At 55.8% G+C, this 139,276-nt stretch overlaps 4 protein-coding genes and 2 long non-coding RNA genes across 14 annotated transcripts; 2 read left to right on the top strand and 4 right to left on the bottom strand.

The window, feature by feature from the left end:
* Positions 1 to 31,123: 31,123 nt before the first annotated feature.
* Positions 31,124 to 40,685, bottom strand: LOC309862845. The gene is made up of 2 exons (XR_014310740.1): positions 35,841 to 40,685; positions 31,124 to 32,184 (listed from the first exon to the last, which is right to left on the bottom strand). It is a non-coding gene; the product is annotated as an uncharacterized lncRNA (long non-coding RNA).
* Positions 40,686 to 49,679: 8,994 nt separating this feature from the next.
* On the bottom strand, positions 49,680 to 81,332 carry FAM53A (family with sequence similarity 53 member A). 3 transcript variants are annotated; one of them, XM_082727173.1, is made up of 5 exons: positions 80,891 to 81,332; positions 70,682 to 70,908; positions 61,731 to 61,785; positions 59,337 to 59,944; positions 49,680 to 50,347 (listed from the first exon to the last, which is right to left on the bottom strand). In XM_082727173.1, exons 2-5 carry the CDS (start codon positions 70,757 to 70,759, stop codon positions 50,036 to 50,038), a joined length of 1,053 nt encoding a protein of 350 aa, XP_082583299.1. In that variant the 5' UTR covers positions 70,760 to 70,908; positions 80,891 to 81,332; the 3' UTR covers positions 49,680 to 50,035. The 3 variants fall into 3 exon arrangements, with proteins under 3 accessions (XP_082583299.1, XP_082583297.1, XP_082583298.1); XM_082727171.1 differs by lacking the exon at positions 80,891 to 81,332 and adding an exon at positions 80,456 to 80,670; XM_082727172.1 differs by lacking the exon at positions 80,891 to 81,332 and adding an exon at positions 78,427 to 79,039.
* On the top strand, positions 80,684 to 89,209 carry LOC309862842. Its single transcript, XR_014310738.1, has 2 exons — positions 80,684 to 80,896; positions 88,820 to 89,209. It is a non-coding gene; the product is annotated as an uncharacterized lncRNA (long non-coding RNA).
* A 9,515-nt stretch (positions 89,210 to 98,724) lies between these two features.
* Positions 98,725 to 113,377, bottom strand: SLBP (stem-loop histone mRNA binding protein). Of its 2 annotated transcripts, XM_082727180.1 has the most exons (8): positions 113,172 to 113,376; positions 112,957 to 113,073; positions 109,606 to 109,710; positions 106,453 to 106,512; positions 105,806 to 105,943; positions 105,013 to 105,162; positions 103,613 to 103,694; positions 98,725 to 99,688 (listed from the first exon to the last, which is right to left on the bottom strand). In XM_082727180.1, exons 1-8 carry the CDS (start codon positions 113,228 to 113,230, stop codon positions 99,572 to 99,574), a joined length of 828 nt encoding a protein of 275 aa, XP_082583306.1. In that variant the 5' UTR covers positions 113,231 to 113,376; the 3' UTR covers positions 98,725 to 99,571. The 2 variants fall into 2 exon arrangements, with proteins under 2 accessions (XP_082583306.1, XP_082583307.1); XM_082727181.1 differs by lacking the exon at positions 109,606 to 109,710 and having other exon boundaries at positions 113,172 to 113,377.
* A 776-nt stretch (positions 113,378 to 114,153) lies between these two features.
* On the bottom strand, positions 114,154 to 121,657 carry TMEM129 (transmembrane protein 129, E3 ubiquitin ligase). 5 transcript variants are annotated; one of them, XM_082727168.1, is made up of 5 exons: positions 120,773 to 121,657; positions 120,480 to 120,688; positions 116,627 to 117,101; positions 115,805 to 115,964; positions 114,154 to 115,691 (listed from the first exon to the last, which is right to left on the bottom strand). In XM_082727168.1, exons 3-5 carry the CDS (start codon positions 117,085 to 117,087, stop codon positions 115,443 to 115,445), a joined length of 870 nt encoding a protein of 289 aa, XP_082583294.1. In that variant the 5' UTR covers positions 117,088 to 117,101; positions 120,480 to 120,688; positions 120,773 to 121,657; the 3' UTR covers positions 114,154 to 115,442. The 5 variants fall into 5 exon arrangements, 4 of the variants coding, with proteins under 4 accessions (XP_082583294.1, XP_082583295.1, XP_082583293.1 ...); XR_014310730.1 differs by lacking the exons at positions 120,480 to 120,688; positions 120,773 to 121,657 and adding an exon at positions 119,032 to 119,236 and having other exon boundaries at positions 115,805 to 116,038; XM_082727169.1 differs by lacking the exons at positions 120,480 to 120,688; positions 120,773 to 121,657 and adding an exon at positions 120,347 to 120,463.
* TACC3 (transforming acidic coiled-coil containing protein 3) lies at positions 119,817 to 132,551 on the top strand. 2 transcript variants are annotated; one of them, XM_082727146.1, is made up of 16 exons: positions 119,817 to 119,952; positions 121,676 to 121,838; positions 122,206 to 122,348; positions 123,670 to 124,596; positions 125,313 to 125,388; positions 125,589 to 125,721; positions 127,988 to 128,040; positions 128,361 to 128,464; positions 128,786 to 128,873; positions 129,088 to 129,192; positions 129,751 to 129,827; positions 129,915 to 129,958; positions 130,505 to 130,665; positions 131,691 to 131,797; positions 131,895 to 132,015; positions 132,322 to 132,551. In XM_082727146.1, exons 2-16 carry the CDS (start codon positions 121,677 to 121,679, stop codon positions 132,385 to 132,387), a joined length of 2,367 nt encoding a protein of 788 aa, XP_082583272.1. In that variant the 5' UTR covers positions 119,817 to 119,952; position 121,676; the 3' UTR covers positions 132,388 to 132,551. The 2 variants fall into 2 exon arrangements, with proteins under 2 accessions (XP_082583272.1, XP_082583271.1); XM_082727145.1 differs by having other exon boundaries at positions 131,589 to 131,797.
* Positions 132,552 to 139,276: the final 6,725 nt, after the last annotated feature.

Below are 139,276 nucleotides of genomic sequence, written 5' to 3'. Positions count from 1 at the left end.
GACTTTCAGAAGTTTCCTGTGTATTTAGCCCATAAATCCTTTGTGACTTCAGATGTTGCAAATGTCGTGCCAACAGGGCCTATTAACCCTTTATGGAACAGAGCCTTCCTTCCAACAATTTTCCACCTTATGATTGACTATTTTGGCTCCTTAAGAAATCCTGTCCTAGGGGGCTTCTGGATGGCTCAGTGGGTTAAAACCTCTGCCTTCGGCTCGGGTCATGATTCCATGGTCCTGGGATTGAGCCCCACGTCAGGTTCTCTGCTGAGTGGGGAGTCTGCCTCCTCCTCTCTTTCTCTGCCTGCCTCTCTGCCTACTTGTCTGTCAAATAAATAAATAAATAATCTAAAAAAGAAAAGAAAAGAAAAGAAATCCTGTTCTGCCCAAAGCCACAGAGATGCTCCACTAGTCCTTCCATTAGCCTACCATTCACTACCTACATTTGTATATGGTATGAGGTAGGGAGTCCTGCTTTCCATTTTCCACAAAGCCCATTTTCCCAATATTTGTTCCAGTTCCTAACTTTTTAAAGTAGTCTCCACACCCAGCATGGGACTTGAACTCAAGAGTTGTATTTCTACTGACTGAGTCAGCCAGGTGCCCTTCTAGTTGGTGCATTACAAGTTAAATCCCATCATTTAACAGCTTAAGGCCAGCATCTTGTTTAGCTCGTATTTTTGAGCTTCAGCAATTGGGAAAGGGCTCAGCAGGGTGGTTCTCTCTTAGGGACTCTCATGCAGTCACTCAGAGGTCAGCTGGGGCACAAGACCAGATTGACCACTCACATGGCTGGCAGTTGGTGCAGGCTGTCTTCTGGGAGCTCAACTGGCAGTTGGCCCGAGTGCCTGCATGAGGCCTCTCCAGGGTGGTGTTCAGAGTAGACAGACTTCTTGCCTTGTGCCTGGCTACCCTCTCAGCCAGAACCTTGCCTGAGAGAAGCAAGAAGCTGCATGATCCCTTCTGACCTTTCCAAGGACATCTATCCCCTATTTGTCTCATCCTGTCCCCTTATTTGTCTCATCCTGTTGGTTATGAGCAAGTTTCAAAGACAATGAAGGTTCAAGGGGTAGAGATATAGATGTTCCCCCACCCTTGTGGGAGAACATCAAAGGGTTACAGACCTGTTTTTAAAAAACACTATTCATTTTTGAAAATCCTCTCTTTCCAAAGATTTTCTACATCACGTCTCTGGTATGTCCAGTCGACACAAATTCATGGATTTGTTTGGGAAAATCTGTATTTTGCGTTTGTTGGTTTTTATCGTCCCAGTGCCACTGCGGTAAGGTTTGTCTTTCTGTGTCTCTGTGGTATATCTTAATAACTGTAGGGCAGTCCTCTCTCCCTCTGTCCTTCCTTTCCAAAAATGTCTGCAATGTTCTCATATCTCCATTTTTGATGCAAATTTTCCAAAACCTTTGATTTAAATCATATTTAACTTACGGGTTAACTGGGGAATGTGGACATCTTTGCAACGTTAAGTCAGCCATCCACAAACACAATGTAGCTCTTTCACTCATGCCTTTTTGGGGATTTGGGACTTCCAATTCTACATAAGGATCTCATGCATTCTTTGTAAGGCTAATTTCTAGGTACTTTATTGTTTTAATGCCATTATAGTAGTTCCTTGTTCTTGATCTATATTTTCCATCCATATAGAGTTGGTTCAGAGGAACACTACTGATTTTTGTGACATAATCATGACTATTTTATAAACATGTCCCCAGATTCTTTGATACTCTCCCTTCAAGAGGTAGAGCCCAATTCCCCTCCCTCTGAGTGTGAGTGATTCACCTATGTCTAGAACATGCTCATGATGACCATGCATGACCTCTGAGAGTAGGTCATAAAAGGCACTGTGTCATCCTCAGGTCACCTGCTTTGGTGAAGGCCAGCTGCCATGTCACTTAGATGCTCAAGTAGCCATATGGCTGGGTCTCCATTGTCAGGAAATGAAACCCCTACCAGTGCCAGCAGGCAGCTGAGGACTTGGTGTGGGTTAGCACCCTGGAAATGGGTTGTCCGGCCCCAGTCAAGCCTTCAGGTGGAGCAATCCCAGCCCATGTTTGGCATCCACTTCCTGAGAGTCTCAGAACCAGAACCACCCAATTGGGCTGCTCTCAAATTCCTCATGATCACCCACAGAAGTTGTGAGAACATGAGCATTTGTTGTTTTAAGCTCCTGAGCTTTGTGCTGATTTGTTATGCAGCAGCTGACAACGAATCTGGTGGTGGTGTATCTGTCAGCTTTGCTAAATTCTCTTATCAGTTCTGATGATTTTTTGTTAGATTTTCTATGTGGGTAATCACATCATCTGCATATGATAGGGTTTTCTCTCCTTTTCCAAGCCAATGACCTCCCATTTTTCTTGTCTTATTCCACTCTTCTTGGTGACTAGATTAAGCAATAAACATGGTATGTCCTTATCATGTGTATGTGCATGTATGAGATTTATTAGGGGAATTGGATTCTATAATTATGGAGGCTGACAGGTCCCAAGACCTGCAGTTGGCAAGCTGGGGACACAGGAGGGCTGTGTGTAGCTCTAGTCTAAGTCTTGAGATCTGAGAAGCAGGATAGCCATTTTCAGACAGCTCCTATCTAAAAGCCAGCAGCCTCATGAACCAAGATAAGTTGATTTTTCAGTTTGAGTCTGAAGGCTAGGAAAGACTGATGTCCCAGCTCAGTCAGTCAGGGAGATGTTCCACTTACTCAACCATCTTTTTCTATTCAGGTCTTCAGTTGCCTGGAAGAGGCCCATCCATTGGGGAAGGCAATCTGCTTTATAAAATCTCCAGGTTCAAATGTTCATCTCATCCAGAAACATCTTCAGAGACACACCCAGAAAAATGTGTAGCCAAATGTCTCAGTGCCTCATGGCCCAGTCATGTTGACATGTATAATTAACCATTATAATTATCAAATCCTTTTTTAAGGTGTTATGGGGGAGAATCTATTCAGATTACCACATGATTCTTATATTTCACTCCATTCCAGAAGTAAATCACATTGATAGATTTTCTTTCCTTTTTATTTATTTGTTTTTAAGATTTTTATTTATTTATTTGACAGACAGATCACAAGTAGGCAGAGAGGCAGGCAGGAAGAGAGAGGAGGAAGCAGGCTCTCCGCGGAGCAGAGAGCCCAATGCGGGGCTTGATCCCAGGACCCTGGGATCATGACCTGAACTGAAGGCAGAGGCTTTAACCCACCGAGCCACCCAGGTGTCCCATTTTCTTTCTTTTTTAAAATTTAGATTCAATTAGCCAACATAAGTTGACCTAATGATTAGTTGGCCATCATTAGTTTCAGATGTAGTGTTCAATAATTTATCGAATATTTGCATATAACAAATGCAAATTTGTTGCATATAAAACCCAGTGCTCATCATATCACATGACCTCCTTATTGCCTATCACCCAATTACCCAACCCCACACCCCTTTTCCAGCTTTTTAATGTTAAAGATGTTCTCTACTTCACTGATTTCTGCTCCATCTTATTATTTAGATGTGTAAAAATAGCTTTATACATCTAAAAAGGTTTAATTAAAATCTTGAACTGGATGTTCAACTTGCTTCTTTTCAATATTATTTTATTTTCTGATGAACATATTTAAAACCATAATTTTTCTGTAGGTACTTCGCTAAGTATATTCCACAACTCTTGACTTGTGGTGCTTTAAATGTTTTACAATTACCTTATGATTTTTCTCTTAACCCAAGTGTTATTTGGCACTTAAGTTTTTTCTTTGTCAGTAGTCTGGAGTTTGTTTTGTTTTGTTTTGTTTCCACTATGTTTTATTTATTTCCTTGTATGACTATCAGAGAATACATTAAAGATTTTGATAATTCTTTGAAATCCATCACATTTTCTTTTGAGGCTATAATGGCAGTCTGACTCCATTTTTTGATGTTTGAGGCTGAAGTTTTTTAAAAAAAATAAGAATGAGCTTTACTTTAATTTTTTAAGTAAGCTCTCCACCCAATGTGGGGCTTGAACTCACAACCTCAAGATCAAGAGTCAAATGCTCTACCAACTAAGCCAGATGGGTGCCCTGATACTGACAGTTTTTAAGCCTCACTCCTCCCTCTTCACTTTGTGCCTCTCATCTGGACAAATGAAAAGAAAGCCTGGGTGCTCCTTCCTTTGATGCTGGTGGGAGATCCAACCATACAAGCCTCTGCCCACATGCAGGCATTTTCACTCTGCCCTAGCCCTCATCCCAGTAAAACCTTCTCTCCTTGCTTTCTGAAGCCACTCCTGACTGGCTTGGGAGGGCTGCCCTGCTCTCCTCCGAGACAGCACTCATGCAAATAACCTAAAGCTTTTCATGCCCTCCTGAGCTGCATGTGCAGCTTCTTCAGTATCAATATTTGAACCAGTTGTGGGGTGGGTCTGCCTGGTTCTGCAGGTGACCATAACAGAGCCTCTCACCTGGGTGGGTCTGTCCTTTGGAATAGCAAACTGCACAAAAACAGCCCATAATCTCTATGAGATATGTAAGTTGATACAGAAATAATAATGTAATTCAATTAATTATGCCATTCAACTTTAAAAACCTACACTTACTTTTGTGTATTTAATCTATCACTTTATAAGAGGAGTTTTCCAAAATTCCAATTACCATGGTTTGGTCGTATATTTCTCCTTGCAAGTCTCTGTGGTTGTTTTATATATTTTTAAAAGATTGTATCATTCAGTTCACATACGTTTATGATCATCAGATCTTCTTTTTTTTTTTTAATATTTTTTATTTAGGGGCACCTGGGTGGCTCAGTAGGTTATAGCCTCTGCTTTGGGCTTAGGTCATGATCCCAGAGTCCTGGGATCGAGCCCCGCATCAGGCTCTCTGCTCATCGGGGTGCCTGCTTCCCGCCCCGTGCCTGCCTCTTTGCCTACTTGTGATCTGTCTGTCAAATAAATAAATAAAATCTTTTAAAAAACCTGGTCAGCCCATGGCACTCATCTGCTTCCCCAAGCACCTTCATACTCTGGTTCACTTGGCCCCACACCCACACAGGGCTGCATCACCGCACCCGGAGCCCCAGAAGCAGCTGTCCGCTCGGCAGGGAGGGCAGGGACGTTCACCACTCTCAGACAGGACCACCCCGGGGCTCCCCAGGGTGCAGCAGGCAGGTGTCGCAGTGTCTGGTGGGATGGCCCCAGCAGGCCACATTTCGTGTCCTCGTCTATGGAATGGACAACCGTGTAGCAGCACCCCCCGGACCTGCAGCCGAAGCCTCCTAAGCTGAAGTCTCTTGGCTTTCTTGTATTTCTTCTTGGCTGCCTTGTCCCTGAGGGCACCTGGTGTCTGCATCACGGCCTGAGCAAGAGCCGCCTTCTGTAGGAGAGGGGTCTGTCCACACACCACCTCTGCTACTGCCCCGAATTTGCCTCTGCCCTGTGCCTCCCCCACCCCTTGGCTTTCAGTCTTCTGTGCCCTTGCCTTGAACCTGTGTCCCCGACAAGCCCCAGGCATTGGCACCTGTCTCCTCCGTGTCTCCCCCGGATCACGCCATCTCACTTGCTGTGATGGTTGCACTAATTCTACGAAAGCTGGTCTATGCCATCTGGTAGATTTCTAAATTGCTCCTTCTCTACTTCCCCAGGGTTGCAAAGACCCGCCTCTCCCTGCTTTCCACTCAGGCCCCTCTCCTCGGCTCACATGGTGGCTTTGGCCCTCGAAGGGCCTTGGATCCCCTACAAAAGCCCACCCTCCCTGCACATGGGCTGGAGAGAGAGCACACCTCCCAGAGCAAATTTCCCCTACGGAGTGCCAGCCAGGGCACGGCACTGTCTGGGGACAAGGTGGCGGCCACCGCAGCCAGACATCGTAGGCCTGGGTCCGTCTGTAGTGTCGTGAGAGGTAGAGTGACACACTGCCTGCTCCGAGGCCCCAGCCTCCTGACAACTCCTTCCAGGTGTGGGCTCAGGGTCCATCTGGGAGCCCAGACGTCCCTGGCAGAAACAATGTGGACCCTCCCAATGTGGACAGGGGTCTCAGCGGTAGAAAGAGCCAGAGCCCCAGGACTCAGCACGGTGTGTAGGGCTCCCCTTGTCTACAAGTGGGGACACCTGACCAAGAGCTCCCAGCCCCGTGCCCACTACCACCTGGCAGCTGACACAGACCTTGGAGCCTTCTTCTGGGACACGGACTGGAAAAAGAACGCAGACCAGGAAGAGTTTCACGGGAGAGCAGACGTTTAGGTCGGAGACCGTCCGCTGCCCCTGGCCCCCAGCATGAGCCCGGCACTGTCCCACTAGGTGACAGATGGCTGCCGTCGTCAAAGGGAGACGCTGCAAAGATCCTTTCTGTTTGGGTTTGTGGGGTTTGGTCTGTGCCGTCGAGCTTACATACTAACGCGGCTCTCGGAGGAAGATGAACGGGGAGGCTGAGCCCTGAACCCACCTGATACCATCGAGCACCACGGGGAGAAAATGCCGCTTAATAATCTCGTGAAGCTTTTCTAAATTAAGACCAAACAGATGACCCGCAGTGTATCTCCTGCATCAGCCACGTCCAACACGGAGCTCGCATCCATCTCTACGGATGTGGAGTGAAGGCTTGGCAGGGCAGCCCCGCCAGGAGGCGGCGCGCCACCCCACGTGGCCCAGGACATGTCCAGCGTGGAAGGGAGGGCTTGGCTCCTGCTGAGAGCACGCCGCTCTCCCCCAGACTTGCCGGCAGGGAGGGTCCCAATGGCAGGACTCCCAAGCAAGGCCCGAGCAGGCCCATCCCTGTGGTCCTGTCCCGGTCTGGTCCTGCTTGCCATTTTGCTCTTTCTCATGATGCTCCCTCAGGAGTGGTCCTCAGAAGGCTCAGAGGCCATGCAGAAACATCCAGGGGCTGTGAGAGCCTCCCCCCGCCAGCATCTGCTTCCCCTTGCCCTACACTTGGCCAGTGTTGCCTGTAATCCAGCTCCGAGGGCTAGAGCAGGCTGGGTGGCAGGACCCACAGAGTGTGAAGGCCACAGAGTCAGAGAGGAAGGTGGGCAGCAGCCACAAGTAATCAGGAGCACCCAGAGTTGGGGGGAGAGCGCCTGCAGAGGGGCAGAGGCACATGGCTGAGGTCAGGACTGTGGTTGGGGGGCACAAGCCCCAACAGGGAGCATGTGGGCCTTGGGGCCATATCTGGGAAGGAGGGAAGAAGCCTGTGCCAGGCTGGCCCTTGGGCTGGTCTTGGCTCCGGGGTGCCCACGGGGACCCTGGCATCACTGTCTGCCTCTCTAGGGCACCACAGAGCCCTGACGTTTTCCTGCCTCTGCACCCCCAGCTTCACAACACCCCAATGAGAGCTCTCCCTTCCTTTAGGGTTCACGAGCTGTGAACCCACAAGCCAGGGCACCTTTTATCCCCTTACCAGCTTCCCAGCCAATGCCCCAGGTCACAGCCGGCCTGTGGGCCTGAAGGGCCACACCCCCAGAGCCATCCTCTGTGTGCTCCCAGCACAGTGGTGGCAAAGCAGAAAACTCAGCTCCTGCATCTCTGTCCAGGAGTCAGTCAGTGTCCAGCCTGCCTGGCCTGGGGCCTCTATCCGGGGTTAGTCAGCACCCTGTCTGCCTGGCCTGGGGCCTCTGTCCAGAGGTCAGTCAGCATCCTGCTCACCCAGCCAGGGGCTTCCCTCCAGGTGTCAGTCAGCCCCCTGCCTGCCCGGCCCAGGGCCTCTGTCCAGGGGTCAGTCAGCGCCCTGTCTGCCTGGCCTGAGGCCTCCATCCATGGGTCAGTTAGCGTCCTGCCTGCCCAACTCAGGGCCTCTGTCTGGAGCCAGGGCCAGTCAGTGCCCTGCCCACCCTACCTGGGGCCTACGTCCGGGGGTCATTCAGCCCCCTGCCTGCCTGGCCCAGGGCCTCTATCCAGGGGTCAGTCAGCGTCCTGCCCACTTACCCCTGGGCCTGGAGGAAAAGTTACTCCTCGGGTGCAACTTGGTGGGCCCTCCACCTTGTGTGTGTCCTGGGGACACAAGGGATAAAATGTTAGGCAGCTGGGGTGGTGGGGGGCACAGGGAAGCTGCCAATCCAGCTTCCCTCTTGCTCCAAGGGTCAGGCCATGCCTGCAACCTTGCTCTCCCAGGCCCCAGCCTGCCTTTGGCCTTGGCCTTGTGGATGCAGCTCTTGGGGGAGGTTGGGGGGGCCTTTGCTTCCATCCAGCCCAGCTAGGAGGCTGGCGGACCATTTAGTCTCATAGGCACTGATCTTGTGTTGGCACAGTGGGGAGGTTCTGGGGAACCAAGGACAGTCCATATTCTCCCCACACCCCAAAATCCTGAGAATACACAAATGGGCACAGGCACCAGTGAGGCAGGGAAGCCACAGGCACCAGTGAGGCAGGGAAGCCAGCTGAGCCTGAGCTCCCCCAACCTAGAGGGCTGGGCTGAGGGAGGTGGGTTGGGACCCATCTCCTCCTGGCTTTGCCTAGGGGCAGCTGTCATGACGCAGTTGCTGCTGGCCGGTCCTTGCCCCTGATTCCCCCAGGGGCTCCTTTACCAGCAAGGGGCACCCCCGGACTGGTCAGAGGAGGGCGGTGGGGGGCAGGGGATCCCCACCCTGGTGCCCATGTGGAGCCACATCAGCCCCACCTCGGCCCCCCAGGGTGCCCCAGGCCAGCGACACCCCCACCCCCACCCAGGCCCTTGTCACTGGCACCCATCCTGGTCTCAGTCCTGGCCTTCCCAAGAAGAAAACCAGAGCAGCTCGTGGCCCTGTCCTCTGGAGCCAACCCGCTGCGCCCGTCTCCTGGTCTCACCTGGTCCCCAGTGCAAAGTGCCAATGGTCTCCGGCTGCAGACCCCCGCCAGGGGCCCCAGATCGGCAGCCTATGGAGGCCCAAGTGGGGGCTGCAGGATGGGCACGCAGGGAGCCTTCCTCATGGGAGCAGGTGGCGCGTGCAAGAGGCCGGCACTGGGCTAGGGCCAGAGCTACTGGGTCCAGCCCCTGGGGTAACCTTGTTGAGACTCTGTGTTATTTGGGGGGCAGCCGGGAACCTGGCAGCCTGAGGGTCTGCCACTGCGCCCACACTACCACCCAGTCAACCCCACCTCCTCGCCCACCCCGGAGGGGGCTCATAGGGGGCAGCGGGTGGCATAGCCGAGGGCTGGCAGGTACAGCCAGGCTGGGCAGGGGGCGCACCATGGCCAGGGGGAGCCCACGTCCCCTACCCCGGGCTCTCCACTGTGCGGGCGAGCTCGGGCCCCAGGCCGCCCCCAGCACCCCGCCCCGCATCCTGGCCTGGCTCCCCAGCGCTAGATCAATAGCTTTGGAAATCTGAAAAGAGCCCAAACAAAGAAGTAGGCTTGTAAGTACCCGGCTTGTATCAGCTGATAAATGGGCCCCTCTTTAGGGGACTTATCTCTTTAGGGCTTGCGGGATGAGGGATGGCGTCATTTGTCCTGTTGGCTCGTCTGGACCAGCCGAGCCGGATCTATTTAAAAGATAGTGTGATACTGTCGACAGCAATAGACAGGGTAATTGCAGAGCCACTGCCGGGGTATAAATTACACGGCTCTAAGTGGCGGAGTGGCCGCGGGAGAGTGGAGAGATTCCTGACAATTTACTTGTCCCTCTGCCCCGCTGCCTGCTTATCACGGGCCCGCAGAAGAAACGCACTCCGGGTGAAAAAATTAAGTATTGATCAAATTAACAGTTTTTACTGATCTTTTTAAGGGAGAAAAGGAGTGCAACAATTAAATTGAGAACACAAACGACGGGGCGGGATAGCTCCTGACCCCGTGTGGCAAAGTCAGCGACACCAACAAGCCGGAGATACAGCCCCCGCAGGGCTACCGTCCACGCAGATTTGCAGACGGCGCTTGCGCGGTCCTGCCGTGACCACGGGCTAGGGGCCCCGGGGGAGGCGCTGGCCACAGGAAGGCTATCTCAGGGGTCCCCCATGTGCAGGCCCCCCCCCAGCCAGATCCTGAGCCCCTCCCAGGCAGAGCCTCTGGGGCTCCTGCTATAGAGGTGGGCAGGCAGACAATACTGTGGTCTGCAACTCCCAGCACAGCCTGGAGGGCTTCCTGGAGGCAGAGGCAGGTTGCCAACCCAGAAGGGCAGATGGTTATTGTGGGCAGTGAGGGAAGGAGGGGAGGGGCCCAACACATGAAGGGCTGGGTGCAGTAGCCCTTGGGGGGCCCTGAGGAGCCGTCATGGGTCAGAGGCTGACAGCACCACCTGCCAAGGTGAGGGGAGGCCATCGTCACAACACTGATTACTTTGGGTCATTTCCTCTCTCTCTTCAGACTTCCAGAGATGTAGACCTCTGACCTCACGGTGCTGAGCTGTGTGGAAGATCCAGAGGCTCACGTCTCCCCAACATGTGAGCATGGTGGTGTTGGAGCCGAGGTTCCTTCCTGCCCCACACCAGCCCCGGGTGAGGGTGGTCCCATCTGATGGCCAGCCGCACCCTCCGGGGAGCAGAGGCGGCACAGGTCCCCAAGGAGAGCCCGCCAGGCCGGGCATGCAGGTGGAGCCATAGAACCCAGAACCACCTGGGGCCAGAGGGCAGGACACACGGACCTCTGGGAGCCGTGGGGAGAGGGGAAGTCATTGGCTGTCCAGGGGACAGAATCACTGAAGGCTGAGGAAGGGATGTGCAGGGGCAGCAGGACTCCGGGACCCAGGGGGGACTGTGGGTCTGTCCCTCCTCTGCCCGGTCCGCCCTGAGGCTCTCTCCACACGACCACCACACCGCTGCCCCTCTCCGGGGCCTTCTGAACGATGGATGGCTTAACTGGCTATGGGGCAAGGGAGGGGAACTCACAGGGCTGCTCGGGACCCAGCAGGGCCCACCCAACCCAGCTGGACAGGAAGAAGCTGTAAAACCGCAGTCGGGTCCATCCAGGTTCCACTCAGGCCCTTTGCGGCCTCTCCTCTGACCCATCAAAGAACAGTCCCAACCCAGCAGCCAGGCCACTCCTGCTGGCCTCCCAGATGCTGATGGGAGCCCCAACCCTGGGTGCGGCTCCTGGGTCACTGTCAGACCGAGCTGAGTCCGGGGCAGATGGGGGACAGAAAAGGGTGGCAGTCCTGCCTGTCTTGGTCTGTCCCTGCCCGTGTGGGGTCTCCTGAGCCAGGCTGAGTGACCGACAAGGGGAGGAAGACATCAGGGGCTCAGGGCCCCCCAGGGCCACCCCCAGGCTGCACCACAGAGGTACCTTGGGCTACTTGGTGAGGGACATGGCCGAGCCCACAGGGCAGGGCGGGAGGGGCCTAACGGTCCCCACATACACCTCCCAGAGTCCTCCCCCACCACCCAGGTCCTCCTGCCGGTGCATCCACGTGGCGGCCAGGCTCTCCATGCTCCACACATTTGCACTGTGCATCCCCGCATCCCCCCTAAGGGGAGGCCATGTGGGGCTGAGCCCTCTCCATGCTGTGTGCCCCAGGCCAGTTGCCCCCACAGCTGGTCTGCCTACCCCCACTCTGGGCAGCCTGCACTGCCCCTGGGAAAAGGGTCCAGGAGCCCCTGACACATGGGAGAGGCAGACACCACTGGGGAAGGTGGAGAGTCCCAGAGTCCCTTCCCTGGGGACCATGGTAGTGCAGGAGCTCCCCAGAGCCCTGGGCTCCCCAGAAGCGTGGAGTGTGACACAGTGGGGTGGCTGAGAGGGAGCTCCCCCTCCCCGGGATGCACACCCCTGCTCAGGGGCCTGGGAGGGGGCAGAGGAGTATGGTGCACTGGGCAGGCCAGAGGCTCCACCCACATTTCTCCAGGCTCAGTTCTCATTCCTGCTGGGGTAGCACAGCTTGTTTCTCGCTTTCTTTCTTTCTTTTTTTTTTTTTTTTAAGATTTTATTTATTTATTTGACAGACAGAGATCACAAGGAGGCAGAGAGGCAGGCAGAGAGAGAGAGGGGGAAGCAGGCTCCTGCTGAGCGGAGAGCCCGATGTGAGGCTCGATCCCAGGACCCTGGAATCATGACCTGAGCCGAAGGCAGAGGCTTTAACCCACTGAGCCACCCAGGTGCCCCTGTTTCTCGCTTTCTATAACCAGCTGTTAGTTAACTTTTTATTTTGAAAGAAAAGTACAGATTTACATGACGTTATAAGAAACTATATAAAGAGATCCAATGTACTCCTTTGCCCACTGTTCCCGGAAACTACCAATCCCAAGGGAGATGGAGACGCAGAAGGCCCCACGGGGGGGGGGGTTCCCTTGGGGTTACAGGGGCTGCCACTCAGCTGGCAGTGGCCGGCCTGTCCTCTGCAGGAGGCCACACAGGTGGAATCCGGCCGACATGTCTTTGGGACTGGCTCTTGTCACCTGGTCCCTGGGGGATCCGTCAACCCCGAGTAGGGCTCCCCCTCTCGCTGGTAGCATCAGGCGTGTGGACATCCACCCTGTGCTTCACTGTCACTCACTGAAGGATATGACACTGCTCCCAGCTTTGCAGTTGCGGGGCTTCCGGAATCATGCTCCTTCCATGCAGAGTGGCAGAGGCCTCATGGCTGGGAGCCAGGAGCCATGCCTGACCAGCCTTCTGCCCTCTGCGGGGGTCTCCCCATCACTGCCCTGGGGGGGGTGATTCCAGACTCCAATCCAGCCTCGGCTGAACCAGGCTGGCTGCAGCAAGGCCAACCCCATAGGCCTGGCCAGTGTCCTCGGCCAGCACCACCAACCCCCACACGCCCCTGCACCACCACCTGCCTGGCCCCAGCACAGCCCCCACAGCATGCAGCACTGTGCCCCGCCCTGTGGTCCCCACTCCCCAGTGGGGACTGGCCCTGTGCTGACCACGGGGCCCCATGGTACACCTGTCCCCCTGCCGACCCTGAGCCCTGCCTCTCCCTCAGAACAACCGCACACAAACGGCGGGCAGGTCAGGTGACGTGGCAGAAATGGTCAAACCTCCTTGGGGGTTGTCAGCCTCCAAAGCCTTTGCTCCGGCTGCTCCTTCAGGCGAGACCCCACGCAGCCCCTCAAGGCTTCAGAGGTGACTGGGGGCCAGGTGCAGCTGGTGGTCCCCCAAAACAGTGAGGGTCTTAGTGAAAGGGGAAACTACAGGCAGCCCCACAGCCTGGGCCCTGGGAGCCCACCAAGCTGGGACCACAGAGCGAGGGGGCCAAGGGAAGCACTCCCCATAGGCACTGAGACCATCACTGCAGGCCCACAGGCAGCGGCAGGAAGGCGGCACCCGGAGAAGTCGGGGGGCCGACTCCGGACACGGCCCTTCCCATGGGCTTCACTCTGTCCCCAGACCTGAGGCTGGTCTGGAGTGTGGAGACCCCAAACCACGAGGGTAAGAACAAAACCAGAAAACACACAGAGAGAGGGAGGGAGGGAGGCGCAGAAGGCGCCCTCACGGGCAGCACGTCTCCCGGAGACAATTTTTAAGCGTGAAGAATTACCGCTGCCGGATCCTTCTGGAAGGCCCCCTTCCCGTGCGGGGGACTTTTCTCTGCATAGTAATGTGTCTTTAAAAAAACAAGAACCACTGATATATGTTACAAGAAGTGTATCTCTTTCACCGAGACAGAACATTTTAATTCCCCGACACCTTTTAGTGATTGCTTCAATTTCCGAAGATTTTGATAAAATCGTGCGGTTTAAGAGACTCGGGAAGGAGCGCCCGGCGCGGGCAGAGCGTAATGAAATGCTCCTGCTTCGCAGTCTTCATTTGACACAGCCCAGCTCCGGGGGCTAATAAACGCTGCGTGATAAATGTTGGAGCCACGATTGTAAAAATATACTTGTAATTGAGTTAATATGCCTTAAAATACTGCCCATCAGTTACCTTTCTTTCTCCTCTCTGTGGCATGCGCAGGGGTGCGTGTGGGCGCCGCTCCGTCCCACCCCTGTCCTGTTTCCCTCCTGGGTCCCTCCACCCATCCCTGCCTGGCAGGCCCTCTGACGCCGTGGTGAGACCATCCAGGGGTGCTGGAGGGCAGAGGCGTGCCCCAAGCCAGGCCAGGCCCTCAGTGGGAGCTGCCACACAGCAGGACTCATGGACCTGCTGTCCTCAGGTGGGAGAGCAGGGTGCCCTCCCCGTGACCCCCAGACTTGTGGTAAATACCCTGCTCATGGGCTGTGAGGTCTCAGAACAGGGCCTTCCTCACCCAGCCCCAACACTGGGCTGTCAAGAGGTGGGACCCGGCTGGAGACCTGGCAAGGCAGGAGTGGCGGGCAGGGCAGGGAGCAAGGGGCCTTTCCTCTCTGCTCTGAGGGGCAGCCTGGGCAGGAGCAAGGCCCCATGCTTGGGAGGACTGGGCTCTGCACTGAGCAGGGGTTAAGGGAGACACATTGAAGCTGAATTGAGGGGCTCAGATGGGACCCCAGGATGGACCCCAGTGGCCCCATTGTGGGACCACCAGGGGCAGCCCAGCCCTTTCACCCCACTTGTCACCTGTTCCTGCTGGCAGAGGTGGAGTCATGAAACAGCAGTGTGTTCTCCTTGGTAGCTGAGACCCTGGAACTCACCCTCTGGATTCCCAGTGCCCAGACCACGGCCTGGCCCCAGCAGGGTCCTGTGCATATCCCATCCCCAGGGATCCCCGCCCACTACCCTTCCCACCCGATGCTCCCCCGCCCACTGCCCCTGATCAGATGGCTGGATGGGCAGACAGATGGGTGGCTAGTGGATGATGGAGGAAGGGAAGAAGGAATGTTGGAGGGATGGATGGACAGATAGGTAGATGGATTAATAGATTAATAGACAGATGAATGGATGGATGGACAGATGATGGAGGGAGAAAGAATGGTGGGGGGATGTGTGGGCAGATGGGTGGATGGATTAATAGATGAACAGACAGATGAATGGATGGATGGATGGATGGATGGATGGATGGATGGATGGATGGACAGATGATGGAGTGAGAAAGAATGGTGGGGGGATGGATGGACAAATGAATGGCTGGGCAGATGGGTGGATGGATTAATAGATGGACAGACAGATGGACGGATGGATGGACAGATGGATGATGGAGGGAGGGAAGAAGGAATGGTGGGGGAATGGGTGGACAGATGGGTAGATGAATTAATAGATGGACAGACGGATGGATGGATGGACAGATGAATGATGGAGGGAGGGAAGAAGGAATGGCGGGAAATGGGTGGACAGCTATTTGAGTGGGTAGGTAGGCAGTGGTGGTGGAGGGAGGGACTATGGGTGCCTATCACACAGTGCTATGAAGCCCCTAGTGTCAATGCAGAGCCGTGGGTGAGATCAGGAGCTCCTCTATGGAGGCCAGAGAGTGTGAGGGGCCTTGATTCAGACCAGAAGGGGTTCCACCCCTGCCCCCCAGCAGCCCGGTCCCTGAATCCAGTGTTCCCAGCTCACTCACTCCCTGTTTCTGCTCTGGTCTTGCTCCCAGCAGACCCCCTGTCCTCCCGTCTCTGAGGAAGCAGACATGGGAGCCCCAAGATGGGGTAGAGACTGGCAAGACCAGCTCGGGCACCCGCAAGGGACCGGGGTCTCAGAGCCAGCTTGGTGGAGAAGGGGCCCCTGGCCAGTGAGGCAGGTGGAGAGAAAGGGCCACGCTCCCCCAGCGGAGACCAGCAGAGACCAGCTCAACCCTGGCCCCTTGAAGGCATTTGGAATGTTCTAGAAGCTGCAGCCCTCAGAGGTGAGGCAGGCAGCTGGGAGCCCACTGCCTGGACTGTTCCCTGGGCCACAGAGGAAATCACACGGTCCACGTGTTGTTTGGCCTCTTTCACAGACAAGGAGGCGAGGCCAAGTGAGTGAGCTCTGCGTGAGGGCCACGCAGGCCCCCGGAGCTGCCAGCTCACCCAGCAGCAGACGGGCTCTGAATGAAAAACCACCATGCAGATGGCAGAACGGGCTGAAAAAGGTGAACGCTGGCCTCCACCTGGGTGACCTAGGGCCCCGCGACCCCACTGCCTCTCGGCAAGAGCCAGAGCAATGCATGCAGCCTAGCCGGCCAGGAGGCCACACTCCTTCCCTGGCACACCCTACCCCACAGACAGACAGACAGATGCACACACGCACACTGCCCCCTCACAGCAGGCGGTGGCTCCACCCCACCACGCACACCCAGCAACTCTCACCTGGGCCTCCCCACCCACACACACACAGCCCCCACAGCGCCCAGGCCCACCTCCCACGCAAACATTCACACCCCACCCCTGGGGACTGGTGCCTCACGCCCTCTTCTTTAGCCAACATGGAGCCCCGTGGCCTCCAACAGTTTCCCTCAGGAGAAGCGTCCTAGGGTCCCTGGGGCAGAAGGAGCTGAGTGGGGCCAGACTGGGAGGACAGCAGGCAGAGAGCCAACCTGGGCACCGCTGGGGGCCCCCTCGGCCTCCTTAACCCAGGCCAGCGGGCACGCGAGGCACACAGTGCACCCAGAACCCTAGCCCAGCCCTCCAGCTCTGGAGATGCATGAGACCTACTGCTGCCCTTGTGTGTGCGTGCACGTGTGTGTGTGTATGTGCGCGCGTGCATGTGTCTATGCATGTATGTGCATGTGTGTGTGTGACTGTGTGCGCACATGTGCGTCTCTCTGTGTGTGTACATGTGTGCATGAGGCAGAGGCAGGCCAGCACCGAGCAAGGCTTGCTAACATCACTTCAGGTCGCAGGGCAGGTGGGCAGGGTCCCTCCAGGTTTAAAGAAGCAGGGGGCTCTGGCCCGGCCAGCCCTTCGTGCACCTGGCAGGTGGGGGCCCAGGTTGGGGAGGCCATGCAAGGACAAGGCCATGGCTGAGAGGGCTGTTCACCACCCGGGGTCACCCAGGAACTGTAGGTAGAACCCACATCTTAGAGCAGGCTCTCCCCAGGGCTGACCTCCAGGGACAGATGGCAGACTCCCAGGCACCAGGCAGTCCAGGTGGCGGAGAGGGACTCTCCTTGCCCCAGGGGACCAGGCCCAGTCATTACCTCTCTGGCTGACATCAACGGGCCTGGTGTGGTGGCTGAGGCTGCAGGGACCATGTAGGGACAACACAGCGGGGGTCCCCCCACAGGGTTGGGGGGACAGGCTGGTTCCCTGATGGCAGAAAGCCTCTGAGCTGGGGCCGGGGGAGCCGCGCACTGCTAGGGTGTTCAGGGGTAGGACAGACAGGAGGGGACGGGCAGGGCATGCTACCCAGGGGTGAGGGGTGGGAGTCTGGGAGGGGGGTCTCTGCAGGGAAAGACTGTGGCCCCAGTGGAGCAGGCAGGAGTCCTGTGTGCACCCAGGAGCCTGTGGAAGCAGACCTCTGGGTGAACAGGTGGGCATGGCAGCCAGCAAGGCCAGAAGGAGCTAGAAACACCACATCTGCTGGCAGGTGGGGCAGAGAGGAACAAAGCTCGATGGCTCTATCCAACTCCAACCTTCTTCCTGGGGACATCCAGCCCCGTACTCCCCATCCCTAGGGATCCCCGCCCACTACCCTTCCCACCCGATGCTCCCCCACCCACTGCCCCTCCCACTGCCCCTCCCATCAGCCGGTAACCCTCAGGGACCAGTCCGTTGGGCCGGGCAGGTGAGCAGCCTACTGTCCTGCTCTTGGAGCATGGGGACCATGGTGCCCCGTGGCCCAACCACACGTGGCCAGTCAGCGATCTTGCCTGGGGCCACCACACCCATGCCATCTTCCTGTCTCAGAAGCTGTCTCAGAAGCATCTATACAAGCTGCTGTAAGTCCTCTCCAGAGCAGAGGTGCTGTAAAGACATAGACCCATTGCATTCAGGCCATGCAGAACATTGGACATCGGGAACTCCAGGACCCAGCCCTGCCCTTGAGAGCCCATGTCCAGAGGGAGGTGGGAAGGGGCTGTGACGCTCCCACACCAGCAAGTGCAAACCCCAAATGCCCCAGATACCCCCCAGTGCCCCGCTTGGGGTTTGCAAAACAAGGGTCACCTGGTCTTGGGGCTGGCCATCCTCTGGGACCCAAGACTCTTCCCTCTCCATGGTTTGCTTGCGGGGCTGTCTGCCCAGCCTTGCACCAGTCACACAGAGTCACGACCCCAACCAAGCATGGCAGCCAGAGCTCCCCCATCCCTCAGAACCTCCAGCCTCCCAACACACCTGGGCCAAGGGGAGAATGGGCTGGCCCAGGGCCAGGTGCATAACCGGAGAATTCCATCTTTAGAGTCCAGGCACAGGAAGGGCCAAGGGGGGGCCCGGGGGAGCCGGGGTGGGCGGGGGGTTGCAGCCCACCCCCAGGGGTGACGGCCTCGCTGTCGGCGTCGAGGCCGGGAAGGAGATGACAGGCCGGGCCTCTGGCCCACACAAAGGCCACAAATGAAATGGTGTTCGCCTGCTTATGTGCAGTGATGAAACTTTAAATGAGTCGCTGACCTTTCTGGAATGACAGGTGACCCGAGCCATATCTGAGGTGGGTATCGAAAATTGCCACTGCGGCCCGAAAATAAACAATAAGACAGCAAATGTGGTTGGAAAGAATTGACTCACTCCAACACGGGGTGGGGGGCAGGGGGAGCTGGCTAGTGAATGACTTCAGCCGCAGCTCAGAGCCCGCAGCTGGGACCTCCCCTCCAGGCAGCAGCTAGGCTGGCTGGCCAGAGACCGACTGGGCCCCGGCCCCCCAGGCCCCAGGGCATTGGCCAGCCCTGCATGGGAAGGAGGGGTCAGAGAGCTGGGCTTACAGGCAGCCATGGGTCCTGGGGAGACACCTTCCTGGACAGGCTCCCAGTCACAGGCAGAGACTCTGAGGGCAGAGGACCCCTGTGAGCTGGCACTGGCTTCTCCTGCGCAGGTCACAACCCAGCCCCCTGAGTCTTTCCTCGGGGGAAGCCGAGGAGGCAAGGAGACCCTGTGTGCGGCCCTGTCCATGACTAAGACACAGGCGTGGGCAAGTGGAGCGACTCAGAGCAGAGAGCTCAGCCGCCGGTCACACACCTGGAGGCAGAACCAGCTGGAACCCAGGCCTGCCGCCCCTATGGGCACCCTGCAGGCCAGCAATTGGGGTGAGGACAGCCCTCCCAGGTGAGCAAAGGCCTCCACGAGGTCAGGTGCCCTCGGCACGGGGGAGGGAGGCAGAGCTGCGTTGACCAAGCATATGGTCAGAGCAGGGAAGGCCAAGGCAGGTGCTGGGGCCCTGACGGTGGGCTAGCCAGGTGTCCACCTGAGGCCCCCCAGGCACCGAGAGGGACCCAGGCCAGAGCACAGCTCAGTACCCTTCTGCCTCAGGTGCCCTCAGGGCATCCCCTGGCCCATACCTTCCTGGAAAGAACCTGGTTCCCCACGTCAGCCCCAGATCTGGCCCCAGACAGGTCCCATCTGGCTGCTCTGATGCAGGTAACCCCCCACCTCCCGAGGTCTCTGATCCTAGTGGTACAGCCCTCCAACCCTTGCAGCCCATGTCATCTACCCATGACTGCTGACATTCCCCCTGTAGGCCCCCTACTCTCAGCGAACTGGTTCTGACCTGCTACCCCCGTCCTGATGAGCCTGCCAAGGGAGCCCCCACTCCCAACTAGGCCTCAGTGTGGAGGGAGGCCTGTGGTGGCTCAGTGTGGGGAAACGCTCCCTCAAAGCCTTTGGATGCCCTGAGGTCATCCCATACCTATCTGGCGGGCTCTGCAGAATTGGCAGCCCCCAGGCCCTCCATCTACCCTGCTAGACAGACATGGGCCCGCCCAAGTGATCTCTGCCCACAGGACCTCTGCGCCCCTCTGCCCTGCAGGGCCTAATCCTACCAGTGGCTCTTGGGGTCCTCTCCATGGACAGGCCTCCCCTGCGCAGCCACTCAGCACATGGCTGGTTGCCCAACCTTCCCTGGCCGAGGGCAAGGCTCTTGTGGGCAGTGGCTACAACCCGGGGCCTATATGAACGTGAGACCACTGCCAGCGGCCCTCTGAGACCCCGAGAGCCAGGACCAGGATGAGCAGCCGCCCACCAACATAGTTCCATGGCCACCGGCCTCGTGGCCAGGCCCGCAGAGTGTGTCTGTCCTCCACCCAAGAGACCCTTGGAGCTCCCCACTGTGAGGCCTGAGCAGCCCCACGGCAGGGCCCACGCTCAGAGCCCCCGACCCAGGTCCCAGGTGTGGCTTCGGGAGTCCTGATGGTGGGTCCCCCACCCCACAGCAGTGGTCCTGGGGCCGGCTCGGGATGCCCAGCTCCCAGGATGCCAGGCGGGTATCTCCTCAGCCCCACTGTCCATCAGCAGGGCCCACATGGCTGGTGTCCAGTGGGCTTGGCAGACACTTCTGGCCACTTCAAAACGTGACCAAGAGGGGCTGTCAGAAGAGGGCACCAGGTTGGACTCCTTGCGAAGGGAAAGAGGTATGCAGGGCTGCCATGCACTGAGGATTCCCGCAGGGGACAGGGCCCCGCATTGTCACAGGCTTCCTGCGGGGAGGGGGCCCAAAGCCACACAGACAAGGGCGTGGAGGTCACTGCAGGGCTTGGGAAAGGGCGGGAGGAGTGAGTGAGCTTGGGGCCGTAGGGCAGGGGCGACAGCCTGCAGTGGTCAGCAAGTCCCCCCTAGATTCCAGAGAGTGCCCCCCTCACGGACCCTCACCCTGGAGCCCCCAGAAGGCCACGCACTGGCAGCTGAACTCTGGCACATTGGCTGTCCTCCTCCAGGGACCCTCCCCCCTGGGGCTGCCACCTCCCCCTAGACAGAGCTGGCTGTGACGGGCTCCAGAACCTGCAGCCTCCAGCCCTGCCCCAGACAGCTCACCCCTACCGTGTCCTGTCTACACAGCCCGGTGGCCTCCCTGCAGCGTGGGCTGCAGCCACCTTAGTGGATCCCCTGCTCTCGGCTATAGTGGCGCCAGTTCCTTCCCTCCTGTCCCCTCCAGGTGTAGACCAGACTCCATCCTGTCCCCTTCCCTGCTCTGCTGGAGCCAGCAAACCACTCTGGCGCCTGGCAACGCGTGGTCGGGAGCCTGGATGAGACCCAGCGGGGCTGGCCTCCCCCAACCATGTCTGAGCCTCACCTGGGGAAGCTTAGCGTCTGGACAAGCCCAAATCACGTCCCCACCACAGCTGCGGCTGCGGCTGGGTCACCACTCCCAACACCATCTCAGGGCACCAAGGTGTCCCCCAGCATGGGCCGCATCCCGGGAGCCCTGTCCCAAGAGAAGGAGGAGGAGTGGTCTTGCCTTCCCTGACCCGGAGGAGGGGGTCAGGCCCATGGAAAGATTGTGTGTGGGGCGTAGAGCTCCCCACAGCCCATGGCCTCCCCCTCAGGTCTCAGCTCCCCCAACGGCTCACCCCACTGCCCCCACAGGCCAGGCTCCAGCCCACAGCACCTCAACTCATGGCGTCCAGGTAGGAGTGCGGCTCCCTGCAGTGGTTCCTCCGTGAGCTCAAGTCCTTCCTGACAAGATGGCCACCTGCCAGGCACATAGCTGGCACATGGTGGGCACATGGCTTCCTGGGACCCGCTCCTTCTTGGCTCTCAGGCTCTTGGTCAGCCTCCGAGTGGCCCTCCTGTTTCCTAAATCATAACCCAAGTTGGCTACTGAAGGGTTCAAGGACCACAACAGTCTTCATTCTGTGCCATCTCTGCCCCTTTCTCTCCAAACTGAAAGAAAGAGCTTTATTATGTCTGAGCCGCTTTGCTGGGCATTTGGGCTCCCGTTCCCAGTGTCCCAGACCATTGCTCCCAGCCTCCTCCCAAAGCAAGTCCCTCAGCCCCCTCCATCAGGAGCCCCAGGTCCTGTCCCCTCCTGAGTTCCCAGGGCTGGGGGACACTAGCCCCACCCCTAGGGTCATTGGCACGGAACCCGGGCGCACGTGTTAACAAGCACACAAACATTCACGCATGTGATGTAATTCACATACCGTGCAATTCTCCCACTAAAAGTACATCATCAGGTGCCTGGGTGGTTCAGTCATTAAACATCTGCCTTCAGCTCAGGTCATTATCCCGGGGTCGTGGGATCGAGTCCCGCATCAAGCTCCCTGCTCAATGGGGAGCCTGCATCTCCCTCTCCCACTCTCCCTGCTTTTGTTCCCTCTCTCTGTCAAATAAATAAATAAAATCTTTAAAAAAATAAAAAATAAAAATATATCAACCATTGGGTTTTGGTAAATTATATTTTTTAATTGTGGTAAAATATAAGTAATATATATTTTTTAATAATAAAAATTTTTATAATAAAAATAATACATATATATTTTACATAAAATGTAACCATTTTTAAGTGAACATTCAGCAGCATCAGGCACGTTCACAATGTTGTGAACAGCCTCCCCCACCTTCAGAACTTTCTCCTCTTCCCAAACTGCCCCCAAGAAACACTAGCTCCCCATCTCTTCCCGTCCCCCAGCCCGACACCCACTGTCCACATTCTGTCTCTATGTTCTGACTCCTCTGGGGTCACACAGTGTTGTCCCTTTGTGGCTGCTCATGGCACTGAGCACACTGCTCTTGGGGTCCATCCTGGTGGGGGCAAGAGTCAGAATGTCCTCCTGGAAAATGTTCCATTGTGTGGATCATGTGTCCGTTTTGTTTATCTGTCCATCTGTTTACCTGTCCATCCATCCATCCATTCATCCTTCTATCTGTCCATCCATTCTTCTATCTGTCCATCCATCTATCCATTCTTCCATTCAGCCATCCGTCTGTCCATCTGTCCACCCGTCCATCTATTCATCCATCTGCCCATCTGACCTCGAGGGCAGGGTCAGGGGGAGACTCAATACTGCAGGTCAGAACCCACCAAAACCCCAAGGGTGCTCTGGCCTCAGAGCAACACACAGTAGGTGCTCAGTGAAGGTTCCCATGGTGCCTTGAAAAGTTCCAAACCTCTGAGCACCAGGCTCAGATGCAGCCAGTCTGCTGGCGGTGTGTGTGGGGGGGTCAGCTCCCTGGACAGATGGACAGGTAAACGGGGAGGCCCTTGAACCCAGGGCGGGCGGCAGAAGGTGGCTGGGCAAACAGGTGGTGCCAGAAGGCCTGGTCCACCGGGAGCGGGAGCACCTCGGGGCCGGGCCCCAGCGTTTGATGCAGCCTTGAGCGGCACTCTGCTCCCCCCAATTGCCCTCCCAGCCTCCCAGGGGCCAGCAGAAGTCCCTGGCTGTGGTCCCACACCCGAGGTCCCTGCCTAGTCAGCAGGGCCACCACCCACAAGGGATCTGGACCCCAGGCCCCTCCTGGTGCTCAGCTGGCCAGGTGGGAGCGCTGCGGGGGGGCAAGGCCTGGTGCTCTGAGCACCCCTTGGGCGCCCGTTGGCCTCTATGGAGGTTGGGACGTTTATCACCCACTGTCCTTCACTGGCCCCCTGCTCTTCGCCTGAGGGAGAGCCGTTTGGACCTGCCCAAGCTGAACAATACAATATTTCTGTTGAGCTGTGAACTTGATTAATAATTTGGAAATGAAATCAATATGGGCTCTGCTTTCCATTCCTGGAGTATCCTCGTGCACAGGGACACTGCCAAGCCAGCTGGCGTGCTCAGACAGGGGCCACCAGGCAGGGCTGGGCGGCCAAGATCTGCCGGCCAAACTCATGGTTGCCTTTACTCCACTGCAGAGCCCAGCACCTGGCCTTGGGAAAGGGTGGCTGTCCAGACTGCAGTGGGCAGCTTTGGTGACCTCGAGCCTCCACCTGCATTCCCTCCTCCCCCCTGTGTCCCTCAAGTCATGGGGAGGCCCCAAGATTACCTCCATGGGAGTCTCTCAAAACCTGGGCTTCCATGGAGGCCCGGGAGTCGGTGGCTCAGCCTGGTTCCCTGAGGTCGTCTGTGACCCTGGAGGGTCGCTGCAGAGCCCCCTGCCCTCCTCATGGTGGCACTAGCTCCTCCCCCACTCCAGGACCCACCTGCAGGGCCACCGCACCCCCTCCCACTGCACTCACCCCACTAGGGCCCACAGGGCTGGAGCCCCCACACCTCGATCCTCCTGCTCACACTCAACTCCTGTAGATCCAGCCCCCAGACCCACAGCTGCATGAGAGAAAACCTGCAGGTTCATCTTAGTGGGAGCAGAGGACGGGTGTGTGAATGAACGGACAAACGAATGAATGAATGAATGGACTAATGAGAAAACAAACCCACGGCGAGGCTGAGGGAGGGGTGTGGGGGACCACAGAGAATACAGAGGAGGTGGGAGGTGGGGCCCAGAGGAAGGTGGGGCAGGTCCTGGGATGAAGAAGGGAGCACCAGCGTGAGGGTCACCCCACCCCCTACTCCAGGGCTGGGATGCTGGGGCCACTGCACCTGCTCCAGAGAGAGGGCCCTTTGGGGTTCACAGTTCCCAAGGCCACCGCACCATACGCCCCAGAGTCCCTCCTGGTCATGTCCCCCCAGCCGCCTGGGGCAGGTAAGCCCTGTACCCCAGCCCTGGGGCCATCCCCCTGTGGCAGCAAGTGTCCAGCTGGCCCCTCTCCAAGGCGCTATGTTGGAGGTGTGGGCCTCCGCTGGGGCTGCTGGGGCTTTAGGCGCTGGGGCTGCCTCCACAGCCCAGCCTCCCCCGTGTGCTCCAGCTGCACGGTGTTAGTCTAGACCTCATGACTTTCACCTGCCTGGTGACCTTGGGTAGGTCCCTGAGGCCCCAGCCACCAGGCCTGGGAAACAGGGGCTCAGGACAGAGGCCTCAGGCTGCCCTGCTGATGAGTTTCACCCCAGCCCAGGGGCAGGGAGGGCATGGTGGGGGCAGACATTTCTGTCCTCACTTGGGCAGCAGCTCCCCCTCCCCACATCACTTCCTCTGCTCCGGCTGGGGTACAGGAGGCTGTGGGCTCCAGTGCCCGGGACCCTGGAGACCCTCCTGCTAAAAGACCCCAGTCTGATGCCTGGATGTCTGCAGTCATCCGACTCCCCACCTGTCTAGAGACCAGCCCTCCACGCAGGCCCCAGCCGTCAGGGGCAGCTCTGGCCTGGCCCCAAATGCTGTCTACCAGCTCCCCGACACCTCCGGGCCGGGACAGCGCAGCTGACAGGGCCCCTCCTGGGCTACCTCCGGCTCCAGGGAAGACAGGTGGCTCCAGACTAAACAGTCGGGAGTGTCTGCGAGATGGCCCCGACACACAGCCAGACACCATGCCTGGCCCTGCAGTGTCAGCCTGGCTGGGGAGCCCCAGGGTCTCATCCACTCAGCAGACAACATGCCAACACGAAGAGGTCCCTAAGCCCGAGATGCTCCACGGGCCAGGGCAGCAGCACCCCCACCCTCCCACAGTGGGCTGCTGCACACGCAGAGGCCGGTGATCCCCGCCTGGGCCCGCAGCTCCCCGAGAGCCAAAGTGCCTTGACCCGCGCCGGGCGGGGGAATGGCTGTACAGGAGCCATTGACCGGCAGCATTGATCCCCCAGAATGTATCGCACAAATCATTTTGCACTAAACTGCGGAATCGATGGAGAAATCTCCCGGAAAATTTATATTAAAAGTCTCTGTTTGCCTAAATGAGTTCCCTGTGCCCCATATTGAATATTTGGCTGATGAATTGAATGGGTTTAAATTTGAACATTGCAGACCCATTAAAGAATGAATTCTTAAATCAAACCCTGCCATTTATGATTGAAATGAGATTTCCTCTGTGATGGGCCAGCCGCTATATAAATCAGCCCTGCGTTTTATACCGAACCATAAACAAGATATAATTCTTTTAATACACAACAGGTGCCTTAAATCTTTTGATGCATCTTGTATTTATCTGAAGTTGGGATTGCTGTATTTACACCAGGTCCCATGGGGAACTCTGCGGGTGCTGCCTGGGGAAGGGGACAGTGGCCATGCCTGTGGGATCCCACCCTCAAGACCCTGCCGAGAAACCCGCAGGGGCCAGGTGAGGCCAAGCCTGGGCGTCCAGATGGGCCCCCAGCTGGGTCCCCCCTTGTGAGCACATACTACACACACGCTTGTGTGTGCACACGCATGCACACTCCCATAGCTCCTGTGTGCACACACAGGCACACGTGTGCCCACACGGACCTGCAGACGTGCATGTCACGGTGCTCCAATTTGTACAAACGTGTGTACACGTGTAGGTCATACAAGCGTGCCCTCCTGTGTACACTCATTGACACACACACACAGCAGATGGCCAGTGCATACATGTACACACACACCCAGCTCTCCGCAGAAACCAGGCCCCATGGGCACTCCCTCCGCTAAGCGAGCCTCCCCTTGCGCACGGCCCCTTCTCTGTGCCATGGGCTCCACCCCCACCTGCCTGGGCTCCTAGGGGCCAGAAGGAGCCCCACCACCCCAGGACCAAGCTGCCCCACTGCTCATGCCAGGTGGGACCTACACACACGTGTCCCCCAGCTGCCCGTGGGACCCACCCTTGCACAAGCCAACGAGTCCTCTGGGAAGAGCGAGGCCAGACCAGGAACCATCAAATCATTAGAGATGCCAGCTGGACACCTAGGAAAGCTTCCTGGGGGAGGTGATGCCAACACTGAGCCCAGAGCGTGAGTGGTCTCCCCACCTTGGCTTGGGGGCAGAGAGCAGGAGCATCTGTCCTTCTCTCTCCTGAGCCCCTCCACCCAGTCCCCCCTACAGACTCAGGGTCCCCCCAGCGCCTGGGCCTCCCACTCCCAGGCTCAGCTGCGTACACCCAGGGGGCCCAGAACCCCCACCATGTCTAGCTAGCACCCCAAACCTGTGCCCCCAGCCCAGGCTGATCCTCTGCCCCGAGCCCCTAGGCTGAGCCCAGCCCCCTCAGACCCCAGCTCTGGTGTCCTCACACCCAGAGCTCACCAGCTCACACTCCTCACCACTCACCTCAGCCTCTTGCCCCAGCCCTCTATCCAGGTCTGCTGCACGGTGCCCAGAGCACGTACGCAAAAGGCCACCCAGAAATGCATCAAAGCAGGGGTTTGAAACGTCCACCCTCCCCCACGCCAGAGCCAGAGCCGGCTGGTCCCTCGGCTTCTCCGGGGCCTCCCATCTCCCTGCCCAGATTGAGCGGCTCCCAAAAACAAGCGGGACTTCCACCGCAGCTCCCCAGTTGGGGCAACCCTGATGCCGAAACAAAGCCCAGGCAGGCAGCACAGGACGGAACAGCAGAACCCAGAGGAGATGTGTGTGGATGTGTGTGTGTCCACGCGTGTGTGCTCACAGGTACAAACGCACGCATTTTAAGTGAAATACTCTAACTTCTGACTTCTGAGCAGTGATGTGCTCCTCGTGACCAGCAGGACGAGCCTCAGAAAGTTCATCCGTGTGACTCGGCTCTACCAGGAAAACACACCATCAGCTCAAAACCATGCAGAAAGGACACTTGGTAAACATAGCTTTCTAGTTTTTTAATCTCTCCCACACCAGGGGCGAAGGGAGATGGGATCATTACACGGAGAACATGGAGCTGTCCTCTGAGCTCGGGCCGTGCACACAGATGGAGTCCACGCCAGCAAGTTCTGGAAGCGGATACGGAGAAGCTAAAAGACTGAACAGACTAAGTGAGCCAGGAACTCACAGAGGGAGGAGAACCCATCAGTGATGTGGTCGCCCCGACAGGAACCGGATTCAACACCAGATACGTGTTGCCCAAGAACTGGTACCGCCCCAAGCCCCAGGGAGACAGGATGTGCGCAGACCCCACACCAGGCCCACGTGGCCAGGCCACCCGGCATCGGCCATCAAGAGAGGGAAGAGGGGGGCGGAAGACACGTCCATACGTGGATCTTAACTGGAAGGTCACGTGGGAGGGAGCAAGGGAGGCCTGGTGCCAACATAAGCTCCAAGGCTGCAGTCTGTTCTCGCCATCCAGGGCTGCTGGAGCCACGAACACACAGCCCAGGCTCCTGGGGGAAGGCAGGGTCGTCTTCCTGGGAGCCTCTGGTCACAATAGAACCGTGTGCTATGCGGCTTCCGTCTGAAGGCACCTTATTGACTTTGCTGTTGGCTCATCAAGGAACCAGCTGCTGGCATCGCTGCACCGCACCTGGCAAACCCACCCCGCTTGCAGTTTCCTCCATGGGCCCTTCGCAGCCTCTGGTGTGTGGAGCCCTGGGTGGGACCCCAGCACCATGGAGAGGGGAGGGCACATTTTCAGCCATGGAGTCACAGCCAAAATCACGAAAATGCAGGACATGGGGCACTAGACAGACAACAGACAGGACACTGACTTCGAGGGCGATCCAAACCAAGAAGGCTGGGCGCTGCCTCCTCCTGTCTCTGCCAGGGATGTCGGGTCCCGCTCCGTCCTTGCTGCTCTGGCCATGTCCCCGAACGACCGTGGACACCGTGGGCTTACAAACAGGATTTAGCAAGCAGGTGAATTCGCGATTCCAGGATCTGTGAATACTGAATATTGGCTACAGAAACAGCACATGCACCTTTCCAGAAAGCCACGCACACAGTGAAGGCACTGTGTCTGCAGTCGGTGGGGGCAGGAGAGGAGCCGTGGGTGCAAATGCTGTGGGGATACCGGTTGGTCGTTTTGACAGAGGACAGCTGGCCTTGCCCACACCTACATCCCCCCTCCCTGGAAGGGAGAACCCCCACCAAATGCCTCCTGCCCATACTCGGTCGCAGACCACGAAACGCACCACAGGCCAACCTGGGGGGTTCCATTTTGAAAGGCAAGGGGAGCGCAGACGCAGAGGACAGTGAGCCACAGTGAAACAAAACGTAACATAGAACAAGGCATGGGAACGTGTGCCCGGGGCATGGGGCCAGGAGGGCGCCTGCCCAGGCTGTGGTTCAAAGACCATTCACGATAGTCCTTGTTCGTTTCATTTCATATCCAGACTTAACCCCAGAGCACGTGAGTTTTGATGTGTGATGTTCTCGGTATCACTAGTTTCTAAATTGCCCTTAATGGCTGAGCTTTTGTTTCCCCTTTGAATCAATTGTTATTTAGGGAATAAAGAAAGAGATTACATTTTTAGCAGGCTGTGAGGATGCTTAGTTGGTCCGGCTTTTGTTATTGATTCTGAGTGTTATTATATTGTAGCCGGAGAATATAAATGGGGTCACTTCTGTTTGAGAAATTGACTCAGATTTTCTTTGTGGACCATTAGATACCTCTTTTTTTAATTTTTAAAAGATTTCATTAATGTATTTGAGAGAGCACGCGTGTGCGGGATGGGAGAGGGGAAGAGAGACTCTCTAGCGGACTCCCCACTGGGCACAGAGCCCCAAGCGGGACTCCATCGCGCCACCCTGAGATGGGGACCTGAGCCAAAACCCAGAGTCGGACTCTGAACAGACAGAGCCACCCATGTGCCCCGATCCCTCTTTTTTTTTTTTTTTTTAATTTTTTTTTTATTTGTTTATTTGACAGAGATCACAAGTAGGCAGACAGGCAGAGTGAGAGGAGGAAGCAGGCTCCCTGCTGAGCAGAGAGCCCGATGCGGGGCTCAATCACAGGACCCTGAGATCATGACCCGAGCCGAAGGCAGAGGCTTAACCCACTGAGCCACCCAGGAGCCCACCAATCCTTCTTTTTAATTAATGTTCCCTAAATGCTTAAAATAAAGGTAATCCGAGGGTACAGTATGAGGCTTGAGACATCCACACGAACGCATTTTCATCTGGCCGCTCCCCCCGGGTCCCTTCTGGCACTCTCCCTGCAGTTAGTTGTTCTTTAAAATGCTGTGTTGTGCATCACAGAGTTTACACCTCCTGTGTCCTCACTGTGGAGTTTACCTCTTATCAGTATGAACGGACTTTGTCTCTATTTTAATGCTTCCTACCTTGAACTATGCTTGGTCTTAAATGCCCATAGATGTCTCAGCACTCTTCCACTCAGGACAAGGCGGATAATTCCTGTCCCCCAAGGGCAGGCGAATGGGACACAGTGACCAGCTTCTCACAGAGCGAAGGACAAGCGTGTGTGTGACTTTAGAGGTCACAAAGGCATCGCAGTTTCCCCTCCAGCAAGGCTGCACTCAGAGGACCCGACCCGGCCCAAGTCCCAGCTGAGGCTTTGGATGACACAGCCAACCGCTCACCCATCACCCAGTGAAAGACCTCCAACCAAAGCCCCCCAGCCACACTGCCCCCCAATTCCTGCCCTGAAGAAACTGTGAGACAAGCGTGTTTACTGTTTGAGCTGCTAGGTTTTGGGTTAATTTACCGCACAGCAAAGGATAACTGACCCAGTTTGGTGACACTCATACCTCATTTCCCTCTACAGCTCGGTGGCTCGATTCTGTGTTGGGCGCAGGTGGCGGGGTCCTGGCAGGAGGAGAGACAAGCCAGCCTCAACGAGGAAGTTGCAGGCTAAGGTGGAAGGGCACATGCGCAAGCACAAGGAGTGGCAGGGCGAGCGGACAGACGAGCGGACGCCAGCATGCAGCATCCTGCCCAGGGGCAGACACCCGCTGCCTGGACACAGACACAGTCATCATGTGGTCACATGGCGTCCCACTTCCCCATGTTTGTCCCACAACCGCAGGGTTCTTGCAAGGCTGGTCTTCATGCTTCCCGCTCCCTCCACTTCTGCCATCAGCTGAAGACTTATGTTTTCGTTGCTTTTTTCCCATTAGTGATTTTAAGAGTAAACATGCATTCTGTGTTTTAAAATTTACATATGGAATTGCTTCTCGGCCTTTTGGCTAAGATCAAGTGTAAAATTTACCTATGGTTATGTTTGTATCAAAACCACGAACTTGAACTCCATTTCTCAGTTTACCGTTACCCTTATTTAGATTCATCTTCCAGGAGAACATCTTTAGTAATTTTTAAAGGAAGGCTACATGATGGGATATTCTGAGTCCTTTCATCTTGGAGAGTGTATTTCAATATCTTTACACATTATGGAAATGATTAGATCATAATCTTGTTTCAAAATCTTATCACTTATTCACTGATGACACTATTGTTCACGTGGGAACCCCTGACCTGGCGGGCGGACTGGAGGACGTCATGGTGCTCACACCTCACCTGCCTCCCTCCATGTGCCCTGGACCCAGTGACTTGCATGTCATGCGTGGAATCATGCGGGGATGGGTGTCGCTTCTGGGATTTAGCCATGAAAGGCTGTGGTTTCCTTTCTGCGTACATCCCCTCCCTCCCCTCTCTTGGGCCACTCACCTGGGGGAACAGCAGCCACATCAAGGGACAGCCGGGGATGGGCCTCAGGTGGGTGAGTTTCAAGTGGATCCCCACCCACCCCAGGAAGCCATTGGATAAGACCATGACCCCAGCCAACAGCGTGACTTGGGAGACCATGAACCCGAGGCCCCCAGTTAAGCCACACCCACTACTGACCCTTAGAAACTGAAATTGTAAATAGCTATTGTTTTAAGCAAATAACTTCTGGGAATGATAACTAATACCCCGAGGAATCCACAAAACGACTACTGACAAACAGCTCTAGTGAGATCACAAGCTCAAGGTCAATGCACAAAATTCAGTTTAATTTCTGAAAGTTGATAGTTAACAATCAGAAAAATGAATTTTTAAAAATCTATTTAGGGGCACCTGGGGCGCTCAATTGGTTAAGCCTCTGACTCTTGGTTATAGCTCAGGTCACCATCTCAGGGTCATGGGATTGAGCCCCATGTTGGGCTCTGTCCTCAGTGGGGAGTCTGCTAGAGATTCTCCATCTCCCTCTGCCCTCCCCACAACTTGTGCTCTCTCTCTAAAATAAATAATATATATTTTTTAAAAATCTGTTTAAATCAGCACCAAAAATGAAATGCATGAGAATAAACCCAACAGAATGTGTGAAAGATCTCATGTGGATAACTGACAAATCAGAGACAAATACACAGAGACACAAACTGTGTCCGGAAAACTCAGTCAGGTTGGGACAGAAATCCTTCCCTAAACTGGCACATAGATTTAACACAATCCCCATCAAACTACCAATAGCCTTTTTTGGTAAAACTTGCTGAGTCATCTGGAAACACAGAAAGACGAAAACGGCCCAAAATTTTTGAAAGAAAGGAAAAGACTGGAGGACGGCCCCATCAGATTCAAGGCTTACTCTAAAGCCACAGGAGTCCCGGCGATGTGACAGGGCATTGAGACAGGCCAGCACCATCTTCGACCATAGGTCAAGGCAACAAAACAGGCCCATGAATGCACATGGCCAATTTACTCCGACGAGACACTGATGCTCGTTAATGGTGCAAAGCAGGTCTTCTCCGAAAACAGTGCTGGGACAGCAGGTGAATATGTCCGCTCCCTCACACACTCCCCAAATTAAGTCACGATAGAGTGCAGATCCAAATCTATAAGCAAAACTATTAATCTTCCAGGAAAAAGTCACCAGAGAATATCTTCATGTCTTTGGGCGGGGTCATTTGGGGGTTTATCTGTAGGGCTTTTGAGGTTTTCATTTAGTGGTGGCTCCTCAGTTTGCTTGCGTCTACACCGCACCAGCTTCCCCATCCAGAATCACAGGACCGCATTGTGGCTCAGCGGCAGGCAGCTGCAGGAGGGAGCGCGGCTGGCTCAGGACTGGAGGTGGGGAGGGAGGCCCAGGAGCCCTGCAGGCTTGCAGCCCCAGCCCCTCAAGAAGCACATGCTAGGGGTGCCTCCCACCTGACTGGGGCCTCAAAGCGGTGGCTGCTATGGGCATGTGTGCAGATGGGCTTGGTGGCAAGGGAGCACTGGGCCAAGGTGGGGCCCCAGGGTGCAAACCGCTGACCATGTGAGCCCCAGCTCTGCACCCCAGTGTCCCCTGCTGCCCACCAGAGGCAACCCCGACCAGTGAGCCCGGCTGGGGATCTGCCCAGTGCTGGCAGGGAGCAGGGCCTGGTGTGCACCAAGATGGCTTCACGGTAGACCAGCCAGCAGCTAAGCGGTCACCCCGTCCTTCCCTTGCCCCCTTCACAGAGCGACACTTGCCATTGGGTGTGGACAGGGGAATATCCAAGGACCACTGATCCAGCCCCAGGACCAGCTGTGCACACCTCCCTGTGTCCCCCTCGGGCAGGACCTTGGGAGTCTCCTATTGGCAATGGAAGGAACCCCATCCCTAGGCATGCCGAGAGGAGAAACAAGCCCAGACTCGTGGGGGCCCCGAGGCCTCAGGGGCTGTCCACAGCAGCTGTGAAGTGCACCATGAATTAACCCAATACATAAGCAGGTTATTCAAACTCAGGACGCCCCGACCTGAGCTGCAGACACGTGAGAGGCTTCAGGGGTGCCTCTGGGGACCCCCCAGCCACACCCAGCCTGTAGGTAGACACAGCATCAGAGCAGCTACACGGGGACCTGTGTCCTCATCCTCCCTTGAGGCTTCAGGGGTGCACGACCGCCCTCCTGGGCTCTGGCACCTTCTACACAGAACAGCTCAGCGGTCCTAGCACACGGTGGGGGGGCTATTCCCCCCCACCTCACAAATAAGTGCCAGTGAGGGACTAGCCAGGGTGCTGTTCAGCTGTGGCACCCTCCCCGAGCGGGTGGCCCCCCTCGCCCCTCCCAGCATGTAGAATGAGGTGGGGGGCTGAGACCGCTGTGCAGTGGCCACTGCCTACCCCCGACCCTGGCTGCCCCAGGCCCCTGTAACCACTGGAGGGCATGTGGTGCCTGCAGGACCCCAGGGTCCAGCCGAGTGCAGGTTAGGGGGAGGCTGCTCTTGACCTTCGTGTGCCCTCTGGCCTGTGCACACAGGGGCTGTGCCCTCCAGGACCCGGTCCTCTTCTGGGCCACCACTTGCCACCTCTGCTTCTTCCATCACCTGGGCCGTCAGCCCTGCCCACCTCTGAAACCCTGCTCTCCTCCAGGCCTCCTAGACCCCCCTTTCCTAAAGCTGCAGCAGTCACCCCTTCCTCTACTGCCCACCCCTCACCGCACCACCATCTCTGGGGCTCAGGCAGGAGGGCCCTGGGACCGCCCACAGGCCAGGGAAGCCACGTGTCCACTGGGGGCCAGGAGGCAGCAAAGGGCCCTGAGCCAGGAGTGCAGACAGGCAAGGGAGGGGGGCCTCAGTGGTCCCATGGGTCCCACAGCGCATGGAATCCCTGGGACCCAAGTGGCTCCCCTCCAATGTCTCATGCAGCCACCTTATCTCCATGTTTTGTCTCATCTCCACATTTCCTAACAATAAGTTAAAAACCCAGTAATGCTTCATACACGTGGTTTCATTTTCTCAAGGGAGAGCAGTCCAAGCATCTTGGGCCACTGCCACTGAACAAGAGGACCCACCCCAAGCACATTCCTTTCCCTCTGAGCCCGACAAGTCAGGCTTGTCAGGCTCCAGGGAGCTGTGTCCATGTGGGACAGATTCCTGCCTTGGTCGACGATGGTGCTGACTGACCTACCCACCAAAACACCAACCCCAGAAACACCACCAACAAAAGTAGGTTTAGTAAGTTAGGAGTTCATTTATCATGGAGGAGACAAGAGCTGGGGGTGGCCAAACCAGGGTTGGTTTAGGTCCCATGGGCATCAGAGAGCCAGGAGCCTCAGTCTTTCTGCTCTATCACCTTGCATGTGGCCTCTTGCCTCGAGGTCACCTCTTGGTGCAAACAGCTGCCAGAGCCCCAGCCATCACACCTCTGTTCAAGAAGCAGGAAAGGCTGCCTGGGTGGCTCAGTGGGTTAAAGCCTCTGCCTTTGGCTCAGGTCATGATCTCAGCGTCCTGGGATCAAGTCCCGCATCAGGCTCTCTGCTCAGCAGGAGGCCTGCTTCCCCCCTCTCTCTCTGCCTGCCTCTTTGCCTACTTGTGATCTTTCTCTATCAGATAAATAAATAAAATCTTAAAAAAAAAAAAAAGAAAAGAAAAAGAAGCAGGAAAAATGAAATACAAAGGGTAGGGGGCCTTTTCCCAGCCAGGTCAGCCACTTGTATGGGGCTTTCCCCGAAGTTCTGCCCAGCACTTGTACTCCCATCGGCCAGAAGAGTCAAAGGACCCCACCTTCAGCTTTAAGGAAGACTTGGGAATGCAGTCCTGTGAGGGTACCTGGCTTGATCCTGACAAGCAAGGGCCCCAGCAGCTGGGGATTGGGGGTCCCGAGGCACAAGTCTGTCCTGCCAGCTGTAGGAGCAAGGACAGGGTCCCTGCCAAGGACATAGGGCTGGCACCAGCCCCACCCTGTGGAACTTGATCAACCCCCATGCCCTCTCCCTCACTGACCCACGCCCCCACCCCGGCTCCAGGTCTGAGACCCCAGGAGGGCCCACCAATCGGGCAAACATCTGGGCTTGCACCATCCTTGACATGGCACTCAGGGCTTATGTCCCCCCAGTTCCACGGTTTGGGACCCTGCAGTCAGCTCAGAACACAGGCCCACTCTTGAGTCACCCTGCTCAGCCATGGGGCAGTCAAAGCTCAGGCCTAGATGCCTGGACTAACACCCTCCAGGCCCATGGCCCCCAGCTGGGCCCTCAAGGGCTGGCACCCCACTGCCTCTTCCCCTGGGCTTCCCCCACCTCCGAGCTCTGCCCTTCCCCCCACTGAGCCCCCAGGGCCACCTACACAGAACCAGGCCTCAGGGTTCCACATTTCTAAACAGGCTGAGAATCTCTAGGAACTCTGCCTCCAGCCTGAGGTCAGGGGGCAGCACACCTGCCCCTCGACGCTCCCAAGGCAGGGGTGGGACAGGAGCAGCCATCTGCCCCCACCAATCAGCATGCAGTGGGAGGGGCCTGGATAGTACAAGGCCAAAGGAGAGGTCCCCTGTAGGGGCTCAGGAGTGTCCAGAGACAACCTCGTGCTTTGCCCGTGCTGACCTCCTACAAAGGGGAGGCACCATGTTCTTCCATCATACACGTGGGGAAACTGAGACAGAGAACACAAAAGCTACCTGCATGGTCACTCAGGTGGGCAGCCCCCCTATGGTGGCCATCTGCCTGGCCAGTCTCCATGCTGAGAACTGGCACCCTGGCCATGCCCAGGTCCCCGGAGCTCCCCTCCCAGGACAGAGTCACTTGGCTATAGCCAGATCCCAGCCTCCATCACTGCTATGCCCCTGTGGGGACAGCTGCTCCGTGCCAGTCAGCCCTTCCCCAGGGACAAAGCTCCCCCGTCCTGCCCCAGCCACTTCTACAGAGGAGCAGCCGTCAGCAGAAGCCCAGCCCAGTTCTAATCCCTCGTGAGGCTTGGCCACGGCTGCGGGCTCTACGGGCCCCAGGGCTTACTCGCCATGTTTGCCGGGGACAGCTCCGTTCCATCTACCACTGGCCGGGCCGCTTCGGGAGTCCACTCAGTCGCGCACCTTCCCTGGCGCTGGAGGCCCGGCCAGCCCCTCCCGCGGCGGGTGGCGGCTGCGCCCGTGACCTTGTGATAACCCGAGTGCCATCCGTCAGCGGCCGGCCGCCAGGCTCCGGAACACTGCGGCAGCTCATCTGAATTCAAATTACCCCGGGAGCCGCGCGCCGGAGCCTGCCATAACTCAGCACGGCAGGAGGAGCGCGGCCCGCCCGCAGATTGGACATTACCATACATTCCTGGGGCGTCGGACAGGGCTGCTAATGAAAATATCAATCAAAAACTCGGCTGACTTAATGGTCAATTTAAATTAATTAATTGGGGAGGAGAAAAAAGTCGAGGGGGTAGCGTTGACGGGCTGCGTCTCGGGCAGGCAGCGAGAAGCTCGATGCCTGGCCGGGCACAGCCCCTGGGCCGGGGAACAGGGCATCCCCTCTGCAGAGACCCCAGCAGGTGCACAGGCATGGGGCCCTGCGTCCCGCCTCGGCAGCTCCAGGCAGGGTTCCGGTGGCCTGTCCCACAGTCCAGCTCCCCGCATCCGTGGGGAGAGCCAGCTGCCTCCTGCCAAGTCCCCTCCCAAAGCCACGCAGTGGAAAAGCCACTTAGCCCGCAGGACTGGCAGGGGCTGGCAGGACACTGGTCCCCTCAAGGAGGCCTGCCCAACCCAGCCAGGCCTCAGCTCCTTGTCCGCAGAGGGGACAGTGGGCTCCACCCCCAGGGCCTGGCAGGGGGTGGGCAGGAGGCCATGGGAGGGCTCCTGCAGGGACTTCCAAGGTTGGGCACTCCAGGGTCCCCTTGGGAGGGTCCAGAGATGGTCTTCAACATGCAGAGAGGGAGGGCGGGGCCCCAGAGCACAGCCTCAATACGGCAACGCCAGGAGCCTGTGGGTAGCCGGTGTCCCCTGCAGCCACGTGGCACTGGGAAAACTCTCCATGAGCCCCGGGTGACAGGAGAGCAGGGTACCAGGCAGGTCCAGGCCCCCCACTGCCCAAGGAGGACACGGAGCTCACGAGGCAGCGAAACCACCCACTCTGAGTCCCAGATGTGACAGTCCAGGGGGCCCGAGGGGACCCAGGAAAGCCCACCAACAGATTCCCACCCAGGGCCCTCCAGGAGATGCTTCCCACCCTCAGAAGCCCTCCTCCACAAGAACCAAAGGGGAGAGATGATGGCAGCCGGGCAGCCCCGGCCCCCCACACCCCTGCAGGGCACAGGCCAGCTGCTGGATCTTTCCAAGAAAGCCGGCAGAGAACTCTGTCCGAGTGGAGCTGCCCCTCGGGTCAGAGGCAGGCAGCGCCGTCCTGAAGGGGTCACTCATGGACGTCAGCCATGGCATGGGAGGCAGCTTAGCCCAGGCTCTAGCAGGCGTGCTCAGTGCCGGCATGGCCTGGACAGAGTGGCCGTGGCCAGAGGGGCAAGTCCGGGTGGCCAGGGGAAATCCAGGGAGCCACACTCCCAATGCCCATCCCTGATCCAGGACCCCACAGCCACAGCCTTTCAGTACCAGAGACCCGCTGGCCCTGGGTCCAGCCATCACAGCTGACTTGACCCACAGGACACAAGGGGCCATGACGCATTGGCCCAGGAGAAGCCACATGGGCCGAGCCTGTGCTTCCGTGAGAGATCAATGCCACTAGCCCCTCAGCAGCAGCAGGACAGAAACCTGACCCATCCAGAGAGGCCTCCTGGGCTCCTGGGTGGACCCAGCAGGAAAACCCTGCCACAGGATTGGGGAGGGGGTCCCCCAGAGACCCAGAAACAATGTCCTGGTCACAGGGGCTGGGATGGGGTCCCTGTGCACCTGTCCAAGAGAGAGGAACCAGCCCCCCCACCAGGCCCCTAAGTGGGTGGATAGGACCGGTATCCAGGCTTGGCATGGAGTGGCCCCAGAGAACAGAGCGAGGCCCCCACTGAGAGAAGAGCTGGAGGAACAGGAACAGGAGAGGGGGTTGGGGCAGCACCTACCCAGCCCCCCACCCAGCCCACCAGCCCACCCAACCTGTCTCGCTCCATCTCCACGGGCTGCAGCCAGTTGGGTGTGGGCTGCCTCCATTTGGAAGGCTTGGGGAGGGCAGGAGGACCCTGGGTGCCTGATCCCAGCAGTGGCAAGTCCCAGTGAGTTAAATGGAGGGTGATGTGGGGTCAGGGTAAGGCATCAGGGTGGCCGTGGGATTTAGGATGGGTGGGGGTTGTGGCTGGCGTTCAGGCTCAGCTGGGGATTCGAGTCAGCACTGGCACTACTGTTGTGGTTGGGGCTGGGGTCCCAGGTGGGCCTTGGGCAGTACCCCCTGCACACACACACACACAGCCCATCTTCCAAAGGAAAGGCCTGCTGCTTTTGCGGGACCCAGGGCCTGAGGGCGACCCCAGAGGCTCCAGAGAGGGTCATCGAAGGACACATGAGGGCTTGGTGTCTGGTGCTAGGCCAGGAGGACTTGGGAGTCACATGTGCACATGAACTGGGCATTGCCTCTGGCCCCCACCAGGTCTTCCTTGCCTAGTGCCCACCTGCCCCTGCCCCCACCTGGCCTTGAGTCCCCACGGCTTCCCTGCACAGGGGACGTAGGACCCCACCTGGTCCAGAAGGCAGAGGGGTATCCCCCACACAGTGCTGCATCTGGTCTGGCCAGACCTGACCATGCCCAAGCCACAGGGACTGATTGGCTGGTGGCTCTGACCCTTTAGTGACAGCTGGGATCCCTCATGTAGGGCACACTTCCCAGGACCCTTAGGTGTCATGACCACTTCTCCAACAGCCTCAGGACCAGGGAGACTGGGGGTGCCCAGCCTACTACCCTCTGAGCCCAACCACCGTGCAGCCTGGGTCTGACCCTACTTGTGCTCCCCCATGACCAGAACCAGTGTGCATGCTAGCCCAGGGGGCCTGGACCTGCAGCTGAGGCCAGCATGGAGTGGGGAGGGAACCCAGGGGAGGGGGCTCTCGCACCCTTACTGGTATCCTCCCCTGTGGTCCCAGGAGCAGGTCCTCCCAGGGTCTCCCCTCAGTGAGGGACTCTTCCCAAGGTCACAGGGCAAGTCAGTGGGGGCCTAGGGCTTGAAACTCAATTTCCCCAGAACCCACGGGGCTCCCCACCAACCATGGAGTGATCCCTGGAAGAGTCCAGCTCCACTATGAGCTATGTGGCCTCAGGCAAGTCACCCCAACTCTCTGGGCTCAGGGTCCCCTCCATAAATTCTACACAACCACATAGGACCACACTCACAACCCACCTGGAACAACACACTCACCTGGGTCCACACCCACAGCCACAGCTCACCCCCACCCAGAGCTGGTGCACTCAACAATCCCCTTGGAAGGCTGGGCTTCACTGGGGGCGGTGGGGAGGGCTGTCTCTTCCCCATCTATGTCCCCCTAGATGCCAAACACTCCTCGGGGACAGCACTGTAGTCCCTTCCTTGGACTAGCACTGGCTAGGATGTAGAAGGAGCCACCAGAGGGCCTGGGATAGTGGGGCTGGCGGGACTGACCAAGATCCCCACTGCCACCTTTCCTGGGGCCCCAGAGGGTCTGCACCCCCAGCCTCTGGGCTCCAGCACCCCCCCCCACCTCCCACCCCCAGCAGACTGAGGGAGCAGGCCCAGCCAGGGGTGATCTTTGCTGCCACCCAGCGGCTGCCAGGGGCAGCACGGCTGGGGCTGCAGGCCACCGCAGGGCCACCCAGCCACAGGGTGGGAGACAACGGAGGCCTCCAGGGACCAGCCCGCAGGGGGACAGAGCACTGGACCTCGATAGTCGCCCCTGGCTGGACTGTGCACCTCGGGCCATGCCCAAGGGCAACTGGGGACGGTGGGGGCTGGGGTCAACCAGTTCTGGGCAGAACAGGACAGCACTCTCCCGGGACTGCCTGGGGCCATGCTGGCTCCACCAGGTCCAGCAAGAGAAGGGAAGCCTCCCGCCATCCCAGGTGTCCACCATCCAGCTCCTGCAGGGGGGGTTCTGGCCGGCCCTGGAGCACAGGAAACCCCAAGAGTCCCCGGAGAGCCTCCAGCACCACGCAGGCACCACCGTGACGGCGTGCCCTTGGCACTGTTAGCTGGCAAACCCTGACATAGCAGTAGGCTCTCAGACCCCAAGCCTCAGCTAGTACAGGCCCAGCCATGACGCCACAGTGGCTCCGGTCCTGAACATGCAGCCTCAGGGACGCGCATCTGGGGAAGCAGTTGGGCCTGTTGGCAACAGAGGCTGGGCGCCTAAAGGGCACAGTGCGGACTGCAGGGTTGGTAAAGGGCAGAGCCACTACTTCCATTTCCTGGGTCAGATGGTCTCTGTCACGAGCCCCAGACAGGCATGTCCCACAGAGGTCTCCATCTTCAACACTAGTGGGCTGGGTTTGGCCCCTGGGCCACAGCCCCCCACCTGGAGCATGTGTGCACACCGCAGGAACGAGCTTTAGGAACACACACCGCGGGCCAAGCTCGGGCCAGAACCGGCAGTGGCACCAGGCCGCTGCCCCGAGGCTCCCCATCTCCGCTGACTCTCCAGACCCAGGGGGCCATGCTCAAGAGTCCCTTCCTGTAAAGTGTCCAGAACACGCAAATCCACACCGACCTCGCTGTCGGGGCACACTCAGGGGGGCCGGTGTGACCGCCAAGGGCAGGGGGACACGGGGGTGCCCGCAGGCCAGGCAAGCGCACTACAGGCCGCCTTCAAACGGCCACAGCTGCTCTTACTGAGAGCAGCACCTCAGAGATTAGAAGAAGACAACGAGTTTGGAAGTACCCATCTCCAGTGAAAGATCGCATCACTTTAAAACCACGATAATGAAAAAAAAAAAAAAAAACCACGATAATGGGGGTGCCTGGGTGGCTCAGCGGGTTAAAGCCTCTGTCTTCAGCTCAGGTCGTGATTCCAGGGTCCTGGGATTGAGCCTCGCATCAGGCTCTCTCTCTCTGCCTGCCTTGCTGCCTACTTGTGATCTCTGTCTGTCAAATAAATAAAATCTTTCAAAAAAAGAAAAATTTAAAATAAAATAAAATAAAATCACAATAATGTAACAGACAGGATGGCTTGTGCCCCGAGGCTGCCACATCCACTCTGGCCCGCTGTCCTCAGCCCGCTGACCAGTGGTGCCCATGTGCCCGCAGCATGTGCCTCCCTGCATGGCCACACCACTGCGGCCCACGGCAAGTGTGGCCATCATCCCTGCCCACAGGTGACACCTGATGCCCAAGCCTGGAGCTCAGAGGGCAAAAGCGGCTGCGGCAGAAGCTACCTGAACTGACACAAGAAGGTCGTTTTTACATATGTCGGGGCCAACTTGCTAGAAACCAAAAATAAAGAGAAAATCTCAAAAGATTCCAGGAAAAACAAAACAAAACAGGACACGTTACAGACAGGGAAAACAGCGAAACCACTCTGATTTCTCGTGGAAAGCCAGCCAAACCAGGAGGCAATGGATGGTTTCTTCAAAGTACAGGAAGGAAGAGACAAGCCAGAATCTGGATCTGGGAGAACAAGCCTTCAAAAATTAGGGGAAAAGGAATGTATTTTCAGGTACGTGAAGGCTGAGACAGCATTCCTGATTACAACAAATGGTAAAGAAAAATTTTCAGGGGCACCTGGCTGGCTCAGTTGGTGGAGCATGAGACTTATGGTCTCAGAGTCGTTAAGTTTGAGCCCCATACTGGGTGTAGAGAAGACTTAAAAACATCTTTAAGAAAGGGAAAAAAAGAAAAATTTCCAGGCTGAAGACAAATGATGCCTGAAGGAAACTCAGAGCCACTGGCAGGAAGGAAGGGCTGGCAAATAAGGGGCCAAAAGATAGGTGGGGCATCTACAGCACGAGGCCGAAGAGAATGTGAGCCGAAGTACAGCTACAGACACACAGCGTCAGCATGTACTTATGAAAGCTCGATGCAGGAGAGACGTGTAATAATTCTAAACTCAAGCGCAAGCACGAACCGCCAAGAGAGACAGACGAATCAGCCCCCAGAGCCTACCAGGCATGAGGACTCGATGCATCCGGTAGACAGAACATTCTGTAAGGGTGTAGATCTGCATGGTAAATCCAGACCTAACAGACACATGCGCAATGCTGCACACATTTCCAGAATATACTTTCTTTTTGAGCACAAGTGGAATATCTATAAAAATTGGTCACGTTAGGACATAAAGTCTCAATAAATTTCTTACTATAACACAGGTGTTCAGTATAAACAGTAAAAAAACTCCACAGACCCCCACGTCACAGCCTGCAGGACGGCTGCTCTCGGAGGAGCAAACACCAACAAGCCGTGGCGAGGATGTGGGCAGACAGGAGCCCCGTGCACTGTGGGCTGCGGCCGCCATGAAAAACAGTATGGAGGATCCAGGATGAGTCCATGGTCCAGCTGTTCCATATCTGGGCATGTTCCCTGGAGAACGGAGAGCAGGTCTCAATGAGATGCTGGCACCCCCACGATCATGTCAGTGTTAGGCCCCACAGCTGAGACAGGGAGGCACCTGAGTGTCCACGGGCAGATGGATGGATGGATGGACAGTAGATGGATGGATGGATAAATGATGGACATATGGAAGGATGGATGGGTGGATGGATAGAGAGATAGAAGGATGGCTGGATGGCTGGATGGACAGACAGATGGACAGTAGATGGATGGATGGATTATGGACAAATGGAAAGATGGATAGAGAGACAAATGGATGGACAGATGGGTGGATGGATAGAGAGATAGAAGGACGGATGGGTGGGAGCGCCTGGGCGGCTCAGTGGGTTAGTCTCTGCCTTTGGCTCAGGTTATGATCCCAGAGTCCTGGGATCGAGCCCCACATCGGGATCTGCTCAGCAGGGAGCCTGCTTCCCTCTCTCTCTCTCTCTGCCTGCTTCTCTGCCTACTTGTGATCTCTGTCAAATAAATGAATAAAATCTTTTTTTTAATCTTTTTTAAAATCTTTAAAAAAAAAGGATGGATGGATGAATGGAAGGATGGAGAGATGGACAGATGGAAGACAGACAGTTGGACAGATAAAAGGATGGATGGACAGATGGATAAACAAAACAGACACACAACCCACACAATAGAACATTCTCCAGCCTTAAACAAGAGGGACATTGACACCTGCCCCAACCGGGATAGACCCCGAGGACACTTGTGCTCAGTGCCATGAGCAACCACAAAGGGACAACACTATGTGACCCCACTTGTGTGAGTCCCCAGAGGAGTCAGATGATAGAGACAGTGTGGATGGTGGATGTCAGGCTGGGGGACGGGAAGAGATGGGGAGCTCGTATTTCTTGGGGGCAGTTTGGGAAGAGGAAAAAGTTCTGGAGGTGGGGGAGGCTGTTCACAACATTGTGAACATCCTGATGCAGCTGAATTGCTCACTTAAAAAGGTCACAGCGGTAAATTTCATATTGTGTGTATGTTGCTACAATGTAAACATTGGAGGTAGGGTCTTTAAAGCAGTGGTTCAGGTAAAATGAGGACACTGGGGTGGGCGCTAATCCAATCTGCTGTCCTTTTAAGAAAAGATTACACACACACACAGAAAGATGACCACCTAAGGACACGGGAGAGGATGGCTGTCTCCACAGCACAGGGAGAGGCCTCAGAGGGAACCCACCTACCCATACCTGGATCTCAGACCCCCCAGCCCCCAGGGCTCTGAGAGAACCCATGTCCCCTGTGGCCATGGCCATTGTTTCAGCAGTCCTAGAAAACTCATATACAGACTGAAGAGGAATTATCATATGATCATCTCAATAGATGGATAAAAATAATAAAGTTAGGGACGCCTGGGTGTCTCAGTTGGTTAAGCAGCTGCCTTCGGCTCAGGTCATGATCCCAGCGTCCTGGGATCGAGTCCCACATCGGGCTCCTTGCTCTGCAGGGAGCCTGCTTCTCCCTCTGACTCTGCCTTCCACTCTGTCTGCCTATGCTCGCTCTCGCTCGCTCTCTCTCTGACAAATAAATAAATAAAATCTTTAAAAAAAGATATATTTAATAATAATAATAATAATAATAAAGTTAGCATCTACTCACAATTTCGTGTAATTAGCAAACTAGGAATTAAATGGAACTTTCTTATGAAAACTGCCTGGGGCCTCTCCAGCACTCCTCGCACCTGTTCTGGCCACTCCTCAAGGTGGGAGGGACGATGTGAGCCCCGGATGGGCCTGCGGGTGCCAGGCCTTTCAGATGCCACAGGGCCCTATCCGCAGTGGACCTGGCCATCCGGCCCCGAGCTTGCTGTGTGGGGTCAGCAGTGTCTGTAGTGAGCACAGCAAAGATCCCAGCTCCACCATGAGGATGCCGGCCTGCCAGACCACCGTGCGCGGCCCAGACCACACTGGAGACCCAGGAGTGAGGGCAAAACTGGAGTGAGGACAAGGGCCTGCGGTCCACCCATGAACACCCTTGACCGGGGAGCCGCAGCCTGGTCGGGAACCACAGAACACGCTACAGGCTACATGCACACGCGTGTGTGTGCGGTCACAAGGGCAGAGCAGCAGGCCGGGCATGTGTGCACGTGCCTGCGTGTGCCTCACTACAACCCAAACCATCAGAAGGTCTGTAGCCCTCGCTACCTAAACCAATGCCACCGGCCCAAAAATTAATCCAAGGAGCTAAGAAAGAAGCAGGAGGAGCTGGGAATTCAGAAGCACTCCCCTAAATAACTCCCAGGTCAGAGAGTAAGTAGAAGTCGCCGGGGTGGGATTTACAGCCGTCCAGGAGAGAGAGGCCACACACCCGTGGAGCTGGCTTCGGGAGGGCCTGGTGGAGAATTCACAACCCTAAATGCTTTTACTACTGAGCAAGCAAGACTGATAATAAACACCGTAAACATTCGACATGAGGAGGGAAAACAGAACAATAAAGTAAATCCACGGGAGCAGGAGGGGTAAAGATAAAGGCGAATTAATGAATTGGAAACAAGAAAAATGGAAGAACTCATCAGTAAATCTAAGAGCCGGTCCTCAAAATAAAGAAACAAAATAAAGCAACCTCCAGCCACAGAGTGGGAGAAGTGGGGCCTCGAGGGCCACGCACAGGGAGGGGGAGGGGGGCAGAGGCGCAGAGTGACAAGCCAACACGTCAGATCTCGATGAAATGGACCATTTTCTAGGACAATATAAATTAACAAAAGTAACTTAACAAGGCTTAAATAAGCCATATCCACAGCTGCAGACAATTAGAAAAAGCATGTGACTGGACGTTGGGGGATTGGGTCAGGCTTCCTGTCTGACATGACGCCAGGGCTGAAATCAAGAGGACTTGGCCCCTGCTGGGGTCCAAGGTCACAGGCACAGGGAGAGGGAGTGAGGAGCTTGGCTCCACGGGCTGACACCCCTGTGAGTGGACCAGGGCCTCCTCCCCCACTGTCTGGAGGGTGGGGATCAAGGCTGCAGGAGCCAGACCCTGCTTGCCCATGACCTTGAACTTGGGGCACAGTGGGAGTGCCCTGAACTTCTTCACACACAAGGGAGGCTGTGCAGGCGGCAGGAGAGCAAGTGGGAAGGGTGCCCTCAGGGCCCACTACCTAGGCGGGCCTAGCTGAGGCTCCCCAGGGCCCTGTGGGCTCCATCCCTGGTGCCCCAGTCCCCTCCAGCCACCTAGAAGGGCCGGCAGGGGAGCAGGGAGAGGAGGCTCTCCGAGGCCCACCCCGGGGCTTCTCCACCATTGCGGTCACAGTGGTCAGTGGTCAGCCATCAGCAGCCCCACCACCCTCATCCCTGCCCGTGTCCAATTCCATGTCAGGGTCACACTTGCATATCTCTCGAGACTGGCCTTAAAAGTCAGCCTGTGCAGGTGCTTTCCACACAGGAAGGTGTTGAAGCACAGCTTCTCATCACACAGCATGGCCCGGGACCAGCCCTGGCGTCCCTCTCTTCTCCACTCACCTGTTGATGCCCTTCTTCTAGGAACATGTCCATTCCTTCCACATCACTCATACCAGCCCCATTCTCCTTATGGCCTGAGCAGCTCCTCCACCTACCGAGGACTACCTATCTGGCCCCCAGCCCTTTCTGGTGCAGCTCCCCGCATCCGGTCTGGCAAAGCAGTCTCCTCAAGCTGCCTTCTCATCGCCTGCTCTCAGGATCGCACTCCCGCTTTTCCCTTTGGCTTTTCTCTTTCATTCCCCACAACTGGGGGTCAGCAGATGACAGTGCAGGGATGAAACCAGGGAGTGGGGTAAGGACAGACACCACCTGCACTCCTCAAAATCCAAAATAATTACTTCCTTCAAGGACATTTGCTGACCTCTGCCTCGTTCAGTTGGAAGCTAGGCTGGCTCACTTCCCACTCTTATTTTTTCTAATATAATCATGTAGGCTTCAGATGTTCTTCCTTCTACAACCTAAGATATATTTAACAAGTTTTGGTATGTGTACCATTTTCAGGATCATTCAGTTCTAAGTATTGTCTAACCCATGCGTTGATTCCTTCTTTGGTCAATGAGTTATATAAAGTGCATTTTTAAATTTCCCAAACACACAAGGTTTTGTTTGCTTTTTGTTGTTGGGGTAAGAAAACACAGTCTGTGTGATACCGGTGCCTGGAACTACACAGATATTTTCTTTCTGGCCTCCCCAGGGCCGAGTCCCGGCAGCACCCACCTCCTTGCTAGAGGCTCCCCTGACGGGCTGGGGCTCACCCACTGGGTGATCAAATCCTGTATGTCCGTACTGTTTCCTCTGGGGTCCCCTTAATTGCTACAAGGGGATGAATAAAACCCTCCAGCTAGGTCGGATTTGTGGATTTCTGCTTGGAATTTTGTCAGGTTTTGTTGTAGCATATAACTTCTGGAAATAGTTTGTAGGTTTCCCTTCGGCTCATGGGCTGTCTTTGTCCACCTTCAGATAGTGCATTAGGCAGGGCATCTGGACCCTTGTTCCCCCCAAGTCCCTGGCCACCCTGGAGCCCCGAGGCTGCTCCCCTCCCAGAGCTGTGCGTGCGGTGGAACCGACTTCCTGACAGTGCTGGTCCTTTGCCTCCCCAGGTCCGCGCCAGCGCCCATCCCTCATCTCTCCAGGCCCATGCCAGCACCCATCCCTCCTCCCCAGGCCCACACCAGCACCTGTCCCTTGCCTCCCCAGGCCTGTATTGGCGCCCAGCAGTCATTTAGCAACATCTGCCAAACAAGCAAGACGGGGGCCCCGAGACCTGGTTCTCTGATGTTTCCACAGAGGGGTCTGCATTTGTGTCCCTGGCCAGAAGTCAGGAGGCCATTGGGACCAGCATGGGGTGCAGGGTCCTCCGGGGGGGGTCCTCTTCCACCCAGAGGTCAGACAGGCAAGGGGTCACAACCCATGCCTTCACAGAAGGTGAAAGCATCATCTCTCCCACTGGGTAGAAAGGCAAGTGCTGCAGACACCGCCCCCGGCCACCACTGCCCTCTATCACCTGGCTCCAGCCAGCAGGGAGGCAGAAGGTCTGCAGGGTCTGGGCACTGGCACTCAGGCAGAGGTGGCCAGGGAAAACCCAGAACAAGGGATGAGAGCGCTGCCCCCATTGGCCCCAGCACTGCCCATCATGGCCAAGGCCCCTGGCCATGCCTCCTCCCTCAGAGCCCCCTGAGATGCCTGGTGGGCAGGTGCATAGTTGGCCAGGACCACGGCCATGAGGGCCCCGTGCACAGGCCAGCAGACAGGTGGCTGAGGCTGTGGACAGGGGGCTCAGGGCCCACCCATCCCCAATGGCTGCCTTCCCTGGCCTGGTTTCTGGAGGTCGCTCAGCAGGGACATACTGAGGCCAATGGGAGGGGGCAGGCACTGGCCCCAAGAGTGAGGCCAACCCTCAAGGTTGGGGGGGGGGTCTCTGGGGGAGTGTGGAGGGTGATGGATGAGGCCTTGGACAGAGGGTACAGGGAGCCTGGGCTGTGAGGGCAAGTGGAGGGGGGCTGCTGTCCAGCTTCTCAGCCAAGAGGCCCCATCTCCCATCTTCCAGCCTTAGCACCCTATTAGAAGCCAACACCCCCTGCCCTAGGAGGCCTGGAGTGGGGGAGGGCCCGGGAGAGGGAACAGGGTTCAGGGGAAGAGCAGGAGCCCCGGGGTGGGGGCAACCCCAGATGAGGGGCTGCTTCCAGGGGGACTGAGCTGGGGAGCCCCTCCAAGCCAGCCCACCTCCCCACAGGAGGGGACACTGGGCTGATCCAGAGTTGTACTCTGGGAGGGTCAGCATCAGGGATAGCAAGCTTTCTCCATGGCGCAGGGGATGAATGGCCCTGCCATGTCCACACTCATGCCACTGCAGGACCTTACCTGATCCAGCCCTCCCCTGCCCACTCAATCCCAACTGCCCCTCCACAGAGTTAGACACTGACAAGCGGTTGGCACGCTCCCAGCCTGCTAGATGTGAGGAGCCCTCCACCCCCGCCCTGCCTGTCCCAAAAGTCCCCAGTTTGGGGGCCACCTGGACCTGCTCCTACCCACAGTCCATACCTTCTGTCTCTGATGCTCTCTTGTCCTTTCCCAGCCCAGGACCCCCAGCCAGCAGCAGCCAAGGACTCATCTGGGAGGCCCCTCTAGCAGCCCAGTACCCTTCCATGCTGTCCCCGGAGGCCCCCTCCCATCTCCCCCCACCCATTGCTCCCCATATCCCTGTGGCCAGGCTCTGCCAGCACAGGGACCCTGCCCCACCAGATCCATGGGTCAACCCTGGAGCAAAGTTCTGAGTGGGGACTGCTGGCTCTAAGCAGGTAAGTACACAGAGCCCATCTCTAGAAACTCAACCCAAACACAACCTCCCAGGGTAGAATCTGGCAGCTGTGCTGGGAATCCAGTGCAGTGAACCTGAGACCAAGTCACATGCCCACCAAGGGCCTGCCTACGGGTCCCGGGGGCTCTCTGGGCCCCTCCCCCTCCTGCCTGGCGAGGTGCTGGCTCTGGGGACGCCAATGACACCTGTGGGCACCAGCATGACCCCAAAAGTTACTTGGCATTGCAGGTGTCCTGCTGGCTCTGATCTCACTCCAGACCACACGTGGCCAAAGGTCTGCCAGCCCCAGAGACCACTGAGGACCAAGGGTGACTCGTTGTCCCAGGGCAGGGGGGACAGCTCTGCCACATCTGCATCATCTCTCTCTCCTCTTTGGGTTAAACCTGGATACCTCCCAACAGCTCCCGTCCCCATCCCGTGCAGGCAACACCCCAGAGGAGCCCAGATGCCAGTGTTTTCTAAACTCCCCCATGGTTGAGAGCCACTAACTGGACAAGTGGACTGTTCTAGAACAAAACACGGGCAGCTTTCTGCACCCAGAGCACAACTGCTGAGACTCAGAGTGCCTGCTCCCTCAGGAGGCCCTCCAGGGAGCAAACAGGATGAACTGAGCACTCCCAGAGTCTCAGGGACCCTCAGACTGCAACCCAGGGTGGGAGGAAAAGAGTTCTTCCACAGTCATTGGAGAAGCCATAATGGCCACTTCCAACTTCCGCGAATGCACGTGTCAGCCCCGGTGCGGTGGGACATATCCACGCAGCCAGGTCAGTGGGCCAAAGGTCCCCCCATCCTGCAGAAAATGGGCTGGCGGGCAGGCCCCAGAAAGCTCAGCGTCCTGCAGACCGGCACCTTCCATCTACATCTGCACCAGGGACGGTGGCCGCTGTGAATGTTCTTTGGCGTGAATAAATCAAGAAAATGTCTCCAAAGGTTATCAGTGTTTTCTTTCACTACCACAAACCATACCCTCCTACTCAAACCTCCTGAGGTCAGTGTCTTGGGCAGAAATCCCCCATTTCATTAAATGAAATCCCTGTGCTGTGTGAGACCCACAGGCTCGAGGCCCGACGGCTTTCAGCCAGAAACAAACGTGGGGAAGCAAACTCCTTTTATTGAAATCAGACCACCGTCCAAGCTCTGAAGAGCCGGCAGGAATCTGGCCGTGGTGGGCCAGGCAGCACCCACGGCCCCCCGTGCCCTGCATGGCAGGGGTTTCAGAAAAGGGACACCCGCCCACTCTACCATCAGCCCGCAGCTCCCATTTCATAGAACGCCCTTCCAAAAACTCATTCAAAATAGAGCAGCTTTCTCCGGAACTGTAATAGCCATAAAAATCCAAAATACTTCTTTAGGAAAGACTAGATAAAAATTAAACCTATTGTTCAAAGTTCTGCGTAGCCCAGCTCCTGTCCGTTGCCAGCCCAGACCCCCGCCCGCCCACCTGGGGTCAGTTGCTCTCAATCTGCCCCAGGTCCAGCTCACCGCGGCCAGGAGGAAAGGCGCCCTCCTCCCCCGCGCTATCCCCATCACTGGGGTCCCCGCCGCTGCCGCCCTCACCCTCAGCGGCCACGGGCTCCCAAGAGGCCCAAGGGCCAGGGCCAGTGCAGCGGGGGCTGGGGTGCACGCTCCATGGGCTGGAGCCAGGCGTGACGACACCCATGAGGCCATGTGGGTCATACGGGGCCAGCTTCCCCTGGCTGTCATCCTCCTCTTCATCTTCATAATCAAGGGAGCAAAGGCTTTTTGAATTTTTTAAAGTCTGCAACAGAAAAGATACAGGCTTAAAAGCATTTCCACAGGGTTACACAGGAGGCAGTGTCCCAGTGACCCAGGAACAGATCCCCCCATTCACATAAAGCATCTTGGGTTCCCTGCATGTCACCCACACACCACATTCAAGCCTGCCCAGAGTGACAGGCCTCCAGGGCTGACCCAGGAAGCTGCACCACTGAGACCCACTCCCCAGATGGGCCGGCACTGCCTCAAACTCCAACCAAATCTTCCCCGTGCTGTTAGAGATGGAGGCACCCAGAGCCATCCTGTCCAACATCAGCACTCTCCCCCAGCTGCAAATAGAGCCCTGCCCACTCAAGTGGCACACCCCCCCCACACACACCTCAGCTACTCCACAAGGGCCCTAAGATCCAGCAGGCCACCCAGCCCTGCTAAGGGTTTCTGACCCAGGAACTGGGAGCATGTACTGGCCTCCTCCCTTTCACACCTAGCCACGGCCCACCTCCAGACCACACACAACAGCCCCCATCTCCCCAACACCAACACCACTCCCTGGCCTCGCCCCGAACTCCCAGCCCTGCAGAACCTGTACGGGGTCTGCCGTGTGCCAACCCCTAGGCTGGAGAAGCCTCCCATCTGCCCAGCTGTAACCTCAGCAACTCTGGAGTCAGGCTCCCCTCTGGGCCGCCCCCACACAGGGACCCCCTTAAGGGTCCCTGAAGGTCACCTGCAGGACACAGAGGGGGGTGGGTCCTGGGGACGCAGCCGTTCCCGCACTCTCACCGGGGCCCTGGCACCTACTTCTGGGAGCCCAGAGCATAAGCCGAAACAATGCCACGCAGCCAAGTCCCAAACCTTCCAGAGCCGGGACCTGCCTCCTAACAGACCATCTCCTTGGCTAGAAAATTTCCTAGAAACAGTCCCACCATGAATTCAAGTAAATAAACACTTGCCCCTTAGGAGAGTAGAAATCCTCTTTGAAATCAGCACTTTTAAGGAAACTATTTGGGGGTGCCTGGGTGGCCCAGTGGATTAAAGCCTCTGCCTTCAGCTCAGGTCATGATCTCAGGGTCCTGAGATCAAGCCCCGCATTGGGCTCTCTGCTCAGCGGCGAGCCTGCATCCTCCTCTCTCCCGCTCTGCCTGCCTCTCTGTCTACTTGTGATCTCTGTCTGTCAAATAAATAAATAAAATCTTTAAGAAAAAAAAGGAAACTATTTGGCTCTAGGAAACAGTCAGACTTTCCTTGTTGTTCTATAATATTTAAGCCACAGAAAAGTAAAATTCTAACGATTCAATCCTTAAAGATGTAACTGTTCATACACTCTGCTCACAGAACAAGGGCTCATGAAATAACTTCTTTATTCAAATTGAAGTGGATGTGACCATGAGGGTCACTCCTTGAGGACACGGCCTGTCTCTGCAGCCTGGCTGGGCCCTTGCCTGGCCCCCAACCCCATGGCACACACACGAGCCAGCAGTGGCTGGACATTGGCGGGAGGACCAATGCTGCAGAGAGGTCCTCTGTTGCTGCGCTGGGAGACCACCCACGGGTGGCAGCTGGAAAGCGGCAGGCTCTGTGCATGACCACTCAGGCTGCCCGGGAGACGTAGCGGCCGCTGATGAAGCCACACACGCAGAGCTATGACCCATATTCGGCATCAGCCGCGTGCCCGGGGTGCACCCCCACATAACTTAACTGGGGACGACGGGAAGCCAGGCTATAAGGCCCCCTCGGGGTGGCTGGGGCCACATGTGACCCTCTGCCTGGACAGTCCCGCCACTGCTATCGTCACTCTAGTTTCAGGTCACCCACGGAAGCAGATGAACATAAACTATGTTTTTTCCAAAGTCAAAGGTCAAGACTTTAATAATAAATGAGGGGTTCTCTATTTGAAAGGGTCCCCCAGCTTGTGTGCCATCTGCAGGGATGCTGCAGCCCCAGAGCCAGGCCCTGACCTCCTGGGGGTACGAGCCGGCGCCCAGTGCCTCCACCACCCCAAGCCAACGTCCCAGCACCCGCTAAGCAGTGAGACTCTGAAGAGGAACAGAGAGGCGCCCGTAAGCCATCCCAAGTTCCCTTCAAGGACTTTCCGGGAAACAGCCAGCCCCATAGGCACCCACTGAGGTGTCAAGCCATCTCCAAACCACAGTATGCAGCACAGCCTCAGCCACGGGTGGGAGCTCCTCGCACCTCTGCTCAGCCAGACCAGACCCTGTCCATGGGCCCCACAGAGCCCCAGCCATCCTGAAGGCCAGGGCTGAAGAAGAGCCCCAGTTGGGGGGGCCCAGCTGCCTGCAGGCACCCGGAGCCCAGCACCCATGAGCACTGGTCCAACCAGGGCTCCGGCTGTGGAGAGAGATACAGACGCCCAGCAACAAGACGCCCCACGTGGACCCACGTGGCAAACCCGAGTGCCGGCCTCGGCCAGCTGAGGGAGGAGGCTGGCCTGGCTCAAGCCACCGAGGCCTGCAGGGCTTTGAAGGTCCACATCACACATGGGGTGTACACCAGCAGGTGTATGTGTGTGCGGGGTGCTGAGTGTGTCTGAGTGTGTTGGATGAGAGGGCTGGAATGAGGAAGCTGGCTGGGAAGCAATGGGATCCCTCGACCCTGGCCCCATTTACGGGCCAGCACAGGGGTGAGGACAGTCCAGAACACCAAGGACCGGTGGGTCTCAGCCTGGGGGAGGGACAACATGGGCAAACAGATGCCCGGTGGACATCTACACCCTGAGCACAGAGCCCGGTCCCCTCAGCTCCCAGCCTGCCCTGGTGGGGACCAGATGTGTTCTCCATGGAACCTGACCCCACAGCAAACTCAGAGAGATGGGGACATGGGCGCTCCCAGCATGTGAGAGACTCAGGTCACCCCCAAAAACCTCAGGCCAGAGGGCCACACCCACAAGACAGAGACTGTGGTCCAAAACCCAACTGACATGAAGTGTCACAGAACATCCATGGCCTCTAACAGGGAAGACAAGTGAGGCTGGAAACCAGAGAGGACAGTATGGAGGAACAGGCAGTACAAGGGTGAGAAACAGCCCCAAACCCAAGTCCACTGCCAGCATCCCCGGAGACAGGGCTCTAGCCCTGAAGCGGGACAAGCAGGGAACCCATGGCCTGCAGGAGCCCCAACGTCTGGACAGCTGGGGTCCTGGAGGCTGCGGGCACCAAGGCAGGGAGGGCCGGTGAATGTGCACGCCGACCCAATCCCCCACCCCACAATCCAGGAAACTAACTGATGCAGCCCCACACATGGCACCGTCCATAAAACAGACACACCAGGTCTGTCACCCAGAAGCCCCAGAGTGCGAAGGGCAGAGAGGAAGTCCGAGCCGCACCACCTGCCTCACAGCAGCACTGGCCCAGAAGGCAGCCAGCAGTGCCCCCTGAGCCCAAAGGAACTGCTCCACGGAGAGTAGGACAGAAATACTTTTGGATTCACTCAGTCTCCCAAACCTCCCCCACTGGCAGGCTCCACCCAAGAAGCTGCTTCCCCAAATAACACCACAGCAAGGAAAGGTGTCCACATGTGTGGAGAGGGCCAGTGCAGAGCTGGACGACACACACACCTGGACACCTCCCACCCACACCACCAACAGAGCACGAACTGGGCTGCCTGGGGCCTCTGGGGATGTTCTCGTCACCACTCAAAGATCTGTGCTGAGCCCACAGGAGAAGCCTGCAGTGGCCTGATGGGCACCCACTCCCACAACCTTCCCCCCACCTCATGCCCAGGAGCTGCACACTCCCAGTGCCCCAGCCATTGGGCCTGTGTGTCCCACACTGTGCCTGACCTGGCACCCATGCCTGACCCTAGCGTCTGCTCTGGACCCTGGTGCCCACACCTGACACCACCATTGACATCTGACCCTTGAGCCCACAGCCCACACCTGACACATGACCCTGGCGCCCACACCTGACCCCGGCACCCACACCTAACTCCAGTACCCACACCTGACACCTAACCCCGGCACCCACCTCTGACCCCAGCACTGACTGTAAAGTCGGGACCAGAGTGTGACCCTGGGCCTGCTGTCACCACAAGGGTAACAACATCCCTCTGCCCATAGAGCGGTGCAGTGCTCATAGCCTCGCCTCCCACCTAACTGTAATTAACAAAATAACCTGCTAACGGAGCAAGGAAAGGAGAAAAGTTAAAGGACAGCAGATGTGACACCCCGATGCTAATGCGTAAATGAAAGGATCAAGTTTTCAAACTGAGACTCGCACATGGGGCAGGAACAGCCCCTAAGCAGATGGAAGACAAGCCCCACACTGCAGGCGTCCCGACACAGCCCGGCCTGCCCACCCCAAATGCCAGTGGGTAGCAGAGGAAGGACCCCTGCCCCCGTGCACACACATGCGCCGACACACCTCGCTGGCTGTGCCTCATGGAGAGTGGTGACAGTTGCAGACCCGCACATTCTCCAGCGTCCCTTCTGCTGCGAGCCCCCAGGGAGTGCCGCAGTAAGCCTGCTGGAGCAGACAAAATGTGACCCCAGCCACAGGATGGCAACTGAGTCCCTGACTCTTGGGCCGTGGATGCCACGGTCTGTTCAATAAGTTCCAGGTCTCCAGTAACCACAACAGCCTGAAGAACCAGGGGTCACTCCGCCTGCAGGACCCACTCACCCACGTGTCCCTGGGCAGCCCCCCACCAGCCACCCCTACACTGCCTGATCCGGAGGATGGGGTGTCCCTCCTCCTCCCTGCAGGGGCTCTGGTCTCTGCCCACCCTTGTCTAGGTGGGCGTGGAAAGTTCGTGAACACCCCCGCGTGTTCAAACCCAGGCCACCCACTGCTTGCCAGCTGTTTTCTCTTTCACAGCTGTCTCGTTCAACAACCTATCCAGGGACTTTAAGACGAGATGCCATGAGTCACCACCCAGCTGTCCACTTAGGCCGCGAGTTGGTTCCCTTGTCCTCATGAGGGGACCCTCACGAAGTCACAGCTAGAGTCCCTGCCAAAACCCCTAAAGTACTAGGTATAACAAAAATAAAGACAGGAACCAACATCATAGATGACAAAGTAACAGAAAGCCACAGGTGACCAATAAGCTACGGCACGTGCCACACATGCCACGTGCCACAGACTGGCACACGGCTCCAGGCAGCAGAAGTGTGTGCATTCTTCCATCTGCCCCACCCTGACTACACCTGCCCTCCTCGGGGGCTGAGTCTGCCATGGAGGCCACGCTGACCCAGAGGCAGGGAGCCACACGTCCGAATTACAGGCTGGAGCAGTTCTGCGATCACGCCATAGATGGCTCAGAATGTCCTACACATCAAAAAGGCTTCTGAAAACCCTGAAAACACACAATTTCATAAAAACAAAAACAAACAAAAAAAACAGCACCTGTTCCTATACTCGGTTGGAATCATGACTATCTGCACATTTTCTATAATAATGTTTAAATTTCAACTTTGAAACCTAACTTTGCCGGTAAAAATTAAAAACTCTTTATGTTTTCCTGTGGAAACGGTCGCTTATCCAGAACAAGGATTAGCCAGTGTCCCCTCCTCGCTGACCAAAGCCAAGCCTCGGGCCCTGCTGGGCCCAGAGGAGGGTGGCCCAGAGCCAAGCCTCAGGGGCTGCTGAATGACCCTGCCATGTGGCCACTGTAGGGGGCAGTGCAGTGGGCTGCTCAGTGACTGCCTGCAGTCAAAGGTCCCACGTTCTTACCCGCCCCCAACCCTTCCGCCCCCCGGCTTCAAGCGCACAAAAGTGGCCTGCTGATGTCAGGAGCATCAGACCTCATGGCACACACACACAGGAAGGATGTGAGAGCCACCGAGAAGCTCCCGTCCCTGCTCATAGCCGCACCTTCATGTGGACAACAGACGTGTCCGAAGGCGGGCCCCGGGGACAGCCATCCAAACCCTGCCATGTCCTGCCTCAGTTTCCCCCATGGCGCTTTGCCCAGGCCGGTTCTGAGAAGCCTTGTGTACCTGCAAAACCTCAAGAGAAGGGAACATTCAGGGTCTCCAGCCACGAACCTGACAGGAAGTGCCCACTTCCCACAACTGGCAACATGCTTCTTAGAGGGGACCCCTGCCCCCAGCAGCAAAGCACATCAGGGTGCACAAGATGTCAGGGCACACATGCAGCCCCCGGCAACGCTTGGGGCCTCTGCACCCCCAGCAGCAGCTAGAGGCTGGCGGCCTATGCCCACCTCCCATGCACGCCCCCCACAGCCCAGCAGCCCCTGTCCGCCCCACATGCGCCTCACAGAGCCTGGCGGCCCCTGTCCACCCATCTGTGCCCCCAGACCCCAGCAGCCCCTGCCTGCCCTGCACTTGCACCCCCAGAGCCTGGCGGCCCCCACCTGCTCCCACACATAACCCCAGCCACCCCCAGAACCTGGCGGCCCCTACCCACCTCCACGCAAGCCCCCAGTAGCCCACCCCCAGCCACCTACACACTTCCTGTCCTCCAGTGCTCAAGGGTCACATCCACACTTCCAAAAGTGTTTTTAAGTTTTCTGCTCCCTTCCGTTATATGTTGACCACAAATGAGTGTCCATCCCACTTGTAGGAGACATCTAGGTGAACACTGTACCCGAGAGAAACCCATAGGTCTCGTCCAAAACATCACCAAACCTGGCCACTTAGCCCTTAACAGCTCAGCTGCTGCTTCCACCTCTTTGTCCAGTTAAGACAACTGACCTTCCCAGATTCCTGCTGACACAGCAAGAGGTATGGGTTTAGCCTTTGGCCATTCCTGGTTCCTACCACCTAAACCCTTAGAACTTCCTGAGTGATGGGGTAAGCGGTGTCTTTTGTGATTCGTAAGGAGCCCCATTCAACTACACTGGGTTTACACTAACATAACCCCTGGGGACTCCTAGCCAGCTTTGGGATGGGGCAGTGGATGGAATGACCACGCCAGGCTTAGTGGGTTGGACTTCAAGTCCCCCACCCCCACCCCCAGGGACGGAGAGGGGATAGAGAGGTGGTACATCTCAGAGGCCAGCGATCTCAAATGTCGCATCTGGGCAGTGGAGCCTCCATAAAACACCCCCGCACAGGGGATGGGGGGAAGCGGGAGGGCTCCCAGGTTGGGGAGCACGTCTGGGGACTGGGCGGGTGGGAGCTCTGCACCTCCTGACCCTCACCTCTTTGAGGGTGAGTCTCTTTGGTCTGGATGATCTTGAGTTGTGTCCTTCATGATAAATGGGTCATGAGTTAGTTCGGGTGCTTCCAGCAGTTCTGCGAGCTTGAGCAGGAGGTCGTGGGAACCCTGATTTGTAGACAGTGGGTGGGAGGTACAGGAGGCATCTGAAGGAGGGGTGGTCTTGTGAGGCTGAGCCCTCAGCCTGCAAGGTCTGCACTGATGGCAGCCAGTGTCAGAGGGGCACCAACTGTCAGACCCCTGTCAGCATCTGCAGACCAGAGACCTATGGGTGGGAGGCTGCATGCCTGGCACAGAGGCAGTGTAAGTGGAAACACGGACTGACAGTGTGCCCTGACCATGAACAGCACACTGAGAGATCATAACCAGGGGCGGCCAGGAGCTGGGGAGGGATGGGGCTGCAGCAGGACCGAGGGCTGGGCTCAGAGCTGGCCTCCATCCCCCAGGTCACCATTGGACATGTCCATCAGCTACCACAACAGCTCACGACGCCTCTATCTATTTACGTTTAATTATTCAAAACATCAGAAATAAAAAAGCTACCAATGCACCAAACATTTTAAAAGCCCTAAAAGATACAATGAGCAACTTTGTGCCCCAAATGGACACCTTAAATGCAATGCCACTTCCCAGAAACACATCAATTCAGGAAGCCCCAGCAGACTGCCCCAGAGACATGGCATGTGCGGGTCCGCTCACCTCCACACACACCCCAGGCCCAGATGGCGTCCCAGTGAGCCCCCAGCAAACAACATGTGATGGCTGGGAAGTGGCTCATCTGGCGCGTTGAGCCGGCGGGAGACAGAGCCCCAAGGAGCGAGAGCAAATGGGGGACAGAACAGAGCCGACCCGCTGAGCATGAAGCCGTATGGACTCCTTGAGGGCTGCTACACAGGTAAAGCAAGGCAACAGGATGGTGAGGCTGGGGACTCGGGCAGAGGGGCTCTCCAAACCAGGGGCCAGCACAGGGGCCCTCGAGGATGCGGGGGGCAGGGGACACCCAGCAATCTACCAAAAATGACAGAAAATATTTTAGAAAGACAAGCAGGGCAACTGGGGCTCATTGGTTGAGCGTCTAACTCTCAGTTTTGGCTCAAGTCAGGATCTCAGGGTGTGAGATTGAGCCCCGAGTCAGGCTCTGAGCTCAGCAGGGGCATCTGCTGGAGATTCTCTCTTCTTTTCCCTCTGTGCCCCCCACACCCGCCCCCATACCCCTCATGTGCTCATGCTATCTTGCTTGCTCTCTAAAAAGGACAGACAAGCAGGCTTCACATCTCCTGGGCTTTGTTTCCTTGGGGCTGCTGGATTTAGCTCCCCACCCGATGCTGTACCCTGCCCTCCTGCTTCTAGCCGCCCTGCCCCCCTGCCTGCTGAACCCCACTTAGGTCTGCCCCGTCCTGCCCCCCAGCTCACCGCTCTGCTCCGCGGCTCCCCACACCGAAAGGTGGTCATGACCATCCCGCTCCAGGGAGGGCAGGGGCCCCGAGAGCCATGGGGACACGTGAGGCCAGGATCCTGACACAGCTACACGCACAAGCACACACAAAAGCACACACACACGTACACACACATGCACACACGCACGTACAAGCACACACATGCACACAGGGTGAGGCCAGGATCCTGACACATCTACACACACAAGCACACACACACGTACACACACATGCACAGACGCACACACAAGCACACATATGCACACAGGGTGAGCACAGGCAGGTAGACGGCATGGCCACAGGAGCTGATGCAGGGGACACAGCAGCCTCAGGCCCTACCAGGCCCAGAACGTGTCCCCAGGCCGCTGGGCTCCCGCAGAGGGGCGGAGACTACAGGACCAGTGCCACTGGCCAAGCACACAGGAAACAAGATGAGCCTCACCCGGGTCATTTTCAGAAAGTCCAAGGACGGGCGCGGCCAGCGAGTGCGCTCCTCTCGCCGGCGCCGCCATCTCCTCCCGACAAGCACACATGGCTGTGAGCGACACCGGAGCAGGCCCAGCTGCCGGCCCAGCTCGGGTGTGGACGAGCGGCTGCTGCTGGTGGACGCCAGGGCTGTGCCCAGTCCCGCCAGGTGCTCCTGGGACAGGGACAGGCGGCGCCACCAGGGGGGGCACGGGCCGCTCTCACAGCCGTCTGTGTGGCCGCTGCTGGCCCAGGGCAGCTGGGGTGCGGGGGGCAAGGTGGGGCCGGCCCCCAGGCTTTCCTGCGGGGTGGCGCTCCCGCCGCTGTGGCACCGCCTCTTGGACACCGGCGTCCAGACCTTGGAGCCTCCGGGGCGCCAGGGGGAGCGGCAGCGGGCCAGCCCATCAGGCTCTGACAGAGAGCGGCAGTGGCGCTTGGTTGGTGGGGCCAAAGGGGGCCCTGTGCTCTCCCTGAGGTCTGTGGTGCTCACGGCCCCCAGGCCTGCGTCGGGGCCCCGTGTGCCCGTGACCGTCTGACTCCCGACGGGCTGTCTGCCACCTAAGACCTTCCAGGGGCACCTGTCTTCTGAGGAAACACAAAAGAGAAGAGATGGGTGAGCAGGGGACCAGGCACGGTTTATGCCAGGCCCTGAGGCCCCAGCCCAATTCGGGACGTGGCCAGACATGAAGCCTCACGCCATGTGGACGCCAGGGGACATGGCATCTTGGGCCCAGACCCACCTGCATTCCCCGGGCAGCTCAGCCCAGGAGCCGGCCTCACTTTTCCAAGGAAGACACCTGTCAATGAGGCCAGTTAGTCATTCCCTGAAAATGACTAGAGCACGCTTTTGTCCTTTCATTTCATGGAAAGACTTGCCTGGTGTCACCTTCCCTGTCTGCAGCAACATCTTCCTCCTGTGTGCAACCTCACCTGCATGATCCACCAGGCCGCTGCTTCCTGGCAGCTGGGGCCCCTCCCCTCCTCTCCGGGAGGCAGCTCTCAGCTTCCAGGACCTCAAGGCATGGCCACAGCATACAACAGCAGGGACCACGCACGGCGCCAGAGACCCCCACCCTTAGCCTCCACATGCTCACGTCCCACAGCTACCAGCCTCCCACAAGACACGAGTGTCCACAGTCTGCGCTCCACACCTGGCAGACCCACAAGTGAGCACCCACCATGCGAGCACAGGGGCTCCCTCCGCCCACCCACCCCCAATGCCGCAGGAGGAGCCCACCCACCCCAGCCCTTCTTCAGACTCTCCTTCACACACCCTGAGGGCCCAGAGCCCAGATGCACCCACCAGGGCAGCAGTCGCAAGCTTTGCATCTCCCTGAGCCCCACTGGGGGCAGAGTCAGGTGAGTGGTCTCCTGGGACTCCTCATGCGGAGGCAAGGTTCACCACAACACCCTGACTCCCACTGACCTGACCAATAGTCAGTTTGGCAGCCCCCCCTACTGCGGCCACTCACAGTCACTACCAGCTAGGGACCTGGACATGGAGGCAGTGGGGCCCAAGAGAGTAGGCCAGGACCCTTGCAGGGAAAAGCAGGGGCCAAAGCCCTGGAGTGACCCTAGGCAGCAAAGAGGCAAGGTCAGACCCCCGGGAATGCCTGTTGAGGACTGGCCCCGTGTGCAGGATGGACTCCCACTGAGGACACGGAGCCAAGGGCCTGGTGCTGGGCTCACACTCCTACCTCTACCAGATCACAAAAAAATTTGGTAAATAACCTTCACTTCAGTAGTCTAGAGAGCCACGTAACACAGCGCCCTTGCTGGTGGCCTCTGAGTGCCACCCAGCACCCATGATGAGCAGGGCCGGCCGAGGGAGGACAGGCACTCAAGTCAGAGCCCAGCTAACAGGCTTTGCCACAGCCTGGAACCCAGAGCCGAGGTTAGTGAGAGAAGAGGGCAACAGGCTCTGCACACACTCACTTACACAGTCACATGGGGTGGATTTTAGATGGTCGGGGGGCACATGCACTTGCAGGGGGCTGAGCCCCAACGCACACTGATGGCCCAGCATGGGCCACATGGGAGATGCACACGCCCTCTGATGTGTACCCGATCCCGCCCTATTCTCCTTTCAGTGGCCACAGGGCCCCAGAGGGCGGGCCTCTCCAGGAGGGCCTGGCCTGGCAGAGGGAGAGACCCGGCTGCGCCCTGACCTACAGCCCAGCGGGGAGAGGCCTACTGCTGGTGACCTTCCCCAGGAAGCAACAGGAGACAAACCACCCTCCGGCTTTTGCTGCGGAAGTCAGCACCACACCCCAGCTCCACATCTCATGCCCCACCCTGTGTAGGCCCTCTACGTCCCCCTCCCGTGGCCACAGAAGCCCAGGAAGACGGGTCTGGGCTTTGGAACACTTACCATCACTCTCAAAAGGGAACAAATGACTACAGTTGCTCAGTGCCCCAGCAGAACGCTGAAAGTAACAAGAAAAACCAGTATGAACACCGTGGACACAGACACCGAGTACACAGCAACACCAAGTCAAAGCTAATGTGATGATCTCATCTTGGAAACCCCTTCTATCTTTCCCCAACACTCTTTTTGGCAATGAAAAAGAAAAGCAGGGGTGCCTGGGTGGGTTGGGCCTCGGCCTTTGGCTCAGGTCATGATCTCAGGGTCCTGGGATCAAGCCCCGCATCAGGCTCTCTGCTCAGCAGGGAGTCTTCCTCCCCCTCCCTCTGCCTGCCTCTCTGCCTACTTGTGATTTCTCTGTCAAATAAATAAATAAAATCTTAAAAAAAAAAAAAAAGAAAGAAAGAAAGAAAGAAAAAAGAAAAGCATGGATCCCAGAATACCTTTTTTTCTTAATCAAGATTCTTAAAAGCCGAACAACACTCAGCTGAGGGAGGAAGATCAAAAGCCACATGCATGCCCCCATGTGCTCTAGCAGATAGTGCAACCTCCCACAGCCAGGGCCATCCTCAAGGCCTCCCCATGCAGGCCTTCTCCCACGCATACCAGCCCACAGGGCAGGCCCTAAAGGCAGTGGGGTCACCCTAGAACCCGCAAAGCTCTGTGTCTCGGCTGCAATCTTCCCTGTGGCACCCGAGGGGCTGCCTGGCAGGTCAGTAACGCTCGCCTGGGTCTGTCTGCTCTTCTGGGCTCTCCCCACCTGGCCCAGAGGCATCATCATCGTCCGCCTGGGTCCCCAGGGCAAGCCCCCGGTGCTGTGGGGACACAGAACCATCCTGTGGGGTCCCGGAGATGCTCAACGGTTTCTGCCTTTCCACCTCCACGAGCAGGAAACCTCTCCTGAGGCCAGCTTCCTAAGGGGTCAGGCCCTGCGACCTTTTTACTGGTGCTAAATTAGAAGGAGATCCTTGCTGATTCTCATAAAGGGATAGAGGTCATTCAGGACCCAGAAAAAGTGCTCATCAACAGCCAGCCATGGCAAAGACACATGGCTGTTCTGGAGCCAGGCCTCCATCACCCGGCAGGGCTAAAGACCTGGAGAGACTTGGCCAACCAGAGGAGGACCAGGGGACCAGCAGTTCTACGACCTGAGACCCAGGTCAGGCAATACAAGGAGGAAGCAGCTCTCTAACTTCCAGGAAATGGTCAACACAGAAGCCAGTCATTAACACCATCAGGAATCATACCTCTCTATGACTACAAATCCTCCCCAGGGACCTGCAGTCCCCACAGAGTGCTCCCAAGGCCCTCCCAGTACCCCAGAACCCCACAGTACCCCCAAGGCTCTCCCAGCACCCAGCACCCCCAAAGTATCCCCCAAGGCCTTCCCAGCACCCCTAAAATATCCCCCTAAGGCCCTCCCAGCACCTCAACACCCCCACACCCCCACAGTGCCCCCCAAGGCTCTCCCAGCACCCCAGCACCCCACAATGGCCCCCAAGGCCCTCCCAGTCCCCCAGCACCTCCAAGGCCCTCCCAGCACCCCAGCACCCCCAAAGTATCCCCCAAGGCCCTCCCAGCACCTCAACACCTCCGCAGTGCCTCTAAGGCCCTCTCAGCACCCCAGACCCCCATAGCACCCCCAAGGCCCTCCCAGCATCCAGTATCCCCACAGAGTCCCCCAAGGCTCTCCCAGCACCCCAGCACCCCCACAGTGGCCCCCAAGGCCTTCCCAGTCCCCCAGCACCTCCAGGGCCCTCCCAGCACCCCAGCACCCCCACAGCTACCCTCATGGCCATTCTAGATCCCCCTGTGCCCTACAGCACCCTCCATGGCCCTCCCAGAGCTCCCATCCACCATGCCACCCCCCCACAAGCTGGATTGGCCAGCTGCTGTCCCCCAGGTGAGCACCAGGCACAAGCACTTTCCAAGGGCTGTAATCCCCACAAACAGGAAACCTGAACAGAAGCACCGTCTGTCAAGGAAAGATTCCAGTGGCTCTCACACAAGGTGCCCAGGCTCCAGCCCAGTGTGAAGGTGCAGCAGCCACATGGGGCAGCCAGAGGGCATGGGCTTTGTGGGTTGCGCGTGTGCTGGGGAGTGGGGCAGGGCTGGCCTAGGGCCTTTCTGTGGCAGGACAGCTGCAGCGGCATGGGCCTACACGTCCAGAATGGGTCTGTACACCCTACTTCATGATGTTTTCGACCAGACAAGGCCACCTCCGAACATGTTCCCAGGACGCCAGGGGCCACGAGACCACAGGCTGGCACCGAGGCAGGCCCAGCCCCACCACACCTGCCATGACACCATCTACCAGAGCCCGGGGTCGGCCCATGCAGCCCGTGGCCTGCAGTCCACTCCCCTGAGCATCCTTGACAAAGGCAGGACAGCTCCTCTGTGTAAGCCTTGGTCTCCCCAGCTGGGCCAGGGTGAGAGTGGGACGCACACATGGGGCAGCTCCTGGGCTATGTGAGAGCACAGAACCTACCAGCTGACGGTGGAGAGAGGACTACCATTTCCAGAAAGGGTGCAAGAAAGAAAACCCACCCTTAGCCTGGCCTCATCTCACACACTACTCAGCTCCAGGGAGAGTGCAGTTTTCAAGCTAAATGAAAACAGATGCTTCTAGGAAAAAACGAGGGTATCTTCAAGTCTCAGGGTAGCAAAGATTTCTTAAGTGAGATACAAACACACTAACTTAAACGGATGCTTCCATCTACACTGAAATCAGACAAAGCAAACCACAAGACAGGAGAAAATATTTGCAAACAGGAATCCAAGAAAAGGCTCATAGCAGAACGTATCAATGACTTCCCACAGACCAGTTAAAGATTTTATTTATTTTATTTGACAGACAGAGATCACAAGTAGGCAGAGAGAGAGAGAGGAGGAAGCAGGCTCCCCGCTGAGCAGAGAGCCCGATATGGGGCTCGATCCCAGGACCCTGGGATCATGACCTGAGCCGAAGGCAGAGGCCTTAACCCACTGAGCCACCCAGGTGCCCCCCACAGACCAGTTAAAAAAAAGGCACACGACCCAACAGGAAAATGGCCAAAGACCTAAGTCACTCACAACTGGCCACTGAGCAGAACAAGAGGCATGATCTCCCTTGTCATCTGGGGAAAGCAGGCAGAGCCTGGGGACATGGTGCCGTGCGTGACCAGGGCACTGCAGACAAAACCAGCCCCTGGGGACCACACGTGGGCTGTTCGGCAATGTCTGTCTCAGCGTCCAGAGCCTGGGAAAGGCCCAAAGGTCCACTGACAGCAGGACAGAGACCGCACTGCAGAGGAAGGACAGAAGCACCAACGACCATCCACATGACGAGTCTCCCAAGTTCCCACCAGGGAAAGAAGCCGGACTCCAAAAGGACAGGCTACACAGCCCAGACAACCCAGGACGGGCTAGACCATATGGGCCCCCAGAAAGTCAAAACCCATCTGGGTGGTGGAGGTGGCATTACCCGTGTGCACAGCCAGCAAACCTCACCCAACAGGACAGCAGAGCCCGAGTCACGGTCCACCATGTGCAAAGTCTGCCTCACTAAAAAAATGAATTTTCCATGAAAGGTTTTTGAAAGCCAAACTCCCCACCATCCAAGCCCGTACCTGTGCAGCTGGGCACATGGCTTGTGGACAGCCCACACCACAGCTGGCAGTACTAGAAGGCTGAATGCCCACCCCCCCAGCACCCCAGCTTGCGACCCTCTTCCTTGGCCCCGATCCCCCACAACACACACCCCCAAACCCCCTCACTGCCCCTGCAGCCTCACACAGCACCCTGTACTCCCAGACCCCATCGTGGCCACAGGCCATCCACGAATGAAGCCCAGAATCTACAGCTCACCCAAGAGCTGCAGAGTCCGGCTCCACAAGCACCATGGGGTTTTTACCAGAGCTGCGACCACCCTACAGCAGGCAAACTGCACCCTCATGTGAGTGCCCCTCATCCCCATGGACCCCAAAACCACCCAGACACAACTCTGGGCACCATGAGGAGCAAAACAAGCATCTCCCCAAAGGTCATGGACTTGGTGCAGACCATCCTTGAACAACAAGCCACAGAGGTGGAAGAGCCTGGCTGGAGGGAACAGGTGTATCTACAGCGAGTCCACAGGAGAGAGCGGTGGACCCTCAGGGAATGGAGTTCGCACTCTGTCTGCGCTGCCCCACACAACAGCCAGCAGCCACGGGCTGCGACTGAAATCCGAACTTCAATTACACAAAACATTCCCAGCTCCCCATTACCCCAGCCAAATCGTGGGCTCAGTAACCCCATGCTTTAAGTAGCCAAATACTGGGCCAGCAGGGAACATTCTATCACCACAGACTGTGGCCCTGGATGGACTGCCCCAGGTCCCCCATCCACACTCATGGGGACAGACAGCATTTGCTGACATGACCCAGAGCACCAACTACGGAAAACACCAGAAACGTGAGACACAGTCCTGTCTGGGCAAGGGATGGGACAGTGGGAATCGGACACAAACTCATGTATTTCTAGGCCTTTTTGGTCACAGTTAGACTAGCCTCTGTCCCCCAAGAGTCCCAGAGGCAAAGCAAGAAGAGCTGACCCCACCCCCATGATCAGAAGGCTTTGTAAGAGACTAGGGGCCTTGGCGGGAAGTGGGAATGCACCTGAGGCCAGAGAAAAAGGAATATAAAACAAAGGAACTATCCCCACTGAATGGGTAAGGACAGAGTGGCCATGGGGTCGACCAGAACACCCACGAGGAGGCACTAAGCAGAGCATGGCCAGGCACACAGAGCACTCAGCACATCTGTGTTGAATGAACCATGCTACACAGGGGCACTGACCCTCGAGATACATGTCAGCTCTCTGACAGGGCAGAGACCCTCAAATGGATCAAGCCCTCGAGACTGGACAAGGTGCCCCCACTAGGCCTTCCACTCCCACTACCTACTTCTAACCACGCAGCAGGTGGCAGTACTTGGGGAGGGATGAGTGAGTGACCAGAGCAGCACATGGCTGGAGAGACAAAGGCACTGAGTGTTTAGTGATTTCCAATTTTGTTTACAAGTATCTTGAATTTTAGTTTTAAAACAAATGATTCAACTTTTGGAAAACTTTTCAGTGCCCTTAGAACAACTGGAGTGTGTGAAATCTACTTCTTCAACAATAAATTCCATGAGACCTAAACACAGATCAGACATTTCTGTAATGAGAACCTGGTGTCCAAACTGAGATCTGTTGTAAGTGTAAAGTACACAGTAGGTTTCAGGGACTTTGTTTTTAAAAATGTAAACTTTTGGCAAGGGCGCCAAGGACCAGTCAAGGGGAAGGAAGAGTCCTGTGAAGAGATGGTACTGGGACAACTAGGATCCACACACAAGAGAACGAAGCTGGACCCCTACCTCACACCACACACTACAAGTAGCTCAAAGGGATCAAACACCTGAATGTAAGAGCTAAAAATATACAACTAAGAGAGGAAAACAGAAGAGTAAATCTTCATGACCTTGGATTTAGCCAAGGATTCTTAGATACAACATGAAAAGCACAGGCAACAAAAGGAAAAAGAGATCAGTTGAACTTCGATGAAATAAAGCTTTTGTGCTTCAGAGAACACTATCAAGAAAGACATCCACAGAACAGAACAATGTTTTTTCAAATCACATATCTGATTATGGATCAGAATATATAAAGAATCCTAACAACTCAAAAATTAAAAAACAGTTAACCCAGTTTTTCAATGGGCAAAAGACTTGAAGACCTATTTCTTCAAAGACGAGCCACCGATGGCCAGAGGGCATGAGAAAAGGATGAGCATCATTACTTAGGAGGGAAGTGCAGATCAAACCACAAGGAGATAGCAGCTGTCAGGGCGGCTGGAGTCAGACAGCAGGATGGCTGCAGGTGTTAAGGAGTATGAGGAGATTGAGGACTCTTGGTGCACAATGGTGCGATCACTGCAGGAAAGAGCTCGGTTTCTCAGGGTAAACAGAGTCACAACACATCCCACAAGTCCCACTCCTGGACGTACGCCCAAGAGAAACAAAGACGTCTGTACACAAACATTTAAGGCAGTGGTGCTGGTAACTGCTGCCAGGCAGAAGCAATCCAGATGTCCACCAACCGACAAACGGACAGACAGAATGCAGTCTATCCAACGGGTCTCTGGCCACACCCGGCAGCGCTGTCCTGGAGGTCCTCCTGGGAGGAGGGGCCGCCAATGCACTGCCTGCTGTGGGAGCCACTGGCCACATCAAGACACAGGGCACCTGACATGTGTCTAGTGCAAACAAAAAATAGCATGTTGTGGGGGACGCCTGGGTGGCTCAGTTGGTTGGACGACTGCCTTCGGCTCAGGTCATGATCCTGGAGTCCCGGGATCGAGTCCCGCATCGGGCTCCCAGCTCCATGGGGAGTCTGCTTCTCTCTCTGACCTTCTCCTCATTCATGCTCTCTCTCACTGTCTCTCTCTCAAGTAAATAAATAAAATCTTAAAAAAAAAAAAATAGCATGTTGTGTTTAATTTTAATTAGCTTTAATTTCAATTTAAAAAGCCACACAGGTTAGGGGCTGTCACATGGGGCAGCCTGGCTCTTACCAGCCATCTGTGCAACACACCAGGGACAGGAGACACCCAAAAAGACGTCTATAGAGACACACACAGAAACAGTCCGAGAAGAACAGTCTAGAACTCACTGTGAGACAACTGCAGGTGGGCTATTAGGGGACGGCACAGACAGGACAAGAGGCCAGGGCCTGACAGTGACAACCTCAAGGTCTCTAACGCTCTACTCTTACCTGTGTTCTGATTTTGCCATGAAAATACGAACGTTAGTCACCTTCAAAAACTTGGATTTCTATTCCTAGACAACAAATTGGCTTTTAAAACTGTCGATTTGTTTCCGTGAACGTTAGAAGTACCATGTACTGAGATGCACGCAGGCAGCATGAGGGGATGGTCCCCAGGTAAATCGCTGACCTCCAGGGACCCTGACAAGTTCTGCAGAGTTGACCGCACCAGCCTTACTAAAGCCCAACGTCAAACGTGACAGAGACAACAGACTTCTGGCTCGAAAAGACAGGACCACTCATGCCTTTCCCTGCCTATAAATTACATCTGGTTTTTTAAAAGTGAACAGTTTAAAACAGCAGGTTTCTATAAATAAAGCGTCAGCAGATATGGGCAGAAACCCTGCAAACGCAGGGACCAGCCTCCCCAGGAGGTCGGCCAAAGGCCCACTGGTAATGAGGCAATTCTCTTCCATTGGGAACTGACACCAAGTAAATCTATTTGCGTCATGATGGGAAGACTCACAGGTAAAATTTGTTTTGCCGTCACCCTCTCTCTAAATGAACACCTGCGTGCGGGCCCTGTGGACCCACAGCTCGTAGCCCCAACCCCACAGTGGCCCTGACTGGGCCACAGTTCACTCCACACACACCAAACCTCCATTTCCAACAGCAAAACGGCTGCTGTAGATTTCGTCTTGGGGACAGGAAAGGCCTGTGCTCCTGTTTCAGGAAGAAAGACCTACCACGGAATTAACAGGCTATCTCATCAAAACCACAGGTCTTGGGGCACCTGGGTGGCTCAGTGGGTTAAAGCCTCTGCCTTCGACTCAGGTCATGATCTCAGGGTCCTGGGATAGAGCCCCACATTGGGCTCTCTGCTCAGCTGGGAGCCTGCTTCCTCCTTTCTTTCTGCTTGCCTCTCTGCCTACCTGTGATCTCTGTCTGTCAAATAAATAAATAAAATCTTTTAAAAATAATAAACACACACGTCTTGAGGAAACACACAGATCGCCCCCAAGGGCAGAGAACGGGGCCAGGAGCGCCACGGGCTGACCATGTGGGCCTTCCTCCTGGGCAGGGTGCTCCCAGTGGCCCTTCTCTCCCCCAGAGGGGTGACATGTTCCCCAAACGTGGTAGGACCAGCCATGTCCACTCCTCCACGGGGGCCCTGCAGGCCCGATCTGTCACCCTTCTCCCCAGCAAAGCCACATAGCACCTGGTCGCCAGCTCCCAGCCACACCATCTGAAGGGCACGTGGCCATTGGATACCATGCGTGATGTGCTATAGCCTGGGTTTCAGTCACTGTCCAGGAAACAGTCACTGCACTGAGCACAGGGGAGGGTGAGAACACGCACACAGCATGCTGCCAGAATCCCATAGGGCCCCAAGCTCCAGGCCGGAGAGTCACACCCCACAAAGGCCCCTGGGTGCCCCTAAACCCCCAGGCTGCAGACACAGGCCAACGCCCCCGGCCCCAGCAGTCCCGTCTGCAGCACTGAGACTCGGAACCTCACAACCACCCACAGTGACAGTGATGGTGATGGTGATGGTGGGCCATGAGCAGAGGCCTGGAGATCCAGATTCCTGCCACCACAGGGAGCCCTGACTCTCAGCCCAGCCACACCAACAGCACTCTGGGCACCTGGCATCAGCAAGACTGTTCAAGGCCTCTGAGCACTGTGTGGGCTGCACACCCAGCCACCTCCACCCGCACCTACATTACAGCCCAACCCAGATAGTCCTGAAGGTCGCGCTCATGCGACCCTGGAAAACCGGCTCCACCTATGCGAACCTCAAGCCAGGTAAGGAAGCTGTGGGGCGGTTCGAGAGAGAGGCCATCGGAAGGGATGGCACTGGCACAAGGGGTGTCAGGGTGTGGGCACCGCGTGCTCAGAGATGTGTGATGGGTACGGAGAGCTGCATGCTGCACACTCAGGACTGGTACACCTCCAGGACTTGAGTGGACATTCACTAAAAGCTGGGATTTGTTTTTAATGAGGCTAAAAAACCCACCATGAGGGCGCTGAGACGTGGGGCTGCGTGCGCACAGAATGGCCCCAGGACACAGCCCCCTCCAGCCTCCTCCTACCACGTCCCCACAGACCTTGGCTGCACAGTCCAGCCCGGCCAATCACCCCCAGACCACTGGCGAGGCACAGGGTCCTGCCTATGGCCGTCACAGCCAGCTTACCGGGCTGGCATTGTAGCTCTTGTGGGCAAGGTCATCCAGGCTCTGGTTCTGCAGCTTCTCAGTAATGAGTGTGACCATGGTCAGGGGCCTGTGTCGGTACCACGGGGCCCTGGGGGGCACAACAGCAAGCTTCAGGAGGCCTGGGCCACTGCTGGGTCAGAGCTGACCCTCCAGATTGATTTCCGCTTTACAGAGGAGTGATCCATTTCCAGGTAGTCTTCAGGACTCTGTGTTTGTGGGGAAGAAAGAGAAGTAATTATGTGCAGAACCACTGGGTCGGTGCTCCTACTCTACGCTGAGTACCTTATGTGCAGAATATTTCTGTTATCTCCAGTTGATAAAAACCCTCTTGCTTCACAACCACCATACAAGTGCCCAGAAACCACTAAAAGCACCGTTCTGGTCGAAGGACGGTAAGTTACATGCACAGCTGAGGTCCAGTGCTCCTGAAGCCCCAAGGAAGCAGCCCTGAAGGCCAACCCGCCTCCCCCAACCACCACATCAGAGCAGACGGTGATGGAGGGGAGACATGGGGAAGCTGGGCAGGAGCAGGAAGCCACAGCCTACCCCAAGAACCAGCTACATGAGAACTAACTACTGAACCCCTGCGCACCACAGTCCCCCCAGCAGCTACACAGTCCTCCCCCAGTCCATCCAGCTGGCCCCATGTGGGAGGCCACAGGGGGTGCAGGGCCCGCCCCAGGCCCACAGTGAGGAGGCCGTAGGGGCAGCTGAGGGGGCCTCCAAGCCCAGGAGTGGGCACTCAAGCTTGCACCTGGGACGTGGCTACCCACAGACACCAGCAGGAGGAGACTCCTGAGCACCCGTGCAGCCTGCCACCCACTCGAGAACCCCAGCTTTCACCCTTCTCAGTGGCCTGCTGCTTAGTGTGAGTAGGACCACCTGCCTTGGAAGCCATGGAGAGCGCCAGCCTAACAGGAGGGCCCCAGCCACCCAGAGGAAACAGCATCAGGCCTGCCCTCAGAGGGAGAAGGCACCCAGTCCACAGAATAAGATCAGAATGCCCTTAAAAACAAGTATTCAGGGACGCCTGGGTGGCTCAGTGGGTTAAAGCCTCTGCCTTCGGCTCAGGTCATGATCCCAGGGTCCTGGGATCTAGCCCAGCATAGGGCTCTCTGCTCAGTGGAGAGCCTGCTTCCCCCCTCTCTCTGCCTGCCTCTCTGCCTACTTGTGATCTCTTTCAAATAAATAAAATTAAAAAAAAAAATTTTTAAGTATTTAAAGAAAAATGAAAAGAGTATTTTTAAAAAATGAAAAATGAAAAGAAATTAAGAAATGAGAACAGTGACAGAAGGTAATCTCCAGGGAGCCAATTCAGATCCTGCCCCATCCTCATACCTGCACCACTCACCCACAGTCCCCTGGTCAGGACCTACCGAGCCCGCAAGCTGGCCTGGCTCTCTCTGCCTCTCCCCACAAATTCTCCTGGAGCCCCAACTCAGAACCTCCCTCACAGGACAGGGGCACTACCAGGGGCCCTCCAGGCCGACCAACTCTGCTGCAATTACACCCACCCACAAGGGCCAAGGCCCTACCCTCCAACTCCTGTGCCCGCCATGCCCAGCACTCAGGGGCTCTCCCAGCCTCCTATCTGACCCTCTGAGCAGCGCAAGGCATGCGCAACCCTGGAAAAACTACAGCAGCCACAGCAAAATTTGAAGAAACTATAACATGACCAACTTTTCACTGGAAAACCAGGTCGCGCATCCCTTGGGAAGACCACTGGTTTCCAGGGCTAGGGCACGGACAGAGGCCCCGGGGGTCTTGGGGCACCAGGAAGCCAGGATATGTGCAGAGAATGGGGCCAGGGCTCCCAGACGTGAGTGCTCTGCTCTACAGAATAAAATGAGAGCCCAGGAATCTGACATGAACAGCTAGGAAAGATCCGTAAGTAGGGGAGGGAAGCTGGTCCTACAGGCAGGGTGCAGACCAAGGAGTGCAGAGGGAAGGAGGGATTGTCTTTACTCAGGTCAGCGTATAACCAACACCTCACACTGCTTCAGGCAAGAGTCATCGTGAACGCCACCCTGGTGTCCTCACATGGTGTCCAAGCCTCCCCCAACAAGATACTGGCTAATGACACAGAGGGAATTGGTCTTGCATCTGCAGAGATGGCAGACGGCACCTGGAACAGTGGAACAGGCAATCCCGTGGAGAGGTGACCGCGTGTGGCATGCGGGTGGGACACAGATGCTGCCTACACCCAGGGGTTCTACCCGGACTGAGGAAATGCCCGACAGACCCACACGAGGTAGAGGGCACGAAAGAACTGGTCACTGTTCTCCCACAGTGTCAGGGGCACGAAACACAGGTGTGGGGCAGGGGCCAGCCTGGAGGGGACAGAAGGGACCTAATGACCTCCCCCAACTCCTGCCCCGGTCAGAGAGCGGACTCCAGGGCAGACACCGCAATGTGAAGGAGGCCCACAGAGGGGAGACCAGCACACGCTCCCATACATGCTCAGGCACCTGTCAGACAGGAGCAGGGGCCCCGGCCAGCACAGGCCAGGGGGGCAGCAAACACGGCTCTATCACAACTCTCAACAGAGGTTCAAAAGAACAGAATAGGGGCGCCTGGGTGGCTCAGTGGGTTGAGCCGCTGCCTTCGGCTCGGGTCATGATCTCAGGGTCCTGGGATTGAGCCCCGCATCGGACTTTCTGCTCAGCAGGGAGCCTGCTTCCTCCCCTCTCTCTGCCTGCCTCTCTGCCTTCTTGTGATCTCTCTCTGTCAAATAAATAAATAAAATCTTAAAAAAAAAAAAAAAAAGAACAGAATAAAACAAAGTGCACGGTGTCCAAATGCAAGGGCGGGCCAGCGTGACCTTGGTGAGTGGAGGCCACAGTGGGGCACAGGGTGCACCGGCGTGTGGAAGGGATGGCACCGGGCAGCTGGCGGCACCTTCCAGAGGCCACCAAGATGGGGAAGGAGTGCTGTGCATGCAAGTTTCATTTCCTGTGAGAAGAAATGCATAGCATCGGGTGGCCATTCGGGCATGCCCCGCACCCACAGGGGATACCAAGGCCCCCCTGAGATGCCTGAAACCACAGACGGTATCAAACCCTACAGATGCCGTCAACCCCTGAACAATATGGTCTGAACAGCACAAGCCCACTTACGGGGGACTTTTCATCCATAAACACAGGACAGCACTGGAAATGTCTCTTCCTTACAATTTTAGTAGCATTTCCTTTTCCCCAGCTTACTTGATTGCAAAAACACAGCCCGCGAGACATGGGAACACACAGACGGGTGTTCCCGAACGGTTCATGCCATCAGTAACACTTGCAGACACCAGGAGTTCATCAGCAGGCAAGTTTTGGGGGGGTTCCTAAGTTCTACATGGATTTTCGACCCCTCAACCCCTGTATTGTTCAAGGGCTAATTGTACTATGTTTTCTCCTACGCATGCGTACCTGTGATGAAGTTAATTCACACATTGCCACAGCAAGAGATTAACAAGAATAACAATATGGGGTGCCTGGGTGGCTCAGTGGGTTGAGCCTCTGCCTTCGGCTCAGGTCATGATCTCAGGGTCCTGGGATCAAGCTCCACATTGGGCTCTCTGCTCAGCAGGGAGCCTGCTTCCCCTTCTCTCTCTTCCTGCCTCTCTGCCCACTTGTGATCTCTCTCTCTGTGTCAAATAAATAAACAAAATATTTTTTTAAAAAAAGAATAACAATATACTAGCACAAGGGTAATGTATACCCTTGTGCTACAAGTGTGAGTGTGGTCTCTCTCTCTCTCTCTCTCAAAATGTCCTGCACTCACCCTTCTTCTTGTGACAACGTGAGGTAATAAAGTGCCCACATTTTATCATGAGGGGCGTCTGGGGGGCTCGGTCGGTTGAGCAGCTGACTCCTGGTTTCAGCTCAGATCATGATCTCAGGGTCTGAGATCGAGCTGCATGGGGCTCCACGCTTAGCCGAGGGTCCACGCCAGTGTCTCTTTCTCTGCCCTTCCCCCCCACTCTCTAAAAAATGTAAAAAATAAGAACTAATGTAGTTGCCCATGTGAGATGGAGAAAGAGCATGACATGGGTGTCGTGACCTAGTGTCAGGCTACCGTTGACCTTCTGGCCAGTCAGGAGGAGGATCACCACCCTCTGGACCGCCCTGACAGTGAGCGATTGAAACCATGAAGACAAAGCCACGGCTCGGGGGACCACTGGGTATTCACTGAAATCTGAGTGTAGTAGCTTCCTGGGGCTGCCGGGAACTGGAGGCCAGAGGTGGGAAGTCGAGATACGGGCAGGGTTGGCTCCTCTGGGCACCCCACAGGAGACGGGTTCCCTGTCTCTCCCCCAGCTCCTGGTTGTGGCCAGTAATGCCTGGTGCCCTCGGCTTGCAGCTGCCCCACATGTTCCCACGGCCCTCTTCCTGTCTGTCCTGTACCCACATCCCTTCTTTTAAGGACACCCCAACTCCAAAGTAGTAGGTGGCCTCACCTTAATTTATATCTTAGTTATATCTGCAAAGACCTAGTTCTAAATAAGGTTATATGCACAGGTCCTATTGAATCTTTCTTTTGGGGGACACAATTCAATCCACAACGCCATGCCAGTTCCTCATGGAACCATCAGGATAGAACGTCATGGTCACAAAGCCTAGCACACAGTCACAGCAGAGAGAGCCAGAGATGGAGCCACTCAGGACAGTGCCCTGGCCCTGAGGGAATGCACGGCCTGCAGCAAAGGAAAGAGACAAGCAAAACAAAGCCAGGTGGGGGCAGGTGCAAGTGGTAGGGCAGCCGGTTTTGGGGGCTCAGAGAAGAAAGCCAAGACAGACTGAGCAGGTGCTGCTAGGAAACGGGCAAAGCTAGGACTCTGGGCACCGATCCCAGACACAGACAAGCCAGAAGCTGGGGACCAGGTGAGAAGACCGGTTGGCCCCAGGGACAGAGAGGTGAAAGGTGGGGGATGGGGACTCCGCAGGAGCCACCAGGAGGTCTGACAGAGGACATGTGTCTGGGCTCACGGGCACCTCTGGGAGCACAAACGACCAGACCTTTCCTATAGCTCCTGCACACGAACCAGTCCTATGTGACCCGACCTGCCCAAGCCCGGGATGCCCTCCTCCCCTAACCAACACAGTGAGGGCCAGAGTCTCCCCACCTTCCACCTCCAAACCTCCCAGAACAGCTGTCTGAACACTCTATCGAGCCACCACGGACACTATCATGTCCCCATAAATAACACTCCTGGCTGAGCTTGCACAGAGTCGCTCCCCAAAGTTAACAACCCGCCTTTTCTCACATGCCATGTCCCTGCCCAATACAAACTCCTCCCCAGAAGAATAAAACTCAAAAAACAACTCAGCCCTTCCATACCCCTGGCCTCCACTCAGGTGAGGGGGGGCCACCCCCCGGCCCGGAACTGCACTGATCTGGCAGCTTTCGGTGTGGGGGGTTGCCTGGGGGGGGTGCCCACAACCCGTCCCCCTCCCTAGATGCCTGCGGGGCTCACAGGGTTTTTTCCCCCCAAGTCAGGGGTCAGAAAACTCGCAGGGGCACATGGGGCGGGGTCTTCCTAATAGGATTTGCTGGTGTCACTGTGGAGGGCTGCCCACCCACATCCCCTGGTCTGTTTCTAGACCAGCTGGTGGTTGGACGCAGGACGCCAAGGCTGACCCTCCCTTGCCTTCAGTCTCTGCCGCTCTGCCGCTACTGACTGGCTTCCAGGAGTGGCCCCCAACCTCATGTTGCAAGCCTTCCAGGGACATGCTTTATCTCAAAAGCCCTGGGAGTGTGCCCACCGAGGACCCACAAGGACCTACCGCATCTGTATGAGTTGCCTGTGCCAGCCTCCCCTGGCTCCCTGGCCTCTGCGGCTACCCAGCCCCAGCTTCTCCGCTCCCTGCACTGGACCATCTTTCTCCCTCAGTCCTCTCTGCCCATCCTGGCTTCTGCTTTCAGGCTGGTGGCTTCCTTCATGCCTGTCATCTCTGCCTTCCAGCTCACGCTGAGAGGGGCTCTGCATGACCTGGTCTCACGGCAGAGGGATGACCAGGGCCATGTCCCCTCAGAAGGCCAGCAGCAGCAGGCTGTCCCACACAGAAACTTGCAGAATAAAGGAATCTACAGGCCGCCTGGGGGCTTAGTCTGATGAGCGTCCAATTCTTGGATTCGGCTCAGGTTATGGCCTCAGGGCCTTGAAGTCAAACCCTAAGTCCGGCTCTGTGCTCAGCAGGGAGTCAGCTTGACTCTCCCTCTGCCCCTCACCCGCTGGTGTTTACACTCTCTCTCCCTCCAATAAATATATCTAGTAAAATCTTTTAACAATATGTATAAAATAAGCAAACCCAGGAGCTTGCATTGACAGCCAGACGCCAGAGCCCCAGGAGCCTGGTGTGTGGATCCAGCTGGATCCACACGCAGCCTCTCAGCCTCCCGAGTCCCAGGCAGAGGACTGGCTGGCCCGCAACCTGGAGCCCTGCCTTGGCCGTGAGTCAGACCCCTGAGCTCAAATCTGGGCCCTGGACAAGACAGGCCAGCTTCTCCATGCTGCTTTCGGGAGCATGAACCGGGAGAACAGCTCTAAGTTCCCAGTCAGTGTGCTGTGCCCAGAGCTTGCCACACAGCACACGCTCAGTGAGTGTCCTCAGTCACAGGAAGCGTCCCCAGGAATGAAAGGCCAGAGCCGGGCCCTATTCCCAGCCCAGAACCACCAAGTGCCCAAGGTGGTTTCCACAGAAAACCATAGGAAGTAGGCCCACCAACACTGTGAGACAGAGCACATTCCAGACTCCAGGAGTACCATGTGGACTCCCCACCACACAGCTCTCAAGGAGCACCCAGGCAACCACATGGTCTGGCTGGACATTCGTTATGAACCAGCCCTCAGTACCGTGTGGGTCTGAGCACGTGACTGCAGATTCTTTGGCACAGCTCCCACAAGAAGGCCGACTTCAACTTCCCCTTCAACGGGGACTTCTGAGATTTGGGTGGGAGAAGCCCTCCCACCTCCCGGCTCTTGCAGGATGCGTCCCAAGGCTGCTGCACTCATGGAGACCAAGAGCCCCAGGGGCCCCGCTGCTCAAGCCTTCCCAGCCCAGGTACTGGAGGCAAAGAGGGGGATGCCCGCAAGGAGACGCTCGGGCCCCAGCCAGCACTGGACCAACCTGCACAAGCCCCCTTTCCCCCAGCAAAGACAGTCAGACCAGCTGTTGAGAATTCTGGACCTCTGAGCCTGTGAGCAACAGTAAGTGGTTCCTGTTGTTTGAAGCCACCACTTCTGGAGGCTCCATTAATGCTGCCACACAACTAACAAAGCCAGACAGGGCCAAACACCCCTCTGGCGTGCAGGAGGCAGGCCTCAGCACTATTCCTGCAACACACAGAGGCTGGGGACCAAGGGGAAGGGGCCACGTCCTTACATGCACACTCCTGGGTACAAGCCACAAGGGATAGCCACAAGCAGACCACCAAAATCACTCAACTGTTTTCCTTTGGTGGAGTCTGGGGTCCAGCTCCACTGGAGGGGTCCGTACCTTTCCTAACAGGGCACGCTTAGGGGCCATACTCAGTAGCTCCTGGAAAACCCTAAGGCAAAATCCTGTGCTGGCCCCACAAAACTGGTGCTACTGAAACACATGACATCTTTTTGAAGAGACTTCAAAACAAAAAGACCAGCATCACCCATCCTGATGAACCAATAGCTAATATTAACACCTGCAACTAGATAGTTTGGAGAGCCACACGTGAGGTTTAAAGGTGCAAAGAAGGGGTACCTGGGAGGCTCAGTCAGTTGGGTGTTGGGCTCCTGGCTTTGGCTCAGGTCAGGATCTCAGGGTCGTGAAGTCAAGCCCTGCCTCGGGATCCTCCCCAAGCATGCAGTCTGCTTGGGCTTCTCTCTCTCCCTCTCCGGCCCGCTCCCCATTGCTTGCACTCCCTCTCTCTCTCTCTCCCCCTCAAATAAATAAATAGGTGCAACAAAACCACATCCACAAGTCAACAAAGAAGACTCACATTGTAAACTAGATCATCTTTGTTCCCCCAACTACTATGGGGAAAGTATAGCACACTGAAGAAAAACAAACTTCATTCTGAGAGGAGGGATGTATGGTGGGCTCTGGTGGGCGGGAAGGAAGCCTGACTTCAGCCCTGCTGGGCTCCCCCAAGCAGGGGACCACACCTCCCTGGGCCTATCTTCCTACACTGAAAACAGTAAAGACTCACACACTTCATGAGGCCACAAGGAATCAAATACCATAACATACATGAATATGCCCAGGTCCCTGGGACACGTTTAAAATGGTGGCCACTTGTAACAGAGGCTCAAAAGATTGTGAGTCAACTTTCCTTCGAGAAACATTATTGCAGAAAAAGCCAAAGGGATTTCTATAAAAATTTCAACTTGCTTTTTAAAAAAAAACGTTTGAGGGCCCTTGGATGGCTCTGTCAGTTGGGCAACTGCCGTTGGGCGGGGGGAGGGGGGGATTGTGATCCTGGGGTCCTGGGATCCAGCTCCTTGTGGGGCTCCCTACTGAGTGGGGAGTCTGCTTCTCCCTCTCCTGCTGCTGCTCCCCCCAACTTGTGCTTGCTCTCTCCTGGGCTCTCTCTCAAATAAATAAATAAAATCTTTCACAAAAATAAAATAACTTTTTTAAAAGTTTGTTTCGGGGTGCCTGGGTGGCTCAGTGGGTTGAAGCCTCTGCCTTCAGCTCAGGTCATGATCCCAGGGTCCTGAGATGGAGCCCCACACGGGGCTCTCTGCTCAGCGGGGAGCCTGCTTCCTCCTCTCTCTGTCTCTGCATGCCTCTCTGCCTACTTGTCTGTCAAATAAGTAAACGTTTAAAAAATAATAAGAAAAAAAAAATGACGGTAACTTTGGTGTTTCCTCCATCCGATACTTGCAGGAGCCATCCCAACGGCTCTCTTTTCTAAGGCCCGCGCACTCAACCTCAGTCGAGAGAACCCCGGGCAGAATGTTAGGACGGCCCGTTGACACCGTTCGCTCCCACCACCATCGTGGCACCCTCCTGGGGTCACCCCAGAACCCAACAGAGGGCCCGAGCCGCACAACCGCGGGGCAGGCTCAGGTGCCACGGCCCAGCCACCAAGAGCCAGACGAGGGGCTGCAGGTGAGGCTGCCTCCGCGAACCGTGGTCTGGACCCCGCACCCACGGACGCAGCTGAGGGAGAAGCCAGGGCGTCTATATGTCCACTCTCCTGCTCCTCCACCGACCGGACACGCAATCCCGGACTTGCTCCCCCTGGGGACACGCCGGACCCGCGCGGCGCGGGAGCGCTGGGGCAACGGCAGAATCTACACCGTGTCCAGCGTCGTGCACGGAGCCCACGGCCCGATGAACCCCCGTCCGCAGCTCGCAGCGCTCGGAGACCGCCCTACAGCCGGCTCCACATGAGCCACAAAGGGCACCCTGGAGCCCCGGCAGAAGCGCCGCGCCCGCCAAAGCCGCGAAAGTCCGGCCTCCCCCGGACCCGCCGGCTGTCCTGCCCGGCCGCCCGGCAGCCCGCTCCCGCCACGGGACGACAGCCGCGCGCCGGAGAACAGGAGCCCCCGCTGACACGGCCCCTGCAGCCGGCGTGGCCGGAACACCCCAAGCTGAGTCCCGAGCTCCGCGGCGCCCGCCCGCCGCGCCCCTCAAGTCCAGCCGCGAAAGCGCTCATGCGCGCGCCGACAAACGCTGGGACCGTCCGGCCCCAGTTCCCGCGCGGCCCCGTGCAGGGCGCGCACGGGGCGCGCGGGCACGCGCACCCGGTCGGGGCATCACGGGCCGACGCCGGGCGGCGTACCTGAGGGCGGCCGAGCGGCCGCGACCACGGCTGGACCGGCGGAGCGCGGGAGGCGCGGGCGCCCCGCAGGCCGCGTCCCTCCAGCGAGGAGCCGGGCGCCTCAGCAGCGTCAGAACACAACCGCGGCCTGCGCCCCGCCCCCTCCGGCCCCGCTCATTGGCCGCCGCGGCCGCTGCGACCGCCACCGCGCCCGTCAGCCGGCCCTAGCCGAGCCTTCCCCTCAGCGGCGCCGCGCGCACGGGGGCGGGCCCTGCGCCGGTGCGTGGGCGCGGCCTCTCGGCGTCCCGCCTGCAACTCCGCCCATCGTCGGCCCTGTCGGGAGCGCGCATCCACGGCGGGCTACCGGAGGGCGCGTGCGCCGCCTGACCACCTCCCCCCCAGTCGTGCCCCGCCCACCGCGCACGCTGGCTTGCAGGGGAAGTGACGTCCTGGTACCTCGCGGTAAAAGCTGGCAGAGACCGTGACCTGCGGATGCGGCGGGAGTGGGGGTGCCTGGCCACGGCTGGCGTGAAGGGTCATTTAGGGTCCCCACTCCCGGGCCGTACGCCGGGCTGGTCGGGCATGCAGGCGGTGACCTTGGCAGGGGCGGCTGCGGCCGGCCTGCGACCCGCTGTGTGACCTTGGGCAAGGCGCTTGTCCTCTCGGGTCTCCCTCCAGATTGGCCTGGTGTGTCCGGCAGGGCGGTGGGAGCCGGCTGCGCGCGCCGGTGCCCGAGGACCGTGGTGGTCCAGGGCTCCTCCCAGGCAGGGAGAGTGGAGGCCTGCCCCTGGCCCTCCTGAGCGGTCCTGGCCCGCTGTGACCGGACCTCCAAGGTAGGGATTTGGTCCCTGTCCCTGCCGCAGACGCCGCCCTGCCGGCTCAACCACGCGCGTTCCTGGCTGGCTGCACTACACTCTGGGCCTGGAGAGTTCATTGGGGACTATGTGGCCCGGCGCTCTGCAATGGGAGGTCCTGAGCTTTGCCAGGGGAAGTGAGAGGGGTCAGATGTGTGCTCACGGTGGCCTGGGGATAGGGCATGAAGTGGGGAGGAGGCCTATTTTTAGGTAGAAAAGGGAGTGGCACTTAGGAAGACACCAGAGGATGGGACAGCAGGGTAGGGTAAGGCGAGGTTTCCCAGGCACCAGGCGGGGCCCCCCTATGGTCTGAGGAGGACTCTGGAGCCAAGCCAGCTGTGGCCAGGACTGGAGGGAAGGATGCAGCCTGTGGCAGTCTGGATGAGTCCCTGCGGGTCTGGTGCAGGAACCCAGCCAGCCACACATGGGCATGAGGGCAGGTGCTCAGGTCATTTCCACAGGCAGGCCCCCAAAGCCACAGAAGTCTTTACTGCCATCCCTCTAGGCCCTCCAAGAGTCCATCCATACTAGCCAAGACGAGTGGCTCTGTGATCCAGGCTGGAGCAGGACCTGATACCTGGGAGCACCTGTTCCAGGAAAGGGGAGTTGGGTTTTCTTTCCTAGCCTACCTGAACCAGTGACAGCCTCAAGTCACCAAGGGCACCTTTGTGCTTATCAAAAGGCTTGTGACTGGTAAATTTTATCCACTTGCCTCTCTCAGCCTTGATTGGGACAGTTCCCGAAGGCTTCCAGTGGAAGAGATACCGTCTGCCACATTACAGTAACGTTTTTGATCAAGCTGGTTGTGAGATGGTGTGAGATCATTCCAAACCCTCCTGCAGCCAGAGGTGAAGCTTTAGGGACAGAATAGACCAGAGGTCACCACCGGGGCTCAGTGCTCACATGTGGGAAGGTCAGACCAGGAGACCCAAGTTTCTTGTCCAGCACGATGGAATGTGTTCCAGCCTGCCATGGCTTTGTGTCAGGGGCTCGGCCCATGTTGGCTGGGAGCCCAGTTACCACAGTGTCATCTGTCAGGCCCATGCTGAGCCTCAGCCAGGGGGAGGGATTCAAATTAGGAACTGTCCTTAGAGTAAAGGGAGCTTAGAGTAAAGGGAAGTCAGAAAAAAAAGTGAAACTTGAGGTCAAAGAACACAATATTAATCTGTCTTTAGACCAATGCTACCATAAGATGCGATTTTTGTTTTGTTTTTTGGAGGAAGGGCCCTTGAATAATAAGGGCCTGAAGCAGGGAGACCAGAGGTACTACAGCTCCCCTCACCCCTGGGGGCTTCCTGGAACACATTTTTGCCACGACCCGTGGCTACAGCCATCACCCAGCCTAGAAACTAGAGCGCTTACAGTTTTGCAGAGTGGACAGAATCTGGATCACGAGCTCCCAGCGAGCAAGGCTCTAGGAATGAACCCGCACTCAGCACTCTGCAGCGGGCCGTTAACCCAGCTCCTTGCTGCCTGCCTCTGCCCCTGGTCGGGGAGAAGCTGAGATGTCACTGACAGACCCTACTGAGGGGAGGCTGTTGACATTCTCCAGGGAGATAAACATCCTTATGTTTTTATTTTACATGGTTTTGTAGTTCTCTCCATGCTTAAGGGAGTCAACTCGCTTGACCTTTGACATAGGAATTAAAAGCCCCATTTGAAAAGAGGAAGCCAGGGCCCTGCAGGCTGGGGTCATAGCCCCCAGAACGATGGTGTGGGGCCACAGCCCCTGTGTACAGCTCCCTCCACACAGCCTGCACACCCTGCTGCCACAAGGACAGTTCCTACAGTCCCCCTTGCTCCCTTCCCTCAGCCCTCAATGCGTCCTGGCATTCAGTTGCCAGCCCCCACAGGGAAAATGGTCCCCCCACTGCTCACCAGCCCTCACTGGGGAACACAAGCAGACCCACTGAGGCATCACTAGGCAAAGGGAGAGATGGCCCAGCCTGCCAGTGGCCATCATCTTACTCCACGACCGGCCAAAACTGCCAAGGCCATGACTCAGCAGGAAGCAAGAGTCCGGTCACTTAGCTTTGCTGCACCTTGCTTCTAACTGGCAAGTCTGGGATAGAGGGAGGTGCAAACGGGGACATGAGGCCGAGTATGCTTTCAAGTGACTTGCCCTGTCTTATCCCAGAAGGAGCCACAATACAGTATTTTCAGCCATTCGTTCAGTGTGCTGACCATAGGTGTTCACTTGGCAACTCCATGTTATTCCAGCTTCCTTGCAGGACACATCAGAGCCTTTAATGTGCTGATGTCACTGGACAGTTCTTTTGTTTTGTTTTGTTTTTAATTAATTTATTTATTTTCAGAAAAACAGTATTCATTATTTTTTCACCACACCCAGTGCTCCATGCAATCCGTGCCCTCTGTAATACCCACCACCTGGTACCCCAACCTCCCACCCCCCGCCACTTCAAACCCCTCAGATTGTTTTTCAGAGTCCATAGTCTCTCATGATTCACCCCCCCCTTCCAATTTACCCCAACTCCCTTCTCCTCTCTAACACCCCTTGTCCTCCATGATATTTGTTATGCTCCACAAATAAGTGAAACCATATGATAATTGACTCTCTCTGCTTCACTTATTTCACTCAGCATAATCTCTTCCAGTCCCGTCCACGTTGCTACAAAAGTTGGGTATTCATTCTTTCTGATGGAGGCATAATACTCCATAGTGTATATGGACCACATCTTCCTTATCCATTCGTCCGTTGAAGGGCATCTTGGTTCTTTCCATAGTTTGGCGACCGTGGCCATTGCTGCTATAAACATTGGGATACAGATGGCCCTTCTTTTCATGACATCTGTATCTTTGGGGTAAATACCCAGGAGTGCAATTGCAGGGTCATAGGGAAGTTCTATTTTTAATTTCTTGAGGAATCTCCACACTGTTCTCCAAAGAGGCTGCACCAACTTGCATTCCCACCAACAGTGGAAGAGGGTTCCCCTTTCTCCACATCCTCTCCAACACATGTTGTTTCCTGTTTTGTTAATTTTGGCCATTCTAACTGGTGTAAGGTGATATCTCAATGTGGTTTTAATTTGAATCTCCCTGAGGGCTAGTGATGATGAACATTTTTTCATGTGTCTGATAGCCATTTGTATGTGTTGATTGGAGAAGTGTCTGTTCATATCTTCTGCCCATTTTTTGATATGTTTGCCTGTTTCGTGTGTGTTGAGTTTGAGGAGTTCATTATAGATCCTGGATATCAACCTTTTGTCTGTACTGTCATTTACAAATATCTTCTCCCATTCCGTAGGTTGCCTCTTTTTTTTTTTTTTTTTTTTACTGTTTCCTTTGCTGTGCAAAAGCTTTTAATTTTGATGAAGTCCCAAAAGTTTATTTTCGCTTTTGTTTCCTTTGCCTTTGGAGACATATCTTGAAAGAAGTTGCTGTGGCTGATATCGAAGAGATTACTGCCTATATTCTCCTCTAGGATTCTGATGGATTCCTGTCTCACGTTGAGGTCTTTTATCCATTTTGAGTTTATCTTTGTGTACAGTGTAAGAGAATGGTCGAGTTTCATTCTTCTACATATAGCTGTCCAGTTTTCCCAGCACCATTTATTGAAGAGACTGTCTTTTTTCCACTGTATATTTTTTCCTGTTTTGTCGAAGATTAATTGACCATAGAGTTGAGGGTCCATATCTGGGCTCTCTACTCTGTTCCACTGGTCTATGTGTCTGTTTTTATGCCAGTACCATGCTGTCTTGGTGATCACAGCTTTGTAATAAAGCTTGAAGTCGGTTAACGTGATGCCCCCAGTTTTATTTTTGTTTTTCAACATTTCCTTAGTGATTCAGGATCTCTTCTGATTCCATACAAATTTTTGGATTATTTGCTCCAGCTCTTTGAAGAATACCGGTGGAATTTTGATCAGAATGGAATTAAAAGTATAGATTGCTCTAGGCAGTATAGACATTTTAACAATGTTTATTCTTCCAATCCAAGAGCATGGAATGGTCTTCCATCTTTTTGTGTCTTCTTCAATTTCTTTCATGAGTGTTTGCAGTTCCTTGAGTACAGATCTTTACCTCTTTGGTTAGGTTTATTCCCAGGTATCTTATGGTGCTATAGTAAATGGAATCGATTCTCTAATTTCCTTTTCTGTATTTTCATTGTTGTCACTGGACAGTTCTAAGGAGATGTGGAATGCTGCTTTGTCAGAGTTGAGTGAACTTCTGATCCTAAAGAATCTCTCAGGCTAGACTTTGAAGGAAGCTTTTTATAAATGCCACCAGGGTGGGGAGAGGGCGGTGCACTAAACTAAACAGTTTTCTGACAAGAGAGCTCATGACTCAGGAGCTGAGTGCCAATCTGGGATGCCCTGGCCCGCCCTCGCTCCATTGCTGTCCCCAGGAATCACGGGAGCAGCTGGCAGTATCCACAGTAATTCTTCTGCCATGCATGCAGCCACGTCCCCTGGCCAGAGTGTCCTTGCATCCAGTCAGTCCTGGGTGTGCTCGTTTCCCATTTTACGGATGAGAAAACTGGGGCCCTGAGGAGGGGTCAGAAACCAGCACCAGCCTGGCAACCCCTGGGGTGGCCAAGAGAGCATATGTCTGGACCGAGCAAGGGCTCAGCCATGACTCCAAGGCACCGTGCATGCCCCGCGCCCTGTGCAGATCCTGGGACTCACTCCCGGGCCTGCCACACTCAGAGTTCTGGGCTCTGGGCCATTTCTATGACCTTGGTTCACATAATGTGTCCTGTGTTCTGGAAGGAAGTAGGCACAGTATCTGAGGAACCGGGATGGGGACTATGGGATGGTCCTCTAGGGAAAGGCTCTTCTCCAGAGCAGTGGTGCACAGGCTGGGCTGAGAGAAGGACCATCACCCGGCACAGGTAATGAAAGCAGGGGCTTCCAGGAAACAGCAGGAGTCGTTATGTGGTCTGGATGCCCAGCAGGGAGCCCTCAGGACAAGAGCCAGACAAAGGCCCTGAGGCAGGTGAAGCTCAGGGCTCAGGGGCTCGGAGTGGAAGGGGCGGCAGGGGCAGAGCAGCTTTTTGTGAAGGGCAATCGGGTCTCCAAACACCTGCTATTGTATTGGCAAGCAGCACACCCACAGGGCTGGGTCTGTGCCCCTCCCCACATCCAAACTGCAGGGTCCTGGCTGGGACAAAGAGCCCACTGCCCTGTGGCGGTGCTGTGATACCCTGGGGGGAGGGGGCCCAGCTGCAACCCTCACCTCACACAGCCCCAGAGGGCTCACTGGTCACACACCCACACATGGGAACGGTCCCAGAACACACACAGATGCATGTGCATCAAGTAAAAGGCTAGAAAAAGAGACCCCCACATTAACTCCAGTCAAAAGAGTGTTGCAGGCACAGCCCTCGCTCCACAGCGAGACGGGGAGATGGGGAGGAGCTGGGCGGGAGGGGGTGCCACTCTGCTCAGATCACTGTGGGGCTTGGATTTGGGGGGCCATAGGGCGTAGGGCTCAGACACAGAGGCACACAGGAGCCAAGGCCCCTCAGGCAGCTGCAAGGACTCCCAATGCCACCCCTGTGAAATGTTCCTCAGAGGACAGAACCAGCCGACTTCAGACTTCACCAGTGTCCGGAGCAGAGCCGTCGTTTGAATGTCCATGTCCTTGACACCCAACCTGGGTGGTTTTGCTGTTCGCATTAAAGAGGCCTGAAGTAACTGGTTTGTTTCCTTTTATCTTCCTGCAGGCTTTTTCAGAAGTGCCTTTTTTTTTTTTTTTTAAACAAATCCATAGGGCTCTTGCCTTGATTCTGTTCCATCATCAGCTTTGGTGAGCTTGCCCGGTTTGCCTGCCTCACAAACGTGCTTGCCATTGTGAATTTTCTTCATCTCTGTAAATAGCTTGTCTGTGCTTCTCCCTAAGGACATCTTACTTTCTCACCCTGTGAACAAAAATTGTTTACCATGGGGGGGACAAAGGCTGGCATGGGTATATCAGGGAGAGTTACCCGGCAGTAAGAAAGACATTTTCTAAGGAGAAGAGGGTCATTTTTTCAGAAAGATGCAAGGACCCTGGGGCGCCTGAGTGGCTCAGTGGGTTAAAACCCCTGCCTTCAGCTCAGGTCATGATCCCAGGGTCCTGGAATTGAGCCCCGCATCAGGATCGCTGCTCAGCAGGGAGTCTGCTTCCCCATCTCTCTCTGTCTGCCTCTGCCTACTTGTGGTCTGTCAAATAAATAAACAAAATCTTAAAAAAAAAAAAAAAAAAAAAGGATGCAAGGACCCTAACAGCTGAGTTCACAAATACGTGAAGAAGCCAAAAGAACTAAGGGGAGGAAGAGGCAGACCCACAACTACATGTGGAGGTTTCAACTCTCCTCTCGGCCTGTAGACAGTGGCTCACAGAGCGAGGAATCTGGAAACTCAGGAAGGATGCCTCGAATGTGAACACCACTACCCACCAGTTCCAGCTCATCCACAGTGGAATGCATTCTGCAGCGTGCCTGGAACATTCTCCACGAGCAGCTGCGTGCCCAGTTACCATCTGCTGAACACAGCTGCAAGGACAGAAATCCTACAGAGCACATCCCATGACTACAACAGAATTAAACAATTACTCAGTAACAGAAATATAGTCAAAAATACACAAAAGGTTGGGGTGCCTGGGTGGCTCAGTGGGTTAAGCCTCTGCCTTGGGCTCAGGTCATAACCTCAGGGTCCTGGGATCGAGCCCCGCATCAGGCTCTGTGCTTAGCGGGGAGCATCCTTCCCCACCAGCTGCCTGCCTCTCTGCCTACTTATGATCTCTCTCTGTGTCAAATAAATAAAATTTAAAAAAAAAATACACAAAAGGCACAAATCATAAAATTTTTAAAAACTGACAAATTGAACTTTATCAACATTGAAAATATTTGCTCTTCAAGAAACACTGCTTTTAAAACAAAGAGGTGGCCACAAGGAACAGAACAGAGGTTCTTCAAAACCCTAAAAACAGAATTACCATATGACCCAGCAACTGCACCTCTGGGGGTATACACACTAAAGAACTGAAGATTGGGTCTTTTTTTTTTTTTTTAAGATTTTATTTATTTATTTGACAGAGAGAGATCACGAGTAGGCGGAGAGGCAGGCAGAGAGAGAGAGAGGAGGAAGCAGGCTCCTTGCTGAGCAGAGAGCCCGATGTGGGGCTCGATCCCAGGACCCTGGGATCATGACCTGAGCTGAAGGCAGAGGCTTTAACCCACTGAGCCACCCAGGCGCCCCTGAAGATTGGGTCTTAAAGAGGAATTTGTAAGCCATTCACAGTAGCTTCAGTCACAAGTCAGAGGGACAAAGTGACCCAAATGCCCCGTTGATGGAAAAACAAAATGGCGCCCATCACTCCGGTGGAATATGGCACGCCTTTCAAAAGGAAGGACGTTTGACACCTGTTACAAGAGGGATGAAACTTGCAGGCACTTTGCTTGGTGAAATAAGCCAGACACAGAAGGACTTGTCTGATATGTGTCTGTCTTATTGTATGAAAAAGAACAAGTACCATAGCACTGTAACGTATTGATGTATCACTCTGCTTCCTGTTGCTTCTTTCTCCAGAACCCAACTACAGATGCCAAACATAATGGATGACCAGGATGGTGCCAATTTCAGAGCACTGCCCCGGACACCTACCCAGGATGAGAGCAGCTCTGGAGCTTCATCTCCCAGAGTCCACAGATGACATTAGGGTCCCCCTGATGGGGCATGCTCTGTGGGTCTGGACAAGGGCAGCAGGACAGGAACCCACCACCGCAGTATCACTTAGTTGCTTCCCCGCCCCCACATGCCCCATGCTCCCTGTTCGCCCTCCTCCCCCCACCCCCCACAACCACAAGTCTTGTCACTGCCCCCGTGGTTCTGCCTTTCCCGGGATGTCCCACAGTTGGACGCTCACTCATTTTTTGATATTTACGTAGTAAAGAAATGATGCAGCTTTTTCACCTCTGGCTTCTATTTGTTTGCTTTCTGATTACTGAATTAGGAACAGGAGGCACAGGGCATTGGCCTCAGGGACAGATGTGTATCAGACCCTGGGAAGAAGGTCTGCAGTGAGTCCTAGATCCCACAGCTCAACTTCCACCAGCTCACCTTTCTCTGCCTCGGGCTCAGGGTTCCAGAGTCCTCCAGTCACCCACTGCCTCTGCTTGCCTTCTGCTGGGCCAGTTTGGTGGATTCGGCTGTGCCAAGGCAGAGGAAGGAAAGGGGTGGTGGTGGCCCCTCCAGCCAGACCCAAGGCCATCTTCCTCAAAAACTTTTTATTTAAATTCATTCTCCTTGCTTTGGATGGTCTCCTTTTCCCATCCCAAAAGTTATACATACTTTTTCCAAAATCATCTTCTAAAGTTTTGTTTACATTTATATCCATAACACATGAGAGGCTTCCGAGGGCTGGCCGACCCCCCGGGGGTCGTGTACCACTCCCACTTGAACCCCTCGTGTAGGGCAGGCACCTCCATCACCTCCATTCTCCTTATCTGCACCCAGTGGCTTTTCCTGGTGGCCTGGTACCTGGCAAACAAGCAGTGTGGGCCAGCCAGAGGGCTCGGCCAGTGCCCCCAGGCCTGACATGGGACCAGACCGGGCATTCAGCAGACAGCAAGCAGGCGGGGGAGGCCACCAGCCTGCAGTGTCCTGAGCAGCAGGGACAGGGGATGCAGGCAATAGTGGCCGAGGAAGGAGCCAGCCTGCGCAGTGCATGCCCCATTCTTTTGAGTGTACTAGAAGCCACTGAACTGTGCACTTTAAATGAGCAAACTATATAGTATGTGCATGATAGCTCAAAGCTATTTATCACAAGGCTCCCCAGGAAGTGCTCACTCCCCCTGACATGCCCCTGGTTCGCTAGGTCGCCGCCGTCAGCCTGACTTGAAAATCCTCACTTCCTTGCCTTTAAAAATTGCTGGATGGGGCGCCCGGGTGGCTCAGTTGGTCTGTCTTCGGTTCAGGTCATGATCCTCGGGTCCCGAGATGGAGTCCCACACTGGGCTCTCTGCTCAGCGGGGAGCCTGCTCCTCCCTCTGACCCTCCCTTGTCTTGGTGCTCTCACACTGGCTCACCCTCTCTCAAATTAAAGAAAAAAAAATCTTAAAAAGGAAGAGAAAAAAAAAGAGAAAACATCATGCAATAAATTTTTTTTAAATAAAAAAGATAAAAATAAGAACTGCTGGAGCCCCGAGGCGACTGCCCCAACACTGCCTGTGTCTGTACTTGATGTCCCCTCAGTGACTCGGAGCCACAGAGGTGCCCAAGGCCTGGATGTGGCTGCTGTGTCCTCTGGCAAAGCCAACAGTCTCCTTCCTCTTGACTTCCTGCTGGTGGCGGACTGATCCAGGGCCTGGATCCGACTCCGCTCTGACCACACAAGTCACACCACCGATGCTGGCAGACAAGGTCAGGGGCGGCGGGGATGCCAGGCGCTGCCACTCACTGTGAGGTCCAAGCGGCCACTGACACCTGGTGCAGTTGAGCTGTGCATGCAGATGTGCCCTTATTCAGGTAGCTGTGTCTGCACTTATCTACTAAAATCCTGGTGTAGCACTGCCCCACATGGGGACCCTGTGATTTGGTGCGGGAGGGACGGGAAAGCGTCCCCACACTGAGAAGGCTCTTGAAGACCAGAAGGAGGCAAGCCAGTCCAGGCCATCTCAGGTTCATGCAGGGTAACAGATAGGACCCCATGCAGAGGACGATCCACAGCCGCTGTGGTTCTTCTCTCAAAGTCCCCAATTTCGTAGAGCACCAGGGACACACAGAGGAGCAGTGCAGATCAACCCAGCACCAGACCTTTAAGCAGATCTCACAGCCCCACCTGCGCAGCAGGAGGGGTAAGGCTGTTCTCTCAAGCAGATTCACAGGAGGCAGAAGCATGCCTCCAAGCCTCTTGGCCTTGGCGGCACGTCTGAGTACATCTGTCAGTCTCTAAGGGGCCCAGAACACATCGTTCCAGTGGACAAGGCAGAGGGCCAGAGAGGGAGTGGGTATTGTCAGCAAGCCTGCCGGCCCCATGGCACAGCTCATTCAGGTCAGACCAGACACACTGTCCCCTCCACTCTCCAGTGGCTCTCAACATCTCCCAAAAGTGGCCCATTTCATGCTTTTTCCAAAATAGCATTATCAAGTTGTGAATGTAAAACATTTTCATGGGTTTTCATCTGTTACATTTCTTGTCCCCACTGAAGATCAAACTGTCCCAGCTTTGGCCAGCAAGGAGGCTTCTCCAGGTCACTGCCAAGTCCTCTGGGTGTGACCCTCCCAGACATTCCTCGCCCAGGCTCATCACGAACATCCCAACACCTTGGACAGGCCATTCTGTCAAGAGGTGACTAACGGGATTTCAAGATCACAATATGAGGGCAAAGGATGGTCACTGTTTCTAAAGCTTTTCAGCAGCAAGAGCATGAGGGCAGGTAAAGATGATACAGATTAGATACAGATATTAAGTATAAAGTATAGATTACAGATAAGATTCAGACCAAATGCTCAGCTACAGATGGATGTGCACGATACCCACAGAATCCCTGCTGGCCACTGATCTGCCCTCCACTTCTGTCATTCTCCCTTCCCATCCACTCTGTACAAGGACCCATGCAGTACACAGCCTCTTGGACTGGAGGATTCCTTCAGACTCGCTGGGGCTGGGCATCTGCACAGCTCACCCCTCTCTACTGCTGAATCAGACTCTGCGGTCTGGCAGCTGCTCACCTGCCGACTTTGGCTGACCCTGGACCACACAGCTCTTCTGGAAGCTCTTCACCGGGTGCAAGTATGTGTCCTTTGTCCCACACAGAGGATACAGTGTCGGGGTACCAAGGCTAGCACCCATAATGTGATCACTACAAACACAAGCCTTGTGTCTGCCCGTCCTCCCCTGCCCCCCCCTTTTTTTTCATGATTTTGTCAGAGAGGGAGGGCACGCACACACAAACAGAGGCAGCGGCAGGCAGAGGGGCGCCCCTCTCCACGTCAGCAGCAGCCCAAGCCAGCAGCAGCACCACCACAATCACTGCAAAAATTGTTTCCTGATCTTGTTGGCCATCAGAGCTCGTTTTCCAGCAGATTCCTCAGGAAGGGCTCCCAGGAGCAGGTTGTTTGGAGTTCTCCCATGTGGGTAACAATGCCCTGTGCCCTTTATACTTGCAAGTTGTGTTTTCTGGGCATAAATTCCTCAATGCACGTTTTCACTCTTCCCATCTTGTAAACATGCTACCACTTGCCATCTCCTAGGATAAAATACTTCTGTCAATAAGTCTGATAATCTACTGCTTTTCCGTAGGTTGTTTTTTTTTTAATAAGATGTCCAAATGAGGGACGCCTGGGTGGCTCAGTTGGTTAAGCAGCTGCCTTCGGCTCAGGTCATGATCCCAGCGTCCTGGGATTGAGTCCTGCATCGGGCTCCTTGCTTGGCAGGGAGCCTGCTTCTCCCTCTGCCTCTGCCTGCCATTCTGTCTGCCTGTGCTTGCTCTCTCACCCTCTCTCTCTGATAAATAAATAAAATCTTAAAAAAAAAAATGTCCAAATGAATTTTCTTTTTCTTTCAAGTCCAGTAATTTTGCTAGAACATGTCTGGCATTGGTCATTCTGGGTCAATGTGTTCAGAAATGCGGTGTGCTTTCAACGTGTGGTTACAAATCTTTTGTACTTCAGAGAAGTCTCTGTGAATGGTCCTTTCCCTGTAGGATAAGGTCTTGCAAAATAAGAGTACACTCTCACACCCACGACAGCACCGGCGACACCATCCGTCCCTGTGGGGATCCCGCCTGCGCAGCACACCAGTTTCCTGTTCGCCTGTCCAAGGGCATCTGGGTTGTCTCCAGTTTGGGGAAGCTCCGATCACAAGCCCAGTGAACATTCAGGTACGGGTTTTTGTGTGAATGCGTGTTTTCCCTCTGGGATTAAAGCCTGGAACACAAGTACAGGGCTTATGGGGGCTGCATGTTCAGTTTTTAAGAAGTAGTCAAGCTTATCTCCAGAGTGGTGGACCTCCCACCAGCGCTGTGGGAGGCCTCCAGACCCCCGACCTTGTTCTCAGCAGCACTCAGTGTCGGCACTGGTGTATGCCAGCCACTTGGACAAGCAGGAGCGTCCAGGGACAGTCCCCTCCTCCAGCTCCTCTGCCATGCCCCCTTCACACCCTCTGGCTCCCTTTCTTTAATTTTTTTTAAAGGTTTTATTTATATATTCAAGAGAAAACGAGTGAGGAGAGGGAGAGGCAGACTCCCCGCTGAGCATGGAGCCCAACACAGGGCTCAATCCCAGGACCCTGAGATCACTACCAAAAGGATGTTTCATTGATGGAGCCACCCAGACACCCCCTTTCACTCACTTTTCAACTGGAGTTATTTTGAATTTTGAGACTTCTGATATATTCTGGATACAGGTCCTATGAGGTGTGTCGTTTACAAAGGTTTTTCTCCTCCTGTGCATTTTGTCTTTCCATCCTCCTAACAAGCTCCTTCACAGAACAAAAGCTTTTACCTATGACAAGGTCTGTTTCAGTAATGCTTCCTTTCACAGATCATGCTTTTGGGGTCAAGACTAAGAACTGTGCCCAGCTCTGAAGTGCAGTGATTTTCTACCAGTGTTACACTTTACATTTAAGTCTGTGGCCCATTCTAAGTTCACTTCTGTACAACAATGAGGTTGAGGTTGAGGTTGAGGTTGCGGTTGCGGCCCACGGCCATGGATGCCCAACCATCCAAGAGCGCCCCTGCCATAGGCTGATTTCTAAAGTGGCTCCAGCAATCCCCACCCAGTTTCACACTCCTGGCTGATTCCCTCTCCTTGGGTGTCAGCTGGCTGGCAACCAGGTGTTCAGCAACAGAAGTGACAGGCCATCCCTTCCGAAACTGAGCTACACCAGCCTTCCATGCGGCTGGCTCCCTCCCTGCTTGCATGTTCTATGCTAGCTGCTATATGGAGAAGCCACCCACTGAGGAACAGAGGGCAATCCATGGCCAATATCCGTGAGTGTGGCTGGACATGGGTCCTTCCCCAGTCAAGCCTTCAGATGGGACCCCAGCCCCAGCCAACTTCTCCACTGCAGTCGTGTGAGAGCCCAAAAGAGAGAACCCCACTAAGCCACAGAAACAGAGAGAATATCTTTTTTTTTTTTTTTTTTTTGAGAATATCCTTCTTATGAGCCACTAAGTTTGGGGGAAACCTGTTGTGCATCAAGAGAGAACTCGTACAGCCTCATCTCGCCTGCCTGCGTCAACCACAGGCCCAAGGAGAGGCCCAATTTTGCCCGAGGATAGGAAAAAAGTTCCTCTGAAAACTAAAATTCTGGGGCACCTGCGTGGCTCAGTCGGTTAAGCAGTTGCCTTCAGCTCAGGTCATGATCCCAAGGTCCTGGGATCAAATCCCACATCAGACTCCCTGCTCAGTGGAGAGCCTGCATTTCCCTCTGCCTGCTGCTCTGCCTACTTGTGCTATCTCTCTGTCAAATAAATGAAATCTTAAAAAAAAGAAAAAGAAACTAAAATTCTGCCTTTTACCCAGAGTGCATGCCAAGGACACGAAAAGCTGTCACACTGGAAAGCACTCTCAGAATCACCTTCAGAGCCACATGGGGACATGCCACATGCCCCACACATGGCCTGGCACAGACTTGAGGGAGCAGCACACACCTGACTGAGCCCTAGGACCCCTCCCCAGGCACACCCACCCACATCTCAGCCTCCACGAAATGGCTAGGACACCTCTTGTCATTGGCTTCCTGCTTCCCAAGGGCCGGTTATTCTGCCCGAAGACCATCCGTGCCCTGAGTGGTAGTGAAGGATGAAGCGCCGTGTAGCACTGTGCAGGGCTGTAGTGATGCAGTACATGGGTCTCCTGGCAACCACGGCTGCTCACGTGGCACTCAGGGTCTCCCTGAACTCCCGACATCCTACGGGGTAGATGCTATTATCCTGCTCTTAGAGACAGGACAGGTCTGCATCCCGCTGTCCACACTCAGTGGCCCCTAATGCGCATGCGGCCAGGCAGAGAGCTGAGGACACCTACAGTTGGTACCTTTGTTGGAAAGCCAGTCATCAAGGTAGGTCCTTAGTGCCGATATTTGGAGACTTGGGTTCGTGTGCTGCACAGAGGGAATCATTTTTCTGGAAAACAACATGCATCTTTGAAATGTGAGTTTTACAAAGTAGCATAAGGTCCAAGTAAAGCCTGCACACTGGAAAGCAAAGGAAACAGTGACAGTAAAGCAAAGAACACACGTCTACACACACGCATGCACACAAACAGAAAAAACATATTAGAACCACCCTTAAATAAAATAAGCAGAACTGATGATCAAAAAGGCACATTTCCTCCGACTCGCCAGCCCAGGTTCAAAGACAACTGCTCACCTGTTAACATGCAAGCGATAGCACCGTGATGGGACTTTGCCTACACGGAATAAAAAGACCTCTGTTAAATAGAAAAGCCACCCACATGATCCGGAAAGCCAAAAGTGCAGGGTTTTGGTTCAGGCAGAGACCGTTGACTCACCTGAGGATCCACTGATGTCTTCCTACAAAGGGAGAGGTTCCTGGGACGCCTGGGTGGCTCAGTTGGTTAAGCAGCTGCCTTCGGCTCAGGTCATGATCCCAGCGTCCTGGGATCGAGTCCCACATCGGGCTCCTTGCTCAGCAGGGAGCCTGCTTCTCCCTCTGTCTCTGCCTGCCATTCTGTCTGCCTGTGCTCGCTCTCTCCCCCTCTCTCTCTCTGATAAATAAATAAATAAATAATCTTAAAAAAAAAAAAAAAAAAAAGGGAGAGGTTCCTGATAGAGCAGGAAGAAACAAGAGCGGCTTTCTAACACACGAAAAAAAGTTGGGGGACACAGGATGACAATCCTGATAAGCTGACCGTGTCTACACATGGGGAGATACGAAAATGAATCACCAATGGGAGAGAGAGCAATCAGCCTGAAAGTGTGAAGAATTAATCATGCAGGACAAACTTTAGTTCTGACACTTCTTCATTTGATGTACAAGAGCCAAGAATAAAGAGGACTGGATCCTAGCCTATTGGTTATTTGTAACACTCATATAGAAAATACTAGATTATGCTAACGGCATCAAAAGGCAAGAACTGAAGTCTGAAGATTGATTTCCTTGTTGTTTAACAGCATTCCAAGAATTTAAATATGAAGCTAAAAGCCAGAATGATTCCTCTAGAACCTAAATCAGATCTCACATTTGCTACTGCCCACCTCATTCAGCCTAAGTCTATGTGTGTAACACCCCCGCTCCAGCCAACCCTGCCTCCTCACCCTCGTTTAAGACCACTCCAGTCCACCCTTTGGCCATGGGTTAGAGACAAGCCCCTCAAGGCCTCCAAGTCTCATCCTACAACACCAGCCCCAAGACCAGAATCTATCCCCCAAGAAGGACTCTTCTGGTGTGGACATCGTCTCAGTCTGAAGACCTGTGAGCTAGAGACATCGTGCCTGCTCTAACCCTGGGCGCCCCCCCACACACATATAGACACAATGCACAATGGGCCCCACCTGGGCCAACTGCTCCAGACACTGCTATTCAGAGTTGAGGGTCCAGCATACAGGAGCCCCTGGGCCTGGTCCTGCTCCATCAGGGCCTCCAGGCTTCCTGGCTCTGCCTCTGGGCTCCTGGGTCCACCCTCTGAATTATTCTTTTTCCACAAAAGGCAGCCTATGTTTGGGGCGCCTGGGTGGTTCCATCAGTAAAGCAGCAGATTTGTGATCTCAGCTCAGGTCATCTCTGGGTTGTGAGATCGAGCCCCAGTCAGGCCTCAGGTTGGGCTATGCACCAAGCATGGAGTCTGAGATTCTCCCCACCCTGCTCTCACCTCCAAAGGGAGGGAAAAAAAGGCAGGTGGTGTTTGCAGCCCTGAAGCTTCCTCCCCATGGGTCCTGCCAGTGGAATCCAGAGGGTCCAGGGCCCCTCTCTACTTCCTCCTGACTGTCCCTTCAAGTGCAAATAGCAGTGTTTCTGACAATGGGATTCTCTCCAAAGCTTTCTGAGCCTCCTGTGAAATGTCCTGGCCTTCGTACAGGTCTCCTTGGAAGAAGCCCCTCTGTCTTGAGCTTCCACTCTAGGGAAGGCCCTAGAGTTTCTGGGAAACCTAGAAAGGGGCCCCGATTTTTTAAGGTCATAATGAGCCAAGACCACAGCTGCGGCTTCATCCCAGCTCACACCTTCCTGGCCATCAGGACCCTGGGTCTCAACAAGAGCCCTGCTTGTCCCCAGGTAGGCGGAAGGCACGGGAGACCAGTGAGCACTGCTCCTTTGCCCACAAGCCCTTCCCAGGGCTCCCGCTCTCCTCAGGCCTTTCAGCCGGAGCTCCAACAGGAAGCGAGGGCGCCCAAGGCACCGCCTGGAACACCTGGGCAGCCCATCTAGCCTGTCCTCCTCCACCCCCACCCTACACGCAACAGTGCTGCTCAACTCCGTCGCCACATGGCCAGGACCATGTTGCTCTAGTTCCAAGTATTTGCACACCTTCCCACCAAGTCCCTGACCCCAGATCTCCTTAAAGCCACAGAGGCACTGCTGGCACTTTCCTCCTCTAAGTCCTGCCAGCTCCTGCCCAGCTACAAAATCTCTCCCACACATGAACCATTTGCCAGCAGTCTATACACCAAATGCCTACCCCAGGGCCTCTGCACTTGCTGCCTTCTGAGATGGTTGTTCCTCCCTGAGATCATGTCTGTCCAAAGGCCACCTCATCAGGTATCTCTCAATCAACCTATAAAAAATGACAACTTCCCACTTCCCAGTCCTCCCCAATCCCCCTACCCATCTCTGTTCTTACCCCTTATGCTTACACTGTACTTATAGTCTTCTGTACCCAGCAGAGTGTGAGTGCACACTTTAAAGGGAGCACCCGGTCTCCTGCAGGTCTCCGAGACCTACCAGAACTGTGTCTGACACAACAGTATGGGCTCAACAAAGTGAACAAGGAAGGGCTCCTGCCTTTTTGAAAGACCTTGAACAAAGCTGCCAAAACCCATCCTTTGCATCATGTCTGAGAGACCATCTGTGGGCCAAGTTTCCAGGGTTCACAGGTGTAATTATGGAAGATACGCAGTGGTCAAGGTGGCCCTTCGAAACCTGATGCTTACCCTGCTCCAAGGCAGACTGCACAGCCCTGGTCTGTCTCAGGAAACAGGGAAAGCCCTGCCACCCACTTCCGCTGCTGAATGAGTATCAAGCCTAGATCCCCTGGCTTCCACCCTAAGTCTACTGGGCACACGCCACCAAGTATGGCCAGGCTCTGAAGTGACAGGAGATCTGGATGGGACTCTGGCTCAAAACAAGATCTGCCATCAGAGCTCCAAAAATAAAATAAGGTCCTCCTCACTGGGCAGAATTCAGTGAGCCAGGGCCAAGCTTTCTTCACCACTGTGCACTGTTCTCCCCAGCACCACATGGTAAGGTCCTTTAAACACAGGAATTCACTTGGCAGTCAGCCTATTTGGGCAACATAATAAATCAGCTAGAGAAGGTTCTTTTCTTTTTATTTTTGCAGTATCATTCCATACAAAAGCAATAGAAACATAACAGTCTTAACAAGAAGTTTACAATTGAATATTTGAACAGAAAATCTGTACACATCATTTACAGCAATTTTACATGGTAAATTAACGGACGGTAAAAAAAATGTTCTTTCTAAACCCCTCCGCTGCCTTAACTCTTGGAGTATTACAGGTAGAAGGCCTACCTACTGCTATTTACAAGTACCAAATTAAGACTGTATAACTTACATAAAATCCCTTAACAGCTTAATTTACTATCTTTGACTATCCAGTGCTCTGTATGAGGGAAAAAAAAAAACAACAAAAAAACCACACCCTGACATACTGACAAAAGGCCCCATATTAAATTTCCATAAAGATATTAAATTTACCCAATTATGAGAATACTCAGATACCATTAAAGAAAGCTGATGCACGACTGGCCCCATGAATGTGTGGCTAACCCCAAACCAGCCATCTGACAAGTAAAAACTTAATGTCTAACATACTGGGGGAAAACCAGTCAAAATCAGCTTGTCAGATTAACTTGAATGGTACACATTAAGCAACTAAGTTTCCAAGACTGCTTCAAGTTCAGTTTTCCTTGGATTTAGTTCCATTTACAATTTAAAACATGCAAAATATACTCACTATACATAAAATTAACGTTTCTTAAGAAAATAAGGCAAGAGTAACAATTCACCATGAGATAATGCAGTAATGAACTAGGAACAAAAACCCTCCAGTTACCAACGCAGGACACATGCTTGGCCGTCCCCCAACCTGCCAGGTGGAGGCAACTCTTGCTCCCAGTAGCCTCCAGGTGGCATCGGTTAGCTCATGGCTGAGAAATCTTTCAAGGGCTCAGTTAAACAAGCTTCCAGATCAAATTCGTCCTCCACTCGGCAGTCCACGTGCCTGACTTTAGTGGGTGTGCCAGAGTACATGTCCTAGAAGACAGGAGCACAGTCAGGGCGAGCTCCCAAGGCACATGGAGCCTGGTGCTGCAGGCACTAAGCACAGGCTATGACCACCGCCTCCCACGCCCACAGCTCTACAGGACCCAGACAGAGAATGGCCAGCGAAGGTCTGTGTGTGCTGGAATGCTACTGAGAGAGAATTCAAATCCATCTCCTAGTTACTTCCACACGGTGGATAGGTCAAATCCCTACCCACCAGCCAACCCAATAGAAACTCACAGACCCTTCACAGCGTCTGAGCCCCAGCCCTTTGACCCTCAGGGGGCTGCATTGGGGACTGGGGGCACCACCACCCGCTCTCTGTGACTTGTGAAGCAGAGTCCCCCCAAACCGCGGAGCATGCGCTTGCCAGCCAAGGAGGACCTGGCTGAGCTACTCTAGCACCGAGCAGAGGACAGAGCCCCCGCCCATCCTGCACCCCACAACTTGTGGGAATCACGTGACAGCGTATGCCAAGCGTATGCACTCACTCACAATCCCCAATAACTACACTACCAAAGGGAGCATAGGTGCTAGATCCAAAGCACTGTGTAAAGTGAGCAGCTAAGACAGATGTGCATGCCCATGTGCACCTTCTGTGAGCACAAAATACTGCTGAAAGACGGGACAAAACTGAACAGTGGCTCTCAGGCCAGGGAGAGCAGTGTTTGATTAAGCACTTACTAAAGTGCCTTACTAAAGAGGTTTTGCTTTTTCATTAAAAAAGCTTAATTACGGGGCGCCTGGGGGGCTCAGCTGGTTAAGGCAGTGCCTTCAGCTCAGGTCATGATCCCAGAGTCCCAGAATGGAGTCCTGCATCGGGATCCCTGCTCTGTGGGGAGTCTGCTTCTCCCTCTGACCTCCCCTCTCATGTTCTCGCTCTCTCATCAAATAAAATCTTTTTTTTAAAAAAAAGCAAAAGCTTAATTACAAGTTCATACTATCAAAGGTTAAGAGAGTTTATGATTTAGGACATTTAGACCCAGGGAAACCCAACATTTATACCAACTAAAACCAAAATTTTAAATGAATGTTAAAAATAAAGTTATTTTTAGGGACGCCTGGGTGGCTCAATAGGTTAAATGTCTGCCTTCCACTCAGGTCATGATCCTGGGGTCCTGGGATCAAAAGGTCATGATCCTGGGGTCCTGGGATCAAATCCCACATGTGGCTCCCCACTCTGTGGGGAGCCTGCTTCTCCCTCTCCCTCTGTAGCCCCCGTCCCCGGCTTGTGCTCTCTCTTGCTCTCTCTCTCTCTCTCTCTCTCAAGTACATAAATAAAATCTTTAAAAAAGAAAGTTATTTTTGCAAGGAAGAAATCCGGTTGATACCACTTGAATCATATTTTATAAACTTTTTTTTTTAAAGACTTTATTTACTTCTTTGACAGACAAAGATCACAAGTAGGCAGAGAAGCAGGCAGAGAGGAGGAAGCAGGCTCCCTACTGAGCAGAGAGCCTGATGTGGGGCTTGATCCCAGGACCCTGAGGTCATGACCTGAGCCAAAGGCAGAGGGTTAACCCACTGAGCCACCCAGGCACCCCCATATTATAAACTTAACATCCCCAATAATGGGACAACAGGCCATACACTCCCACCATGGTCTTGCCTTAAGTGTTCACTCTGAATCTGGTTCTGCAAGAAACAATAGAACTTCCAAATGAGAAACTCTGTGCTACAAAACTAGCCTGAAGCCTTCCCCAAAAGCTAATGTAATGGGAGGAAAAAGGGAGGAAGACTATTCTAAGAGGTAAGAAATGGCAATTTAAACAAGTTATCCTTGATCTAACTGTGGATCAAAAAAGAAAAAAAAGACTTGTAAAAAGAACATTTTTAGGGCAACCAGGAGGCCTGAACACGGACAGCTGATTAGACAGGAGTGCTCTGTCAACATGACATTTCTGGAGCACAATGACATCATGGCTGTGTCCATGTCTACTGGGATGGTTGACGGACCCAGTTACCTGGGTGTGCGTAATCCTAAATAAAGGGCTTAGTCCCGAGCTTCTCCTCCCTTCAGCATATCCTGCCATCTCTGAACCATCTCCTCTTGACCCCCAGGGCTCCTACCTCTAATCTTCACCGTCCAGCTCCTTGCCCCCTGGGCCTGAGCATCTCCCTCTAACTCCTGATTCTGCAGGTGGGATGTTCAGAATCTGTTTCTTTTTCTTTTTTTAAAAGATTTTATTTATTTATTTGACAGAGATCACAAGTAGGCAGAGAGGCAGTCAGAGAGAGAGGGGGAAACAGGCTCCCTGCTGAGCAGAGAGCCTGATGTGGGGCTCGATCCCAGGACCCTGAGACCATGACCTGAGCTGAAGGCAGAGGCTTAATCCACTGAGCCACCCAGGCACCCCCAGAATCTGTTTCTTGAGCAGGGACAAGAGTTACCCTTGATCCAAACTAAGGATGGACCAGTTGAGATTTTCACAGGTCCCTTTTAGTTCTACATACACATAAATATCCACAAAACTGGAATCATTTCATCACTAAATATCCCACTTTTATTTATCTCCAAAATTTTTCCACGTCATTAGTCTTCAAAAATAACCCTTTAAGCTCTATGCCTCATGATCTAACTTTGCTATTCCTCTCCTGTGGGACAGTCACACAGAGGGCAAGGTATGCAGATGGGCCACAAAACTAGAAGGACACATGTCAGGCTTGCCATGGGTGGGACACAGATGGAAGGCAAAAAAAAAAAAAAAAAAAAAAGAGAGAGAGAAAGAAAAAGGCAACTATGCACCTTTATTTTACCAGCTTCTCAAGTGTCCAAATACAGTATAGCATGATCCCACAGAAAGCCCAAGTACCTCACAACAAATATTTGCTTCTTCCTAGTTTCAATCTATTTTTTTCACTCAATATGCTAAGTATTTCCATATGCAAATATCAGGATGGTCTCCTTATAAAGGTAATAAAGGGCTCTTATTATAAACTGCTCCCGTATATTTGCTTGTACACATGCAGAAAAGTCTGAAGGAACATGCACCCAATCAGCAGGTTAGATGAGCTAATTCTGTATATTGTTCTTTTTTTTTTTTTTTTTAAGATTTTATTTATTTATTTGACAGACAGAGATCACAAGTAGGCAGAGAGGCAGGCAGAGAGAGAGGAAGCAGGTTCCCCGATGAGCAGAGAACCCAATGCAGGCTCAATCCCAGAACCCTGGGATCATGACCTGAGCCGGAGGCAGAGGCTTTAACCCCACTGGGCCACCTAGGCGCCCCTTGTATATTGTTCTTAATCTTTATAGCTTTATTCCCCCCTCAAAGACATGTAATTTTTAAAAATCGGCAAATGTGGGGGAAACCCTTAGGCCCAAAGCATACCTTTATTTAGAAGTAACTAACAAGGGTGCCTGGGTGGCTCAGTGGGTTAAGGCCTCTGCCTTCAGCTCAGGTCATGATCCCAGGGTCCTGGGATCGAGCCCCACATCGGGCTCTCTGCTCAGCAGGGAGCCTGCTTCCTCCTCTCTCTCTCTGCCTGCCTCTCTGCCACTTGTGATCTCTGTCTGTTAAGTAAATAAATAAAATCTTTAAAAAAAAAAAAAAAAGAAGTAACTAACAAATAATCTTGCACTAGCAAATCACCACCACAAACTGCATACAGCCTAAAATTCATGTCAGGGACAAGACCTACACAGACACTGGAATCCAGGAAAAAAGGCCTTTCACTTTTAAAATGAAAATGGCAGGACTGAGTAGGGGGATTGAACCAAAAACTTCAATTAAGGCTACTACCTAGGAATGCCATCAAGTCGACATCTCAGTGATGTGAGAAGAGATAAAAGAGCCCCTTCATAAACAGCAGAAGTGAACTCCATCTTCAATGCCAGTTCATCCAGGGGAAGATGCAGTCAACAACTAACCCAAAACACCATGGTGAGAGACGAAACTAAGAAAAGGCACTTACGAAGTTATCCTGAGAGCTCGTCTGGGACTCGCAGCTGCTTTCCGCAGACTCTGTCTCCATCTCCCCAAGGTCCACAGGATGTCTGCCAAGTGAAAGCAAACAGGTACATCAGCCACCACTTAAAGCAGGAGGTGCTCCCAGCCCATTCACAAAATATAAGCACAATCAGCAAGCTGCCCCGTGCAAACACCGACTGCCAAGTATCTCCTTTGCTCCCAAAGCAATGCGAAGTTTCCGGTGAACTCCTACCTCCCCGCCCTGCACAGGTAGGGTTGGCACAGTGACCACAAGGGGAAACGTCCACCTGGCTCAGAGAATACCACCACCTGCCTATTCTCAACGGTGGTGCGGCTGTTTACACACCCACAAGCATCCTTCTACACAGAAGCATCAATACAGGCTCAATGCGGGAGGAAGTGAATACTGCAATTGCTAATTTTCCAATTTTCTACTCCTAGAGAACAGACAACAGTGTCATAATGGGAACAAAAATCGGTACGATGTTACAACATCTGTGAGGCCAAATCTATAAAGCCATGTTATAACTCATTTCAAAAATGACAGTTTCTAATAAATTTCCCCAGCACAAAGCAGGAACTCAAGTATTTGCTGAATGAATAAACCTGTCTCTGAGGAAGGCAGAGGCCCAGGTCAGGAGGGAGCTGACAATTGGTGCCCAAGGAGGGGTCACATGCAAGACAGTCCTTTCCACCTCCTTATTCAACAGGTGTCCTCACCCTGGGGCAAAAATCCAGCCCAAGACCTTTCCAACTAGGCTTGAGTTGAAAAACAAACAGGGAGGGGCACCTGGGCGCTAAGTCGGTGAAGGGGCTACCTTCAGTAGGTTACTCAAATACCTTTCAGAATGTTTATTTTAATTTTAATTTTAATTCTCGGAGCACCTGAGTGGCTCAGTGGGTTAAAGCCTCTGCCTTCGGCTCAGGTCATGATCTCAGGGTCCTGGGATCGAGCCCCGCATTGGGCTCTCGGCTCAGCAGTGAGCCTGCTTCCCCCTCCCTCTCTGCCTGCCTCTCTGCCTACTTGTGATCTCTCTCTCTCAAATAAATAAATAAAATCTTTAAAAAAATTTTTTTTAAATTATTAAAATTTAAAGAACAAATAAATAACAGCCCTCATATCACTAGGTTTACTGATCTCCATTTTCTCTAGCTATGCAAAAGCAATTAAATCCAGGAAGCAGATTCCTCCCTCCACCACCCTCCCCACATGCAGCACTTGCACATGGGGCAAACACACACAAAGCCAAGGCCGCTGGCTGCTCTGCTCTCAGAACTCCCAGGGGCCCTCCATACCATGATAACCTGCACAGAAACAATCACGTGATTTCAATCACTGCACCAATTGCAGAAACAGAGGACAAGAATGCAACGAAGACATACATTTCTTGTAAATCACATCCTTCTTCAGCTGGAGGATCCCAAAAATGCAAAGCCACTTTCCAGAGTTTGATCTGCTGGTCCCACGATCGTCGACTATACTTCTTGAATTTGTTGGGGGTCTTGGGATGGATGCCAGGCTGTCGGAGGTGTCTACAGGAAAGAGGGAGGTTGTTCTAGAATATACCATTCACCTCTGTACGTCAGCTCTAAGATGAACAAAACTCTTGAGATTAGAGTTATCAAAAATTGTAGATCAACTGAGATCATAAAATGAGTAAAAGTTATGTACAAAAAAGAACTACCCCTTTGACTCTACTCTCCCTTTGCCATCTGTGCTCCAGAAAAACATATATGACCCCTAGTCCTACCATGAAATGGATACCCTCTCTGAGCTTTCTTTGCAAACCTGTGCATGAGGAGCAGGGTAGGAAGAGCATGCTGCCGGGAAAGAGGGGACAAAGTTCATGTTTTTCTCCAACACCATCTTTACAACCTACAACCTGAACTTTACTCTTCTATCACGCATGTTAATGGCTTTACGTGTCTGAAACCCAGCATTCCTGGGACTTGAAATGTTACCTAACACTCTGAACTGTACCATGTTAGTTTCTTAGCTTCCTGTCCCTGGGTTTTCAGTCCCCTCCCTTCCTCATCTGTCACATAGCGCCTCAAAGTAGTTCAGTGGTCCTCAGCGGCCATGAAGTACACCAAATAAGATTTGCCACAGAAGCAGAGCAGAGACTAGACTGCAGTGCCCCACAGTCCCATCAGGAGATGCCAGTGACAAGACTACCTGGGGACTTCTTTAATATAGCGGTCGTAGGCGATGGTGTTCTTCCCGTAGTTGATCTGCTTCTGCCTTCTCATCAGGACGCTCTCGTCTGTCTCTAAGTCAGCTGGCACCGTGGACCCCGCCTCCTTGGAGTCAGAACTAAAGATGAGATGGACAAAACGAGCCTCAAGATTAAGACCATTACAGGGGCGCCTGGGTGGCTCAGTGGGTTAAGCCGCTGCCTTCGGCTCAGGTCATGATCTCAGGGTCCTGGGATCGAGCCCCGCATTGGGCTCTCTGCTCCACAGGGAGCCTTCTTCCCTCTCTCTCTCTCTCTGCCTGCCTGCCTCTCTGCCTACTCGTGATCTCTGTCTGTCAAATAAGTAAATAAAATCTTAAACAAAAAATAAATATTAAGACATAAGACAATGCTAAAACAAAACAATGAAAGAACATCTGTCCTCTGGATTCTAAACCACGTTAATCCCAGAACAGTCCAGAACTGTCTCCATGGGAATGTAGTACATAACAGGCACAAATTCCAAAGCAGGGAGAAAAGGACTAAGCAGAACAAGCTGCTGGGAAACCAGCATCCCATGTGCAGTTCTTCCCACCAGCAAGTGACAGGCCTATTGTATTAAGAAAAGAAACATTTACATGGCATTTACCTTCCCGATGAGGATTTTCTCTCTCTCCCAAAGTCATTTATGAGTAGTTTTCTTTTATATCTGAGAACAAAATAAACATTACTCTTTTAGAAAGGTATACAAATTAACACAGTGCTTTTCAGGGAGTCCCTAGAGGTCAGGCATTTCCTTGAGCAGTGTGGTCTGGTAAGTAAATCAGGGTAACGGCACAGTGGTTCCATTTTATTTCAATCTCCCTCAGTCACCTTCTCTCATAAGGTCAGTTATAGACCAAGCTCGCACGAAGATCTTAGAGCAGCCAGGCTCTGGGAGCAAGCGACTTACCTCAATAACCCTGGGCACCACCATATGTAATAGAGAGATTCCCTAAGCCAAAAAAAGCCCCTAACAGCTTCAGGTTAAGTAGTGAGATTCACCTTTTGGGGAAGAAAAAACAAAAACACAAACAAACAAACAAAACCTAAATTGAGATAAACACTTTTTTATTTCTAATACCACAAGTCCTTACATGTATGCCTACTGAGTTCTGCTCGCCTTCTCCCATCTGCGAAAGAGACTGAACATACCCCAGTCTTGTTCCTCATGGATTTCAGGAGGCATTTGATTTCTATCAATGCAACTACCGGAACCCCGCTTTGCCAAGGTATGTCAGCCAAAGGAGTGTAGCTCAATCTAACACTGAAGCCAAGAACCACCTCAAGCTAGAAGTTCGTATGTCTGAAATATGTCATATCTTACTGTCTCCTTTTCCAAAAGTGCCAGGCCCCCCAGTTTGCTCAGACACCAAGTACAGTTTGGAAACCAGGAAGTAACGAACGAGTTTACTTCCTGTGTACCTAAAAAAGCTCTGATTCTATACCAGCCTATGAGAACTGAGAAAACATGTCCTCGGTATCACTTTATGTGATTCATTCTCTCAGGGACTCCAGATAAAACAGACTGTTTTCCAATTTCCAGACAGGTGGTGTGTAGTGCATATTATCCTTCTTGAAGTACAGTGAACTAAATTCTGGTAAAAAAGGCAGACTACCATCAGCAGTAGGTCAAACCACCAGGGTACTACTAGAGCAGCAGCTTTCCATCAGGAAGGGTGTGATCGGCAAGATGGCCCAAAATAGAGCAGGCCTATTTTGCAAAGTAGAACAATTTTTGGAGACAGGCCTATGAGACAACTGCAGAACAAAGCGGGGTCCACCAAAGGAGGGTCAAAAGAGACAGGGGTCTTCATCAACAAGAGCCGCTAATAGTCCTTGGCAAGGGTCAGGAGAGATAGGCTATGTGCAGAAAGCTGTTACGAGACTTGGGAGCGGAACACAGAAACTACAAGAGACCAAATCAAACATCCTAGATTTACAGTTGGGAAAAATGAGATCTATATAAATAAAACAACTAATTCCAAATGTTGGAGCCCATTTCTAACCATGCATACCGCCCACCCACACACATACATTTTGATACCTAAAAGAAATTCAAGCAGCCCTCTGAGAGGCCCTAACTAACGCACGTGTGGCCTGGGCCTTTCCTGACATAGCTGTAAGCACCATCAAGCACCATCAAGCACTGCAGAGGTGGCACAGGCAGGCTGGCCCAACTTCCCTGCTCAGACGATGCATCTTCTCGGAAGATTTAAGGGCCAAGAGACTCAGTTCAATACTAGAACTGATTATGAGCCACAGCATTTCAATTCAAAGCTCAATCAGCTGGGTTGGATGGCATATTTCAAACGAAAGGGAAGACCCAAAAATACCAAACTGTAATTGAGAGAGAAGCAGTGCATTAGGATGCATCGTCTGAACCATAATGAGTTGAGGCAAAGGCTTGGAGTTTGTGAGAACTTGGATATACACAACAATTTGGGGTACAACTGCAAGGGGCTCCTAGGCCCCAAGCCAGAGACCCCTTCCTGTGCTCTCCCACTTCCGAGCTGTTACCTGAACCAGGTGTCAGACAAAAGTGCACTCCCTACCTAAAGAGAGAGCCAGGGGCGCCTGGGTGGCTCAGTGGGTTAAGCCGCTGCCTTCGGCTCAGGTCATGATCTCAGGGTCCTGGGATCGAGTCCCGCATCGGGCTCTCTGCTCAGCAGGGAGCCTGCTTCCCTCTCTCTCTCTGCCTGTCTCTCCGACTACTTGTGATTTCTGTCAAATAAATATAAATAAAATCTTTAAAAAAAAAAAAAAACAAAACAAAAAAAAAACTCTGCCTTCGGCTCAGGTCATGATTCCAGGATACTGGGATCAAACCCCGAATTGGGCTCTCTGCTCAGCAGGGAGCCTGCTTCCTCCTCTCTCTCTGCCTGCCTCTCCACCTACTTGTAACCTGTCAAATAAATAATAATAATCTTTTTAAAAAATAAATAAATAGGGGCACCTGGGTGGCTCAGTGGGTCAAAGCCCCTGCCTTCGGCTCAGGTCATGATCCCAGGGTTCTGGGATCGACCCCCACAATGGGCTCTCTGCTCTGCGGGGAGCCTGCTTCTCCTCTCTCTCTGTCTGCCTCTCTGCCTGCTTGTGATCTCTGTGAAATAAATAAATAGAATCTTAAAAAGAAATAATAAAAAATAAAGTAAATTAAAAATAAATAGAGAGCCACACAGTTGGCTGGGGTGGTGGAACTCAATGTGGTAGGTTAGAGGCATCATGGTAGGTTAGAAACATCATGGTAGCACCACCTCCCACCTACTGCCACGGTGGAAGGACAGCCACTAAGACAACAGTCCTTCAGTGAGCAGATGCATCTGCACCACTCAATTAAGGCACGGCTGGACCCCACCCGAGTTTCCCATCCAGCAGGCCAGGTGAAGTCTGAGAATGGGCTCTTCCAACAAGTGGTCAGGCACTGCTAATGCTGCTGGAATGGGAACCAGCCTCTGAAGAATTATCCTTCTAACACACACCTCAAAACTAACATATAAGGGACGCCTGGGTGGCTCAGTTGGTTGGACGACTGCCTTTGGCTCAGGTCACGATCCCGGAGTCCCGAGATCAAGTCCCGCATCGGGCTCCCAGCTCCATGGGGAGTCTGCTTCTCCCTCTGACCTTCTCCTCGCTCATGCTCTCTCTCTCACTGTCTCTCTCTCTCAAATAAATAATAAATAAAATCTTTAAAAAAAAAAAAAAACTAACATATAATCAGCAACACTACGGATCACACTTCACAAGGGTCTGGGAGGTATACCTTGCAATTTCTTTGTTAACTCTGGTCCTCATTTCATCCTCTTCAACTGCACTTGCCCAGTCTGAACATCTAGAACGGGGCTTCGGGCCTTCAGGAGTGGTAAAACTGCAATACAACGAAAATGCACGTTTGAACCAGGACACCTCTGTTCAGTATCCTTTCAAACAGCACGCTAGGAGATGCTCCCATGCTGTCTGCAGAGTGTCGAGGGAATGGGCTCCAGGATACTCTCTGCTCCATCGCTTATTAGCTCACTGAGTTTGGGCAATTCACTTCAAGCCTCTCGGAGGTTTATCTGTTGAACATGCGGGCACCCATCATCTACTGGTGTTGGCTGGATCATGAGGAAACAGTCCACTGGGGGGAAGGCCACATGAACAAGCCACCTTCAGCACAGGCAAGAACACAACCTGTTCGGGGCACCTGGGTGGCTCAGTGGGTTAAAGCCTCTGCCTTCAGCTCAGGTCGTGATCCCAGGGTCCTGGGATCGAGCCCCACATCGGGCTCTCTGCTCCACAGGGAGCCTGCTTCCTCCTTTCTCTCTGCCTGCCTCTCTGCCTACCTGTGATCTCTGTCTGTTAAATAAAATCTTAAAAAAAAAAAAAAAAAAAAAAGAACACAACCTGTTCTTTCATTTACAAAATGAGAAACTACTTTTCAGTATTTTAAAAAGGAACTAGATAACACTTCATACTACGAAAAGTGACCACCACATAAAAGGCACTTAATAAATGGTGCATACTGGGGCGCCTGGGTGGCTCAGTGGGTTAAGCCGCTGCCTTCGGCTCAAGTCATGATCTCAGGGTCCTGGGATCAAGTCCCCTATCAGGCTCTCTGCTCAGCAGGGAGCCTGCTTCTCTCTCTCTCTCTCTCTGCCTGCCTCTCTGTCTACTTGTAATCTCTCTCTGTCAAATAAATAAATAAAATCTAAAAAAAAAAAAAAAAATTTAAATAAATGGTGCATACTGTTTACTTTTAAATGTACCTAATTAACTATTCAAAATGTATCACCTAATTAGAATAGCAGGATAGGAATATACATAGGAGTCCCTGCCAAATTAGGACTTAGCGTACTGGAAACAGCACCCCTTAGAGTTGGTCAAGTGTAAACGAGGAGCTCAGTTCAATCCAGAGATCAAGGAAACCTTTCATCAAGGGGCATCTGGGTGGCTAATTGGGTTTTAAGCCTCTGCCTTGGGCTCAGGTCTTGATCTCAGAGAGCACTGGGCTCTCTGCTCAGTGGAGAACCCCCTTCCCTGGCTCTTTCTGCCTAACTCTCTGCCTACTTGTGATCTCTTCCTCTCTGTCAAATAAATAAATAAAATCTTAAAAGAAAAAAAGAAAAAAAAAAGACCAACTTATGGGGCGACTCGGTGACTCATTGAGCCTCTGCCTTCAGCTCAGGTCATGATATCAGGGTCCTGCGATTGAGCCCCACATAGGGCTCTCGCCTCAGCAGGGAGCCTGCCTCCCCCCCACCCCTGCCTCTCTGCCTGCCTGTGATCTGTTAAATAGATAAAATCTTTAAAAAAAAGGAGGAGAGGTGCCTGGGTGGCTCAGTCCATTAAGTGCCTGCCTTTAGCTCAGGTCATAATCCTGGGATCCTGGGATTGAGCCCCACATCAGGCTCCCTGAGCAGTGGGGAGTCTTGCTTGTCCCTCAGCCTCTGCACGCATGCTCTCTCAAATAAAAAATTGTTAAAAAAAAAAACAAAAGAGCAATTTGAAAAAGGCTTAATACCAAGAATTCTGGCAGTCAGAATTGTTGGTATATCTATTATTTGTAGATTAGATGCAAACCGACATTTTTATTTTTCCTCAATTTTCTATTAGCCACCACTGACACAACAAAGAAAGACACAACTCCAGGTGCCACTCTAAGAGACCAGATGCATCCTAGCTGCAAACCACATGCCACTGCAGCAACAGATGAATGATCCCTGTGCGCAATTACCATTTCTTTTCTTACAGCTATCTCACCCAGAAAAACTAAGATTTCTAAAACTAAGTTTCCAGAACCTAAAAATGGTTGGCAGGGTCTGAAGTCAATTTAAAGAACCAAAACTTAAAGTGACTCAGTAACTGCATCCAGACACAGAAAGGAACCACGTGGAAGGTTGTCGACAGCTGGACCTCAGTGTCCGTACTGGTGGACCAAGAGGCTCAGGTCTGGGCCATGACAGACTGCTGAACACTTAAAAGGCACTTACAAACGATCATCCACTACATTGCATATTTTGGTAAAATAGAAAATACCTTTGGTAGAACTAAGGCCACCTTTCTAGATCAAGGGAGCGTATTCAACCTATCCTATTCTAGGACAAAAGTACTTTTAGGGGAAAGTGCTCCAATGGAAAACAAAGCCTACCTTGTACCATGAACTACGGGCCCTACTACAGGCACCGCGTGCGCCCCCCAGGCATCACCACAGCGGACAGTGGACAAGCAGCCCCCACAGAGCCAAGAGGAGCCAAGGGCACTCCCGCCGCTGTGTTAGAGGAGTAAGGCCCGGGTGGCTGACTCCCGAGCCAGAGGCCCACCCACGGGGATACAGAGGACTTTGGAGGCAGCGTACAAGGACCTAACGTCTTCTCCGCTAAACGGGAGACCGTCAAGATCAGATCTTGATCCCCACGGGGTTCCATCGCTTCTCTTCACGTCCGGCTGCAGCAGCGTCCAGGCGCCCGCCACATCAGCGTCTCTGCCCGAGCAGCTTTCCCAGCAGCGCGTCTTTAAAAGGCTCCACTCCGCACAGGCCACACTCGGCAGTACCCGTTGCTCTGAGCGTCCACACTGCCCGCTCCAGTCGCCGCCTCCCTCCCCGGCCGGGTCAGCTCTACCCCCACCCTCTCCTTCACAGCAAACGGCTCCGCGGACAGCAAGGGTGTTCGAAGCCACCCCTGCGCCTTGAGTCTCCCCAGACTCCCGACCGAACCCAGGGCCCGCCAACGAGTGCAGAACCGCGGGAAGTCCAGTGCCCGCACGTTCCCCCCACAGTGCCCGCGTCCCGGTCAGCCGCTCCCCACACAAGGGCCGCCCACAGGGCCTGACCCGCCCGCACCCCAGGAGCTCCCGGCCTCCCCGCTGCCCCCCGGCTCCCAGCGGCCTTTCCGGGGCCCGGAACCACCCGCGGCGAGAGTGTGGCGGGAAGGCTCTACACGAAGCGCACCTGCCCCGCAGGCCCCCGCCCAGGCTGCGCCACCGCCGGAGCAGGACACACGCGACCCAACCCGCCGGCGGCACGGCCCCCTCCGGCCGGCTGAGTTGGGCCACGGGCACCGCCAGCGCGCGGGACCCCCCAGCCGGCCGGGACCCCCGGGCGCCCCACGCCCGCGCCGCACTCCGGGCCCACCTGTCCGGGCGGCCCTCGCCCGCCGGCTTCGCGGGGCCCTCGGCGTCGTCGGGCCTCCTGCGCCTCCCGTCGGCTCTGCGCTTCCGCCCGAGGCTCCATCTCGCGGGGGGCGGCGGACTGCAGGCAACACACTGCGTCAAGGGGAGGCCCCGGGCGCCCGCCGCGGACCCCCGCCCGGCCGGCCCAGAATGCCCAGGGCGCGCGGCCCGCCTCACCTGCTGCCGCCGTCGCGGCGGCTCCCATAAGCGGAGGGGCTGCGCGGCCGGCAGGCCATGGCAAGCGCGGCGGCGGCGGCGGCGGCGGCGGGGTCCGCGGCAGGGGTCCGAGGATGGAGGCGGAGACCGCAGCCTCACCCGCTCCGGCGCTGACAGGTTCTGCGCGCGCCCCGCCCCCAACCGCCTTTATGTGGCGCCGGCCCCGCCCCCGGAGCTCCCGCGCGCGCGCCGCGGCGGGAGAGACCATTGCGCCCAGGCGGGCGGGGGAGCCCCGGCGGCTGCTCGCGCTTCGCAGGCGTCCCGGGCCTGGGCGAGGGAACGCGGGACCGCAACCCTGACGCCGCCTTCCGGGAGGCGACGGACCGACGCCGTGCGGCCAGACGGGGACAGGCCCGAGAAAACGCTGCCCCACGTCCCAGCTTGGGACGGCCTGGGCTACCAAGCCTCCGCGCAGCGGGCGGGGCGGGGCGAGGGGGGCTTTTGGCGGGAGATTCGGACGCGCGCGCGGCCCAGGCGCTCGGAGTGGCCAGGACCCGGGAGAAGACGCGCCTCTGATTGGCTGGCCCGGCAAGGCGGCCTCTGATTGGTCGACCCCACGGGGGCGGCCTCTGGGCAGGCGGGAATCGGGAACCCGGAAGGGGAGGCCGCAGTCTGGGCCACCAGCCTTCGCCGGTTCTCCCCGCTGCGGGTGCTCACTTCCGCCGCCCTCCCGCCCCTGGCCCGTGGCCCGTGGCCACGCTTCGCGGATCCTCCACGCCCCTCTGACCCACGCGCCATGAGGGCCGCCACCCCTCCTGCGGAACCCCTGGCCCAGCCCGGCTGGAGCCCCGGGAACGGGCAGCTGGGAAAACGGAGGCTGCGGCTCCTACAGCGCCCGCCTCCCGCCTCATTTTAGACACAAATGGGCAAAGCACTACCACTTCCCAGTCGGCTTCGCCGGTTACCAGTTCGAGTATCAGGAAAAGCACAATATTCCAGTATGTACATCGGACTAACGCTTTATTAAATACTGTATTGCTCAGCTAACCATAAATTTATAAAACTAAGTAACTTTATTTTGTAATAAAAATAACCCGACCCAGTCCTTCGACAGCATCTGAAACCCTCGGCTGACACTAGGCTCATCGTCCCCTCTTATAGCCTCAGTTGGCCGGGTACCCCGGCGACCCACGAGGCTAAGCCACCTCCGCTCCCAAATCCCTGGGCTTCAGTGTGGCCTTAGCCAAGGCAAGCCGGCTTGGTCCATCACCTCCGCTTCAAACAGCCAGGTTTAGGAGGCTTAGGGCTACAAACACGAGGGCTCCCTCCAGCAACCGCATCAGTCAGAGCTGGGCCTGATGGCCTGGCTGCTCCTGCCCTCCTAGGTGTGCCACCAGGAGTTGGGAAGAGGCAGGGCACTTTCTGATCCAGGTGGCCTTACAGAGCTGTGGCCAGCCCTGTGCTGTGTCCCAACAAGCTTGTCTGTAAGGATAGCGCTGTTGTCTTCAGCTCAGTATCCCGTCTGGCTGGGAGTCAGGCTTGGCCTTTCTCTGGACTCATGGGGCGGCAGTAGGCATGAAGGTGCATGCCCTCCAGGAGACAAGCAACCTCCACAAGCATGCAGCTTTAGAACAGGAATTGAGAGAAGCCAGCCTCTAAAAGGAAGTCCGGGATCTCCCTGGGGCAGGTGGCAGGTAGCGGCCACCCCACCCAGGAAATCCCAGGCAGTGCTCTCACCCTGGAGTGGCACCCCAGTCTCTCTGCACAGCCGGACTCTCCCCAGACGCTGAGAAGCCTGGTCGGATGCAGAGGGCACACAGGGCCACCAGCCAGCTTGGAGACAGGAGTCTGGAGGACAAACTGCAACCAGTTTGGATGAACCTGGGTTTGGTATGTAACTGAAAGGCAGGTATGCTACATAAAATTAAGGCAAGTGGTTCAGGATAGGGCCATGCGGGCAGAACCCTGGTCTCCAGAAAACAGTTCAGGCAGCCTCAGAATGCTCTGGAAACAGGCCCCACACCATACCATATTCCGAGTCCAGCACCTGCCCCCACCTGGAGAAACAAGAAAAAAGGAAGCGGAGGCACTGAAGTCCCATCCCACTGCCACTGCTACAGAAGAAAACTTCCTTTTTAAACAAAAACTGCTGTCCATCATGCTGGGGAAAGAGCCCCTGGCTGACAACACAAGTGAGGGCCTGGAGCCCTGGCTGTTCCTCATGGTAACTGTGGGGTCCTTAGCAGGGCTCGCCGGGGCCACCAAGGCCACTTTTTGCTCCAGCCAGCAGGCTCAGCGCACAGCACACACATCCAGGATGCAGAAGCGTGCACGGCAGGTGGGGCAGGGCACACGGCTGGCGAGCCAGGTGTCAGGGCGCTGTGGGTCCTGGCGGCTGGCGAACCACTTGCCCATGCAGGTGAGACACCACATGGGGCGACAGTAGCACTGCTGGCACTCGCCTTCAGCTGTCTCTTGGCAGGTCTTCACCAGCTTCACACTGGCACGTGTCTGCATGCAGCCAATGCATGCCTCCAGCTCCTGCGGGTGGGCCAAGGGTGTCATAGGGAGCCTGGCCAGATAGCCCTGTGCCCCTCCATTCTACCCCGGAGGCTTGGCTTGTGGGAACCCAACTGCCCCCACCCAGCCCTCACCTGGCTGCTGGGGACTGAGTAGGCTGGGTTGACCTCCACCAGAGAAGCAAACGTCTCCAGGAACAGGTCGCCCAGGCTCTGATGGATGACCACGTTGGCCGCACTGCGGATGGGTGCGCGGAGCTTCTCACACAGCTCACCATACTCCGTGGAGTTCAGCCTGCACAAGGTGGGGTCTGCTGGGCTGGGGCCACTGAACCAAGGCCCCTCTGCAGGGCAGGGCCATCATTCCTGCTGGGGATGCCAAGGTGCCTCTACAGTGACAGACACCCACAACCACACACAACATGGGAGCCCAGGCACAGCCCAGTCACCTGAAGTAGACCAGCCAGTAAAGATAACCCTGAGACCAGAGCCCACAGAACCAGCACCAACTCCCTGCCCCCAAGGGATGCAGAGAGGGGCAAAAAAAGTGGGTGGATTGCAGGTGGGACATAGAATGCCTGGCTCTCAACAAGTTCAGGCACAAAGAGGGTCACAGGAGAGGAACAATGCACTGTCCAAAGTTTGAATGGGGTGGGAAGACATTGGTTGGGCCCCAGAGCCAAAGCAGCCATCAAGCCTCAGTCCTGTACCATCCCCCCAAACATGCCTAACGTGCTCCCCTGAAAAGAGCTGTCATGGAAAGAGCAGCAGCAGGGGGTACCTACAGGGGCATGAGGGGACAACAGGCCTTGAGGGAGAGTTCCACTGGTGGGGTGGACAGAGGAGCCTGCTCCAATGCATCATTGCCTCCCAGAGGAGCCCAAGACTAGAACCTGGTGGCTGGCTGCCTCTGACATGCCCCAGCCTTACTCTTGCCCTGGCCACACACACACCTACCGGATGTCGAAGGCCTGCACGCCAGGGCTGGCACTGGCCACGTGGATGGTAAGGAGCTGCACAGGCAGGTTCGAGTCTGGGGAGAGCTCATGCTGCTGGGACTCTGTCACGGTCAGGTGCACATCCTGCTGCTGAGCCACGTGCACACGGTATGTGGTCACCTTCATCACCCACGTGTCTGTCACAATCACACGTGCCCCTGGTGCCCCCGTGGCAAACTTATCGATCCGCCGGAATTCCGTGTTGACTGAGGAGGCCACGGCCCTCCAGCCTGATTGTGGGAGGGCATAGAGGGCCAAGGTGCGGGCCAGCGGGTGGCGGGCCCACTGATCACAGGACCAGTAGTAGATTAGGGTGCTGGCAATGGTGGGCAAGGTCACTGCCAGCAGGAGGAAGAGCCGCCAGGCCTCTGGGGCCTGGCCGAGGGAGTAGAGCTGCTTTTCTGAGGCCGCAAAGCACATGCCCACGTAGTAACCTACAAGGATAAGAAGGGCCTCAGCAGGAATTGGGGCTGCCAGGCCATTGTTATCCCTCCAAAGTGCCTACCAAAGGCCGTCTTGGTCAGCTCTCAGGGCTAGGCCATGGTACCCCAGGGCAGGTGCACCTTACCTGCCTCCACACTGGCCCAGCTCAACCCTTGCCCACGACAGTAATATAATAAATGAGAAAAAGACATTTCTAATGTACTACTTTAGCCATACAAGAGTAATACATGAATACAGAAATAGGAAAGCCTGAAAAACGCAAAAACAAACACAAAGATCTGGTGTCACCCAAAGCCAAGCTGCACATTGGCCTCCCAGGGGCGGGATCTTGGTCTCTCAACCCTACCCCCACTGAGAAGGCAAATCAGTGTGTGGCCCTTCCCAAGAACTCAGATTTGTGCTCCAAACAGAAAGCAGAAAACAACGGGGGGAACACCACAGCTCCCAGGCCCCTGCTGGTTAGTTCTGGGCCGATTTGCATATTCTAGTGACTGAAGTAGATAACGAAGTAGATAATGGGTACCCGCCAGAGCACTTTTAAGAGCACAAAATAATAGTAAACATTTGCTGTCTATCAAGTTACTTCATTTAAGGTTAATTTATCCTGCAGCAGTAGAAAACATGCATACAAAGTTTCAAAGCTTTTACAAAACAAGGTCAAAAGGAAAAAAAAGACCCTGAGACTGGCCACAAGGCTAAATTCTTCCCACCTGCATGAGTCACTGAGCTCCCTAAGCTCCGGCTTCTCAGTCCTGGTGCAGCCTGCGGACAGCCCTGCCACTCACAGGCTTACAGAAAGGGTGTGGCTAAAGGGACTTCAGAAAGCTGTGGGAACCCTTAGTTCCCAAGACAGAAACCCAACCCACGACCCTCTTGGGGGCCCAGGTTCCGAGCCACACTTTCCTCATCCCTGCCTCACAGAGCTGCTGGGGTCTCAGGTTGAGAAAGCCACACAGTTACCCCAACAGCAGGCAGACAGAACCAGTGACAAAGGAGACCACCAGACTGCCACCAAGGCCCTGTGTCCTTGGCGTGGGCAGGCAGCCCTCCTGCGCATGTCTGGCCTCAACCCAGTCCCCTCCAGGAGGCTCTCCACACCTGGCCCAGGCTGCTGCGCCCTGCTGACAGCTGGAAATTCCTGTGCCCACAGAGCCATAGACACGGCCCCCAGCAGCTATCTGCCCTTCCAGACCTGCTTCTGCTCTGTATGCTCCAGAGAACCACATACACATATCTAGTACCGCGCCTTCCAGCCAGTCCCCTGTCCAACCAGCTGACAAACCAGCCTCTCAGAGGCCAGAGAGCACCTGAGTCTCCGCCCAGGGCCAACCCCTGTACCACCTGTGAGCATCCTGCGCCTGCCACACAAACACGCCCCGCCATCCTCTGCACCTGTGACGCCCCTATGGGGTTACCCATCTCTGCCTCCTTTCCCACACCCACCTTCCAAAGCCTGGGAAAAGACCACCTGCTCTCCCAGGTCTCTCCACCTTCCTGTTACGATCAGTTAACTCATGTCCCTCTCCTGGGAACTGCCTCCACAAAATGACTCCGGACCTGCCCCAGCTGGGCGAAGCATCATCCCCTTTGCCCGCCCCTCAAATTCTAAGCCTTCATTTCCACCACCTGCAAACAGCCACCTGACGCCAGCGAGCACCTTCCTCTCCGCTCTCGGGAGCCGGGGACCCGAGAAGCCCAACTCAGAGCGCACGGGCTGTTAGTTCACGGCCGCGGTTCTCAGGATCAGCGTCTCTCCTCTGCTCCGAGCGACCCGGGACCCGCTCGCCTTCCCCCGACTCCCCCCGACCTCTGGGGTCCCGGAACTCGGCCGCAGCCCGAGGGGCCACTTCCGCCCACCAAGGAGGACACAGGCCGGTGCCCCGCCCCGAGGCCCCTCTGGGGAGGGTCCGGCCTGCTCACCGAGCGGCAGCAGCGAGTGGCACAGCAGCGTGGCGGAGGTGCGGCGCAGGTGGTAGGATACAAAGGCGGCGTCCTCGCTGCCCAGCCAGCCCGACAGCAGGTTCTGCACCGTGAGCCCGGCCGAGTGGAACTCGGTGGGCGTGAACACGAAACACACGGCGAACACCAGGTAGGCCAGCGTGAAGGTGACCTCCGGGCTGTCCATCGCGCTGCCGCGGCCCCCAGGAAGCCGTCAGGGAGAGCCCCGCAGCCCACGACTGTAAACAGCCCCGAGAACTCCGAGCCGGTGGGCCGCAGCAAGCGAGCGCCACCGGCGCGGGGCGCTCTGGGAGACTGTGTCGCCGCCCGCGGGGCATTCTGGGAGATGGGGTCCCGTCTGCAGGCTGGCGTGAGGAGCGCTGGGAGACGTCACATCTACGCGGGGCACCCTGGGAAACGGAGTTGCCGCGTCTGGCTCAGCCAGAAGCGTTGGGACCGCGACGATCCTCGTGAGAGTTCGGCTCCCTCTCACAATCCGCTTTGGGGCGGAGCTGCAGCCGGTCCCATTTCACAACTGGGGAAGCCGAGACCCGGGCCAATGGCTCTTAGGCCCTGGCCCTTCCGCGCAGCCCTGTCGCGTCCGCGGCAGATCTCTCCCCCGCCCCCCGCAGCCACACTCAGCCCGCCAGCGGCCCCGCCCCTCCGCAGGCGCAGCTAGCCGGGTTCCCGACGCCTTCCGGCGCCGCCACGCCCAACACGCCCCTCCCCCGGAAGCGGACTGCTGGCGTCCGGGAGGCGTGGCCGCGGCGCGGCGTGCGTCCCGCCCCCGTCGCGAGCTGATTGGCCGCGCGCGCCAACCGTCGGTATTTGAATCCGCGGCGGGCGAACGGGCTCCCGGATTCCGCGCCTCCCGCTCCCCCGGTTTCGTGTGGCCGCCAGCAGGTAGGCGATGGCGGCGGCGGAGTCCCCGGCTCGGGGTTCAATCCCCACCTCGTCCCCCCCCAGCCTCCGGTCCCCGCACCCTGACGCCCGCGGCAGCTGGGCGGCGCCCACCCCCAATGGGCCCTCCTCCGTCCGCGGCTCCTCCCGCGGCTTCGGGTTGTGCCGTCCGCTCGGCACCCCCGCCCCCTGGGACCCACCCCGCCGGTGTTTGCTGCCGCCCTCCCAGGGGCGCCCTCCTGTCAGAGCCCCCGGCACCCCGCGGGTCCGCTGGTTTCCGTCTGCAGCCCTTGGGCGGAGACGCCTGAGGGTTTCCTGCCTTACGGTTCCCCCTCGGTCTCCTAAGTCGGCCTCCCCTCGCCGTCACCTTTTGACCTCTTCCAGCCTCGAACCCTACCTGTATCCGCGCCTTGCGAGTGTACACTTCCTATTCTCTGCGCCCCCCGGCTCAACGCCCTCCCCTCTTGGACCCGATCCTCCGCCCCTCCCACCTCTGGGGGCACCTTCGTGCTGCTTTATCCACGCCCCACCTGCGAGCTCCCATCTGTGAGCCCTCGCCGACAACAGCTGCACCCGCCCTCGGGTTCCTGCTGATTGTTCCCAGCTGCTGCGCGCAGCTCCTCTGGGTTCCGCCCACGGACCTGGACCTCGGTTCAATGGGAGGTCTGGCCTGGCCGGCTCTGCTGGGAGCCTTCTCCTCTTTGTCAGTGAAAGCTAGGCCTGACAGAGAATGCCCCGGCTGTTCTCCCACCTTCCTCAGGCGAGGCACTGTCAGAAAGTGTCCTCTAGGCCCCCTCCCTGGAGTATCCCACAGCCATCCCACTCCCAGATGTGGGCCTGCTGGCCAAGCTGGGGCTGCTCACACCACCCCGTCTGGATGCAGGAGCCTCTGACCCCCCACTTCCCTCCTGCCCTTTCCTGGGCTCACACACAGGGCCCCACCCCCATACCTTCCAGGGCATCTTGTAACCTTGACTCCCCTCTTTTCAGGGCAGCTTTGCTCCCTCTGCCCCCGCCAAGCCCAGCCTTGCTCTTCAAGCTGCAGCCTCCAGCACCCCCGCCACCAGCAAATACCTGAGACATTCCCATGGACAGGCCCTCTAGCGACTCCTGGGTTGGGAATGTCATGCTAGTGACTGTCATGAGGACCTTGGGAAGGGGGAGTGAGGACTTCTGGGCCTCTGTGGAGGTCGCTGGTGTATATTTCTAGACTCCAAGCCTCAGTGTTGAAATTCCTCCAGTCCCCACCAAAGTAATCCTCCATTTTATTGGTCTCCACCTTGCCCCGCTCTCTTCTGGGCCTGGACCCTCATGGTGCCACAGTGTGCCCCCCATCTCCCAGCCTGTGACGAAAGAGCAAGCCTGCTTTCTTGCTCTCAGCTAACATGGCAGCCAGCTCAGCTATTGCTGTGGCCTCAGCGCCTGCAGTAGAGGCCTGAGGGGAGACCCAGGCTTTCTAACAGGCCCACACCCAGGTCTCCTGATCTTTCCTCGCTAAGTCCAAATTGTTTTGAGGACCCGATTCTCCTTCCTTGTTCTGTGGGCTGAAGGCCTTTGCGGCTCTTTGTCCTGGGCGGCGGCAGCTGCCCTAAAACAAGGACTGCCTGGCAGAGGACATGCTGAGATGGGACCCACCAGTGCAGGATGGGGACATCTGCCCTGCCGAGCCAGCTCCTTGCCCTGCCTATACAGCCCTCATGCTGACGCCAGTTGTCTGCTTTCCCAGAATGAGTCTGCAGATCTACAATGATGAAAACGTCACTGGTGACAAAAATGCAGAGAACTGTGAGTTCCTGTTTTCACCACCGGAACTTACCGGAAGACTATCTGTTCTTCGTCTGTCACAGAAAGAAAATGTGCCACCCAAGAGCGTACTCAAAGCTATGAAAGTAAGCACATTTTGCCTGTGTAAATATACTGTGTGTCATGCATTAGGTCCCTCTGGGACTTGCTTACCTGGGGACTTGTGGAAGAGGGCAGGGCACTGCCACAATAGTGGGTGAAAACTGGAATTCTTTTTTTTTTTTTTTTTTAAAGATTTTATTTATTTATTTGACCGAAATCACAAGTAGATGGAGAGGCAGGCAGAGAGAGAGAGAGGGAAGCAGGCTCTCTGCTGAGCAGAGAGCCCGATGCGGGACTCGATCCCAGGACTCTGAGATCATGACCTGAGCCAAAGGCAGCGGCTTAACCCACTGAGCCACCCAGGCGCCCGAAAACTGGAATTCTTGAACAGATCTCCTCCTCTCCCAATAGGTGACTTTCCAGACTCCTCTGCGGGACCCACAGACACACCGGATATTGAGTCCTAGCATGAGCAGCAAGCTCGAGGCTCCTTTTGCTCTGGAGGATACTGTTGGCTTAGAAAATTCTCCTCAAAACCAGACCCAGAAAGAGAAGTAAGTGTTGATGCTGCTTAATGTACTGCAATTCCTAATCTTTCCAGCAGACACTGCAGGAAAATTCAACTTTGTCGTTAGTTGCATCTGGTCAAGTTCCTCGTGGTTTCTGCTGTGAACTTGTGCAGGGCATTGCCCAGCATGATAAGTGGCTCACACTAGAAGCCACTTGTTAGTAGAAAAGTGGATGATGGGGGCACCTGGGTGGCTCAGTGGGTTAAAGCCTCTGCCTTCGGCTCAAGTCGTGATCCCGGGGTCCTGGGATCGAGCCCCACATCGGGCTCTCTACTTGGCATGGAGCCTGCTTCCTCCTCTTTTTCTCTGCCTGCCTCTCTGCCTACTTGTGATCTCGGTCTGTCAAATAAATAAATAAAATTTTAAAAGAAAAGAAAAGTGGATGATGAAATTTGTAGAAGTTCAAGGTTTTTTTGTTTAAGCTTTTTTTGGTTTATTTGTAAAGAGAGAGCACAAATAGGGAGGGGCAGAGAGAAAGAGCAAGAATCTTGATCTCATGACCCTAAGATCATGACCTGAGCCAAAACCAAGTCAGACGCCCAACTAACTGAGCCACCCAGGTGCCCCAAATGAGTTTAGGTTTTATGTTGTGTGGGGTGCCTGGATGGCTCAGTGGGTTAAACTCTCTGCCTTCGGCTTGGGTCATGATTCCAGGGTCCTGGGATCGAGCCCCGCATTGGGCTCTATGCTCAGCGAGGAGCCTGCTTCCTCATCTCTCTCTGCCTGCCTCTCTGCCTACTTGTGATTTGTCTGTCAAATAAATAAATAAAATCTCTTTTAAAAAAAAGAAAGAAAGAAAAGTTTTATGTCGTGCTCCTTTACTGTGCCTTTCCAGCACACCAGCCTGGCTTTGGTTTGTCTCATTTCATGGAATGTCTGCACACATCTCCAGTGCTATGTGGATAGGTTTCTTTTTTTTTATACCCACTGGGTTCTCCTTTCTGTTTGCGAGTCAGCCTTGGATGTTGTCAAGAGCTCTCGATCTTCTCTTTCTCTTCAGTGAAAATCTTGATCCTTCTGTGCCCCCGACTGTGTAGCTGGTGGTCACCAAATGAAAGGGGGAGATAGGCAAGCAGAGAAAACCTTGACTGTGACTTCTCCCGTTTCAGGTCTCCCAGAAACCTGCGTGCTCTCGTTGGTCCACGAGCTTTGATTTATGAGGTTATACTTGTGAAAGTTAATCCTAAGAAGAGAATTAACTGAATGTTCTTTTTTTACTGTTTTTAGCTAATGTTTTCTCATGGATTAAGTTCTAATTTAAAAATTAACAGATTCTTTAGTGTTAACTAAGCTTGTTTCTAAAAAGCCAACAGTTCGCCAAGGAAGTGGACACCAAAATGACCAATGGAATTCTCCACAAACCAATGATGGCCAATGCCATCCCCGTTCCAGCAGATGTGAGAGCAACCCCTGAAGATTGGCAGCATTCCAGTGGGCCCACCTCAGCTCACCTGGCCAGTCTGGATCCCTCAAGCTCTCCCCAGATGCCAAAACGTCTTGAAAATCAAGTGGCTTCTCTAGGACAAATGACTGTGAGCCCCGAGCAAGCCTTGGAGGAAAGTGTTCATTCTTATTTCTCAGAAAAGAGTATTCCCTCCACCTTGGAAATCACAGAAGACCCTTCCCAGATGGCTACCCCAGACCAAACAGAAGACCCTCCCGAAGCCACCAGAGAAAGCCCAAACTGGGTAGCTGCTTTGTCCCCTATGACTCACCCTGCAGGAGCAGGTGGAGAAAGGTCCCCTGTAGACCTGCCTGGTGAGGCCCCGGCCGGCCCTGAAGAGCCCTCAGGTCCTGGAGATGCCACACTGGCCAGCTATCTGAAGGCTGGAGGGGCCACAGCCCCAAGTCCTCAGAAGAAAGAAGCTGATGGCCAGAGAGCCACCTCGTGGAATGGCAGGCCCATAGAGCTAGAATTTGATTTATCTGACAATACTACCAGCAAAACATTGCCTGCACTGAGGGAATTGGGGACGAGACCTAGCCCTAAACCTTTCCCTAGGATGTCAGAACCACGGCAAGAAAAGGCCCCTGAGGAGGCCAGTGAGGGGCCCCTTCCCCTGCCCCGGAGGTCTTCCAGCCTGGACTGGAACAACCTGGATGACCCAATCTTTAACCCATTTGAAGGAGGAGAGGCCCAGCCCTCAGAATGCCCACAGAGCAGGCCAGCCGGGCCTGTGGCCAAGGAGGTGTCTGCTAGTCCCGAGGCCACGGGGCCCTCCTCTCCAAGCCTGTGAGTACTTGGTGGTGGGGGGGTAGTGCCCAGCAGTGTGTGTGCTGGAGGACCCAGGCCAGAGAAGGGGCTTGGTCACACATGGGCTGTGGGAGGCAGCTGCCCGGCCTGGATCCCGAGACCACAGAGGGTGCGCTCCTCCACTGCAGGGGACTCCTGAGAGATTGTGCGGGAGAACACACAGTAGTGCCTGGTTCTGTCCCCTCCACAGCAGCTTATGCTTTCTAAGAGCATGATCTGGAAGCACCCTGGAGCTTGAGGGGATCTTGTCTGCCAGTCCAGGGCCGGCGGAGCAGCTCCCCGTGCTTGCCCCCGTGCCTCGGGCTCTCCCACTGTGCTCTCCCAGCACTTAGCCAGGGCCTGGCCCCCCAGCACTCATCCAGGCAGCATTCTGGTGGGATGCATGCCGGCTTCCCCCCAGCCAGGAGTGCACCCTGACAGTCCTGTAGGCCATCTCCTCGCACCGGCCCGGCCCCCTGGGAACCCTTACTCTGGCACATTTGCCAGCTTCCTGGTGAAATCAGACAAGTAAACCCTTGGGATTTGCTCTATGAGCCGGGTCCCCCTGGGAAGCCCATGCTTCTTGGGCAGTTGAGGTGGGTGGGGACGGCTCTGCTGGGAACTTCTGCATAGCCCTTGGCCTTCAAGGTGAGGGTTCACAGGGTGGGAGGCAGCTCAATCCCGGGGCACATGCCCTGTTGACACCATCTCTTCAGGCAGGTGCCTTCATTCTCCTCGGATGACACGCCTGGGGTGCAGACCGCAGCCAGGACCCCAGGTGCAGCAGGCAAGGTAGGGACATGAGCTCAGCCCAGGCCATCCGTCATCCTCCGTGCACGTGGGCAGAGGGCGGTGGGGAGAGACCAGGTGGGACACGGCGTGGCACCCCAATTCCCCCCCCCGCTCCCATCCTGACAAGACTGGGGGAGGTACAGCTGCACACGGGACCTTGGGCCTCATGAGATGCCCAGACCAAGCTGCCCTTCTTCCAGGAGGGAGCTGCGGACCCTGCAGGTGCACCAACCTCCAGGGGTGGCCTGGGCGGTGAGCCAGCACCCCCCACTCCACAGGACCTGGAGCCCACCGCAGAGCTGGCTGAGGAGCAGTTCCGAGACCCCACTGAGGGTACGTTGTCCCCAGGTCACTTGTCTGTTCCTGCCTGCGGTTGCTGTTCCAGAAATGCCCGTGTTCAGGGACATTTTTCCAGAGATCGCCCTACAGGCAGCTCTATTCCCTGACTTGAAGCGATGTGTACAGATGCTCTGGATCCTTCCAGGACATACCCCTGCCGTAAGGGATTTCAGGACTGGAAATCAGATCCGGAAAGAGGCTCTGTGCACACACACAGGCAGCGGGCGCCTTGTTGGTGGAGAAATCCTGTTGGAATGGCAAGTCCACACAGAGAACTGCCCTTCCATGGGGGTGGAGGGCGGGTCTGGACTCTTGAGGTGAGAATCTAGGATGGACTTGTCTCACAAGAGAGAAGGCAGGGGTCTTGATGAGGCTTAACTTACAGGTAGAGAGACCAGGACCGGAGTGCAGGGTTGGTCCGTGACCGGACGATCCCAGGGACCCCTGAGTCCCAAGGGAGTTCTTGGGTCTGGTTTCTCTCCGTGAGCATCAGGTGTCCTCTGTGTCACTGCTTGTTTCCTGTCCCAGCCAAAGGGTGTGCCGCCGTGCGGAGGGACCAAAACTAGCATTTCTGTTCACCAGTTGAGGGTCGTCTGGGTTGTCTGCTCAGTGAGACTCCCGCAAACTTTTGCATGCATGTGTGTTGGACGTGAGTGTCTGTTGGTCTTGGGCACGAACCCTGGAGGGGAACTCCGGGTCATGTGGTAGCTCTGGGTGACACTGAGGAGACACCAGCTTAACTTTCCAAAGTAGTAACTGTGTTTAAGGTCCCCAACTCTCCTTGGCCTCGGCAGCCCCCTGGGGGCCTCTGGGACTTCAGTTCCAGCCTCCAGCCATGGGGAGCGCCCCCTCCGAGGATCTGATCTGCATTCCCCTGCTGACAAGAGTCTTCATGTGCCTTTCACACCTTCTTGGAATGTCTGCTTGTGTACTTTGCCCTGCTGTTGGATTCAAATTGGCATTTTTTTTTAAGATTTTATTTATTTGATAGAGACACATCGAGAAAGGAATACAAGCAGAGGAAGTGGAAGAGGGAGAAGCAGGCTCCCCACTGAGCAGGGAGCCTGTTGCGGGGCTTAATCCCAGAACCCTGGGATCATGACCTGAGCTGAAGGCAGACGCTTTAACTGAGCCACCCAGGCGCCCCTCAGATTGGCTTTTTATTATTGAGTTGTAATGATTTCCCATCTATCCTAGGTAAGGATTTTTTTACCATATAGGTGACATGGAAGGAATCGTTTCCTGTTCTATGGGCTTTCTGTCTCCCAGTGGCGTCCGTTGAAGCACAGATGTTAACCCCGAAATCTTGTTTCCCTCTTTTTCTTTTGCTCTTTGTGCTTTTGGTGTGAAATCTAAGGAATCCATGCCAGATGTGATACTGCAAGGGTCTGCCCTTACATTTTCTAAAAACGTTACCGTTGTAGCTCTTATATTTGGGATTTTTATTCATTTTGAGTAAATTTTTGTGTATGATGGGGGCCATCCTCAGGTTTTTTTAAGTGAAAGTTCCATTGTCCAGAATTCAAAAATGGTTTTAGGGGAAGTTTTACTTTTTTTTTTTTTTTTAAGATTTTATTTATTTGTGGGGCGCCTGGGTGGCGCAGTGGGTTAAGCCGCTGCCTTCGGCTCAGGTCATGATCCCAGGGTCTGGAATCGAGCCCCGCATCGGGCTCTCTGCTCAGCAGGGAGCCTGCTTCCTCCTCTCTCTCTGCCTGCTTCTCTGCCTGCTTGTGATCTCTCTCTGTCAAATAAATAAATAAAATCTTAAAAAAAAAAAAAAAGATTTTATTTATTTGAGAGAGTGAGAGTGAGAGCACAAGAGGGAAGAAGGTCAGAGGGAGAAGCAGATTCCCTGCAGAGCTGAGTGCCTGATGCAGGATTCGTTCCCGGGACTCCAGGACCATGACATGAGCTGAAGGCAGTAACTTAACCAACTGAGCCACCCAGGCACCCCTAGAGTAGTTTTAAATAATAGCTCTTAGCCCTGGCACTTGGGTCCCTTGGAACAGTTTTGGTTGTCGTACCTGGAGAGATGCTGCTTGGCTCCCGGCAACACACGGGACAATCCCACCAGGTGTCTTGGCCCCAGGGGTCCTTAGTGTGAGCCAGGATTGGTGGCCCCCAGGGGAGAGGGGTGGAGGGAGCAAATCACAGCTCTGGGCAGCCCCGCCTGAGGGCCACAGGGCCAGAAGCAGGGGACTGCTATTCACGGTGCCCGTGTGGTGGGTGACAGCAGCACTAATGCCTCCCCCCTCCTCAGTTCTAGGCTCGGGAGCTGAGGTGGATTATCTGGAGCAGTTTGGGGGTTCCTCGGTGAGTACCGCACCGTCATGACAGCCTTTTCCAGAGTATACCTCTGCAAAGAGGGTGCTTTCTAGAACAACCCTGAGCCACTGACCCACCTCCAAAATCACGATGGGCTGGCTCACACATGCCAATGGTGTCTGCTCCGTGATGGGCATCAGCGGCTCCCCAGGACCCCCTCCCAAGCTGCACCCGGGGCCTCGTGGTGCCTGTCTGGAGCTCTCATGGAGAGGGGAGCTTGAGCACATGCTGCTGCATGCTGGGGTCTGCCTTGGGGCCATCCTCCATCAGGGAGGCTGGTGAACCTGCATACTCGCCCATTCCTCCAGTTTAAGGAGTCAGCCCTGAGAAAACAGTCTTTGTACCTCAAGTTTGACCCGCTCCTAAAGGACAGCCCTCAGAGACCAGGGCCTGTGGCTCCAGAGACCAGCAGGTATACCTCCCCTCTATCCCCTGGGGCTTAGGGCGGGCAGGTGGGCAGGCATCTACCCAAGATTTCTAGACTAAATGGGGACATTCATGACTCTGCCTTGGGAAGGTAGACTTCAGGGCTCTCTGGACCCCTCGGGTATGGGAGAAGCGATTGTGGGTCCAATCCCACACTTGCCTGTCCTCATGAGTGGACCCCTGTGGCTGGGTGATAGCTCATGCCACAGGGGCGGAGACTCGAAGTGGAGTTGAAGGGATGTAACAGAGGCTGTTCTCTGGCCTTTGGGGGAAATGGGCACATTTACCTTCTATTCCGGGGTCTCAGTGCACAGGATGTGGCCGTGCCTTCCTCAGGAAACTTGCCAGAGGCGAAGCTCGTGGAACTTGACTTCCTGGGACCCCCAGATGCTCCCGTAAGTGCTCTTCCCCCTTGTGATGCAGAGAGAAGACTCTGGTTACGGGCCTGATGACACGAGTGGGTGCAGCACCCCTCCTTGGCATGGGGTGGGGGGACTCCCTGCTGCCCTGGGAGCCCGTGGCCTCTGAGGACCTGTCCTCCTGACAGTAGGGTAGAGGTGGGGGTGGCTCCCAAAAGAACATATGGCCCAGCTTGTCGTCCCCCCACAGATGCTGGATCCCCCTCCCTGTGTCTTTGGGCCTGGGGGGCCACCGCTGTCCATGGGCTCCATCGTGGACGTGTTGCAGTACAGCCAGAAGGACCTGGACGCAGCGGTGAGACCAGGGTGTAGGGCGGCTGGGTTCCCATCAGGTGCTGCAGTACATAGCCCTGAGCACCAGCTCTCCTCCAAAGATGTCCGCTCACTGGTTTCGCACCCCAGTGTCTTCCCCCAGCATCTCCCAGAGTAGCTGCTTACATACAGAAGGGCTCAGGCATCCCCCACAGGCACAGGCTGGCCACATCTGCTAGCTGCTAAGTCCTTTCCCAGCCTCAGTGCCTGTGGCCCCCTGTCCTGCCCAGAGCTGGCCAGGAGCTCCCGTGGTTGGGCCCCTCCCCCTCTGCAGCTGCTCTCCCAGCCTTGTCCATGGCAGGAGGTGTCCCCCCCTCTCCATCCGCACACAGACACAATTCCTGGGGGCTGATGGGACCCCTTCGTGTCCGACAGGCAGTTCTCTCCCTGGACACTGGCTGGCCCTGCCACCACCTGGGAGCCACAAGGTCCTTGGGCTGACTGGGGCTCCTCACAGCCACTCCCCCGACTCTGACACGTTGTCCCCTGGACCCTGGGTGTGAGGGGTGCCCAGCAGCTATGTGCTATGTGCCGTGTGCAGGTGGAGACCACACGCGAGGAGAACGTGCTGCTGAGGAGCCAGTGTGAGACACTGCGCGCCAGGAACCTGGAGATGGGGTAAGGCTTGCAGTGCTCACCAGGCGGCTTGGGCGCATCTGGCGTGGGTGGCACAGGCGGCCATGAGCACCTCCATTCTTCCCACAGGAAGATCATGGATGGCTTTGAGGGAATCGTGTACCAGGCGATGGGTGAGTGCTGGCAGCCCCAGGTCTCAACTGTGGTGGAGCCACCAAGGCCAGTGAGGGAACGTCTGGTGGTCAGAGCTGGGTGGTGCTGGGGGACTGGTACTTACTGGCCCCAAAGCTGGCCAGGCCCCAGGTGGGCATCTGGAGTCCCTTCCATGGTCACTATAGCCATGGTGTGCCCCCCACGTCCCCAGGGGATCCCAGGGTGTCAGGCTCTGGACGTGTCAGGTGGGGCTTGGAGTGAGTGCCAGTCCTCACCCTGGGCAAAGCCTCAAGCTCCCGGAGGCTCCTGGCTTGGGGACCTGGCCCGGTATCACTTGGGGCCCTAGGTTCCTGTCCACCCACCCCTCCAGGGCTGGCTTGTGGGCCCCCTAGGCTCTGCTCTGGAAGATCACATTGGAGGGGGTGTCTTTCACCTGGCCCTCAGCAGGACCACAGCCGGCTGCCCACCCCTCCCCTGCCGCATGTGTCCCACATCCCGGGCCCTCACCTGTGGTACCAGCATGTGGGGGCTGCTCTCACCCTGGTGCTTGTTTCTCTTTGCTCAAGAGGAGGCTCAGAAGCAGAAGGAACTTGCAAAAGCAGAGATCCAGAAGATCCTAAAGGAAAAAGAGCAGCTGACTGCAGACCTGAGCTCCATGGAAAAGTCTTTCTCTGACCTCTTCAAACGGTTTGAGAAACAGAAGGAGGTGATCGAGGGTTACCGCAAGGTAGGTGGTACCAGGTGGGCCTGTGCCTGTCTCCCACACATGTACCTGGGGCCAGCCTGCTCCATGACCTCACCTTGCTGAGGGCAGAAGCTGCTCACTCGCCAGGCAGACCACCCGGGCAGCCCCTGGCTGTGCCCTTCCCTTGCCAGTGGACCCAGGGTTGGCGGAGGTTACTATTTGTCCAGGGACTTGAGCAGAGGGGCCATGGGGCCTGGGCTGGAGACAGAGCCCCGGCAGGCTCTGGGTGCCTAGGATGCCCACTGGCTGCCTCCTGGAGGAGGGCCTGGGCCCCTTGGACCTCAGTGGCCCCACTGCATGAGGCCTACGGGCTGCCCGGCATTCTGGGCACACAGCTGGGCAGGGCTCCCCCATGGCCGACTCTTTCTTCCTGTGCAAGAGGAGTCACCTGAAGGAGCTGGTCCCCTTCCAGAGAGCATCGAGACATGCACGCATGGCATGTGGTGACCACACGCACAGCTGCTGAGACAGGCCTGTGTTAGGGGTGGGGGCAGGGGGCCTAGAAAGTGTCACCTGATGTGTGAAAGAAGAAAGCACAGGGGCAAAGCTCAAAGGTGGGGCCTGTTGCTATGAAGGATGAGGGCTGCCACCCTGGAAAGCCCAAGGGTGGTGGGGGTGCCGCATCGGGGCCTCAATCTCCAGCCTTCTCCCTGCCCCTCAACTATTGGCTTTGTCATGGTCTGAAACCAGACCCAGACTCAGCTGCAAAGCTGGGGCCACACAGCCCTGAGGTGGATGGCCCCAGCCCCATGTCCAGATATGCCCTCCTGTGGTCAGCAGTACCTGCCAGAAGCTGTGAGGGGCCAGGGGTCCGTTCTCACATCTGGCATGGGGGGGGGGGCAGGTAGGTGTCCAGCTATGTCCCCGTGGCCCTCCTTGTCGGAGCTGCTGCTTAACACCCCCAGAAACCCTTGATGGTGGGCCGTCCACACCTGTCCAAAAAGCGAGGCCTGGGGGGCTCCAACAGAGGACATACCGCACAGTTCACATCTGCATGTTCTCTAAAGAATGAAGAGTCGCTGAAGAAGTGTGTGGAGGGTTACATTGCAAGGATAGAGAAGGAGGGCCAGCGGTACCAGGCCCTGAAGGCCCATGCGGAGGAGAAGCTCCAACTGTGAGTTTGGTGGGAGTGGGCGGGGCAAGACCTAGCAACCCTCGGGTCAGGGACCCCCCTGGCCTTGACAGATCAGCCCCCTCCTTGGCATCCCCAGGGCTAGCGAGGAGATTGCCCAGGTGCGCAGCAAGGCCCAAGCAGAGTCCTTGGCCTTCCAGGCCAGCCTGAGGAAGGAGCAGATGCGCATCCACTCACTGGAGAAAACAGTGGAGCAAAAGGTGGGCACATGGGACCCCTGGTGCTGGGGGGAGGGGAGGAGCCCTGCCTGCTCGGGACCGGCTTGGGGATCTACCCTGGGGCAGGGGCTTCAGCCAATAACTTGTAGGCAGCCCATGGCCCACTCCAGGGCTGCCACTTCTGAGAATTGCTCCAGACCCAGGGATTCTGCGCCCCAGCTGACACAGAAGAGTATGCAACTCTTTGAACAACTTGGGGTTGTGAGTTCGAGCCCCACGTGAGATGTAGGGAGGATTCAAAATAAAATCTTCAGAAAAACAAATGAGGATTTTATTTTTCTCCTTCAGACTAAGGAAAATGAGGAACTGACCCGGATCTGTGATGACCTCATCTCCAAGATGGAGAAGATCTGACACACCCCCGCCCCATCTGTCTCTGTGTGTGTGTGTGTGTGTGTGCGTGCGCGCACGCATGCCTGTCTGTCTATGGAAGTTTTCCTGTTCTTCTCTCTTGATCTCTCGTTTTTAAACTAGACTGCTTTAAAAAGAAGAGTAAATAAAGATTGCCTTTGGTTCAAGTGTTGAAGGTGCTCTCATTTTGACTCCAGTGTGGGTTTCTGGCTTGGGCCAGAGGCTGACCTGGCCACTGCAGCTGTTGGCCCGTGCCCCTCGTGGTTGCCCAAGGGGCACCAGCCCTGCCTTTGCACGGCCGTGCTGCCACTGGCCTGGGGTGGTTGGCCCTCGACGGAGCTGTGGTTCCCGCATCCATTGCTCTCAGGTCCTTTGTGGTCGTGGTGAATGAACAACTGCAATCATTTTGGGCGCCCAGCTTGATGCCAGGGTGAGCCTAACACGATCTGGAAGGTGGGGTTCTCCAGCTGGACCCCACGCCTCCTGGGCTGAGTCTGAGATGGAGTTCCCAGAAGTGGACTTGGATGCCTCTACTGACCATTGGGCTATAGATCCTGCCAACCACAGTGGGCATTTGTGACTCGGCACAAAGGCCCAGCATCTCCTGAGCCAGGTGTAAAGGTGGATGTCTGAGTTGGTGACCCCTCGGTGGCTGTCAGGACCATATCCAGAGGATATGGCATGGCACTGGGGATGGGACTAAGGGCATGGCTGGGTAAAGGTGAACCTCTGGGACAGGTGGTTTCCGAACCAGGCAGAACCTCCTCAAGGAGCAGGCAAAAGGCACAGGTGAGGAAAATAGTACCTGGACAGGGGTTAGGAGTGGCTGGCACCAAGGTCTGAGGAGGAACAGCTAGCAAAAGGGAGCAGGGGACCTGGCACAGAGACCCAAGCCAAGGCCTGCCCAGGTAGGCCTCTGAGTTCCCCAGTGCCACCACCCCACGCTGGGACTCCTGCTGTCAGCTGGCCTCCCCAAGAAGGACCTCAGGGTGGGCAGCGGGCCCTCCCAGCCACCACCAGGGGGCGCTGCTGGCCCAAAGCCACAATTCAGTGTAGAGTGGGAGGGGACTGTGGGGCCAGCCACCAGGGCACCCAGGACCCCACAGGTGGAGGATATGTTTGCTCTCAGAGTGTCTGAAGAAAGTGCCCAGTGCTGGGAGCAGGAACTGGGGAGCCCCCCTGCTGCCCACACCACTCTCCTGTCTCCTGTTCCACGATGTCTCCCAACCCTGAGGACCTCCCATAGGGCCTCTTCTCTAGATGGCCACCAGGGTGTTCCTGGGCTCAAGAACCTGCTCTGGGCCCTTGAGCTGGAGCCCAGGCCTGGGGCGGGCCCCCAGGATACCACTGTCCAGCCACCAGCTCTCTGCTCTAAAGCCACTTCTAACGGCTTTCCCCCCACACAGTCCCAAACCTGGTATGTCTGGGGGCCCTGGCATCTGGGAACCACCCTCACTAGCTCTACCCAGGGACCCTAGAAACGATGCTCACACAGAAGTGTCCCTTCCACGCAGAGGCCACCCGTCGCTGCCCCTGGCAGGCAGGCCTGACCCGCCACACCGGCCAGCAGCTTCCTCCCCTCAGAGCCTGTGATGCCTCCAAGCAGCTTGCCGCCACCCCCCAATCTGGCTCCGCAGCTCAAGGTTCAGGCTGGGGCACTTGGGCCTCGAAGGCATGTCCTCAAGAGCATGCCTGGCTGTCCTGGGCTAGAGTTCCTGCCGCTGCTCCAGGCTCCGCAACACCTGGGGCTCAGGACTGCAGCTCATCTGGGGCCTCACCCACGTACAGGCCCTTCCAGCCGCGGGGCAAGGGGCCGTGCAGCCGCAGGGCTCCCACTCCTCCTCGTAGGGTCAGGGCTGCCCTGAAGGCTCTGTCGTAGCTAGCTCTTCACCAGGCTCAACTGGCCTGCTGGCCACCAAGGCCCTGTCCCCCACGGAGCCTCTCGGAGCCTGGCCAGGAGTCCGCCCAGAGAAGGCCACTGGGGGCAGCCGGCCGTGCTGAGGACACGGGCCGCTGGTCAGCATCCTGGGCCAGGAGCCTCTCTTCGGGACAAAAGGGCCTTGTGCAGCTGAATGGGTGTTTATACTGGAGCCCGAGCTAACTCAGGGCAGCAAGGCTGGGTAGGCCTGGCACTGGGCTTCCCCGGGTAAACATGGCCAAGCTAGGCACACAGCCGCAGGACTGAACTTCCACACCCTTGCCTTCCCTGCATGGGACACCAGCAGTATCCTGGGGCCTCCTGCCAGGATGGGGGCATGAGGACCCGGGGGCTGGCCTGGGACGCTGCCTCGGATCCCCAGTGCTGAGCAGGAGGGAAGTAGTGTCCACAGGCTGGCAGCATGCCCACTGAGGCCTCGTGGATGGGGCACCCCGTGGCTGCCTCCCAGATCCATGGCTGCCCCCACCTTCTTAGAGCACAGGAGAGGAGGGCCCCCCAAGTCTGCAGAGACTCCCTCTTTTACCCCCAGTGAGATGTCATCAGGAGGAGGGACCTCAGGTGAGGGGTGAGGTAAGAGTGGTCATGAGGGTGGGGAGTAGAGGGGAGAGACCTTGCCTCCAAGTGAGGCCACTGCGAGAAGGTCTGTGGGCTGCCACCGCAGCTCAACTTCAGCCTCCAGAACCAAGAGACCTAATGACCTGGCGCCGAAGGCAGGCCTGCAGGATCTTGTGAGGGCAGCCCAAGGACTGCGACCCTCACCGTGACCAGGACTGCCGGGCAGGAGGCCCGCCCCCCGCCCCACCTGTCCTCCCTAGAGCTGTGGCCATCCACACCACACTGAGAGGGCCCATGGGGGAGGAGCAGAATGGGGGTGCAGGGGGACCGGCCTTCCTCGATGTCCCCCCTACCTCCACACTGGCAGGCCACTGTAGCTCTCTTCAGCCATGGCCTCCCCCTGGAGTCAGGTGCTGCCTCCACTCCCAGCTACCCCCAGCCCAGGCTAAACCCCAAATTCTCCTTGGCCCCTCAGTGGGAAGGAGGATTTCCACGTGGCCAAGCGGGTGCCCAGAAGGTCCTTTCTTGGGCTGACCCCCTCCCCACTGTGCCACTCTGCACTCTGAGAAGGCCAGATAGTGTAGATGCTGCCTGGGCCCGTGGGATCGGGGTGTGCACACCCAGGCCCCTGTCGCCTGCGGCCTCTCAGAGAGGTCCTGGCAGGGTGGAGGTCAGCAAGCCACCACACGCTGGAGAGTAGATGGCTCTCCCCAGGGCCAGCAGGGCTGCCTGAGGCCAGAGAAGGGAGTCCTGACTCAGCGGAGGCTGCCTTGGGGGCCCTGCTGGGGTGTGGGGCGTGTCCCTGAGGTGGAGAACCTGCCTGTAGGGCTGCACGTGGGGGACAGCCCCACACACCCTGGCCCTGGTTCATAGAGGCCTCCCTTCCCAGGACCCCAGACCCCAGGAGCCCTGGGCTGCCCTCACCCTTTCCACCCACCCCTGTTAAGGTTGGGAGAGAGCCATTGTGCCCAGCGGCCTGCAGAGGGTGCCATTGGGCTGGCCTCAGCGTCCGGCAGCTGAGCTGCGACCAGTCCCAGGGGCCGGGGCCTCCACACTGGGTCTCCCAGACCCCTACCCTGGGGCATCAAGGGGTCATCTCCCTGTCGTCCCTGTCCAGCCATCAGGGGCACCAGTCCTGCCCCCTGTACATACCCTCTGCCCTGCAGACCCCCAGGTACCAACCTAGGCCCCCACAAACTGCAGAGCAGGCCCAGCCACAGTGGGGGTACATAGGAGGCACACCTGGACCCAGAGCAGCTGGGGGGCCCATCACCAACCACTGAGGGTCTTGACGAGCCTGAAATGGGCCTGCCAGCAGAGGCTTGTGGCGGGGACTTGGCCCTTCCCTCCCTGGCCCCGTTCTTGTCCAGCGGGGCTCCAGGGGCCGAGGCAAAGGTCCCCTGCCCCCTGGCACCACCAGCCAGGCCCCAGGGTGTGCTGGGCTCTTGGCCCCCTCCTCAGTCTTTTAGTAGTAGGCTGGACTCAGAGAAACACGCCCAGCCCCCACCTGGCCCTGGGCTCCAGGCTGTCCGGCTCACAGGTGTCTGTAGACAGACCTCACGAGGCCAGAGTGAGGTAAGGGAGTGAGCGCTCCCCCAGCACCCCCTGCTCTGGAACAGGGCTTGAGGTGAGGGGACCATACCTCCTGCAGTCAACAGGTGGGAACAGAGGGACAGAGTGAGGGGCTGTACCCAGCCCACTGGGGGCCAGGTTCCCAGAGGCAGGGACCTCTAACCTCAGAGCCCTGGCCTGTTTCCCCCTCCCAGTTGTCCCCCCATACCCCCTACAGACACACACCATCAGAGGATGGGCTGGCATCCTCTGACCCAGGTGTCTACTCTGCAGGGGCAAAGATGGGGTGTGCAGGGCTGTGGGGGAGGGAACACGCTGTGGGGGAGGTGACCTGTGACACTTAGCTTCTGAGGAGGAGGGGGTTCTGCTGGGCAGCAGAGGGGTGAGTGGCCTGTGCGATTCCGGCCTAGACCTGCGGTCTACCCGTGGGTTTCCAAAGGCATAGTAGTGTCCGTCCACTCATGGGATGGGACTGGGCCCACCTTGGGGGCCGTCTCCAGCAGGACTGGCTGCACAGGCAGCATCCCTGGGCCCTGTGGAATGGCTTTGGAAGCTATACAGGCGGGGGAGAGCTGGTGTTAAAGCCAGCCCAAGGGGTCCCACCAGAGGGCGGTCTTCCCCTGGCACGCCAGGCTGGCAGGGTGGTTAGCGGGTGGGGCCTGGAGAGCTGCCAAGGCCCGGGCCTGGGGCTGAACCACGGGTGTCCCACACAGGCAGTGTCCCGGCCCCATGGCATGCAGGGGAGCCTGACAGGCCCTAGCGCTTCTGCCTGGGGTGTCCCTCAACCTCAGGACTGCCCAGAGCCTGCCTGCCCCTTGCCCTGGCTCAGAGCTAGTTGCTGAAGCTACACATGGCCCTCTTGGGGGCCCGTGGCTATAAGCCCTGACGGCAGGGCTGACCAGAAGTTGATGCTGAGGATGGGGGGAGGGCTGGCAGCTGCGGGTGGACACCTAACAACCCCAACAATGCCCTTAGGGTGTGGGACCTCACACCCTAAGTTACAGGAAGCAGAGGGGGATCCAGACCAGGGCATAGAGCTCTGGAGCCCTACACGTCGTCCGCACACACAAACATGTACAGAGGGCTTTCTCAGTTCCAAGCACCATGCCTGGCCTTCAGGTTCCAGCCCCGGCCCTGATGGAGTCCACCTTCTGGCGGGGTGAGGGGCAGAGAGTGCAAGAATAAGCAAGAACAGGGTGGGAGGAAGGTGGCAGCACTGTGGGTAAGGGGGCAGAGAGCAGGGGCCTGAGAGGCAGAAGTGCCCCTGGGGGGCTCCCAAGCACCCCCTCTAGCCAGGAAAATCCCAAGGCTGCTTCACGGCCTCTTCTGCCCCACCCCCCACACACCACAGACACTGAGCCACTTCCATGGAGCTTCCTGGGCAGGGGCCTCACTACCTCCACACCAGCCAGGCAGGAGCTCCAGCGACCCAGAGCAGCAGGGAGCATGGGAGGGGGACCAGCGTGGGCTGGCCCCCGTGTCCTGCCAAGACCTCAGATTCCCACACCATGCAGGTGACCCCCATCCCCTGCTGCTCACCAGTGGACAGGTGGGTGGGGCAGCTGAAGATTGGGCTGGGCTGGTTCTTGGGACCCCAGTCAGGGCCCTCCCTCATCCTCTCTGGGCTGCAGAGGTCATGGGCCAGCAACCCTTGGGGTCCTCCAAACTTGGAAGGTAGCCGCCCACCAGGGTGCAGGGCCAACCCTCCTCAGCTGGGCTGGGCCTGGGGGGTGTCACTCTGCACCAGGCCCAGCAGCAAAAGCCATCCAGACATGGGGCAGGCCCGAGATGGGGGGCTCCTCTTGCACAAGCCCCACACTGGGGAGGCCTCAAGGAATCAGAAACACATGGCCAGGCCGGCCCAGTGTCCGCATGTCCCAGAATCCAGGCCTCAGGCAGCTCACCCACAGAGCAGAGTTGAGGCCGGGATTCCCCCTGCCCCCACCACGCGCCTTCCTGCCCCCACCCTCTTTCAGCAACAGGACAGGCCACACCAGCTCAGCCCCTCCATTGCCCAGCTCGGTGTGCAGGTCTGCTCAACTCCGAGGCTCATGCCTCCAGCCTGGCCTTGACCGCACGAAGTGGGCCCTCAAAGCTGTAGACCAGGCTTGTTCCCAGGGGAGAGGCCCTCCCGCCCCCGTGGCCTGGGCCTCCAGGCTTCCCTAGATCCTGGTGAGCATCCAGACCTGAATGAGGCAGCAGACCGCCTGGGGGTAGTCGCAGTGGTGTAGGGGGCTCTAGGGCTACTGTCACTGTGGAGGATGGCAAAGGAAGCTGAGAGCCATGGGCTTGGCATCCAGGCCCTGGGCACTTCATGCTGCTGACAAGGCCCAGGACTGGGGACCCTGCCATGCTGCTCCCTGTTTCTCTTCGTGGGGTGCAGCACTATGGGCCAGCGCAGCACTGAGGGGCTACCTGGAGGAAGGGGCTCTGGACGGGGGGTGGGCATGGCCAGCAGAGGGCCTCTCTCCAAGAAAAGGCTGAATGTTGGTCAGTGCCCGACACAGCCATCCTCTCTGCTGCCCAGGGGGTCGCCGTGTCACCCTGGGGAGGCCCCACCCAGCCCCAGGGCCACCCGGGCCAGGCAGGCACCAGCCGGATCAATGCCCGCCCTGACGTGCCCACCATGTACTGCTTCCCTCTGGGAGCGCACCCTACACACCAGGTGCTGGCTCGCCTGCCAGGAGCATGAGCTCACTCCACTCTCCCTCAGCAGGGCGGGCCATACCCCACCCCACAGGCCACGTGACTTGCCCGAGGTCCCACAGCCATCATGGCCACTCCTCCCCACCCTGCCCCATCAGTGGCTTCCTGGAATAGCCTGGG

Source organism: Mustela nivalis (genome assembly GCF_964662115.1).
Source record: "Mustela nivalis genome assembly, chromosome: 4".
Taxonomy (NCBI): Eukaryota; Metazoa; Chordata; class Mammalia; order Carnivora; family Mustelidae; genus Mustela; species Mustela nivalis.
This window is presented reverse-complemented; position numbering and strand designations above follow the sequence as displayed.

What these genes read in the sequence shown, in the direction of transcription:
- TACC3 (XM_082727145.1), top strand. Translation starts at nt 121,677, where the DNA reads ATGAGTCTGCAGATCTACAATGATGAAAACGTCACTGGTGACAAAAAT. An exon ending in GTGGCTCCAGAGACCAGCAG is followed by an intron (nt 128,465 to 128,785) that starts GTATACCTCCCC and finishes CCGGGGTCTCAG; the next exon opens with TGCACAGGATGTGGCCGTGC. An exon ending in TGATCGAGGGTTACCGCAAG is followed by an intron (nt 130,666 to 131,588) that starts GTAGGTGGTACC and finishes TAACACCCCCAG; the next exon opens with AAACCCTTGATGGTGGGCCG.
- FAM53A (XM_082727173.1), bottom strand. Translation starts at nt 70,759, where the DNA reads ATGGTCACACTCATTACTGAGAAGCTGCAGAACCAGAGCCTGGATGAC. An exon ending in GTTCCCTTTTGAGAGTGATG is followed by an intron (nt 59,945 to 61,730) that starts GTAAGTGTTCCA and finishes GTGTTTCCTCAG; the next exon opens with AAGACAGGTGCCCCTGGAAG. An exon ending in ACTTTCTGAAAATGACCCGG is followed by an intron (nt 50,348 to 59,336) that starts GTGAGGCTCATC and finishes TTTCTGTTGCAG; the next exon opens with ACTTTAAAAAATTCAAAAAG.
- SLBP (XM_082727180.1), bottom strand. Translation starts at nt 113,230, where the DNA reads ATGGCCTGCCGGCCGCGCAGCCCCTCCGCTTATGGGAGCCGCCGCGAC. An exon ending in TATATTAAAGAAGTCCCCAG is followed by an intron (nt 105,163 to 105,805) that starts GTAGTCTTGTCA and finishes TCTTTCCTGTAG; the next exon opens with ACACCTCCGACAGCCTGGCA. An exon ending in GGATGTGATTTACAAGAAAT is followed by an intron (nt 103,695 to 105,012) that starts GTATGTCTTCGT and finishes TTCACTTGGCAG; the next exon opens with ACATCCTGTGGACCTTGGGG.
- TMEM129 (XM_082727166.1), bottom strand. Translation starts at nt 119,236, where the DNA reads ATGGACAGCCCGGAGGTCACCTTCACGCTGGCCTACCTGGTGTTCGCC. An exon ending in GTGCAGGCCTTCGACATCCG is followed by an intron (nt 115,965 to 116,626) that starts GTAGGTGTGTGT and finishes CACCTTGTGCAG; the next exon opens with GCTGAACTCCACGGAGTATG. An exon ending in ACTCAGTCCCCAGCAGCCAG is followed by an intron (nt 115,692 to 115,804) that starts GTGAGGGCTGGG and finishes GCCCACCCGCAG; the next exon opens with GAGCTGGAGGCATGCATTGG.